This window comes from Dendrobates tinctorius, unplaced genomic scaffold, assembly GCF_039654945.1.
Source record: "Dendrobates tinctorius isolate UK_male_01 unplaced genomic scaffold, ASM3965494v1 ptg000211l, whole genome shotgun sequence".
Classification (NCBI taxonomy): Eukaryota; Metazoa; Chordata; class Amphibia; order Anura; family Dendrobatidae; genus Dendrobates; species Dendrobates tinctorius.
The window spans coordinates 16,395,605-16,539,783 of NW_027361878.1; the positions used below are offsets into that span (position 1 = coordinate 16,395,605).

General features: G+C 45.2%; 1 protein-coding gene across 1 annotated transcript; it reads left to right on the forward strand.

Moving 5' to 3' along the window:
* The first annotated feature begins 40,882 nt into the window (after nucleotides 1-40,882).
* Nucleotides 40,883-94,026, forward strand: LOC141058309 (solute carrier family 22 member 20-like). The gene is made up of 12 exons (XM_073554514.1): nucleotides 40,883-40,913; nucleotides 42,287-42,347; nucleotides 48,215-49,018; nucleotides 51,495-51,598; nucleotides 64,098-64,252; nucleotides 64,338-64,506; nucleotides 65,417-65,540; nucleotides 69,463-69,578; nucleotides 69,803-70,017; nucleotides 84,821-84,929; nucleotides 87,759-87,962; nucleotides 93,658-94,026. Exons 3-12 carry the CDS (start codon nucleotides 48,644-48,646, stop codon nucleotides 93,740-93,742), a joined length of 1,656 nt encoding a protein of 551 aa, XP_073410615.1. The 5' UTR covers nucleotides 40,883-40,913; nucleotides 42,287-42,347; nucleotides 48,215-48,643; the 3' UTR covers nucleotides 93,743-94,026.
* The last annotated feature ends 50,153 nt before the right edge of the window (nucleotides 94,027-144,179 follow it).

The following is a 144,179-nucleotide window of genomic DNA, read 5'->3' on the forward strand; positions in this document are numbered from 1 at the left end:
GTACGGGCTCCTGTCAGGTATATATTATTGTAGATATAGACTGTTCGGGCTCCTGTCAGGTATATATTATTGTAGATACAGACTGTATGGGCTCCTGTCAGGTATATATTATTGTAGATATAGACTGTACGGCCTCCTGTCAGGTATATATTATTGTAGATACAGACTGTATGGGCTGCTGTCAGGTATATATTATTGTAGATATAGACTGTATGGGCTCCTGTCAGGTATATATTATTGTAGATATAGACTGTATGGGCTCCTGTCAGGTATATATTATTGTAGATATAGACTGTACGGCCTCCTGTCAGGTATATATTATTGTAGATACAGACTGTATGGACTCCTGTCAGGTATATATTATTGTAGATACAGACTGTACGGCCTCCTGTCAGGTATATATTACAGTAGATATAGACTGTACGGCCTCCTGTCAGGTATATATTACAGTAGATATAGACTGAATGGGCTCCTGTCAGGTATATATTATTGTAGATACAGACTGTATTTGCTCCTGTCAGGTATATATTATTGTAGATATGGACTGTATGGGTTCCTGTCAGGTATATATTACTGTAGATATAGACTGTACGGGCTCCTGTCAGGTATATATTACTGTAGATACAGACTGTATGGCTCCTGTCAGGTATATATTATTGTAGATATAGATTGTACGGGCTCCTGTCAGGTATATATTATTGTAGATATGGACTGTATGGGCTCCTGTCAGGTATATATTATTGTAGATATAGACTGTATGGGCTCCTGTCAGGTATATATTATTGTAGATACAGACTGAATGGACACCTGTCAGGTATATATTTTTGTAGATACAGACTGTATCGGTTCCTGTCAGATATATATTACTGTAGATATAGATTGTACGGGCTCCTGTCAGGTATATATTACTGTAGATACAGACTGTATGGCTCCTGTCAGGTATATATTATTGTAGATACAGACAGTACGGGCTCCTGTCAGGTATATATTATTGTAGATATGGACTGTATTTGCTCCTGTCAGGTATATATTATTGTAGATATAGACTGTACGGGCTCCTGCCAGGTATATATTATTGTAGATATAGACTGTACGGGCTCCTGCCAGGTATATATTATTGTAGATATAGACTGTACGGGCTCCTGTCAGGTATATATTATTGTAGATATAGACTGTATTTGCTCCTGTCAGGTATATATTATTGTAGCTACAGACTGTATGGGCTCCTGTCAGGTATATATTATTGTAGATATAGACTGTACGGGCTCCTGTCAGGTATATATTATTGTAGATATAGACTGTATGGGCTCCTGTCAGGTATATATTATTGTAGATATAGACTGTATGGGCTCCTGTCAGGTATATATTATTGTAGATATAGACTGTACGGGCTCCTGTCAGGTATATATTATTGTAGATATAGACTGTACGGCCTCCTGTCAGGTATATATTACTGTAGATATAGACTGTATGGGCTCCTGTCAGGTATATATTATTGTAGATATAGACTGTACGGCCTCCTGTCAGGTATATATTATTGTAGATACAGACTGTATGGGCTCCTGTCAGGTATATATTATTGTAGATATAGACTGTATGGGCTCCTGTCAGGTATATATTATTGTAGATATAGACTGTATGGCCTCCTGTCAGGTATATATTAGTGTAGATATAGACTGTATGGGCTCCTGTCAGGTATATATTATTGTAGATACAGACTGTATGCGCTCCTGTCAGGTATATATTATTGTAGATATAGACTGTACGGTCTCCTGTCAGGTCTATATTACTGTAGATATAGACTGTATGGGCTCCTGTCAGGTATATATTATTGTAGATACAGACTGTATTTGCTCCTGTCAGGTATATATTATTGTAGATATGGACTGTATGGGTTCCTGTCAGGTATATATTACTGTAGATATAGACTGTACGGGCTCCTGTCAGGTATATATTACTGTAGATACAGACTGTATGGCTCCTGTCAGGTATATATTATTGTAGATACAGACAGTACGGGCTCCTGTCAGGTATATATTATTGTAGATATGGACTGTATGGGCTCCTGTCAGGTATATATTATTGTAGATATAGACTGTATGGGCTCCTGTCAGGTATATATTATTGTAGATACAGACTGTATTTGCTCCTGTCAGGTATATATTATTGTAGATATAGACTGTATGGACTCCTGTCAGGTATATATTTTTGTAGATACAGACTGTATGGGTTCCTGTCAGGTATATATTACTGTAGATATAGATTGTACGGGCTCCTGTCAGGTATATATTATTGTAGATACAGACTGTATGGGCTGCTGTCAGGTATATATTATTGTAGATATAGACTGTATGGGCTCCTGTCAGGTATATATTATTGTAGATATAGACTGTATGGGCTCCTGTCAGGTATATATTATTGTAGATATAGACTGTATGGCCTCCTGTCAGGTATATATTATTGTAGATATAGACTGTACGGGCTCCTGTCATGTATATATTATTGTAGATATAGACTGTATTTGCTCCTGTCAGGTATATATTATTGTAGATACAGACTGTATGGGCTCCTGTCAGGTATATATTATTGTAGATATAGACTGTATGGGCTCCTGTCAGGTATATATTATTGTAGATATAGACTGTATGGGCTCCTGTCAGGTATATATTATTGTAGATATAGACTGTATGGGCCCCTGTCAGGTATATATTATTGTAGATATAGACTGTACGGCCTCCTGTCAGGTATATAATACTGTAGCTATAGACTGTATGGGCTCCTGTCAGGTATATATTATTGTAGATATAGACTGTACGGCCTCCTGTCAGGTATATATTATTGTAGATACAGACTGTATGGGCTGCTGTCAGGTATATATTATTGTAGATATAGACTGTATGGGCTCCTGTCAGGTATATATTATTGTAGATACAGACTGTATGCGCTCCTGTCAGGTATATATTATTGTAGATATAGACTGTATGGACTCCTGTCAGGTATATATTACTGTAGATATAGACTGTACGGGCTCCTGTCAGGTATATATTACTGTAGATACAGACTGTATGGCTCCTGTCAGGTATATATTATTGTAGATACAGACAGTACGGGCTCCTGTCAGGTATATATTATTGTAGATATCGACTGTATGGGCTCCTGTCAGGTATATATTATTGTAGATATAGACTGTATGGGCTCCTGTCAGGTATATATTATTGTAGATACAGACTGCATTTGCTCCTGTCAGGTACATATTATTGTAAATATGGATTGTATGGGCTCCTGTCAGGTATATATTTTTGTAGATACAGACTGTATTTCCTCCTGTCAGGTATATATTATTGTAGATATGGACTGTACGGCCACCTGTCAGGTATGTATTATTGTAGATATAGACTGTACGGGCTCCTGTCAGGTATATATTATTGTAGATATAGACTGTACGGGCTCCTGTCAGGTATATATTATTGTAGATACAGACCGTATGGGCTCCTGTCAGGTATATATTATTGTAGATACAGACTGTATGGGCTCCTGTCAGGTATATATTATTGTAGATGCAGACTGTATTTGCTCCTGTCAGGTATATATTATTGTAGATATAGACTGTATGGGCTCCTGTCAGGTCAAAGTGCATCATATCCTAGGATACATGTCCATTAAAGCACGGCTCAGGGGGAGGGATATACAAAAAAGTTTTATATAAAACATTTTTTAAATGCAAGCTGACAAGGTACTATAAGGCTCATGTGATAACAAACAAAATGTGCCCGTTAAGGAACAACATGGCCAAAGTATATGAAAAAACCCTATTCATCATAAGACCTAAGTAATGCTTACCCATAATGGATGCGTTTACCAGAGCGCAGGTGCCCCGACGCGCGTTTCGCTGTGGCTTCCTCTGGGGGCAGTGCACATTGTGTTGAATCGGCCCTCTTTAAGTCACCCCACAGCAAGATTGATGACCAATGAAAAGACTGTTTAAGCTGTATCTCCCTCCCCCTGAGCCGTGCGTTAATGGACATGTCTCCTAGTATATGATGTACTTTGCACTTTTTGCTGTAAAATTTATATGTATCTCATGAGTGGAAATATTTGTCTGTCCATGATTGTGAGGTTTACCATTGCATATATGGTTATGAAGCTGCCCGCCTGTTCCTGTACTATTTACATTTTATAAACTTGTGAATTATTGTTGGTGACTTTGTATTGTGAAATAACGATATGGATCATTTATTTTGGTCCTTTATGGCACATGATTGAGTATTATGTATTTTTTAGGACTCAAAATGACTCTCTGGTAGTCCTCATTTGCATGATTTAATACTGTTTGAGAGTATCCTTTTTTAAGGAACATGTATCGAATAACCCAATTTTTCCTAAATGTATTTCTAATTTATGTACTGTGTATTTTCACAGCCTCTTGTTTGGGACAAATGGATTTTCAGGCACGTGACAAGACGTGGCTGACTAAATTGGAACAGGTGTTCAGTGAAGATGTGACCATGGTTTCTAATTCCGAATCTGGCAATACGGATGAACTCATTGCTAAGCTAAAGGGTCTTTTAAATAAACGCACACGATGGTGGTGGCATAAGTCTTTTTTGGAACGGTATATCGCCAAGGATTTGATCCCCAGGGGGTTAAGAGTGCAGGTGTTTCCATCATTTACTTCGGATAATGATGACTTTAAAAGTCAATGGGAGGAAACAGCCAATGCATGTTCTAGGGGATTTATGCAATTGCTCATTAAGTCTAATATGACGGCTATTAAAGATGTGGAAAGTGAAATAGGGGATATTCAGGAAACCCTGACTAAACAAATAACAACGGAGGCTATGACGAAATTGAATGAACAATTGGACAGTGACTTTCAAAAATGGGAGAAGGAAATCATTTAGACAAAAACTAAAAAATACCAAAGGGATCTGAATGATTATAAAACCAATCATGTATATAGGTGGCGTAAGATTCCAACTAAAAATCAAAAGGGACAAATATTCAAGGACAGATCAAATTCTTTTTCCTCTACTTCATCAATTGATGATGGCTCCATGTTGGGAGCTGGTGCTGGCACCAAATGGAGTGAGAGATTCATATTCACGAAAATGGGGAATCCACATAAGGGAAAATTTGGGAACAAGAGAAAAATGACTCCTCCTCAGTCCTTGGAAAAGAAAAGCAAACACAACTTGGAGGTAATTAATTTATCCGCACATAACTTGTCAAAAGATCAATGTGATGTCTTACGATTGGGACTAACATTTGTTCCTAATAATAATTTTGATTTTTTTTACCACAGTTAAGGATCTTTTTCTCTTTTCCAGAAAGCTGATTCTAAAAAAACTGCATCTTAAGAAAGATTTTGATACAGGTCTTAATAGTAGGGCTGAACAAGAAGCCTTACGGATTCTTGAGGAACTGGCAGGGGAAAGTCATGGAAGTCCAACAGGTAATTTTCCAGCCTCTATTCTTCCCAAGTCTACCACGTTCCCTCCCTTGTCTCTATGCCCCCAGGTGGAGATTTTCTGCAAGTTAGTTATGCAGGACCTTAAAACTATCTCTACTAATAGAGTTAATGATAATTTAACGGGAGCACAAAGGAAGGCCCTATCAGAGCTGGGGGCATTAAAGGATGTTGTTTTTAAACCAGCTGACAAGGGAGGGAACGTGGTGGTCTGGCCTATCAAGATGTATGAGCAGGAGGTTTTCTCCCAGCTTAAGACCAGGGAAGCATATGAGTTGCTGTCATTTAACCAAGTCTCTTACTTTCAGAGGGAACTATTTTTGATTCTGGACAGGGCAGTCTTGAAGGGTGTGATCACCAAGAAGGTCTTTAATGGCCTCTTTACCCAATTTCCAGTGGTGCCAATCCTATACCTCCTTCCAAAGGTACACAAGGATCCGTTGGTGCCACCTGGACGTCCGATTGTCTCTGGCGTGGGAGGGCTCTGCGACCCCATTTGTAAATTTATTGAACATTATTTGCATCCCTTGGTAGAGACGCTCCCCTCCTACGTCAGGGACACTACTGACGTCTTGTGGAGATTAGATGGCCTAGTGTTGGAGCAGGATATGTGGCTGGTCATGGCTGATGTCGAGTTGCTATATACATGCATCTCTCACCAGGATGGCATAAGAGCGACTGAATTCTATTTGGGTTCAAGTAATCTGGATGTCACACTTCAATCACTAATTCTTGAGTTGTTGAGGTTCATCTTGACCCACAATTTTTTTACTTTTAAGGACCGCTTCTACCTTCAGAGGCGGGGTACCGCGATGGGAGCAGCCTGTGCGCCATCGTACGCTAACCTCTTTCTGGGGTATTGGGAAAGAGGTTTTCCGCAGTGGCACACAGGCCGCGACCCAGGTACTGGCTTGGCACCGGTACATAGATGACCTGCTGATTATTTGCCAGGGGTCTAGTGATGAACTATGTAATTTTGTGGGTCATTTGAACATCAGCAGCTATAATATTAAATTGACATCTAATTATGACAAGAAAAGAATTGATTTTTTAGACATCCAGATCTTGGTGGGGGATGATGGAAGGGTGCAAACTGACATCTTCCGGAAGGAGACGTCGGTGAACGCTCTCCTTCATGCCTCATCTGCACACATGCCATCCACGGTGAGAGCCGTCCCAACGGGACAATTCCTGTGGATCAGATGCCTCTGTTTTTCAGAGGAGGGTTTTGAGAAACAGGCGTTGGACCTACGCAAAAGGTTTCTTGCACGAGGATACAGTAAACGCTGTGTTAATAAAGGTTATCGTAGGGCCAAGGCATCATCCCGTGACCAGCTCCTGTCCAACTTACGTAGGCCAAGGGAGGATGCCAATCAGATTCGATTTATTTCCACATACAGTAATAGGTGGAATAAGATCAGAGAGATCTTGAATAAACATTGGTCGATACTAAAAACGGAGCCGACCTTTGGCGATACACTCCCTGCAAGACCGCTAATGACTGCTCGAAGGAGCAGTAATTTAAGGGACATGCTGGTGAAGAGCCATTATTTGGCGAAACCTTCTTTCCCTTTTAATACAGGCAGGCCAATCCAGGGCTGCTTTCCTTGCGGTTCTTGCTTGGCCTGTCGTAATTTGGTGCGTGCCAAGGATTTCAGTACATCCGATGGCACTAGGACTTTCCAAATCAGAGAATGCATTTTGTGTAGCAGTGATTATGTAGTTTATTATGCTACATGTCCCTGTAAGCTGATTTATATAGGTTTAACATCTAGGGAATTGCGTGTCCGCATTAGGGAACACGTAAGAGACATTGGGGCGGACCGGACTGTGGCAGATGTGACGTCCATAAAGACTATTCCACATCACTTCAGGCTGCGCCATTCCTGTGACCCGGATCTCCTCAAAATTAGAGGCATTGACCGTGTACATGGCGGTTTTAGAGGAGGGGATTTGAAACGTAGATTGGCGCAGCGTGAGTGTAAATGGATCATTAGATTAAATACTATGACCCCTTCGGGTCTTAATGAAAAATTGAGTTTTTCATAATTTCTATGAGGAATAATGATTCTTTTCGTGTATGCGTTCCTATTGCCCTTTGGCTTGCAATGGTTTATCTGTTTGCTTATGGAATTTTTAATTTTATTTTTAATTTGTGTCTTTGTGTTTTTAAATTTCTTTTTTTCTAGCGGATTTCATCTCAGCATTCACCTGTGTCCCTTTGAATCCTTATATGCAGCAAGGCCCCTCAGATGTTTAAACGGACATTCTCTTTGAAGAAACACTGGTTCTTTCCATTGGATGAAATGTTTATGTGTCTTAGCTATGCATTGTTTAGCTTGAGTTTTCTCAGTGGTTTTATGGATAAAATTTGCACCATGTAATTTATGACCTTTTAGCGATGCTATTATGTGGTATTTGTGAACACATGTGTACCACTTTTTGTGTTTTCTTCTTTGCCTAAGAGGGGATATTATTGATTGATTGATTGGCAATGTTCTAATTGGGCGGTGCGGGAGATGTGTGCCGACGGCCATCAATCAATGAGTGTCGCTGATGACGTCTGTAAGGGGCGGGTACTATATGTGATGGATGGAACACTTGATTCCCCACCCACCGCCCCTTGACATCTTGTTGTGGATGTCCCGCCTCCACACATCCAGAGACGCAGCGTCGGATCCATTAGACAGCATGACATCATCACAGGATGTGATGTTGCCCCCTTGCGTCGCAGGACGTGACGTTGCGTCTGAGTAACGCCTCTGTAGTCGCGTCAATGTAACTCCGCCCCCTTGCACGCCGCGCCACATGTGGGATGTAGCGCTTATGGGAGTATTTATGATATAATAGTGTTCCGGCGGTGCAGGGTATGAAGCGCTAGTGTGCGCGGACGTGACGTGGGTTTGTGGGAGGTCTAGACATAATGTGATACAGCTGTAAACAGTCTTTTCATTGGTCATCAATCTTGCTGTGGGGTGATTTAAAGAGGGCCGATTCAACACAATGTGCACTGCCCCCAGAGGAAGCCACTGAGAAACGCACGTCGGGGCACCTGCGCTCTGGTAAACGCATCCATTATGGGTAAGCATTACTTAGATCTTATGATGGAATAGTGTTTTTTCATATACTTTGGCCATATTGTTTCTTAATGGGCACATTTTGTTTGTTATCACATGAGCCTTATAGCACCTTGTCAGCTTGCATTTAAAAAAATTTTTTATAAAAAACTTTTTTGTATCTCCCTCCCCCTGAGCCGTGCTTTAATGGACATGTATCCTAGGATATGATGCACTTTTTGCTGTAAAATTTATATGTATCTCATGAGTGGAAATATTTGTCTATCCATGATTGTGAGGTTTACCATTGCATATATGGTTATGAAGCGGCCCGCCTGTTCCTGTACTATTTACATTTTATAAACTTGTGAATTATTGTTGGTGACTTTGTATTGTGAAACAAAGATATGGATCATTTATTTTGGTCCTTTATGGCACATGATTGAGTATTATGTATTTTTTAGGACTCAAAATGACTCTCTGGTAGTCCTCATTTGCTTGATTTAATACTGTTTGAGAGTATCCTTTTTTAAGGAACATGTATCAAATAACCCAATTTTTCCTAAATGTATTTCTAATATATTATTGTAGATATAGACGGTACGGGATCCTGTCAGGTATATATTATTGTAGATACAGACTGTATGGGTTCCTGTCAGGTATATATTATTGTAGATATAGACGGTACGGGCTCCTGTCAGGTATATATTATTGTAGATCCAGACTGTATGGGTTCCTGTCAGGTATATATTATTGTAGATATAGACTGTACGGGCTCCTGTCAGGTATATATTATTGTAGATCCAGACTGTATGGGTTCCTGTCAGGTATATATTATTGTAGATACACACTGTATGGGCTCCTGTCAGGTATATATTATTGTAGATACACACTGTATGGGCTCCTGTCAGGTATATATTATTGTAGATATAGACTGTATGGGCTCCTGTCAGGTATATATTATTGTAGATATAGACTGTACGGGCTCCTGTCAGGTATATATTATTGTAGATATAGACTGTACGGGCTCCTGTCAGGTATATATTACTGTAGATATAGACTGTACGGGCTCCTGTCAGGTATATATTATTGTAGATACAGACTGTATGGGCTCCTGTCAGGTATATATTACTGTAGATATAGACTGTACAGGCTCCTGTCAGGTATATATTACTGTAGATAAAGACTGTACAGGCTCCTGTCAGGTATATATTATTGTAGATATAGACTGTATGGGTTCCTGTCAGGTATATATTATTGTAGATATAGACTGTACGGACTCCTGTCAGGTATATATTATTATAGATATAGACTGTACGGGCTCCTGTCAGGTATATATTATTGTAGATATAGACTGTATGGCTCCTGTCAGGTATATATTATTGTAGATATAGACTGTACGGGCTCCTGTCAGGTATATATTATTGTAGATACAGACTGTACGGCCTCCTGTCAGGTATACATTACAGTAGATATAGACTGTATGGGCTCCTGTCAGGTATATATTATTGTAGATACAGACTGTATTTGCTCCTGTCAGGTATATATTATTGTAGATATGGACTGTATGGGTTCCTGTCAGGTATATATTACTGTAGATATAGACTGTACGGGCTCCTGTCAGGTATATATTACTGTAGATACAGACTGTATGGCTCCTGTCAGGTATATATTATTGTAGATATAGATTGTACGGGCTCCGGTCAGGTATATATTATTGTAGATATGGACTGTATGGGCTCTTGTCAGGTATATATTATTGTAGATATAGACTGTATGGGCTCCTGTCAGGTATATATTATTGTAGATACAGACTGTACGGCCTCCTGTCAGGTATATATTACTGTAGATATAGACTGTATGGGCACCTGTCAGGTATATATTTTTGTAGATACAGACTGTATGGGTTCCTGTCAGGTATATATTACTGTAGATATAGATTGTACGGCTCCTGTCAGGTATATATTACTGTAGATACAGACTGTATGGCTCCTGTCAGGTATATATTATTGTAGATACAGACAGTACGGGCTCCTGTCAGGTATATATTATTGTAGATATGGACTGTATTTGCTCCTGTCAGGTATATATTATTGTAGATATAGACTGTACGGGCTCCTGTCAGGTATATATTATTGTAGATACAGACTGTATGGGCTGCTGTCAGGTATATATTATTGTAGATATAGACTGTATGGGCGCCTGTCAGGTATATATTATTGTAGATATCGACTGTATGGGCTCCTGTCAGGTATATATTATTGTAGATAAAGACTGTATGGGCTCCTGTCAGGTATATATTATTGTAGATACAGACTATATTTGCTCCTGTCAGGTATATATTATTGTAAATATGGATTGCATGGGCTCCTGTCAGGTATATATTATTGTAGATACAGACTGTACGGACTCCTGTCAGGTATATATTATTGTAGATACAGACTGTATTTCCTCCTGTCAGGTATATATTATTGTAGATATGGACTGTACGGCCTCCTGTCAGGTATGTATTATTGTAGATATAGACTGTACGGGCTCCTGTCAGGTATATATTATTGTAGATACAGACTGTATGGGCTCCTGTCAGGTATATATTATTGTAGATACAGACTGTATGGGCTCCTGTCAGGTATATATTATTGTAGATATAGACTGTACGGGCTCCTGTCAGGTATATATTATTGTAGATATATACTGTATGGACTCCTGTTAGGTGTATATTATTGTAGATACAGACTGTATGGGCTCCTGTCAGGTATATATTATTGTAGATATAGACTGTATGGGCGCCTGTCAGGTATATATTACTGTAGATATAGACTGTACGGCCTCCTGTCAGGTATATATTATTGTAGATACACACTGTATGGGCTCCTGTCAGGTATATATTATTGTAGATACACACTGTATGGGCTCCTGTCAGGTATATATTATTGTAGATATAGACTGTATGGGCTCCTGTCAGGTATATATTATTGTAGATATAGACTGTACGGGCTCCTGTCAGGTATATATTATTGTAGATATAGACTGTACGGGCTCCTGTCAGGTATATATTACTGTAGATATAGACTGTACGGGCTCCTGTCAGGTATATATTATTGTAGATACAGACTGTATGGGCTCCTGTCAGGTATATATTACTGTAGATATAGACTGTACAGGCTCCTGTCAGGTATATATTACTGTAGATAAAGACTGTACAGGCTCCTGTCAGGTATATATTATTGTAGATATAGACTGTATGGGTTCCTGTCAGGTATATATTATTGTAGATATAGACTGTACGGGCTCCTGTCAGGTATATATTATTATAGATATAGACTGTACGGGCTCCTGTCAGGTATATATTATTGTAGATATAGACTGTATGGCTCCTATCAGGTATATATTATTGTAGATATAGACTGTACGGGCTCCTGTCAGGTATATATTATTGTAGATACAGACTGTACGGCCTCCTGTCAGGTATACATTACAGTAGATATAGACTGTATGGGCTCCTGTCAGGTATATATTATTGTAGATACAGACTGTATTTGCTCCTGTCAGGTATATATTATTGTAGATATGGACTGTATGGGTTCCTGTCAGGTATATATTACTGTAGATATAGACTGTACGGGCTCCTGTCAGGTATATATTACTGTAGATACAGACTGTATGGCTCCTGTCAGGTATATATTATTGTAGATATAGATTGTACGGGCTCCGGTCAGGTATATATTATTGTAGATATGGACTGTATGGGCTCCTGTCAGGTATATATTATTGTAGATATAGACTGTATGGGCTCCTGTCAGGTATATATTATTGTAGATACAGACTGTATGGACTCCTGTCAGGTATATATTATTGTAGATACAGACTGTACGGCCTCCTGTCAGGTATATATTACTGTAGATATAGACTGTATGGGCACCTGTCAGGTATATATTTTTGTAGATACAGACTGTATGGGTTCCTGTCAGGTATATATTACTGTAGATATAGATTGTACGGCTCCTGTCAGGTATATATTACTGTAGATACAGACTGTATGGCTCCTGTCAGGTATATATTATTGTAGATACAGACAGTACGGGCTCCTGTCAGGTAAATATTATTGTAGATATGGACTGCATTTGCTCCTGTCAGGTATATATTATTGTAGATATAGACTGTACGGGCTCCTGCCAGGTATATATTATTGTAGATATAGACTGTACGGGCTCCTGTCAGGTATATATTATTGTAGATATAGACTGTACTTGCTCCTGTCAGGTATATATTATTGTAGATACAGACTGTCTGGGCTCCTGTCAGGTATATATTACTGTAGATATAGATTGTACGGGCTCCCGTCAGGTATATATTACTGTAGATACAGACTGTATGGCTCCTGTCAGGTATATATTATTGTAGATATAGACTGTACGGCCTCCTGTCAGGTATATATTATTGTATATACAGACTTTATGGGCTGCTGTCAGGTATATATTATTGTAGATATAGACTGTATGGGCTCCTGTCAGGTATATATTATTGTAGATATAGACTGTACGGCCTCCTGTCAGGTATATATTATTGTAGATACAGACTGTATGGGCTGCTGTCAGGTATATATTATTGTAGATATAGACTGTATGGGATCCTGTCAGGTATATATTATTGTAGATATCGACTGTATGGGCTCCTGTCAGGTATATATTATTGTAGATAAAGACTGTATGGGCTCCTGTCAGGTATATATTATTGTAGATACAGACTGTATTTGCTCCTGTCAGGTATATATTATTGTAAATATGGATTGCATGGGCTCCTGTCAGGTATATATTATTGTAGATACAGACTGTACGGACTCCTGTCAGGTATATATTATTGTAGATATAGACTGTACGGCCTCCTGTCAGGTATATATTATTGTAGATACAGACTGTATGGGCTGCTGTCAGGTATATATTATTGTAGATATAGACTGTTTGGGCTCCTGTCAGGTATATATTACTGTAGATATAGACTGTATGGGCTCCTGTCAGGTATATATTATTGTAGATATAGACTGTACGGGCTCCTGTCAGGTATATATTATTGTAGATATATAGTGTATGGACTCCTGTTAGGTGTATATTATTGTAGATACAGACTGTATGGGCTCCTGTCAGGTATATATTATTGTAGATATAGACTGTATGGGCTCCTGTCAGGTATATATTACTGTAGATATAGACTGTACGGCCTCCTGTCAGGTATATATTATTGTAGATACAGACTGTATGGGCTGCTGTCAGGTATATATTATTGTAGATATAGACTGTTTGGGCTCCTGTCAGGTATATATTACTGTAGATATAGACTGTATGGGCTCCTGTCAGGTATATATTATTGTAGATACAGACTGTATTTCCTCCTGTCAGGTATATATTATTGTAGATATGGACTGTACGGCCTCCTGTCAGGTATGTATTATTGTAGATATAGACTGTACGGGCTCCTGTCAAGTATATATTATTGTAGATATAGACTGTACAGGCTCCTGTCAGGTATATATTATTGTAGATACAGACTGTATGGGCTCCTGTCAGGCATATATTATTGTAGATACAGACTGTATGGGCTCCTGTCAGGTATATATTATTGTAGATACAGACTGTATTTGCTCCTGTCAGGTATATTATTGTAGATATAGACTGTACGGGCTCCTGTCAGGTATATATTATTGTAGATATATACTGTATGGACTCCTGTTAGGTGTATATTATTGTAGATACAGACTGTACGGGCTCCTGTCAGGTATATATTATTGTAGATACAGACTGTATGGGCTGCTGTCAGGTATATATTATTGTAGATATAGACTGTTTGGGCTCCTGTCAGGTATATATTACTGTAGATATAGACTGTATGGGCTCCTGTCAGATATATTATTGTAGATACAGACTGTATGCGATCCTGTCAGGTATATATTATTGTAGATATAGACTGTACGGCCTCCTGTCAGGTATATATTACTGTAGATATAGACTGTATGGGCTCCTGTCAGGTATATATTACTATAGATACAGACTGTATGGCTCCTGTCAGGTATATATTATTGTAGATACAGACAGTACGGGCTCCTGTCAGGTATATATTATTGTAGTTATGGACTGTATGGGCTCCTGTCAGGTACATATTATTGTAGATATAGACTGTATGGGTTCCTGTCAGGTATATATTACTGTAGATATAGATTGTACGGGCTCCTGTCAGGTATATATTACTGTAGATATAGACTGTATGGACTCCTGTCAGGGATATATTTTTGTAGATACAGACTGTATGGGTTCCTGTCAGGTATATATTACTGTAGATATAGATTGTACGGGCTCCTGTCAGGTATATATTACTGTAGATACAGACTGTATGGCTCCTGTCAGGTATATATTATTGTAGATATAGACTGTACGGCCTCCTGTCAGGTATATATTATTGTAGATACAGACTGTATGGGCTGCTGTCAGGTATATATTATTGTAGATATAGACTGTATGGGCTCCTGTCAGGTATATATTATTGTAGATATAGACTGTATGGGCCCCTGTCAGGTATATATTATTGTAGATATAGACTGTACGGCCTCCTGTCAGGTATATATTACTGTAGCTATAGACTGTATGCGATCCTGTCAGGTATATATTATTGTAGATATAGACTGTACGGCCTCCTGTCAGGTATATATTACTGTAGATATAGACTGTATGGGCTCCTGTCAGGTATATATTACTATAGATACAGACTGTATGGCTCCTGTCAGGTATATATTATTGTAGATACAGACAGTACGGGCTCCTGTCAGGTATATATTATTGTAGTTATGGACTGTATGGGCTCCTGTCAGGTACATATTATTGTAGATATAGACTGTATGGGTTCCTGTCAGGTATATATTACTGTAGATATAGATTGTACGGGCTCCTGTCAGGTATATATTACTGTAGATATAGACTGTATGGACTCCTGTCAGGGATATATTTTTGTAGATACAGACTGTATGGGTTCCTGTCAGGTATATATTACTGTAGATATAGATTGTACGGGCTCCTGTCAGGTATATATTACTGTAGATACAGACTGTATGGCTCCTGTCAGGTATATGTTATTGTAGATATAGACTGTACGGCCTCCTGTCAGGTATATATTATTGTAGATACAGACTGTATGGGCTGCTGTCAGGTATATATTATTGTAGATATAGACTGTATGGGCTCCTGTCAGGTATATATTATTGTAGATATAGACTGTATGGGCCCCTGTCAGGTATATATTATTGTAGATATAGACTGTACGGCCTCCTGTCAGGTATATATTACTGTAGCTATAGACTGTATGGGCTCCTGTCAGGTATATATTATTGTAGATATAGACTGTACGGCCTCCTGTCAGGTATATATTATTGTAGATACAGACTGTATGGGCTGCTGTCAGGTATATATTATTGTAGATATAGACTGTATGGGCTCCTGTCAGGTATATATTATTGTAGATATCGACTGTATGGGCTCCGGTCAGGTATATATTATTGTAGATATAGACTGTATGGGCTCCTGTCCGGTATATATTATTGTAGATACAGACTGTATTTGCTCCTGTCAGGTATATATTATTGTAAATATGGATTGTATGGGCTCCTGTCAGGTATATATTATTGTAGATACAGACTGTACGGACTCCTGTCAGGTATATATTATTGTAGATACAGACTGTATTTCCTCCTGTCAGGTATATATTATTGTAGATATGGACTGTACGGCCTCCTGTCAGGTATGTATTATTGTAGATATAGACTGTACGGGCTCCTGTCAAGTATATATTATTGTAGATATAGACTGTACGGGCTCCTGTCAGGTATATATTATTGTAGATACAGACTGTATGGGCTCCTGTCAGGTATATATTATTGTAGATACAGACTGTATGGGCTCCTGTCAGGTATATATTATTGTATATACAGACTGTATTTGCTCCTGTCAGGTATATTATTGTAGATATAGACTGTACGGGCTCCTGTCAGGTATATATTATTGTAGATATATACTGTATGGACTCCTGATAGGTGTATATTATTGTAGATACAGACTGTACGGGCTCCTGTCAGGTATATATTATTGTAGATATAGACTGTACGGCCTCCTGTCAGGTATATAATATTGTAGATATAGACTGTATGGGCTCCTGTCAGGTATATATTATTGTAGATACAGACTGTATGGGCTCCTGTCAGGTATATATTATTGTAGATATGGACTGTACGGGCTCCTGTCAGGTATATATTATTGTAGATACAGACTGTATGTGCTCCTGTCAGGTATATATTATTGTAGATATAGACTGTACGGGCTGCTGTCAGGTATATATTATTGTAGATATAGACTGTACGGGCTGCTGTCAGGTATATATTATTGTAGATATAGACTGTACGGGCTCCTGTCAGGTATATATTATTATAGATATAGACTGTACGGGCTCCTGTCAGGTATATATTATTGTAGATATATACTGTACGGCCTCCTGTCAGGTATATAATATTGTAGATATAGACTATACGGTCTCCTGTCAGGTATATATTATTGTAGATATATGAAAACCTCAAAAAGAGGAAAGAAAAATCCTCCAAAAAATTCAGTTACAAACCAGACAGGCCCAAATGCATCTGCACTAATACAGGGTACAGCGGACCCAAGTAAAATGACAGCTGCACAGGTGCATAAATACCAAATGAAACAGCCAGCCTACAATCAGGGATTGGCCGTGTGGTACACCAGTGCAGAAAAAATAATCCGCATGTGGCAGTGTTCACACAGGGAATGCAGGGCTTCTGGCTCACAACCTCTTAGTAACACCATATAGGGGCGGCTGCCCAGTGCCAATTAGAATGCATCCCGTGTGAACAGAGGCCACAATTATTGTAGATATAGACTGTACGGGCTGCTGTCAGGTATATATTATTGTAGACAGACTGTACGGGCTCCTGTCAGGTATATATTATTATAGATATAGACTGTATGGGCTCCTGTCAGGTATATATTATTGTAGATACAGATTGTATGGGCTCCTGTCAGGTATATATTATTGTAGATATAGACTGTACGGGCTCCTGTCAGGTATATATTATTGTAGATATAGACTGTACGGGCTCCTGTCAGGTATATATTACTGTAGATATAGACTGTACGGGCTCCTGTCAGGTATATATTATTGTAGATACAGACTGTATGGGCTCCTGTCAGGTATATATTACTGTAGATATAGACTGTACAGGCTCCTGTCAGGTATATATTACTGTAGATAAAGACTGTACAGGCTCCTGTCAGGTATATATTATTGTAGATATAGACTGTATGGGTTCCTGTCAGGTATATATTATTGTAGATATAGACTGTACGGGCTCCTGTCAGGTATATATTATTATAGATATAGACTGTACGGGCTCCTGTCAGGTATATATTATTGTAGATATAGACTGTATGGCTCCTGTCAGGTATATATTATTGTAGATATAGACTGTACGGGCTCCTGTCAGGTATATATTATTGTAGATACAGACTGTACGGCCTCCTGTCAGGTATATATTACAGTAGATATAGACTGTATGGGCTCCTGTCAGGTATATATTATTGTAGATACAGACTGTATTTGCTCCTGTCAGGTATATATTATTGTAGATATGGACTGTATGGGTTCCTGTCAGGTATATATTACTGTAGATATAGACTGTACGGGCTCCTGTCAGGTATATATTACTGTAGATACAGACTGTATGGCTCCTGTCAGGTATATATTATTGTAGATATAGATTGTACGGGTTCCTGTCAGGTATATATTATTGTAGATATGGACTGTATGGGCTCCTGTCAGGTATATATTATTGTAGATATAGACTGTATGGGCTCCTGTCAGGTATATATTATTGTAGATACAGACTGTATGTGCTCCTGTCAGGTATATATTATTGTAGATATAGACTGTACGGGCTGCTGTCAGGTATATATTATTGTAGATATAGACTGTACGGGCTGCTGTCAGGTATATATTATTGTAGATATAGACTGTACGGGCTCCTGTCAGGTATATATTATTATAGATATAGACTGTACGGGCTCCTGTCAGGTATATATTATTGTAGATATATACTGTACGGCCTCCTGTCAGGTATATAATATTGTAGATATAGACTATACGGTCTCCTGTCAGGTATATATTATTGTAGATATATGAAAACCTCAAAAAGAGGAAAGAAAAATCCTCCAAAAAATTCAGTTACAAACCAGACAGGCCCAAATGCATCTGCACTAATACAGGATACAGCGGACCCAAGTAAAATGACAGCTGCACAGGTGCATAAATACCAAATGAAACAGCCAGCCTACAATCAGGGATTGGCCGTGTGGTACACCAGTGCAGAAAAAATAATCCGCATGTGGCAGTGTTCACACAGGGAATGCAGGGCTTCTGGCTCACAACCTCTTAGTAACACCATATAGGGGCGGCTGCCCAGTGCCAATTAGAATGCATCCCGTGTGAACAGAGGCCACAATTATTGTAGATATAGACTGTACGGGCTGCTGTCAGGTATATATTATTGTAGACAGACTGTACGGGCTCCTGTCAGGTATATATTATTATAGATATAGACTGTATGGGCTCCTGTCAGGTATATATTATTGTAGATACAGACTGTATGGGCTCCTGTCAGGTATATATTATTGTAGATATAGACTGTACGGGCTCCTGTCAGGTATATATTATTGTAGATATAGACTGTACGGGCTCCTGTCAGGTATATATTACTGTAGATATAGACTGTACGGGCTCCTGTCAGGTATATATTATTGTAGATACAGACTGTATGGGCTCCTGTCAGGTATATATTACTGTAGATATAGACTGTACAGGCTCCTGTCAGGTATATATTACTGTAGATAAAGACTGTACAGGCTCCTGTCAGGTATATATTATTGTAGATATAGACTGTATGGGTTCCTGTCAGGTATATATTATTGTAGATATAGACTGTACGGGCTCCTGTCAGGTATATATTATTATAGATATAGACTGTACGGGCTCCTGTCAGGTATATATTATTGTAGATATAGACTGTATGGCTCCTGTCAGGTATATATTATTGTAGATATAGACTGTACGGGCTCCTGTCAGGTATATATTATTGTAGATACAGACTGTACGGCCTCCTGTCAGGTATATATTACAGTAGATATAGACTGTATGGGCTCCTGTCAGGTATATATTATTGTAGATACAGACTGTATTTGCTCCTGTCAGGTATATATTATTGTAGATATGGACTGTATGGGTTCCTGTCAGGTATATATTACTGTAGATATAGACTGTACGGGCTCCTGTCAGGTATATATTACTGTAGATACAGACTGTATGGCTCCTGTCAGGTATATATTATTGTAGATATAGATTGTACGGGTTCCTGTCAGGTATATATTATTGTAGATATGGACTGTATGGGCTCCTGTCAGGTATATATTATTGTAGATATAGACTGTATGGGCTCCTGTCAGGTATATATTATTGTAGATACAGACTGTATGGACTCCTGTCAGGTATATATTATTGTAGATACAGACTGTACGGCCTCCTGTCAGGTATATATTACTGTAGATATAGACTGTATGGGCACCTGTCAGGTATATATTTTTGTAGATACAGACTGTATGGGTTCCTGTCAGGTATATATTACTGTAGATATAGATTGTACAGGCTCCTGTCAGGTATATATTACTGTAGATACAGACTGTATGGCTCCTGTCAGGTATATATTATTGTAGATACAGACAGTACGGGCTCCTGTCAGGTATATATTATTGTAGATATGGACTGTATTTGCTCCTGTCAGGTATATATTATTGTAGATATAGACTGTACGGGCTCCTGCCAGGTATATATTATTGTAGATATAGACTGTACGGGCTCCTGTCAGGTATATATTATTGTAGATATAGACTGTACTTGCTCCTGTCAGGTATATATTATTGTAGATACAGACTGTCTGGGCTCCTGTCAGGTATATATTACTGTAGATATAGATTGTACGGGCTCCTGTCAGGTATATATTACTGTAGATACAGACTGTATGGCTCCTGTCAGGTATATATTATTGTAGATATAGACTGTACGGCCTCCTGTCAGGTATATATTATTGTATATACAGACTTTATGGGCTGCTGTCAGGTATATATTATTGTATATATAGACTGTATGGGCTCCTGTCAGGTATATATTATTGTAGATATAGACTGTACGGCCTCCTGTCAGGTATATATTATTGTAGATACAGACTGTATGGGCTGCTGTCAGGTATATATTATTGTAGATATAGACTGTATGGGCTCCTGTCAGGTATATATTATTGTAGATATCGACTGTATGGGCTCCTGTCAGGTATATATTATTGTAGATAAAGACTGTATGGGCTCCTGTCAGGTATATATTATTGTAGATACAGACTGTATTTGCTCCTGTCAGGTATATATTATTGTAAATATGGATTGCATGGGCTCCTGTCAGGTATATATTATTGTAGATACAGACTGTACGGACTCCTGTCAGGTATATATTATTGTAGATACAGACTGTATTTCCTCCTGTCAGGTATATATTATTGTAGATATGGACTGTACGGCCTCCTGTCAGGTATGTATTATTGTAGATATAGACTGTACGGGCTCCTGTCAGGTATATATTATTGTAGATATAGACTGTACAGGCTCCTGTCAGGTATATATTATTGTAGATACAGACTGTATGGGCTCCTGTCAGGTATATATTATTGTAGATACAGACTGTATGGGCTCCTGTCAGGTATATATTATTGTAGATATAGACTGTACGGGCTCCTGTCAGGTATATATTATTGTAGATATATACTGTATGGACTCCTGTTAGGTGTATATTATTGTAGATACAGACTGTACGGGCTCCTGTCAGGTATATATTATTGTAGATATAGACTGTACGGCCTCCTGTCAGGTATATAATATTGTAGATATAGACTGTATGGGCTCCTGTCAGGTATATATTATTGTAGATACAGACTGCATGGGCTCCTGTCAGGTATATATTATTGTAGATACAGACTGTATGGGCTCCTGTCAGGTAAATATTATTGTAGATATGGACTGTACGGGCTCCTGTCAGGTATATATTATTGTAGATACAGACTGTATGTACTCCTGTCAGGTATATATTATTGTAGATATAGACTGTATGGGCTCCTGTCAGGTATATATTATTGTAGATATAGACTGTTTGGGCTCCTGTCAGGTATATATTACTGTAGATATAGACTGTATGGGCTCCTGTCAGGTATATATTATTGTAGATACAGACTGTATTTCCTCCTGTCAGGTATATATTATTGTAGATATGGACTGTACGGCCTCCTGTCAGGTATGTATTATTGTAGATATAGACTGTACGGGCTCCTGTCAAGTATATATTATTGTAGATATAGACTGTACGGGCTCCTGTCAGGTATATATTATTGTAGATACAGACTGTATGGGCTCCTGTCAGGTATATATTATTGTAGATACAGACTGTTTGGGCTCCTGTCAGGTATATATTATTGTAGATACAGACTGTATTTGCTCCTGTCAGGTATATTATTGTAGATATAGACTGTACGGGCTCCTGTCAGGTATATATTATTGTAGATATATACTGTATGGACTCCTGTTAGGTGTATATTATTGTAGATACAGACTGTACGGGATCCTGTCAGGTATATATTATTGTAGATACAGACTGTTTGGGCTCCTGTCAGGTATATATTACTGTAGATATAGACTGTATGGGCTCCTGTCAGATATATTATTGTAGATACAGACTGTATGCGATCCTGTCAGGTATATATTATTGTAGATATAGAGTGTACGGCCTCCTGTCAGGTATATATTACTGTAGATATAGACTGTATGGGCTCCTGTCAGGTATATATTACTATAGATACAGACTGTATGGCTCCTGTCAGGTATATATTATTGTAGATACAGACAGTACGGGCTCCTGTCAGGTATATATTATTGTAGTTATGGACTGTATGGGCTCCTGTCAGGTATATATTATTGTAGATATAGACTGTATGGGTTCCTGTCAGGTATATATTACTGTAGATATAGATTGTACGGGCTCCTGTCAGGTATATATTACTGTAGATATAGACTGTATGGACTCCTGTCAGGGATATATTTTTGTAGATACAGACTGTATGGGTTCCTGTCAGGTATATATTACTGTAGATATAGATTGTACGGGCTCCTGTCAGGTATATATTACTGTAGATACAGACTGTATGGCTCCTGTCAGGTATATATTATTGTAGATATAGACTGTACGGCCTCCTGTCAGGTATATATTATTGTAGATACAGACTGTATGGGCTGCTGTCAGGTATATATTATTGTAGATATAGACTGTATGGGCTCCTGTCAGGTATATATTATTGTAGATATAGACTGTATGGGCCCCTGTCAGGTATATATTATTGTAGATATAGACTGTACGGCCTCCTGTCAGGTATATATTACTGTAGCTATAGACTGTATGGGCTCCTGTCAGGTATATATTATTGTAGATATAGACTGTACGGCCTCCTGTCAGGTATATATTATTGTAGATACAGACTGTATGGGCTGCTGTCAGGTTTATATTATTGTAGATATAGACTGTATGGGCTCCTGTCAGGTATATATTATTGTAGATATCGACTGTATGGGCTCCTGTCAGGTATATATTATTGTAGATATAGACTGTATGGGCTCCTGACAGGTATATATTATTGTAGATACAGACTGTATTTGCTCCTGTCAGGTATATATTATTGTAAATATGGATTGTATGGGCTCCTGTCAGGTATATATTATTGTAGATACAGACTGTACGGACTCCTGTCAGGTATATATTATTGTAGATACAGACTGTATTTCCTCCTGTCAGGTATATATTATTGTAGATATGGACTGTACGGCCTCCTGTCAGGTATGTATTATTGTAGATATAGACTGTACGGGCTCCTGTCAAGTATATATTATTGTAGATATAGACTGTACGGGCTCCTGTCAGGTATATATTATTGTAGATACAGACTGTATGGGCTCCTGTCAGGTATATATTATTGTAGATACAGACTGTATGGGCTCCTGTCAGGTATATATTATTGTAGATACAGACTGTATTTGCTCCTGTCAGGTATATTATTGTAGATATAGACTGTACGGGCTCCTGTCAGGTATATATTATTGTAGATATATACTGTATGGACTCCTGTTAGGTGTATATTATTGTAGATACAGACTGTACGGGCTCCTGTCAGGTATATATTATTGTAGATATAGACTGTACGGCCTCCTGTCAGGTATATAATATTGTAGATATAATAGACTGTATGGGCTCCTGTCAGGTATATATTATTGTAGATACAGACTGTATGGGCTCCTGTCAGGTATATATTATTATAGATATAGACTGTACGGGCTCCTGTCAGGTATATATTATTGTAGATATAGACTGTACGGCCTCCTGTCAGGTATATAATATTGTAGATATAGACTATACCGTCTCCTGTCAGGTATATATTATTGTAGATATATGAAAACCTCAAAAAGAGGAAAGAAAAATCCTCCAAAAAATTCAGTTACAAACCAGACAGGCCCAAATGCATCTGCACTAATACAGGGTACAGCGGACCCAAGTAAAATGACAGCTGCACAGGTGCATAAATACCAAATGAAACAGCCAGCCTACAATCAGGGATTGGCCGTGTGGTACACCAGTGCAGAAAAAATAATCCGCATGTGGCAGTGTTCACACAGGGAATGCAGGGCTTCTGGCTCACAACCTCTTAGTAACACCATATAGGGGCGGCTGCCCAGTGCCAATTAGAATGCATCCCGTGTGAACAGAGGCCACAATTATTGTAGATATAGACTGTACGGGCTGCTGTCAGGTATATATTATTGTAGACAGACTGTACGGGCTCCTGTCAGGTATATATTATTGTAGATATAGACTGTACAGGCTCCTGTCAGGTATATATTATTGTAGATATAGACTGTACAGGCTCCTGTCAGGTATATATTATTGTAGATACGACTGTATGGGCTCCTGTCAGGTATATATTACTGTAGATATAGATTGTACAGGCTCCTGTCAGGTATATATTACTGTAGATATAGACTGTACAGGCTCCTGTCAGGTATATATTACTGTAGATATAGACTGTACAGGCTCCTGTCAGGTATATATTATTTTAGATATAGACTGTATGGGCTCCTGTCAGGTATATATTATTGTAGATACAGACTGTATGGGATCCTGTCAGGTATATATTATTGTAGATATAGACTGTACGGGCTCCTGTCAGGTATATATTATTGTAGATACAGACTGTACGGGCTCCTGTCAGGTATATATTATTGTAGATATAGACTGTATGGGCTCCTGTCAGGTATATATTATTGTAGATATAGACTGTATGGGCTCCTGTCAGGTATATATTACTGTAGATATAGACTGTACGGGCTCCTGTCAGGTATATATTATTGTAGATATAGACTGTATGGGTTCCTGTCAGGTATATATTATTGTAGATATAGACTGTACGGGCTCCTGTCAGGTATATATTATTATAGATATAGACTGCACGGGCTCCTGTCAGGTATATATTATTGTAGATATAGACTGTATGTCTCCTGTCAGGTATATATTATTGTAGATATAGACTGTTCGGGCTCCTGTCAGGTATATATTATTGTAGATACAGACTGTACGGCCTCCTGTCAGGTATATATTACAGTAGATATAGACTGTATGGGCTCCTGTCAGGTATATATTATTGTAGATACAGACTGTATTTGCTCCTGTCAGGTATATATTATTGTAGATATGGACTGTATGGGTTCCTGTCAGGTATATATTACTGTAGATATAGACTGTACGGGCTCCTGTCAGGTATATATTACTGTAGATACAGACTGTATGGCTCCTGTCAGGTATATATTATTGTAGATATAGATTGTACGGGCTCCTGTCAGGTATATATTATTGTAGATATGGAATGTATGGGCTCCTGTCAGGTATATATTTTTGTAGATATAGACTGTATGGGCTCCTGTCAGGTATATATTATTGTAGATACAGACTGTATGGACTCCTGTCAGGTATATATTATTGTAGATACAGACTGTACGGCCTCCTGTCAGGTATATATTACTGTAGATATAGACTGTATGGGCACCTGTCAGGTATATATTATTGTAGATATAGACTGTATGGGCTCCTGTCAGGTATATATTATTGTAGATATAGACTGTATGAGCTCCTGTCAGGTATATATTATTGTAGATATAGACTGTACGGCCTCCTGTCAGGTATATATTACTGTAGATATAGACTGTATGGGCTCCTGTCAGGTATATATTATTGTAGATATAGACTGTATGGCTCCTGTCAGGTATATATTACTGTAGATATAGATTGTACGGGCTCCTGTCAGGTATATATTACTGTAGATACAGACTGTATGGCTCCTGTCAGGTATATATTATTGTAGATATAGACTGTATGGGCTCCTGTCAGGTATATATTATTGTAGATACAGACTGTATTTGCTCCTGTCAGGTATATATTATTGTAGATATGGACTGTATGGGTTCCTGTCAGGTATATATTACTGTAGATATAGACTGTACGGGCTCCTGTCAGGTATATATTACTGTAGATACAGACTGTATGGCTCCTGTCAGGTATATATTATTGTAGATATAGACTGTATGAGCTCCTGTCAGGTATATATTATTGTAGATATAGACTGTACGGCCTCCTGTCAGGTATATATTACTGTAGATATAGACTGTATGGGCTCCTGTCAGGTATATATTATTGTAGATATAGACTGTATGGCTCCTGTCAGGTATATATTACTGTAGATATAGATTGTACGGGCTCCTGTCAGGTATATATTACTGTAGATATAGACTGTATGGACTCCTGTCAGGTATATATTTTTGTAGATACAGACTGTATGGGTTCCTGTCAGGTATATATTACTGTAGATATAGATTGTACGGGCTCCTGTCAGGTATATATTACTGTAGATACAGACTGTATGGCTCCTGTCAGGTATATATTATTGTAGATATAGACTGTACGGCCTCCTGTCAGGTATATATTATTGTAGATACAGACTGTATGGGCTGCTGTCAGGTATATATTATTGTAGATATAGACTGTATGGGCTCCTGTCAGGTATATATTATTGTAGATATAGACTGTATGGGCCCCTGTCAGGTATATATTATTGTAGATATAGACTGTACGGCCTCCTTTCAGGTATATATTACTGTAGCTATAGACTGTATAGGCTCCTGTCAGGTATATATTATTGTAGATATAGACTGTACAGGCTCCTGTCAGGTATATATTACTGTAGATATAGACTGTACGGGCTCCTGTCAGGTATATATTATTGTAGATATAGACTGTATGGGTTCCTGTCAGGTATATATTATTGTAGATATAGACTGTACGGGCTCCTGTCAGGTATATATTATTATAGATATAGACTGTACGGGCTCCTGTCAGGTATATATTATTGTAGATATAGACTGTATGTCTCCTGTCAGGTATATATTATTGTAGATATAGACTGTACGGGCTCCTGTCAGGTATATATTATTGTAGATACAGACTGTACGGCCTCCTGTCAGGTATATATTACAGTAGATATAGACTGTATGGGCTCCTGTCAGGTATATATTATTGTAGATACAGACTGTATTTGCTCCTGTCAGGTATATATTATTGTAGATATGGACTGTATGGGTTCCTGTCAGGTATATATTACTGTAGATATAGACTGTACGGGCTCCTGTCAGGTATATATTACTGTAGATACAGACTGTATGGCTCCTGTCAGGTATATATTATTGTAGATATAGATTGTACGGGCTCCTGTCAGGTATATATTATTGTAGATATGGAATGTATGGGCTCCTGTCAGGTATATATTTTTGTAGATATAGACTGTATGGGCTCCTGTCAGGTATATATTATTGTAGATACAGACTGTATGGACTCCTGTCAGGTATATATTATTGTAGATACAGACTGTACGGCCTCCTGTCAGGTATATATTACTGTAGATATAGACTGTATGGGCACCTGTCAGGTATATATTATTGTAGATATAGACTGTATGGGCTCCTGTCAGGTATATATTATTGTAGATATAGACTGTATGAGCTCCTGTCAGGTATATATTATTGTAGATATAGACTGTACGGCCTCCTGTCAGGTATATATTACTGTAGATATAGACTGTACGGGCTCCTGTCAGGTATATATTATTGTAGATACAGACTGTATTTGCTCCTGTCAGGTATATATTATTGTAGATATGGACTGTATGGGTTCCTGTCAGGTATATATTACTGTAGATATAGACTGTACGGGCTCCTGTCAGGTATATATTACTGTAGATACAGACTGTATGGCTCCTGTCAGGTATATATTACTGTAGATATAGATTGTACGGGCTCCTGTTAGGTATATATTACTGTAGATATAGACTGTATGGACTCCTGTCAGGTATATATTTTTGTAGATACAGACTGTATGGGTTCCTGTCAGGTATATATTACTGTAGATATAGATTGTATGGCTCCTGTCAGGTATATATTATTGTAGATATAGACTGTACGGCCTCCTGTCAGGTATATATTATTGTAGATACAGACTGTATGGGCTGCTGTCAGGTATATATTATTGTAGATATAGACTGTATGGGCTCCTGTCAGGTATATATTATTGTAGATATAGACTGTATGGGCTCCTGTCAGGTATATATTATTGTAGATATAGACTGTATGGGCTCCTGTCAGGTATATATTATTGTAGATATAGACTGTTTGGGCTCCTGTCAGGTATATATTATTGTAGATACAGACTGTATTTCCTCCTGTCAGGTATATATTATTGTAGATATGGACTGTACGGCCTCCTGTCAGGTATATATTATTGTAGATATAGACTGTACGGGCTCCTGTCAGGTATATATTATTGTAGATACAGACTGTATGGGCTCCTGTCAGGTATATATTATTGTAGATACAGACTGTTTGGGCTCCTGTCAGGTATATATTATTGTAGATACAGACTGTATTTGCTCCTGTCAGGTATATTATTGTAGATATAGACTGTACGGGCTCCTGTCAGGTATATATTATTGTAGATATATACTGTATGGACTCCTGTTAGGTGTATATTATTGTAGATACAGACTGTACGGGATCCTGTCAGGTATATATTATTGTAGATACAGACTGTTTGGGCTCCTGTCAGGTATATATTACTGTAGATATAGACTGTATGGGCTCCTGTCAGATATATTATTGTAGATACAGACTGTATGCGATCCTGTCAGGTATATATTATTGTAGATATAGACTGTACGGCCTCCTGTCAGGTATATATTACTGTAGATATAGACTGTATGGGCTCCTGTCAGGTATATATTACTATAGATACAGACTGTATGGCTCCTGTCAGGTATATATTATTGTAGATACAGACAGTACGGGCTCCTGTCAGGTATATATTATTGTAATTATGGACTGTATGGGCTCCTGTCAGGTATATATTATTGTAGATATAGACTGTATGGGTTCCTGTCAGGTATATATTACTGTAGATATAGATTGTACGGGCTCCTGTCAGGTATATATTACTGTAGATATAGACTGTATGGACTCCTGTCAGGGATATATTTTTGTAGATACAGACTGTATGGGTTCCTGTCAGGTATATATTACTGTAGATATAGATTGTACGGGCTCCTGTCAGGTATATATTACTGTAGATACAGACTGTATGGCTCCTGTCAGGTATATATTATTGTAGATGTAGACTGTACGGCCTCCTGTCAGGTATATATTATTGTAGGTACAGACTGTATGGTCTGCTGTCAGGTATATATTATTGTAGATATAGACTGTATGGGCTCCTGTCAGGTATATATTATTGTAGATATAGACTGTATGGGCCCCTGTCAGGTATATATTATTGTAGATATAGACTGTACGGCCTCCTGTCAGGTATATATTACTGTAGCTATAGACTGTATGGGCTCCTGTCAGGTATATATTATTGTAGATATAGACTGTACGGCCTCCTGTCAGGTATATATTATTGTAGATACAGACTGTATGGGCTGCTGTCAGGTATATATTATTGTAGATATAGACTGTATGGGCTCCTGTCAGGTATATAATATTGTACATATCGACTGTATGGGCTCCTGTCAGGTATATATTATTGTAGATATAGACTGTATGGGCTCCTGTCAGGTATATATTATTGTAGATACAGACTGTATTTGCTCCTGTCAGGTATATATTATTGTAAATATGGATTGTATGGGCTCCTGTCAGGTATATATTATTGTAGATACAGACTGTACGGACTCCTGTCAGGTATATATTATTGTAGATACAGACTGTATTTCCTCCTGTCAGGTATATATTATTGTAGATATGGACTGTACGGCCTCCTGTCAGGTATGTATTATTGTAGATATAGACTGTACGGGCTCCTGTCAAGTATATATTATTGTAGATATAGACTGTACGGGCTCCTGTCAGGTATATATTATTGTAGATACAGACTGTATGGGCTCCTGTCAGGTATATATTATTGTAGATACAGACTGTATGGGCTCCTGTCAGGTATATATTATTGTAGATACAGACTGTATTTGCTCCTGTCAGGTATATTATTGTAGATATAGACTGTACGGGCTCCTGTCAGGTATATATTATTGTAGATATATACTGTATGGACTCCTGTTAGGTGTATATTATTGTAGATACAGACTGTACGGGCTCCTGTCAGGTATATATTATTGTAGATATAGACTGTACGGCCTCCTGTCAGGTATATAATATTGTAGATATAGACTGTATGGGCTCCTGTCAGGTATATATTATTGTAGATACGGACTGTATGGGCTCCTGTCAGGTATATATTATTTTAGATATGGACTGTACGGGCTCCTGTCAGGTATATATTATTGTAGATACAGACTGTATGTGCTCCTGTCAGGTATATATTATTGTAGATATAGACAGTACGGGCTGCTGTCAGGTATATATTATTGTAGATATAGACTGTACGGGCTCCTGTCAGGTATATATTATTATAGATATAGACTGTACGGGCTCCTGTCAGGTATATATTATTGTAGATATATACTGTACGGCCTCCTGTCAGGTATATAATATTGTAGATATAGACTATACCGTCTCCTGTCAGGTATATATTATTGTAGATATATGAAAACCTCAAAAAGAGGAAAGAAAAATCCCCCAAAAAATTCAGTTACAAACCAGACAGGCCCAAATGCATCTGCACTAATACAGGGTACAGCGGACCCAAGTAAAATGACAGCTGCACAGGTGCATAAATACCAAATGAAACAGCCAGCCTACAATCAGGGATTGGCCGTGTGGTACACCAGTGCAGAAAAAATAATCTGCATGTGGCAGTGTTCACACAGGGAATGCAGGGCTTCTGGCTCACAACCTCTTAGTAACACCATATAGGGGCGGCTGCCCAGTGCCAATTAGAATGCATCCCGTGTGAACAGAGGCCACAATTATTGTAGATATAGACTGTACGGGCTGCTGTCAGGTATATATTATTGTAGACAGACTGTACGGGCTCCTGTCAGGTATATATTATTATAGATATAGACTGTATGGGCTCCTGTCAGGTATATATTATTGTAGATACGGACTGTATGGGCTCCTGTCAGGTATATATTATTGTAGATATAGACTGTACGGGCTCCTGTCAGGTAATATATTATTGTAGATACATACTGTACGGGCTCCTGTCAGTTATATATTATTGTAGGTATAGACTGTATGGGCTCCTGTCAGGTATATATTACTGTAGATATATACTGTACGGGCTCCTGTCAGGTAATATATTATTGTAGATACAGACTGTACGGGCTCCTGTCAGGTATATATTATTGTAGATATAGACTGTATGGGCTGCTGTCAGGTGCATATTATTGTAGATATAGACCGTACGGGATCCTGTCAGGTATATATTATTGTAGATATAGACTGTATGGGCTCCTGTCAGGTAATATATTATTGTAGATACAGACTGTACGGGCTCCTGTCAGGTATATATTATTGTAGATATAGACTGTATGGGCTGCTGTCAGGTGCATATTATTGTAGATATAGACCATACGGGCTCCTGTCAGGTATATATTATTGTAGATACAGACTGTACGGGCTCCTGTCAGGTATATATTATTGTACATACAGACTGTATGGGCTCCTGTGAGGTATTTATTATTGTAGATATAGACTGTACTTGCTCCTGTCAGGTATATATTATTGTAGATATAGACTGTATGGGCTCCTGTCAGGTATATATTATTGTAGATATAGACTGTACGGGCTCCTGTCAGGTATATATTATTGTAGATATAGACTGTACGGGCTCCTGTCAGGTATATATTATTGTAGATATAGACTGTACAGGCTCATGTCAGGTATATATTATTGTAGATATAGACTGTACAGGCTCCTGTCAGGTATATATTATTGTAGATACGACTGTATGGGCTCCTGTCAGGTATATATTACTGTAGATATAGATTGTACAGGCTCCTGTCAGGTATATATTACTGTAGATATAGACTGTACAGGCTCCTCTCAGGTATATATTACTGTAGATATAGACTGTACAGGCTCCTGTCAGGTATATATTATTTTAGAAATAGACTGTATGGGCTCCTGTCAGGTATATATTATTGTAGATACAGACTGTATGGGATCCTGTCAGGTATATATTATTGTAGATATAGACTGTACGGGCTCCTGTCAGGTATATATTATTGTAGATACAGACTGTACGGGCTCCTGTCAGGTATATATTATTGTAGATATAGACTGTATGGGCTCCTGTCAGGTATATATTATTGTAGATATAGACTGTATGGGCTCCTGTCAGGTATATATTACTGTAGATATAGACTGTACGGGCTCCTGTCAGGTATATATTATTGTAGATATAGACTGTATGGGTTCCTGTCAGGTATATATTATTGTAGATATAGACTGTACGGGCTCCTGTCAGGTATATATTATTATAGATATAGACTGTACGGGCTCCTGTCAGGTATATATTATTGTAGATATAGACTGTATGTCTCCTGTCAGGTATATATTATTGTAGATATAGACTGTTCGGGCTCCTGTCAGGTATATATTATTGTAGATACAGACTGTACGGCCTCCTGTCAGGTATATATTACAGTAGATATAGACTGTATGGGCTCCTGTCAGGTATATATTATTGTAGATACAGACTGTATTTGCTCCTGTCAGGTATATATTATTGTAGATATGGACTGTATGGGTTCCTGTCAGGTATATATTATTGTAGATATAGACTGTATGGGCTCCTGTCAGGTATATATTATTGTAGATACAGACTGTATGGACTCCTGTCAGGTATATATTATTGTAGATACAGACTGTACGGCCTCCTGTCAGGTATATATTACTGTAGATATAGACTGTATGGGCACCTGTCAGGTATATATTATTGTAGATATAGACTGTATGGGCTCCTGTCAGGTATATATTATTGTAGATATAGACTGTATGAGCTCCTGTCAGGTATATATTATTGTAGATATAGACTGTACGGCCTCCTGTCAGGTATATATTACTGTAGATATAGACTGTATGGGCTCCTGTCAGGTATATATTATTGTAGATATAGACTGTATGGCTCCTGTCAGGTATATATTACTGTAGATATAGATTGTACGGGCTCCTGTCAGGTATATATTACTGTAGATATAGACTGTATGGACTCCTGTCAGGTATATATTTTTGTAGATACAGACTGTATGGGTTCCTGTCAGGTATATATTACTGTAGATATAGATTGTACGGGCTCCTGTCAGGTATATATTATTGTAGATACAGACTGTATGGGCTGCTGTCAGGTATATATTATTGTAGATATAGACTGTATGGGCTCCTGTCAGGTATATATTATTGTAGATATAGACTGTATGGGCCCCTGTCAGGTATATATTATTGTAGATATAGACTGTACGGCCTCCTTTCAGGTATATATTACTGTAGCTATAGACTGTATGGGCTCCTGTCAGGTATATATTATTGTAGATATAGACTGTACAGGCTCCTGTCAGGTATATATTACTGTAGATATAGACTGTACGGGCTCCTGTCAGGTATATATTATTGTAGATATAGACTGTATGGGTTCCTGTCAGGTATATATTATTGTAGATATAGACTGTACGGGCTCCTGTCAGGTATATATTATTATAGATATAGACTGTACGGGCTCCTGTCAGGTATATATTATTGTAGATATAGACTGTATGTCTCCTGTCAGGTATATATTATTGTAGATATAGACTGTACGGCCTCCTGTCAGGTATATATTATTGTAGATACAGACTGTATGGGCTGCTGTCAGGTATATATTACTGTAGATATAGACTGTATGGGCTCCTGTCAGGTATATATTATTGTAGATATAGACTGTACGGCCTCCTGTCAGGTATATATTACTGTAGATATAGACTGTATGGGCTCCTGTCAGGTATATATTATTGTAGATACAGACTGTATTTGCTCCTGTCAGGTATATATTATTGTAGATATGGACTGTATGGGTTCCTGTCAGGTATATATTACTGTAGATATAGACTGTACGGGCTCCTGTCAGGTATATATTACTGTAGATACAGACTGTATGGCTCCTGTCAGGTATATATTACTGTAGATATAGATTGTACGGGCTCCTGTCAGGTATATATTACTGTAGATATAGACTGTATGGACTCCTGTCAGGTATATATTTTTGTAGATACAGACTGTATGGGTTCCTGTCAGGTATATATTACTGTAGATATAGATTGTATGGCTCCTGTCAGGTATATATTATTGTAGATATAGACTGTACGGCCTCCTGTCAGGTATATATTATTGTAGATACAGACTGTATGGGCTGCTGTCAGGTATATATTATTGTAGATATAGACTGTATGGGCTCCTGTCAGGTATATATTATTGTAGATATAGACTGTACGGCCTCCTGTCAGGTATATATTACTGTAGATATAGACTGTATGGGCACCTGTCAGGTATATATTATTGTAGATATAGACTGTATGGGCTCCTGTCAGGTATATATTATTGTAGATACAGACTGTACGGCCTCCTGTCAGGTATATATTACTGTAGATATAGACTGTATGGGCACCTGTCAGGTATATATTATTGTAGATATAGACTGTATGGGCTCCTGTCAGGTATATATTATTGTAGATATAGACTGTATGAGCTCCTGTCAGGTATATATTATTGTAGATATAGACTGTACGGCCTCCTGTCAGGTATATATTACTGTAGATATAGACTGTATGGGCTCCTGTCAGGTATATATTATTGTAGATATAGACTGTACGGCCTCCTGTCAGGTATATATTATTGTAGATACAGACTGTATGGGCTGCTGTCAGGTATATATTACTGTAGATATAGACTGTATGCGCTCCTGTCAGGTATATATTATTGTAGATATAGACTGTACGGCCTCCTGTCAGGTATATATTACTGTAGCTATAGACTGTATGGGCTCCTGTCAGGTATATATTATTGTAGATACAGACTGTATTTGCTCCTGTCAGGTATATATTATTGTAGATATGGACTGTATGGGTTCCTGTCAGGTATATATTACTGTAGATATAGACTGTACGGGCTCCTGTCAGGTATATATTACTGTAGATACAGACTGTATGGCTCCTGTCAGGTATATATTACTGTAGATATAGATTGTACGGGCTCCTGTCAGGTATATATTACTGTAGATATAGACTGTATGGACTCCTGTCAGGTATATATTTTTGTAGATACAGACTGTATGGGTTCCTGTCAGGTATATATTACTGTAGATATAGATTGTATGGCTCCTGTCAGGTATATATTATTGTAGATATAGACTGTACGGCCTCCTGTCAGGTATATATTATTGTAGATACAGACTGTATGGGCTGCTGTCAGGTATATATTATTGTAGATACAGACTGTATGGGCTGCTGTCAGGTATATATTATTGTAGATATAGACTGTATGGGCTCCTGTCAGGTATATATTATTGTAGATATAGACTGTATGGGCCCCTGTCAGGTATATATTATTGTAGATATAGACTGTACGGCCTCCTGTCAGGTATATATTACTGTAGCTATAGACTGTATGGGCTCCTGTCAGGTATATATTATTGTAGATATAGACTGTACGGCCTCCTGTCAGGTATATATTATTGTAGATACAGACTGTATGGGCTGCTGTCAGGTATATATTATTGTAGATATAGACTGTATGGGCTCCTGTCAGGTATATATTATTGTAGATATAGACTGTACGGGCTCCTGTCAGGTATATATTATTGTAGATACAGACTGTATGGGCTCCTGTCAGGTATATATTATTGTAGATACAGACTGTATTTGCTCCTGTCAGGTATATATTATTGTAGATATAGACTGTACGGGCTCCTGTCAGGTATATATTATTGTAGATATATACTGTATGGACTCCTGTTAGGTGTATATTATTGTAGATACAGACTGCACGGGCTCCTGTCAGGTATATATTATTGTAGATATAGACTGTACGGCCTCCTGTCAGGTATATATTACTGTAGCTATAGACTATATGGGCTCCTGTCAGGTATATATTATTGTAGATATAGACTGTACGGCCTCCTGTCAGGTATATATTATTGTAGATACAGACTGTATGGGCTCCTGTCAGGTATATATTATTGTAGATACAGACTGTATTTGCTCCTGTCAGGTATATATTATTGTAGATATAGACTGTACGGGCTCCTGTCAGGTATATATTATTGTAGATATATACTGTATGGACTCCTGTTAGGTGTATATTATTGTAGATACAGACTGTACGGGCTCCTGTCAGGTATATATTATTGTAGATATAGACTGTACGGCCTCCTGTCAGGTATATAATATTGTAGATATAGACTGTATGGGCTCCTGTCAGGTATATACTATTGTAGATACAGACTGCATGGGCTCCTGTCAGGTATATATTATTGTAGATACAGACTGTATGTGCTCCTGTCAGGTATATATTATTGTAGATATAGACTGTACGGGCTCCTGTCAGGTATATATTATTGTAGATATAGACTATACGGTCTCCTGTCAGGTATATAATATTGTAGATATAGACTATACGGTCTCCTGTCAGGTATATATTATTGTAGATATATGAAAACCTCAAAAAGAGGAAAAAAAAATCCTCCAAAAAATTCAGTTACAAACCAGACAGGCCCAAATGCATCTGCACTAATACAGGGTACAGCGGACCCAAGTAAAATGACAGCTGCACAGGTGCATAAATACCAAATGAAACAGCCAGCCTACAATCAGGGATTGGCCGTGTGGTACACCAGTGCAGAAAAAATAATCCGCATGTGGCAGTGTTCACACAGGGAATGCAGGGCTTCTGGCTCACAACCTCTTATTAACACCATATAGGGGCGACTGCCCAGTGCCAATTAGAATGCATCCCGTGTGAACAGAGGCCACAATTATTGTAGATATAGACTGTACGGGCTGCTGTCAGGTATATATTATTGTAGACAGACTGTACGGGCTCCTGTCAGGTATATATTATTGTAGATATAGACTGTACGGGCTCTTGTCAGGTATATATTATTGTAGATATAGACTGTATGGGCTCCTGTCAGGTATATATTATTGTAGATACGGACTGTATGGGCTCCTGTCAGGTATATATTATTGTAGATATAGACTGTACGGGCTCCTGTCAGGTATAGATTATTGTAGATATAGACTGTATGGGCTCCTGTCAGGTATATATTATTGTAGATACAGACTGTACGGGCTCCTGTCAGGTATATATTATTGTAGATATAGACTGTATGGGCTCCTGTCAGGTATATATTATTGTAGCTACAGACTGTACGGGCTCCTGTCAGGTATATATTATTGTAGATATAGAGTGTACGGGCTCCTGTCAGGTATATATTATTGTAGATATAGACTGTACGGGCTCCTGTCAGGTATATATTATTGTAGATATAGACTGTACTGGCTCCTGTCAGGTATATATTATTGTAGATATAGACTGTACGGGCTCCTGTCAGGTATATATTATTGTAGATATAGACTGTACAGGCTCCTGTCAGGTATATATTATTGTAGATATAGACTGTACAGGCTCCTGTCAGGTATATATTATTGTAGATATAGACTGTATGGGCTCCTGTCAGGTATATATTATTGTAGATACAGACTGTATGGGCTCCTGTCAGGTATATATTATTGTAGATACAGACTGTATGGGCTCCTGTCAGGTATATATTATTGTAGATACAGACTGTACGGGGTCCTGTCAGGAATCACGGGAAGCTTAGGTAACTCTAGGCTGAACCCCGGGGCCCCTGCAGTGTCCCTCAGACTAGAGGAAACCCTGACTTTCCCTCAACCCAGGGTTTACACTGAAGGTGTGCCTGCCTGGGCCTCCACCCTGTCCTTGTCTCCTGTCCAGCCCTAAGCTAAACCCACCACCCTCCACCCAGTGAAGAGACCAAACACCAGACCCCACAAATAAGTATGGACAAGGGTAAGGGAAACGCACCACACCGCGTACACACAAAAGAAAACAATAAGGTGCAAGGGCAACCAAATATTACCACGCAGGGAGGAAATAATGGCAACAACAGAATATACTACACCAGATATTGTATGCTCCTAAGACGCCCCCTTCATACCGGTAACGCTAGCACAAGGCAAGAGCTATAGTCGGCGACGTCCATAGTCACGCAGGACAATTTAAAGGCAGGGGGCGTAGCTAAGCCCACACCCAGACTAACAACCTGGTTAACCCAATCCAAGCCGGATCAGAAGACCAACCGGCGCCGCTGAGAACAAAGTGGTAGGATGGGGTATTACCGCTGTCTGCCGGACAACCTGGTGCGAACCGTGTCCGACATGACATCAGGTGTATATTACTGTAGATACAGGAACACAGAGAAACACAATACAACAAACGTGAAAAAATACTCTGCTGTAAAAAAAATGTCAACAATAACCAGCAAGTGCTAGTAAAAAGATGATAGCAAAACAGGGTATTTAGTTGATACGTTTTTTGCAAAAAATGTATGCCAAGCCGCTCTACCAACACCAAGGTATACCCATCAGAGCAGTCCTATCCAATGTATTTAAAACCTGACCATGTGAACAGTACCTATATGAGCAGGGTTCAGAGAGGCAATGTCTGATGTGGACATGCTGTGTGAGATGGCTTTATATGTGCATGGCCCACATGAGAGGGGTGGAGTCCTCCCAAAAACTTGCAGACACAAGAAACCAATAGAATACAAACGCATGGGCCTTGCACATAGAGTGAACAAGTCAGTAAGACAATCTCGTCATGACTTTGTGGGAGGAATCATATATATGCTGTTGAAAATCCTTTCAGAGACCACATAATGTGGTACGGCAGATATATTGATGATCCTATAAAGAGAGCTTGGCACTCAGGAATAGTTTGGTTGTTGGTGCTCAAGTCAGGTATCCAACCCATCAGTCAAAAATGACAAAAATCTTGGCACTCAATATGTGAAATATTCAGACACTTTTATTTTGTGCATCCAGACAGAACGGTTAAGGCTATGTGCACACGATGTAGATTTGCTGCGGGTGCGCAGCGGATTTTTCCACGCAGAAACGCTGCGGATCTGCACTGTGATTTACAGTACAATGTAAATCAGTGGGGAAAAGGCGGTGCAGATGGTGCAGAAAATTCAGTGCGGAATTGCTGCGGATTTCAAAGAAGTGCATGTCACTTCTTTTGTGCAGATCTGCAGCGGTTCTGGACCCCTCCATGATAGAAATCCGCAGTGGCCAAAACTGCTAAAAATCCGCATCAAATCAGCAGACAATACGCATAAAAACAGCGGCAAATCCGCGGCTGCAGATTCTGCCAGGGGATGCGGATTTTGTGCAGAAAAATCCGCACCTCTTTTCCTACGTGTGCACATAGCCTTAAACGTTTTCGGTCCAGCATAGGACCTTCATCAGAAAAATCTCGTTTACTGAAATAAATAAATCCTTGCAATGGTAGCCAAAAGAAGGACAAAGTAGAGAGTCTGGATGGCCAGTGAAAATGTTAAATGACTGGCGTCTGGAAAGCGTATGTGGACTGTGCCGTCCAAAATTGGAACAGGCAGCTGTACAGCGTAGGGCTTCAGAAAAGGGACACAGCGTCTTCCACACAGGGCAGCCAGACCACGGACCAGGGCTTCACCAGCGCAATTCAATTCTAGTGGTTGTATACCCACTGCTATCAGCGCTGTCTTCACTCCTTATTTTAGTGACCCTGGAGGTCCCTTTTCTGAAGCCCTACGCTGTTCAAAATAAAAGTGTCTGAATATTTCACATATTGAGTGTCAAGATTTTTGTCATTTTAGATATATTGATGATGTCATCATGGTGTGGGGCTCGGATGTCTCAGACATGCAAAATTTGATGTCTTATCTAAATAAACTCCAATCCCTTCAATTTGAGATTTACCGTATGTCACAATGCTACTAATATAGAGTTCCTTGATCTAACTTTAAAAGGAATACCAGGTGAACCTGTCACTACTTCTACGCATAGAAAAAGCACTGTGGGCAATACTGTTTTACATGCTAATAGCCATCACCCAAGCACACCATCATGAGTATTCCTGTTGGTGAAATGATTACGGCGACGCGTAATTGTAGCATGGAAACACATTATAAAACGGAGGTCACCCAAATCAGGGAAAGATTGCGTGAGAGGGAGTACACCAAATGGAGTCTGGATCAAGCTGAAAGTGTTAGGTGTCGGATTTCTGTCGCTGCACAGCGAGAATCCCGAACCTTACTTCCAGCGGTCTCCCATTCCTCTCCAGGAGGAGGTTGCTCAGCAAACTCGTCGGTCCATGCGCTCTGCCCAGACCAGCTCCGTGGGTTTGCTTGCTACTGCCACCTCTGGCGAGCTATGACCATACATGCTGCTCAGCAGCGAGATTCTCCAGGGACTAAGTCCACATGTCGGGCCACTGAGCATGACCGTGGAGTGATCTCCCATTGGAGATCGAAGGTCACGTGCTCAGGTCCTGCTCCTGTTCGGATTGGCCCATCCAAGAAGCCAGGAAGGTCCCGGACGCTCTCTGCTATAAAAGGTTCGCTTGGCCGCTCAGCCATGCGCTAGGATAAGACTGTATTTACAGACTATGTGGAGTGAGTGATGTATGCACGTATGAATGTCTCTGGTGAATGACTCATTAAGAACCCCTACCCTTGGTACGCATGTGTTGTGCAGCCGAGCCTGCTAGCGCCCAGGCTTAGGTGTAGGTAGGACAAAGGTTGAGTCAGGCATCAGTCCTCACCAAGGACTCAGCACGCCTCAGTGCACGTGCTCCACTTCATAGCCAGCGTCTATAGCGGCGCTCGCGACAGCGACGCCGCGCGCTCAGTGGGCCTAGAGGGACTCTGACACCGTGTCCTTGGGGTAGAGTTCTGTGGCCATACACTGTGCGCTCTTTTGACCGGGCTCTGTGAGCTAAACAGGCTGCGGCATTTACGTTCAGCGGTTGTGCGACTCTGTGCATTAACAGAGTTCGCACCTGCTCATATTGGGTGACGTAACCCACGTGTGACTGTTTTTACGCCGCTCTATTCTTCCGCCATTACTTAGCAGCAGTGTACCACCTCTGCACAGCGAACGCACCTACTATTATTTTATAATTTGGTGCGTTCCGCCAGCCCTAACAGAAAGAATAGTGGAGAACAGACCACGTTTTAATTCAAAACAAAAAACAATAAATGAAATTAGTAATCCTGTAACTTTGGTTCTCCAATATAGCAATCAATTTTCTCTCATCAGAAAAATCATCCTTAATAATTTGTCTATTCTCAAGGAACATCCCGATATTGCTGAAATCATGAAAACTGGATGTAGAATTGAATCAAGAAGAGCGCCCTCATTAGGACAAACTCTATCACCAAGCTGTTTAAAATCCATCTAAAACTAATTCTACAGGCTGGCTAAATACAAAAGGTTTTTATGAATGTGGGAAGACGGTTTGTAAAACCTGCAAAGTCTCGCTAAAATGTCATAATTTCACTGATTCCAGCGGACTTAATATGTTCCCAATAAAAATCGTTTTAAACTGCAATACGTTTAATGCGGTATATATCATGGAATGCCGCTCTTGTCGTCTAAAATATGTCGTTAGTACAAAACGCCAACTAAAAACTAGAATCAGGGAGCACATATATGATGTAGAAATGGTAAATTTGGATAGAAATACATCACAGGTTTGCAAACATTTTATAGAGCGCCATTAGGGTACTTTGGAATCATTGAGACTATATGGTATAGAAAAAATATTTAAACCCAGTCAAGGAGGAGACACTGAGACAATTTTTAGAAATAGGGAGGCATGGTGGATTTTCAAATTAAACACCAGGATACCATTAGGACTAAATGAAAGAAAGGATATGATGCTTTTCTATTAAGAAATTTTATTTAATTTATCTCCCTCTGACTAAGTACTTCCCTGACGAAGCTGTCGTGGGGACAGAGACACGCGTCGGACCGGACAAACCTAACGGTATGACTGGGGTGATGGGTTATATTGCTGCATCAGTATGCATTAATTTGTAACTGCTATTGCATATGCTTGTCAATTAACACAGGGCCATTGCTGAGGGAATCTATGGACACAGTTAAACTATTGAGCTGGACTTAGTTCCAGATAATGTTATTTATAAACTGGTGCAGATGCATTTATAAAATACTGGCAGTATATACAAATTATTTTTCATAAGCTGCCTTAGCTATGAGCCATGTGTTTTTCATTTTTTAGCATCTATTCGCTACTGTTTATGGTGTGTTTGTTTGTAAATCTATGATACATGCATATGCCATTGAAGACAGAATCGTTGCTGAGGGCGCTGCTTTCTGGGCTTAGAATTTCAATTATATTGGAGAGATCCTCCAGGAGAAAAAGAAGAAATCCTTTATTTTTTTTATTTTTTTTTGAGATTTATAAGGGGAATATGAATGGTGTTATTAGCTTCACCATGCTATAGCTTGGATCTACATGATTATAAGTCCTGCATATAAAACTAAACATTCATGCTGCCTCAGCCATGATTTATGTGTCAGTTACTTACTGATTCTTTATCCTTTACTATACCCTGATTAAATATTCCTTTACCAGTCTACCTTGTCAGGTTTGAATTGTCCATGCTTTTTGTGATTTTTATGGTGTGTTTGACTTGTATTTTCTGTCTGTCAGGCATTGGTGTCTAATAACGCCTTTTTATATACATATTTCAGCTGTGTGTGCACTGGTTCTTGCGTTTCTATCCTCGTCTCCTTTCCCAATGGACAATGGACATCTCTGAATGTAATTGCAAAAATACCCCAAGTAATTTTCTTATTTAATTCCTTTGCTGCCAATAGGGGTTCTCCATTTATATTATGGGTGATTTCTTATCTAACTATATATTATGCTCCATTAAATTTTGTTTATTCACTCGTGATTATCAAGTCTGTGAAAATTGCTGTATATATACACATTTTCTTCCCCCTCCCCCCTTTTTTTTCCTCCCTTATTTCTATGTATATTGCTCATAAAAGAAAAAAATCTCATTGAACATGCGTTTTTTGTGCATCAATTCAGTACATAGAATGTGGAAGAATATGATGTTTTTCAAACAACTCCATTCAATTTATTTTTTCATCTGAATGGGTGAGATCTGTTTCTCGATGTAGTTGGATGAGTATTGCTTGCGACTCTTTGTACAAAAAAAATCTTTATTTTGCTGATGGTACGGCTTCAGCTTACATTTACAGCGTGCAATTTTTTGATAAAGTATATATTATGCCCTATAAAATTTATTTGTCTGCGCTATTTGAATATTGACCATTCATTGGTCATTTTTCAAGCGCTTTTTTTCTGTTCATACTAATAAAATACTTGTTTTTAACGTGTTGTTAAAAATTAAATTGTCAATGTTAGGGTATATAAAGGAATGCTTGCATGCATGTATATATTCTGCTGTTTAAAGGGAATCTGTCACCCTTTTTTTTGACTATTAGCTGCCGGCATCGCCATCAGGGGATTATCTGAATGCTGTAGATAAGCCCCTGATGTAACCTGAAAGATAAGAAAAACAAGTTAGATTATACTCACCGGAGGGCGGTCCGGGTCCGATGGGTGTCGCGTCCGGCCCCTCCCATCTTCATACGATGCCGTCCTCTTCTTCCCTTCCTGTCGTGGCTCCTGTGCAGGCGCACTGCTCTGCCCTGTTGAGGGCAGAGCAGAGTCCTGCAGTGCGCAGACGCCGGGAGAGGTCACAGAGGTCCAGCGCCTGCGCACTGCAGTATTCTGCTCTGCCCTCAATAGGGCAGAGTAGTGGCCCGCGCCGGAGCCACGACAGGAAGGGAAGAAGAGGACGGCATCGTATGAAGATGTGGGTCGCCGGACCAGACCGCGACACCCATCAGACCGGACCGCCCCCCCGGGTGAGTATAATCTAACTTGTTTTTCTTATCTTTCAGGTTACATCAGGGGCTTATCTACAGCATAACAGAATGCTGTAGATAAGCCCCTCATGTCGGTGCCGGTAGCAAATAGTAAAAAAAAAAAAAGGGTGACAGATTCCCTTTAATATTGCTTGCAAAAGAGAAAAAAATCTCCTTTTGTATTGGCATAGTCCATATGGGCTCTTATTTTCTTTTTTGTACCTTGTATGATGTTTTTCCCTCAGGTTTTTATTGTAACTATGCTGCTGCTTTTCATGTATTTCTAGTGTTTCTCACATTATGAAAAAAATCTTTTTTAATTATGTTAAATGTTTGTCCACTTGTTTCTACTTTGTGCCTACATTTTAAGACAATTATGCTAATTGTTTATTCTACCAGTGTGTTCACCGGATTACAACTTATATGTGAGGCACTTGTTTGTATTTGGTATCATGATTAAGGGAGCTAAAGGCCCCGTCTCACATAGCGAGATCGCAATTTTGTGACGCAACAGCAATCTCGCCAGCGATCTCGCTACATGTGACACATAGCGGCAACCGGACCCCCGCTGGATATCGCTGATCGTGATCGAATGTCCTGGGACATTTTTTCATCATCGGCGTCCCACTGGCCAGCATGCATCGCTGTGTTTGACGCCGACAAGCGACCTCGTTGGCAACGCAGAACTTAGGGACGCAGGCGTGAGTCATCAGAAAAGCTGCTGTGTGACAAGGGACAATGACCTCCAAGGTCATTATATGGATTGCCGGATCGTTGCTGCGTCGTTGAAGAGATCTACCTGTTTGGCAGCTTACTAGCGACCATGTAGAGACGCACCAGCGATCCTTACCAGGTCGTATCGTTGTCGGGATTGCTGTTGCGTTGCTATGTGAGACGGGACCCTTAGTCTCCCGAAACGCATTGATATCATCACTTGTCTGCCACTGTACCGAAGAGTTTTTTCCCCTATGTATGAAGTTTGGTAAATAAATCTTGCTATTTTACTAAATTGATTGAGCTGGATGCTTTTCCTTGGATGTTTTCATGCCCTGACACAGTGGGTCCGTGCTCCCAAGACCAAGATGCATTGACGGGTGAGCTGGAATCTGTCATTCTTCAGTATACTGCACTCCCCATAGGCAGACTCTATAGTATAATGCACCTCTCCCATAGGCAGATGCTATAGTATAATACAGCCCCAATAGGCAGATTCTATAGTATAAAGCAGCCCCCTAATAGGCAGACTTTATATAGTATAATGCAGCCCCCCATAGGCAGACTCTATAGTATAATACAGCCACAATAGGAAGGCTCTATACTGTAATGCTGCCCCCTAATTGGTAGACTCTATATAATATAATGCAGCCCCCCATACGCAGACTATAGTATAATGCAGCCCCCTAATGGGCAGACTTTATATAGTATAATGCAGCCCCCATAGGCAGACTCTATAGTATTATTCAGCCCAAATAGGCAGACTCTATAGTATAATGCAGCCCCTTAATGGGCAAATGCAGCTCCCCATAGACAGACTCTATAGTATAATACAGCGCCCCACGTAGGCCTACTCTATAGTAGACAGACTCAATAATGCACCCCCCACAGGCAGACTCTATAGTATAATACAGTGCCCCCCATAGGCAGACTCCATAATGCACCCCCCTCAGGCAGACTTTATAGTAGGCAGACTCCATAATGCAGCTCCCCATAAGCAGACTCTATAGTATAATGCGACCCCCCCATAGGCAGACCCTATAGTATAATGCTGCCCCCATAAGCATACTCTATAGGGCATAATGCAGCCCCCCATAGGCAGACTCTATAGTATAATAAAGCGTCCCCCCCGTAGGCAGACTCTATTGTAGGCAGACTCCATAATGCACCCCCCACAGGCAGACTCTATAGTATAATACAGTGCCTCCCATAGGCAGACTCCATAATGCACCCCCCTCAGGCAGACTCTATAGCATAATGCACCCCCCTTAGGCAGACCCTATATGGTATAATGCAGTCCCCTATAGGCAGATTTTATAGTATACAGTGCCCCCCTGTAGGCAGACACTATAGCAGGCAGACTCCATAATGCACCCCCCCATAGGCAGACTGTATAGTATAATACAGTGCCCCCATAGGCAGACTTCATAATGCACCCCCCTCAGGCAGCCTCTATAGCATAATGTACCCCCCTTAGGCAGACTCTATATGGTATAATGCAGTCCCCCATAAGCAGACTCTATAGAGTATAATGCAGCCCCCTATAGGCAGACTCTATAGTATAATACAGCGCCCCCCCTGTAAGCAGACACTATAGCAGGCAGACTCCATAATGCACCCCCCATAGGCAGCCCCATAAAAACAATAATTAAATACTCACCTCTCTTCCTCCTGGTTCCTCTGCTGCTCCGAGCGCCAGCGCATCTCCGGAGAGCCGGTGCCGGATAGTGACGTCATCGCGACCCCTGTCAGTGTTGGCGTCGGTGACGTCAGACACTGTGAGGGGGATGATGGGAGAGAAAGTGTAGCGCTCCCTCTCTCATCAATGCGGTCAACTGTATAGACATCCAGCCACCGATACAGTTACACTTGTGATGACGGGCGGGGGCCCACTGCTGGCACCAGGCCCAACCCCGCTGCTCAGGAGCAGGGAGATAGTGTCTGCCTACGGGGGAGGGCTGATACAGTTATTGTAGCATAGTTCCTAGTGGAACTCTCATAGCACGGGGCGACCAGCCCCTCTGTCCACTCGGTAGCTATGCTACTGAGCAAGACTGCTACTACAAAATGACCTCCAGCCGGCCACTAACATCCATCTGTCTACTAAAACTGCCAGAAACAAACTCCATGAGGGTGGTATGAGGGTCCGACGTCCACAAGTCGGTGTTGTCCTTGCAGCATAACACCGTGCAGAACGATTGGCATTTGCTAGAGAACACCAAGACTGGCAGATTTTACATTGGCACCCTATGCTGTTCACACTGAGCACATGTGACAGAGCCTGGAGACACCGTGGAGAATGTTCTGCTGCATGCAACATCCTACAGCATGACCGGTTTCGGAGTGGGTCAGTAACGGTGTAGCGAGGCATTTCTTTGGAGGGCTGCACAGTCATCCATGTGCTAGCCAGAGGTACCCTGACTGCCATTAGGTACCGGGATAAGATCCTCAGACCCATTGTGAGACCATATGCAGGTGCAATGGGCCCTGGGTTCCTTCAGATGCATGACAATTCTACGCCTCATGTGGCTGAAGGGTGTCAGCAGTTCCTGCATGATGAAGGCATTGATGCTATGGACTGGCCTGTCCGTTCCCCAGACCTGAACCCAAATCAAGCACATCTGGGACATTATGTCTTATTCCATCCACCAACGCTACGTTGCACCATAGACTGTCCAGGAGTTTACTGATGCTTTAATCCAGGTCTGGGAGGAGAACTTTAAGGAGAACATCCACCTCCTCATCAGGACCGTGCCCAGGCATTGTAGGAAGGTCATACAGACACATGGAGGCCACACACACTACTGAGCATCATAACCTTGTCTTGAGGTGTTTCCACTGAAGTTGGATCAGCCTCTAATTTGGTTTTCCACTTTGAATTTAAGTATTATTACAAATCCAGACCTCTATGGGATATTAATTTTGATTAACATTGATCATTTTTATGTTTTATTGTTCTCAAAGCATTCCACTATGTAATGAATAAAGATTTGATATCTAGGATGTGGTATTTTAGTGTTCCTTTTATTTTTTTGAGCAGTGTATATTCCCGAATTGTAGATGACACGAGGTGAGTACAAAGAATTTCTTAAATTCTCAGTATAATAATTTCTGCACATGATGAAACGTTAACCCTCACAAACCATAAAACTGGATACCTCCTACTCATGTACATTTGGCACTAATGTTTTTCTAATGACATACAGATGCTTCCTTCCTTTTTGTCCACAGGCCAATGAGGTCTCTGACTTATCTCTTTGTTCTTTGGGACTAAAATTTGCTATTTCATAATGTTCTGGGACATTTTGTTATAATAAGAGGAGGAATGATAATCTGTGAATGATACAATGAATGGAACAAAGGACATTATTGCAACTAGTTTAAACTGCATGAAGATAATTCATGGTGATGTAGAACATTGATGAGGAGAAAGGGAGGGGTTAATGGAAAGGAACAAAGGTATATATACATATAAATGTTAATAGAGACACAACATAAATCTGCAATGTGCAAGGAAAAGAAAGACAAGGAAGACTGAAAGATCTCCAAGGCTAGAAGTCAAAGTAGATCTTGTTGGAGTCCTCTTACCCGTAGAGCAGTCATAGAAGGAAGGACCAACCATTCACCAAATAAGTGTGACAAGATCTGCATGGCATCCACATGGCTTTCAATGATGTCCTTGAGTCCTTAGGTGGAGTTGGCTGTTTTCAGATACTACACACCATCCTGTTATTGATACCAGTGGCTATGTTATCATGCCACAATCTTCTTCAGAACTTCACTGGTGCAGTGCCTGAACATTACTGCAAGCTTCCATCTACAAATGTCCTAAATAATGAAAATCAAACACATCTAATGAAACAATTTACTTCTTTGGACCAAGATCAAAAACCCTGGAGATGTGTCCAGTTCCAAAAGGCCAAAGATCTGTTATTGACCTCAGCTAGCAAAGCAATGGAAGGAAAGAATATGGAATATTGCAAAGAAGGGTGGACGTATGACCAAAGTATCTTCTCCTCAACCATTGTGACTGAGGTATGTCTCCTAAATACTCATGGTTACAATTTAACATTGTTTATAGTCACAAGACGACTTTGCCTAATTTGATCCATTTTATTCAAGGCATGTGTTTTCACTAGTGGTTTTATGCAGGGCATCCACTACAATTCTTTTTATCCCATGCTCGGTCTTTTAATGACAAATAAGTGGTTAAGTCATAGATAACAAAATATATGTATTTCTATGTTTAATAAAAATTATATATATATAATTTATTTATTTGATTTTTACCTGTTCTTCACAGCGGTTGGTAGGACACAGTAAGTAAGTACCAACATAAAAATATATTTATAATATTTACGGAATTTTTTTTACATTAGACATATTTAGTACAGATTAAGTGTTATAGAAGCGAAGATTAATTACATTCATAAGATTGATGAGCAAAGAAGCAGAAGCCGCAACTGTCCAAGAACTTGACCCTAGACCTTTAAGTCATTGAAATTGGCATGACGCTGATAGAGCTGATTCATTTGCCCATGATGAGTTAGTCCATCGGTATAAAAAGCCATATCTTTGGGATATGCTATGGACCACTTATTAGAAATGTCCCGAATTTGACCTACAAACTCCCTGACAGAAGTTATGTCGCTTATCCATGTTATGTAAATAAAAGCTTATAACCTGACGTTAAATCCATCCATTGGTTGTATAAATTATTCTTTTGAAAGCTGAAACCCTCTGAAATGTGGTTTAGGTTAAGAAAATAAATTGCCATCAATGCAAAAATATTGATCATTTAATGGACACAGAATGGTCAGATTTTGGCAAGACAACAGTTTTGTCGCCTGGTCATATAATGCACCCAATCCTAGTTTACATCCTCACCTGTGCTCAGTAAATGATCGGTTTATTAGTGGGTGTGTATAAAAAGAAACCCAGCACCCCAGACCTTCACTTGAGCTGCAACTTGAGCTCTGACAACATGCCAAAATTCCACCCTGCGACCAGAGCCTGGATTATCAAGAGCTTGAAGACCAGATCCACTGCAGAGGTGGCTGGCACCTTTAATGTGTCTCAGCGTCAAGTACAAAGAATTAAAAAAAGATTTGAAGAGAATGGAGATGTGTTTGACAAGCCCAGGTCCGGCAGACCCCGCAAGACAACCGCTCAGGAGGAACGTTTGTTGGTTAGAAAATCCAAAGCAAGACCCTCTTCCACTGCAGCAGAGCTCCAACAGGCCTGGTCACCTCAAGTCCCTGTGTCAACTAGAACAGTTTGTAGGATTCTGTCTCGAAATGGCCTCCATGGTCGAATCAGTGCCCAGAAGCCAGCACTAAACAAAAGGAAAATAAAAAACCGTGTGGCATTTGCAAAGTCCCACAGCCTGCTAAACAGATGGACGCTGGAAAAGTGGCAGAAGGTGGATTTCTCTGATGAATCTTCAGTAGAATTACACCACGGCTGCCGCAAATACTGCAGGAGACCTACTGGAGCCCATATGGATCCAAAATACACCCAGAAAACAGTTAAATTTGGTGGTGGAAAGATCATGGGGGTGTGCAAAACATTTGCAAGGTGGAAGGCAATATCAATAGCCTAAAATATCAAGAAGTATTAGCTACCTCTTATATTCCAAATCATAAAAGGGGTCAAATTCTGCAGCAGGATGGTGCTCCATCTCATACATCCATCTCTACAACAAAGTTGCTCCAGGCAAAAAAGATCAAGGTGCTCAAGGACTGGCCAGCCCAGTCACCAGACATGAACATCATTGAGCATGTTTGGGGTAGGATGAAAGAGGAAGCTTGGAAGACAAAACCAAAGAATCTAGATGAACTCTGGGAGGCATGTAAGACTGCATTCTTTGCCATTCCTGATGACTTCATTAATAAATTGCATGAATCATTGTTAAAACCGCATGGATGCAGTCCTTCAAGCTCATGGAAGTCACACAAAATATTAAATATGACTCTAATTGCACCACAACTTCATTCACCAATGTTATGCAACATATATTTGTTTTTTAAGTTAATTATTTGTTTGAATATCACATTACTTTCTGTGGCTGACACAACTTTTGTCTTGCCAAAATCTGACCATTCTGTGTCCATTAAATGATCAATATTTCCGCATTGATGCCAATTTATTTTCTTAACCTAAACCACATTTCAGAGGGTTTCAGCTTTCAAAAGAATAATTTATACAACCAATGGATGAATTTAACGTCAGGTTATAATCTTTTATTTACATAACATGGATAAGCGACATAACTTCTGTCAGGGCGTGTATAATAAAAGAAAGTCAGTACAAGGTAAGAACTGGATGCTGCAGCTCATTGTGGTATTTGGACATGCTCCAGTAGCTGTGTAATTCAAAGCACTGCTCCCAAATCCTAAAAAATGGCCAGAACTTAATCTATCATTAGAGTTAAAGACTAAATTGACATTAATATTTTGACATTTTATCCTCTAGAACTTCATAATAATTATTAATTCCCTTTACTTTGCAGTGGAATTTAGTTTGTAACCAAATTCCCTGGAGGCAAGTAGCCCGTTCCATCTACATGACTGGTGTACTTTTGGGAGCACTCGTCTTCGGCACTCTTGCCGATAAGTAAGTTCATAATCTCTTCTTCAGACTATGGTCTGTTCATCTAGTTCCCGGTTACCCAATCACAGTGGGATGGTTTTTTAGGTATCTTTGTAGAGCACATTCGCCCTACGGTAATGCACAGTTACACGTGAAGACATCTGAGGCTGTGCAATGCAGAGGAATTAGATTGCTCTTCAAAGTAATATTACTGTCACAAAACTGTGAATCCGTAGAAATTTTATGGTCAATTACAGAAACATGTGAAGAAAGGGTAGCTGCGGCCAATAGGCGGTGATATTCTTTTTTTCCATACTTTATTAATATCATATCTCATTAACACATTAGTTATACATATGCATAGATTTTTTTTTTTCAGTAAATATATTTATTAGAATTTTAAACAGTAAGAACAATAAAAGGAGACATTACAATGTCCAAAGCTATACATTACACCTCTATAAAAGCAGCACGAGTGTAGTCGAACAAAAATTCTGGTACATAAAGGAATACATGCTTGCCATTTTGAGATTCATCTCCGGACATGAACCTTATACACAGAACCTATGTAAAAAGTAATCGTAGGGATAGAAGAAAGAAAGAGAAAAGAAGAGGGGGGAGAGGGGGAATGTGGAAAAGGAGGAGTAAGGGGGAGAGAGGAGGGAAGGTTAGGGGAGACCGAGCAATGTAAATGCCCACGTATTAAGGCTTATGAATATGTACGCAGCCAAGTCAGGAACCTTGTGCTCTCCTTGAAGGATTGCCAGAGGAACCAGGTGCGTCCCTGTTCACATGCAGCATCACCATCACTCGCCGCTAGTGACTCCAGGCGATGTAGTCTCTCCATTTCAGTGATTCATTCCTCCGTGGAGGGGACCTCAGTGGACCTCCAATGTCGGGGAATAACCACTCTGGCAGCCGTTAGGTAAAATCTCAAAATCCCCTTTTTAACAGAAGCAATCGAACTAGGTATCAGGGACAGCAGGGCCATTTGAGGTGAGGGCTCACGGCGGACCCCAGTCATCAGGTGAAAGGCATCAAAAACTGAGTTCCAGAAGGGTTGCAGGGGACCACAAGACCACCAAATGTGAAGCATAGAGCCCATGGCGGATCCACATCTCCAGCAGGCGTCCGGAGTTAATCCTGTGGAGTAGTGTGAGGCACCTATACTAGCGCGTCAGCAATTTATAATTCCTCTCCTGCGCCTGACTGGACATTGTCATCTTATGTGCAAGAGAAAAATTTTCAAGCTATCCGCCTCAGAAAAGGTGATCCCCAGGTCCCTCTCCCAAGCCTCCATAAATCCAAGCTTAGTAGGGGGGAGCGAATTCAAGACCAGGCCATAGAGCACCGAAACCACATGGGAGGGACACTCGGTAGGGAGCATCAGGGACTCAAATGGCGTCAGCGCCCCCATCAGCACACTGAGAAGAAAGCTCCGCAATTGCAGAAACTCCAGCCAGGACAGCGGTGTCGTATGACCAGGGTCTCGTAATCCCCGCACATCAGAGAGCCCCGCCAGCTTATCCTTCACCTGACCCAGTCCCACCCCGTCGAACCGTGACCAACACAAATACGTCAATCCATTCATTGCTGGGGGAAAGGCCGGATTGTCAAAAAGGGGACTCAATCCGCTCAATCGGGAGGTCAAGCGTAGTTTCACATACGATCTGTCCCAGAACCTCAGAACAACCTGTGTGAGTGGAGCATAACTTGACACGGGTGGGCCTCCGATCCCCCCAGCCAAGGCAGCCAATACAAAGAAGAGGGTGATAAAAGTCTCTCCAAGAGCACCCACTCTTTATGAGCATCACCGAACCTCTAATCGACAATCCTAGAGAGCAAGACTGCCTGATAACGGTTAAAATCAGGAAGGCCTACTCCTCCTTTAGTCTTGGGTCTCACTAGTTCCGAGAACCGGGTCCGCGGTTTCCTAGTCCCCCAAATAAAGCTATTGATAGCCGATTGCAGGCACCAGAAAAAGCAACCCAGTGTCATGATCCCAGTGCAGGTTTTTGAGCTGCACACCGGGGGTTAATGTCTGGAGCTCTGTGCAGGTTTTGACCTGCACACTTGGGGTTAATGATTGTGGCCTCTTTCTGGTTCTGGGAGAGCTTCATAAACCCCTGGGTAGCTTCAATCCCTGCCAGTTATACTTTTGCCTTTGGCCTAGTGTGCTGACCCCCGTGTGCCTGTTTGTTGTTATAGCTTGTTTATATGGTTCTGACCCGATTCTGTTTCCCGTTGTGAGTTTGCCTGTTGATTTTGTACTGCGTTATTATCTGTGTATGACTCATTGCCTGTGACCTGACTACTCTCTGCTCGCCCCTCTTGTACCTTGCAGCTATCTCTGTGTGTGACTCATTGGCTACGTCCTGACTATTCTCACTGTCTATGCCCCTTGGTAACTTTGTCTCGCAGTTACTCTGCTAGGAATTGTCTTGCAGCTCCTAGCTCTGTGGAGTTTAAGCCACGCCTCTAGCAGTCACGTGCTTCAGGTCCTGCGGGTCTGAAGTACACATCTATTCGGTTGCTGCCCGCTCCACAGGTAGCTTTGAGCACTGTTCGCTTTACTCAGGACACGCGCACTGGCTCAGTGAGCAAGTTCACTGCGGTGTCTCTGACATTTTAACTGGCCTACAATTTTTTTTTCTCTCCTCACTTCTGCAGCATGGACCCAATGTGTGCTTTATTTGAGCAGGTGAAAAGCTTGACTCAGTCACTGCAGAAGCTTAGTTTGGAACACCAAGCTCTGGCCCAGTCCCAACGGCGGGTTGAGGACTCAGTTCAGGGGGTACTTTCCGCAGGCTTCCAGCAGGTGGGGAATAGAGATGTCATTTTAGTCCCACCTGAATCCCCGGTTAAATTACCAGATATATTTTCTGGTAACAAGGATGATTTCAGGGCATTTAAGGAGGGCTGTAAGCTTTTTTTTTCTTTGAGACCCTGCTCCTCTGGGGATGAGAAACAGAGGGTGGGGGTGGTGATGTCCCTGCTTAGGGGGTCCCCACAAGCCTGGGCATTCTTGCTTTCCTCTTCTGCCCCTGAGAGAATGTCTGTGGATGCATTTTTTGAAGCCTTAGGGCTTATTTATGATGAGCCTGATAGAGTGCGGTTGGCTGAGGACAAAGTAATGAGTGTCTGTCAGGGGGAGCACTCGGCCGAATGGTTCTGTACTGAGTTCAGACGTTGGGCAGCGGAGATTTCCTGGAGTGATGCCGCCCTTCGGGGGCTGTTCCACAGAGGCCTGTGTGAACGTCTGAAGGATGCTTTGGCACTCCATCCTCCGCCTGACTCCCTGGAGGATGCCATGGTCCAAGCGGTTCGCATGGATCGCAGGCTGCGGGCTAGAGGCATTATGCAACGGGAATCGCCCTTATTCTTCAGTGGAGATGAGACCCAGACTCTTCCTATGGCTATGGAGGTGAGCGCTGTCACCTGTGAGGGAAAGGAAAGAAGACGCCGCCGGGAAAAGCAGTTGTGCTTCTATTGTGGGAAATCTGGACATTGGAAGAAGGACTGCCCCTCCTGTCCGTCATCCTCCAAGATGGCGGGAAATGACCAGGTCTGGGTAGTAATCGAGGAGGCTACCCAGACCTTCAGGTACAATTTTTCTCATGTGCAAAAATGGTGCTGCAGGTGGAACTGGAACTTAGTTATGGTCCTGTTCAGACTACTGCTTTTATTGACTGCGGTTCGGCTGTGAACATGATTGATACCAAGGTTATGACTCTTAATAAGATAGGGACAGTCAGGCTTCATGATCCTGTTAAACTTGTGGCATTTGACTCATCTCCTCTTACCCAAGATGGTATCTCTTGCAGGTCTGAACTTTTTTCTCTTAAAGTGGGTTCCACTCATGTGGAGAAACTAAGTTGTCTGGTGCTAGATAACTTGCCTGCAGCACTGGTACTGGGGATGCCTTGGCTTCAACGCCATAATCCTACCATTGATTGGGTTACAGGGGAAAGCACTCAATGGGGATGCAATAATAAATGTGGTAACCGGGGACATCTTGTTAACGCTGTTAAATCCGTGTCTGTGTCGTCTGTCGATCTGGAAGGTATTCCGGAGTACCTGAAAGATTTCGAAGATGTTTTTTCCGAAAGTGAGGCTGAGGTGCTGCCACCACATAGACCCTATGATTGTACCATTGATTTAGTACCCGGAGCCAAGTTACCTAAGGCTCGATTGTTCAATTTGTCTGGGCCTGAGCGCCAAGCCATGAAGGAGTACATAGCTGAGAGTCTCCGCAAAGGGCATATCAGGCCTTCTGTGTCACCTGTGGCAGCAGGGTTCTTCTTTGTGAAGAAAAAAGATGGTGGTTTGCGGCCGTGCCTCGACTTTCGGGAACTGAACAAGATAACGGTTAGGAACGCTTACCCGCTTCCCCTCATCCCAGACTTATGTAACCAGTTAGCTGGGGCCCAATGGTTCTCCAAGTTAGATCTGCAGGGGGCCTACAATCTGATAAGGGTTCGGGAAGGGGACGAGTGGAAAACGGCATTCCTCACATCAGAAGGACTCTTTGAGAACCTGGTAATGCCATTTGGGTTAACTAATGCACCCGCTATTTTCCAAAATTTCATCAATGTTGTGTTTTCTGATCTGATAGGCCATTTTGTTATTATTTATTTGGATGATATTTTGGTGTATTACCCGGACAGTCAATCTCACTTGCAACATCTAAAGACAGTTCTCCAGAGACTCAGGGAGAACCAATTGTTCGCCAAATTGGAAAAATGTTCGTTTTTTGTACAGGAGCTGTCTTTTTTGGGGTTGATTGTGTCCTGTGAGGGGTTTCGTATGGATCCTAAGAAGGTGCTGGCGATCGCTGACTGGGTTCAGCCTCGAGATCTCAAGGGGCTCCAGCGCTTCTTAGGATTTGCGAACTATTACCGGAGATTCATGAAAGGTTTCTCACAAGTGGTGAAACCACTCACGGATCTTACCCAGAAGGGAGCTGATGTAAAAAATTGGTCTGTACTCGCTAAGGAATCCTTCTCAGCGATTAAGAAATGTTTTATGTCTGCCCCGGTGTTGGTGCAACCTGACCCGTCCAAACCATTCATTGTGGAGGTGGATGCTTCTGAAGTGGGGGTGGGGGCTTGCTGTCCCAGGGTCCGGCCACCCTTACCAATCTCAAACCCTGTGCCTTCTTCTCCAAGAAGTTCTCTTCAGCTGAGAAAAACTATGATGTAGGCAATAGAGATCTTCTTGCGGTCAAGCTGGCGTTTGAGGAATGGAGGCACTTTTTGGAAGGGGCGGCTCACCCTATCACGGTTGTCACGGATCACAAAAATTTGGCATACCTTGAATCTGCTAAGAGGCTTACTCCTAGACAGGCCCGTTGGTCACTTTTTTTTTCACGATTTCAGTTCTCAATTACTTTTCGACCGGGGTCCAAAAATGTTAAAGCGGATGCCCTGTCCAGAAGTTTTGATCCAGTGTCTCCCCATGAACCGCCGTCCTCCATTCTTCCCCCAGGGGTGGTAGTGGCGGGGGTCTAAACTGAGTTGGAACAAGAAATCCTAAGGGCTCAGGCCCTCGCTCCGGCAACCAGGCCAAGCGATAAACTGTTTGTTCTAGATTCATTGCAGCCTAGACTTCTGCAGGAGTTTCATGATTCTAGGCTGAGTGCTCATCCAGGTATCACGGCCACTAGAGAGGCAGTAGCCAGGGGTTTTTGGTGGCCTTCATTAAGGTCCGATGTCAAGGAATTTGTTTCTGCTTGTGACATATGTGCCCGTTCCAAAAGCTCGCATAACCGACTGGCTGGGGAACTCATATCTTTACCGGTTCCTGATAGGCCATGGACTCATCTTTCCATGGATTTTATTACCGGCCTTCCACCTTCCAGGGGCAATACCGTGATCTGGGTGGTGGTGGATAGGTTTTCTAAACAGGCCCATTTCATTCCCTTGGCAGCATTACCTTCAGCAGAAACGTTGTCAAGATTGTTTGTGCAGCATGTGGTCCGATTGCATGGGGTACCCCTGAATGTTGTGTCTGACAGAGGTGTGCACTTTGTGGCCAAATTTTGGAGGGCGTTCTGTATGAAATTGAGCATCTCACTCTCCTTCTCGTCGGCATATCACCCGGAGAGTAATGGTCAGACAGAACGCACCAATCAATCCCTGGAACAAATTCTCAGGTGTCTGACCTCCGCCAGACAGGAGGATTGGTGTGATGCGTTACCGTTGGCTGAATTCGCTTTTAACAACCGGGTGAGTCAGTCCACCAACATGTCCCCATTACTGATTAACTATGGCTTTAATCCGCATTTTGGGGAGTTTTCTTGGGTGGATTCCGTTTGTCCAGGAGCAGAGGGGTCCGTTCTTAGGGTAAAAAACCTCTGGGCTGAAGTCCGGCGTAATATCTCTCGAGCCCAGGGGAGATACAAATATTTTGCGGACAAAAAGAGAGCCTCGGGAGACATGTTTCAGGTGGGAGAGAAGGTTTGGCTCTCCACGCGTAACATCAACTTAAAGGTACCATCACTTAAGTTGGGACCAAAGTTCATTGGTCCGTACGAGATTATGGAGATAGTCAACCCTGTGTCGTATAATAATAATAATAATAATCTTTATTTTTATATAGCGCTAACATATTCCGCAGCGCTTTACAGTTTGCACACATTTTCATCACTGTCCCCGATGGGGCTCACAATCTATATTCCCTATCAGTATGTCTTTGGAGTGTGGGAGGAAACCGGAGTGCCCGGAGGAAACCCAGTATAGGTTGCGTCTCCCCGCCTCCTTAAAAATATCTAATGTGTTCCATAAGTCTCTGTTGAAACCAGCAGGATCTGTCAAAGAGAACTCTGAGACTGTTGTTCCTCCAGTGCTGGTGGAGGGTCAATTGGAGTATGAGGTCGGACATATTGTGGACTCTCGGCGGGTGCGCCGCTCTTTGCAGTACCTGGTCCACTGGAAGGGATATGGACCAGAAGAGCGCTCATGGGTCCCTGCTCGCTCGGTACATGCAGATCGCCTGGTTCAGGCGTTCCATGTCAAGTACCCGGGGAAGCCTGGGGGTCCAGAGGCCCCCCGTTGAGAGGGGGGTACTGTCATGATCCCAGTGCAGGTTTTTGAGCTGCACACCGGGGGTTAATGTCTGGAGCTCTGTGCAGGTTTTGACCTGCACACTTGGGGTTAATGATTGTGGCCTCTTTCTGGTTCTGGGAGAGCTTCATAAACCCCTGGGTAGCTTCAATCCCTGCCAGTTATACTTTTGCCTTTGGCCTAGTGTGCTGACCCCCGTGTGCCTGTTTGTTGCTATAGCTTGTTTATGTGGTTCTGACCCTATTCTGTTTCCCGTTGTGAGTTTGCCTGTTGATTTTGTACTGCGTTATTATCTGTGTATGACTCATTGCCTGTGACCTGACTACTCTCTGCTCGCCCCTCTTGTACCTTGCAGCTATCTCTGTGTGTGACTCATTGGCTACGTCCTGACTATTCTCACTGTCTATGCCCCTTGGTAACTTTGTCTCGCAGTTACTCTGCTAGGAATTGTCTTGCAGCTCCTAGCTCTGTGGAGTTTAAGCCACGCCTCTAGCAGTCACGTGCTTCAGGTCCTGCGGGTCTGAAGTACACATCTATTCGGTTGCTGCCCGCTCCACAGGTAGCTTTGAGCACTGTTCACTTTACTCAGGACACGCGCACTGGCTCAGTGAGCAAGTTCAGTGCGGTGTCTCTGACACCCAGAACCTGCACTGGAGCCGTCTGGAAAAGATAGAGGAATTGGGGCAAGATTTCCATTTTGCCATATCGTTTAAGGTCCAAGATAGTTTTTTGCAGGAGCGGGACATAGTTCAGAGCATATGTTGCGGTCGTCTTCCACTTAAAAGAAAAGGACGCCTGTAGCTGAGAAACCAGATCATCAGGCAAGGAGATACTGAGATACTCATCTTGGAGTAGTTGACTTTAAAATTTGAGACCTCCCCGAACCTACGGAACTCTCGGAGGAGTACAGGAAAGGCCACCGTCGGGTTAGTAATATATAGTAGTAAGTCATCCGCGTATAGGGATATCTTAAACTCATGTTGGCCAATCCGTAGACCCTCAATATCAGGTGTCTTCCGTAATGCCACTGTTAGATGTTCCATCGCAAGGACATAAAATAAGGGGGAAAGGGGGCAACCCTGATGGGTCCCGTTCCTTATATCAATGGACGGGGAGAAGGTGCCATTCACTCTGAGACGGGCCGTAGGTCTATGATACAGAGCAAAAATCCTATCTAACATGTTAGGACCCACTCCCAATTGCCTCAGGGAAGCGCGTAGAAAGGGCCAGCCTAGGCGATCAAACGCCTTCTCAGCGTCAATAGATAATAAGCATGCTGGTACCTTTCCGGTGCGCATATACGAAGTCAGAAGCAACATCTTTACCGTGTTATCCCTGGCCTCCCTATGTGGTACAAAGCCCGCTTGATCATTATGGATGGCCCCAGGAAGAACAGGGTTCAATCTACCAGCTAACACTTTCGCGAACACCTTCACATCCACATTAATAAGGGATATGGGCCTATAGCTTGCACATAATAGGGGATCTTTCCCCGGTTTAGGAATCACGGTGACTGTAGCCATCAGCGTTTGGGGGGCAAAAGGACAGCTGGCCGAGATGGAGATGTGTACAAAGCGTACGAAGCAGAGCCGCGTGTGTACGGAGCGGAGCCACGTGTGTACGAGGTGTACGGAGTGGAGCCACATGAGTACAAGGTATATAAAGCAGAGCCATGTGTGTGTACAAGGTGTATGGAGCGTGGCCGCGTGTGAACGAGGTGTATGGAACAGAACCGCATTTGTACGAGGTTTACGAAGAGGAGCCATGTGTGTGTACAAGGTGTACGGAGCGTGGCTGCGTGTGAATGAGGTGTATGGAGCAGAGCGGCATTTGTACGAGGATTACGGCGTGGAGCCATGTGTGTGTACGAGGTGTACGGAGCAGAGCAGCGTATGAACGAGGTGTATGAAGCAGAGCCGCATGTGTACAAGGTTTACGGAGTGGAGGCATGTGTGTACGAGGTGTACTGAGTGTGGCCGTGTGTAAATGAGGTGTATGGAGCAGAGCCACATTTGTACAAGGTTTATGGAGTGGAGCCACATGAGTACAAGGTATATAAAGCAGAGCCATGTGTGTGTACAAGGTGTATAGAGCGTGGCCGCGTGTGAACGAGGTGTATGGAGCAGAGCCGCATTTGTACAAGGTTTATGGAGTGGAGCCATGTGTGTGCACGAGGTGTACGGAGTGTGGCTGCGTGTGAATGAGGTGTATGGAGCAGAGCGGCATTTGTACGAGGATTACGGAGTGGAGCCATGTGTGTGTACGAGGTGTACGGAGCGGAGCAGCGTATGAACGAGGTGCATGAAGTAGAGCTGCATGTGTACAAGGTTTACGGTGTGGAGCCATGTGTGTACGAGGTGTACCGAGCGTGGCCGCGTGTAAATGAGGTGTATGGAGCAGAGCCACATTTGTACAAGGTTTATGGAGTGGAGACATGTGTGTACTGAGTGGAGCCGTGTATGTGCGAGGTGTACTGGTGCGGAGCTGTGTGTACAAGACATACAAAGTGGAACCGTGTGTGTATGAGGTGTGCGGAGCCGTGCGCGTACAAGGTGTATGGTGGGGAGCATTCATACCTCCCAACTGTCCCGGATCCAGTGGAACAGTCCCGATTGAGATTCTGCCCCACTGTGTCGGCTGGGAGCTTACTTTTCCCGCGGACGCAGGAGTACACGGCGGATCCCCGAGGAGCACTTTAATTAAAACTCGCACGGGACATTCCACCGAAAGTGACGTGCTGGAAGCTGACCGGAATGGAGGTAATTTCAGGAGGAGATTGTGACGGAACCATGGAGGCAGCTCAGGGAATGCTTCAGATCTATCACCGTGTCCTCCGACAACAGGATTGCCTTGGAATCGGAGATGCCGGCCATGTGAGCAGATCATGATATGTTGTATAAAAAGGTGTGGGGTGCACCAAACAATCAATGGGTTCTATATATGAGGGTGCAAAAGCCTTGCATGGAGAGAACCATGAAATGTAAGAGAAAAAAGACCAAGCAAAGAATGGCCTGCACACCAATTAAATCTGATAACACATAATAACCGTAGAAAAATGCTTTATTGGAAAACACAACACACGTGTTAAAAACAATTAAAAAGGACAAAGGAAGTCCATGTAACACCCCTGCATGTAATAATCACATACAGCCATAATAGGTATAGAGCCCTTTTTGTATCATTAAGAACACAGACAATGAAAAGCCATCACAATACACCATGTGTGCAGAGTTTTTTCTGAGACATATGTAGTCTCCAAATTGATTCCTATATACCAGCCCAATGTACAAACTTTCCAGGACCACAATTCAGGAGCCTGCAAACAAATAAGGCTGATAAAATGTAAGAGAAGTTGTAGCTACATACTCACTGAACCACCTAATGAGCAAAAACCCTGAAAGCCAGCTCAATATTGCCAGATGATGTGCTGGTGGATGGCCAGGCACCCATGAAGTCTGTGGATAGCCAAGGGAATAATGCCCATAGGCATCCAAAATAAAGCTAACACAGGGCTGAAGACATGGAGCAGGGGTGTGAGGAGCAAACCCACGCGTATCGCTTGCTTAAAGCAGCTTCATCAGGGGAAGTGCCTTAGCAGATCATGATATGTCCTGCATTGGAGGCTCAGGTGGGCACTACAATGGGAGCCTGACTGCTATAGTATGTTTATAGAATCTTTCTTTCTCTCTCTGTTTCTTTCTCTCTCTGTTCTTTCTTTCCCTCTATAATCTTTCTTTCTCTCTCTCTCTGTTCTTTCTTTCTCTGTTCTTTCTTCCTTTCTTTCCCCTCTTTCTTTCTCTCTCTGTTCTTTCTTTCTCTGTTCTTTCTTCATTTCTTTCCCCTCTTTCTTTCTTTCTCTCTGTTCTTTTTTTCTCTCTCTTCTTTCATTCTTTCCCCTCTTTCTCTCTCTCTCTGTTCTTTATTCCTTCTCTCTGTTCTTTCTTTCTCTCTCTCTCCCTGTTCTTTTTTTCTTTCCCTTTCTTTTTCTCTCTCTCTGTTCTTTCTTTCCCCTCTTTCTTTATTTCTCTGATCTTTCTCTCTCTATTCTTTCTCTTTCTTTCTCTCTCTCTGTTCTTTCTTCCTTCCCCTCTTTCTTTCTCTCTCTGTTCTTTCTTTCTTTTTCTCTCTGTTCTTTTATTCTTTCCCCTCTTTCTCTCTGTTCTTTATTTGCTTCTCTTTTTCTCTCACTGTTCTTTCTTTCTCTCTCTGTTCTTCCTTTCTCTCTCTGTTCTTTCATTCTTTCCCCTCTTTCTCTCTCTCTGTTCTTTTTTCTTTCCCCTTTCTTTTTCTCTCTCTCTGTTCTTTCTTTTCCCTCTTTCTTTATTTCTCTGATCTTTCTCTCTCTATACTTTCTCTTTCTTTCTCTCTCTGTTCTTTCTTCCTTCCCCTCTTTCTTTCTCTCTCTGTTCTCTTTCTTTCTCTCTCTGTTCTTTCATTCTTTCCCCTCTTTCTCTCTCTGTTCTTTATTTCCTTCTTTCTTTCTCTCTCTGTTCTTTCTTTCTCTCTCTGTTCTTTCTTTCTCTCTCTCTGTTCTTTCTTTCTCTCTCTCTGTTCTTTCTCTCTCCCTATGATAATTCTTTCTTTTCCTCAGTACCAGTCACTGTGCCCATAATGCCAGCCACTGTGTCCTCAGTACCAGTCAGTGTGATCAGCAGTACTAAGTGGGTGCGGTTGGGGCATGGATATGGATGTGACTAGTTGTAAAATGGGTGTGGTTGGGGGCATGGCCTACAATTTGCCGCACGCCCGACCACTGCTTGCCCCCCCTAGTTTTGATTCTGGGTATGCCCATGTCTCTAACATCCACCAGCTCTGTGATGTTGTGGATGAGGATTCCAGGGACCACCTGTGAAGCTCTAGTGACCTCCATGCCCAAGAGAGTTAAGGCAGTTCTTGAAAATAATGGGAGGCCACACAAAATATCCACACTTTGGGCACAATTTGTCCATTTTCACTAAGGGGTGTACTCACGTTTGTTGCCAGCGGTTTAGACATTAATGGCTGTGTGTTGAGTTACTTAAAGGGCCCACCGAATTAACACTGTTACACAAGCTGTACACCGACTACTTTACATTGTATCACAGTGCCAGATCTACAGTGTTGTCCCATGAAATGATAAAATAAAATATTTACAAAAATGTGAGGGGTGTACTAACTTTTGTGATATACTGTACACACAAGATGTTATAGCTTTCATTTATGAATCAATCCAAAAATGATTTTCTAGTAGTAAGTGATTGGCTCCGAAGTCTGCTCCAATCAGGATTGTCTTTCTTTGGAGCATTGTATAGTTTTGGAACCTAGGCCCATTGGAGGAAATTCTGGTGGGCCAACAAGCCACGACATTTCTTATATGTTAAATGATGCCTTGGGGTGAACCACAGCAGGTGAATACAGAGTGATTGACGCCTTGGTTTTCATAGCACGTTTCATCATGATAATTTGTCTTGGTGTTATAGACTGGGCAGAATGGAGATCCTCATATGGTCTTACCTTCAGATGGGAGTAGCTGGAAGCTGTGCTGCCTTCTTACCCACATATGATGGCTATTGTGCTTTCCGCTTCCTTTGTGGTGTGGCGTCATCGGCTATCTCTGTGAACAGCATCTCCTTAAGCAAGTATCCTATGATGACAGATTAGGAGTCAATAATTATAGCATTTATGTACACTTCTTTTTATTCATTTCCCTTATTTTGCAGTCTTAGAGTGGATGCCCAAGCGTGGCCGGACGCTGGCTGGAAATTTTTTCGGCTTTTCCTACTCGGTAGGACAAATAGTTTTAGCCTCTATGGCGTACCTGATCCGAGACTGGCGATGGCTTCAGTTTGCAGTTTCTGCCCCTTTCTTAATCTTCTTCATTTACTCTTGGTAAGCTCTCAGTTTTCACTAGTCCCTATGAGAGGGTGGGAGATTAGGAAAAGTTGAAATAGTTAAATAATAGCGATGAGCGAACGAGATCGGAGAAAGTCTTATCCGACCATGCTTGGGTGTTATCCGAGCATCTGGGCGTGCTCGTATATTATGTTCCAGTCTCTGCTGCTGCATGATTTGCGGCTGTTAGACAGCCTCAACACATCTGGGGATTCCCTAACAAACAGACAATCCCCGCATGTGTTCAGGCTGTCTAACAGTCGCAAACCATGCAGCCTCAAGGACTCAAACATAATATATGAGCACAACCAAGATACTCGGGATAACACCCGAGCATGGTCGGATAAGACGTTATCCGAGCACATTCGCTCATCACTATTGGCTAACCCATTTTTAAGCCCCCTAAACGCACAGCGATCTCGCTAGCAAGATCGCTGTGTGTGACAATGACCAGCGACCGGCCCCCCTGCCGGGTATTGCTGATCGTCCTGGAATGGCCAGGACATTTTTTTGATCGCTGGTCTCCTGCTGGACAGCACGCATCGCTGTGTGTGACAGGCGGGAGACCAGCGATCAGCGAGCTGGCGCTGGTAACTAAGGTACACATTGGGTTTCTAAGTGCCGCGCGCACCTTAGAAACCTGATGTGTACCTTGGTTACCAGCTGCCTGCACCAGCGCACTGGTAACTAAGGTACACAGTGTATAACTAAGCGACCTGCATCGCTTGTTACCCGCGTGTCGCTGGTGCTGATCGCTGGTGAAGCTGTCAGTTTGGCAGCTCACCAGCAATCATGTGGTGACGCACCATCGATCCTGACAAGGTCATATCATTGTCGGGATCGCTGGTGCGTCGCTATGTGTGACGGGGCCCTAACACTTATTCATCTCTTCTATCTCTTGGTTCAGGTGGCTACCTGAATCTGCTCGTTGGCTAATTCTTCGGGGTGACCCTCATAAGGCTCTGAAGCATTTAAGACAGGCTGCCCAAATCAATGGAAAATGGATAGAAGGAGAGAAATTGACAGCAGAGGTAAAATATGCAATGCTTTGGCACGGTATAGAATATAACTAGGACAGTCACATCATATTTTTATACAAAATTGTATTGCAATATTTCATGGGAAATATGCAGGAATAAGTTCAAGAACGATACCTTTTATATATTGTGGATATGATGTGGATTTTTTCCTGATTACCCCCAGTTACCTGCAGGATTTCCAATGTTTTTTTTCAAAATCCCCGCGAGTTGCATGCAGATTTTGTTGCGAATTGTGTTGGGAATTTCACCTTGTTCAATGCAAGATTAAAAACTGTAATGCATTCTGCAGGAAGAATTGAAATGCCGAACATCTTAAAATCTGTACAGCAGGTCAATTTATGCACAGAATTTCTTTTAAATCTCATGAACTTAGCTGTTAGGCCAGTTTCACATTAGCGCTTTTTAAGCGCACGCACGGCCGGGGGTAGCTCCGACCCCGAGCCGGCTCTCTGCCCGGCGTGCCCGCCCCTTGCTTGTAGCGCCGCCTCCTATCGCACAGCGGCGCCTGCGATCAGCGCACCCTATCTTTAGCATAGGGTGCGCAGATCGTGCGCAGGCCGTGCGCTAGTTGCGCTTTGACCTGCGCTGCGCACTTTTGACGGTGCGCCGTGCGCGCCAAAATCCGAAAAGTTTGATTTTGGCTCGCACGGCGCACCGTCAAAAGTGCGCAGCGCAGGTCAAAGCGCAACTAGCGCACGGCCTGCGCACGATCTGCGCACCCTATGCTAAAGATAGGGTGCGCCGATCGCAGGCGCCGCTGTGCGATAGGAGGCGGCGCTACAAGCAAGGGGCGGGCACGCCGGGCAGAGAGCCGGCTCGGGGGCGGAGCTACCCCCGGCCGTGCGTGCGCTTAAAAAGCGCTAATGTGAAACCGGCCTTACTGTGTGATGCTGCGGCTTTTCCACACGCCAATCCGTCCAGAAACAATGCACCAAATCCAGAACGTGTGCATCCATCCTATGGTTTTTGGCTAAGATCAAGTATGGTATCTTTGGAATACACGGCTTAGCCTAGCCCTAGTAGATTGATACGTAATGTACACTGTGTACGGTGCGGTTGTTAGTATGCCAGTTGGCTTTTATAGTCATCCAGTAGAAACCATGGCCCCCCATGATCTACACCATTAGATGCGTATGTTTGAAAACCCCAGGAGTGGTGACCTTGCGGTGCCATAATTCACTGAGATTGGGAACCCTACTTGTATTTTGGCACATTTGCACAGTACTTCAAATTTTCACACTCAGTTAAGCACACATCCTTGTTTTCTGTCAAGGATGGGGGAATTGTTCAGTTTTACACTGAAAACTCTTTCCACTGTTAATTACATTTATTTTTTCCACATGTGTGCCACATTTAATTTTTCACGTGTCCTGCGTCAAGGACTTCTCAGGATGTGGTTCCCTCGCGAACATTCTAGAGTGTGTGGCCATCAGGTTCTGCTTCTCAATGCAAAAGCCACAGCTGCCTTCCCTTGGAACAGGAGTCAGGCTAGATTGGCTCCTGGTTTCTCTTCGGTGGCAACCAGGAGCATTTTAGCTTTCCCTGAACTTCGGCAAAAGAGAGCCATTTGTGCAGATCCCTCGTTGTGACCCTCTGGATCAGAGGGATATTAAATGTTATGTTGGGGGCACTCCTCCTTTCGAATTCAGCTGCGATAGACAGCATCCTCATTTTGTGGCACATTTTTCAAAGCACCTGGGTGAAGAAAGCACAATTTTGGGCTTTCAATTAAAAAACATTGGACAGTGTGGTATTTGCATAGGAAAATGTAGTCTGGTGCTCTTTTCTATATGGATGAATAAACAATATGAAGATGGATATTGGCCAGACCGAGCCTGAAAGGACATTCTTTTGGCATTTGTATTGTGATTGGGATCTATGAAAATGGTAACGAGCTTATTACTGGTGTTATCGCCATATAATGTGAGACGTTATGAGATGTTGTATTTGCTTTAAATTAAATTGTAAAATTCAAATATGTGCACGGAAGAGCCACGCTGATACACTGAGCATCAAGGCAGATCTCTCTTTATTACATCATCAGTCACTCATATACAGTACATAGACATTCCTTGGACATTCATTGTATCAATATCAATGGCTCAGCTTATGTTTAAAGCTATGTGCACACGTTGCGGAATTTCTGCGGAAATTTCCACAGTTCCCGCCGCGGGTAAAACACATGCGAAATCGTTTTTCCCGCAAAAAAACAAGCGTTTTGCAAGCGTTTTTCGCTTGCAGAATGCTTGCGCTCTTCCAAGCGATTTGAAGCATTGCTTGGAAATGTGATTGACAGGTTGGTCACACTCGTCAAACATAGTGTTTGACAAGTGTGACCAACTTTTTACTATTGAGGCCGCCTATGCAGCCTCAATAGTAAAAGATAGGATGTAAAAAATAGAATAAAAATAAAAAAAGACTGTTATTCTCACCTTCTGACGGCCGCCGATCTTCTTCGCGCCTGTCTCCACGCTCATGCCATCTTCCGGTCCCAGTAATACTTAGCGCGAATGACCGCGATGATGTCGCAGTCTCGCGAGACGGCGATGGTGTTGCGAGAACGCGGCGTCATCGCGGTCATTCGTCCTAAGGATTACTGGGACCGGAAGATGGCATGAGCGTGGAGACAGGCGCGAAGAAGATCGGCAACCGTCAGAAGGTGAGAATAACAGTCTTTTATTTTTGTTCTATTTTTTACAGGGATATGGTACCCAGGGCCTGGAGGACAGTCTCCTCTCCTCCAGACCCTGGGTACCATCCGCACATGAAGCGCTCACCTCACGCATGGTGGGCACAGCCACATGCGTAAACTGAGCGGTTCAATGTAATCCTACGGTGGCGGAATCGCCGCGATTCCGAAAAAGGAATGAGCATGCTGCGTATTTTTCCGCTATGCGATTCCGCAGCGGAATAATCCGCAGCATTAGCACAGCAATTGCGGAATCCCATAGGATTGCATGGGATGCTTTTTTTTTTCGTTATCGCAGCAAAATCGCGTGTTAAAAAACGCCGCGAAAACACAAAAAAAACGCTACGTGTGCACACAGCGTAAATATCTGCTGGCATTTGCATACATATGCCTCATTGGCTAAAGGTACCGTAATACTGTCTATACCCAGATGAAGAGGTAGGTGTGTTTCTCCTTGGGTTTTGTTTCTCCCACTCTCCTATGTTTTCTCGGACCTTCCTGAGGGACCTGTTATCACAAAATCACATACTGACTCAAACTCCAACTCGGAAAGCAGTAGAGAATATATCATCTTTATTTTTATATAGCGCCAACATATTCTGCAGCGCTTTACAGTTTGCACACATTATCATCACTGTCTCCGATGGGGCTCACAATCTACGGTAAAACAAACACAGGGAAAACATACAAACTCCTTGCAGATGTTGTCCTTGGTGGGATTTGAACCCAGGACTCCAGCGCTGCAATGCTAACCACTGAGCCACCGTAGAGTGCCAACCACTGAGGTACAGTGCCAACCACTGAGGTACAGTGCCAACCACTGAGCCACCGTACAGTGCCAACCACTGAGGTACAGTGCCAACCACTGAGCCACCGTACAGTGCCAACCACTGAGGTACAGTGCCAACCACTGAGCCACCGTACAGTGCCAACCACTGAGGTACAGTGCCAACCACTGAGCCACCGTACAGTGCCAACCACTGAGGTACAGTGCCAACCACTGAGCCACCGTGCTGCCTCAATATATGTAGAATATCCACAATAGAGTCCAGACAGATAAATATAAATCCTGCTCTCACCTCGGTGTAAACTTTGAATGTAGTGCAGAAACACAAGGTGCATTTACTACTGTAATTTCACATCAGTTTTCTGAATTTCTCCAATATACAGTATTTTTGATCAATTCTTTAGCCTTCTTCCATATTCTTCATGCTCCGTCCACAGGTGCTTTGCTCTGAGATGCAGAAAGATATTCCTATTATCAGAACCTCGCACTCGGTGTTTGACCTTGTCCGCACTCCGGCTATAAGACGAATGTCCTTCTGTCTAGTTCTAGTTTGGTAAGTTGATGCTGATCGGGGGCAATTCATTTCTTCAATCCAATGTGTTATGTGATCCTTTATTATGTTTTTGGAAAATATATAATTCTATGTAATATATGGCAAAAGATAACGGTAAGTGGAAAAAAAATGTACCCGATAGATAGAGCCACCACCATTACGTATGTGCTAAATATCCAAACTAAAGTAATTACTATAGATTAATCCTTTTTTTCTTACAATAGGTTTTCAAGTAATTTTGCCTATTATGGGCTTAGCATGGACCTGAAGAATTTTGGGCTGAACATTTTTCTGGCCCAGGCGCTCTTTGGCGGTGTAGAAATGATGGCAAAAGTGATTGTGATGTTGGTGATGACGTTTGTGGGAAGACGAGTCATGCAGTTTGCCTCCTTGTTTCTGGCTGGAGTAATGGTGCTATCTTACAGCTTCACTCCTCAAGGTAAGGCTCTGTACAGACCGCCGTGTATTCTCTCATCCGAGAGTGTCAGATCGATTGTGCTAATCACACACTTGGACAAATCCACCAAGTATGACTGGGACACATGGTATCAATTATTACCTGTAATTATACTCCCCATGTATCCACTCAGATTAATGATGCCTATCATCAACTACATAGCATATCCACAAAAAAAGATGATTAAAAGGCACTTTTACTAATATAGAAAAGACTTTATTTTGGAACCACATTTAAAATATTACACATCACCAATTAGAGGAATAAGGGGAAATAGACATACACATACAGTCATATGTAAAAGTTTGGGCACCCCTATTAATGTTAACCTTTTTTCTTTATAACAATTTTGGTTTTTGCAACAGCTATTTCAGTTTCATATATCTAATAACTGATGGACTCAGTTATATTTCTGGATTCAAATGAGGTTTATTGTACTAACAGAAAATGTGCAATCTGCATTTAAACAAAATTTGACCGGTGCAAAGGTATGGGCACCCTTATCATTTTCTTGATTTGAACACTCCTAACTACTTTTTACTGACTTTCTGAAGCACTAAATTGGTTTTGTAACCTCATTGAGCTTTGAACTTCATAGCCAGGTGTATCAAATCATGAGAAAAGGTATTTAAAGTGGCCACTTGCAAGTAGTTCTCCTATTTGATTCTCCTATGAAGAGCGGCATCATGGGCTCCTCAAAACAACTCTCAAATGATATGAAAACCAAGATTATTCAACATAGCTTTTCAGGGGAAGGATACAAAAAGTTGTCTCAGAGATTTAACCTGTCAGTTTCCACTGTGAGGAACATAGTAAGGAAATGGAAGAACACAGGTACAGTTCTTGTTAAGCCCAGAAGTGGCAGGCCAAGAAAAATATCAGAAAGGCAGAGAAGAAAAATGCTGAGAACAGTCAAGGACAATCCACAGACCACCTCCAAAGACCTGCAGCATCATCTTGCTGCAGATGGTGTCACTGTGCATCGGTCAACAATACAGCGCACTTTGCACAAGGAGAAGCTGTATGGGAGAGTGATGCGAAAGAAGCCATTTCTGCAAGCACGCCACAAACAGTCGCCTGAGGTATGCAAAAGCACATTTGGACAAGCCAGTTACATTTTGGAAGAAGGTCCTGTGAACTGATGAAACAAAGATTGAGTTGTTTGGTCATACAAAAAGGCGTTATGCATGCGCTGTATTGTTGACCGATGCACAGTGACACCATCTGCAGCAAGATGATGCTGCAGGTCTTTGGAGGTGGTCTGTGGATTGTCCTTGACTGTTCTCACCATTCTTCTTCTTTGCCTTTCTGATATTTTTCTTGGCCTGCCACTTCTGGGCTTAACAAGAACTGTACCTGTGTTCTTCCATTTCCTTACTATGTTCCTCACAGTGGAAACTGACTGGTTAAATCTCTGAGACAACTTTTTGTATCCTTCCCCTGAAAAGCTATGTTGAATAATCTTTGTTTTCAGATCATTTGAGAGTTGTTTTGAGGAGCCCATGATGCCACTCTTCATAGGAGAATCAAATAGGAGAACTACTTGCAAGTGGCCACTTTAAATACCTTTTCTCATGATTTGATACACCTGGCTATGAAGTTCAAAGCTCAATGAGGTTACAAAACCAATTTAGTGCTTCAGGAAGTCAGTAAAAAGTAGTTAGGAGTGTTCAAATCAAGAAAATGATAAGGGTGCCCATACTTTTACACCGGTCAAATTTTGTTTAAATGCAGATTGCACATTTTCTGTTAGTACAATAAACCTCATTTGAATCCAGAAATATAACTGAGTCCATCAGTTATTAGACATATGAAACTGAAATAGCTGTTGCAAAAACCAAAATTGTTATAAAGAAAAAAGGTTAACATTAATAGGGGTGCCCAAACTTTTACTTATGACTGTATGTATAGTGTGATTGCACACATAAAAATGACGCACTCATCCAGTACATGGAGGATAATAGCTGCTATATGTCTCCAGTTATATAGCTATCATAATATGGTAATTATCCAAAGGTAGATCAACCTCAGAAAACAAAAAAATTTTTTTGATAATAGTATTAAAATTACCATATGCCAAAGATAATTCTCAGATTTTACCACAGAGGTTGTATACTATAACCTCACATAATGCCACGTAATATAAGGAAACCATATTATAGATACCTATTTATATTATTAAGCATCCACCACTAAAAATGGCCACTATAATTAGCATACATTGCCACTATATGATACTGAGTATTTGTTGGACGATGCCTAGATACAGCTACACATCCTGACTAACCACCTATTTCACTGCCTATATTACCGCCAAAATGGCCACTATGTAAATAGGGAACAAAAGCCCATTATGTAATAATTACCGGCGGTGATGGTCAGGGGGTACTCCGATGTCTGGATAGCGTGTCCACCCCGACGCGTGTTTCGGACCCGCCTTCTTCAAGGGGCCTGGCCAGTGTGTAAACTGGCATCATTTTATAGTATGCCCGGGCGCCGCATATTGCAGCGTTACCGGAAGTCATGCCCGCGGCCCGGAAATGACGCGCTCCGTTGCTGTGGCAACCGCAACGCCGGTCTGCACTGGCGCACACAGTGGGAGTGGCCGGGGCGGGCCTCCCCCACCATGTAGAGACGCCACATACAGACAGGGGCAGCGGCAAAAGGGAGACAGGCGAGAAAAAAAGTCTCCATCTTCCCCATTGTGCCAGCGCATGGAAATCAGACTGCACTCAGATGTCATCCGATTGCAGTCTGATGTTTTCTACGCACTCATTGCATGGCCGAGTGCGATTGACATGTGCACGGCCCCATAGATCTGATGTTTTGTCGGATCGCACTTGGACCAAAAATATGTCCCTAAAACAGATTGATTACCTGTTAATCCCCTCCAACAATAGTTAACGGATCATTTTCTTCCATATGTTACACTCTTTTATTGCGGTGAGTCCTAAAAGTTTGATACATTTTGCATCCTGTTAGCTTAAAGTTACATTATATCTCTGCTACTAAGTGTCTTGTTTCTACAATTACATAGACTACATGGTATACATAAATAACAAGATCCCAAGTACAGAGTACATAATAATAATCCTTCTTGAGTCACCCTCAGTGACTTTATGGAGACAAATCCCCTATTGAGCTCCTGATATGTAATAACACCAAGAAAACGGAGCGATAACCACCATAATGCCAAAATATCCAAAAATAATAAATTTGTCCTTGTCTGGTGTGCAGGAATGTGCCCCTATGCACGTTTCGCAGTTGCTTCCCCGGGGGGCCTTGCTCAAGGGGGGCACATTCCGGCACACCAGACAAGGACATGGGTAAGATTAACCCCTAATTACTGTGTCTTTATGCCGTATATTTTATTTTTTATCCCATATACCTGGATCCATTTACTAGCCATGATTACATGTGTACGGGGATCTACTACAGGGAAAAGTATTATATGGTGACTGGGGTTTATTCTCTGATGGCATTATACTATAGACTAGCTGAAGAGCCCGGCGCTGCCCGGGCATAGTAACTAACTGTGGTTAGTTATAGCAAATTATAATTATCCTCCATCCCATAGTCCAGTGCCCATATACCCATCATACATATCCACCATCCCATAGGCCCGTGCCCATATACCCATCATACATATCCTCCATCCCATAGTCGAGTGCCCATATACCCATCACACATCCTCCATCCCATAGTCCCATGCCCATATACCCATCATACATATTCGCCATCCCATAGTCCCATGCCCATATACCCATCATACATATTCGCCATCCCATAGTCGAGTGCCCATATATCCATCACACATCCTTCATCTCATAGTCCCATGCCCATATACCCATCATACATATCCTCCATCCCATAGTCCCGTGCCCATATACCCATCATACATATTCGCCATCCCATAGTCAAGTGCCCATACATCCATCACACATCCTTCATCTCATAGTCCCATGCCCATATACCCATCATACATATCCTCCATCCCATAGTCGAGTGCCCATATACCCATCATACATATCCTCCATCCCATAGTCCAGTGCCCATATACCCATCATACATATCCTCCATCCCATAGTCCCATGCCCATATACCCATCATACATATTCGCCATCCTATAGTCGAGTGCCCATATACCCATCACACATACTCCATCCCATAGTCCCATGCCCATATACCCATCATACATATCCTCCATCCCATAGTCCCATGCCCATATACCCATCATTCATATTCTCCATCCCATAGTCCTATGCCCATATACCCATTATACAAATTCGCCATCCCATAGTCCCATGCCCATATACCCATCATTCATATTCTCCATCCCATAGTCCTATGCCCATATACCCATTATACAAATTCGCCATCCCATAGTCCCATGCCCATATACCCATCATTCATATCCTCCATCCCATAGTCCAGTGCCCATATACCCATCATACATATTCGCCATCCCATAGTCCCGTGCCCATATACCCATCATACATATCCTCCATCCCATAGTCCCATGCCCATATACCCATCATACATATCCTCCATCCCATAGTCCAGTGCCCATATACCCATCATAAATATTCGCCATCCCATAGTCCCGTGCCCATGTACCCATCACACATCCTTCATCTCATAGTCCCGTGCCCATATACCCATCACACATCCTTCATCTCATAGTCCCATGCCCATATACCCATCATACATATCCTCCATCCCATAGTCAACCATTATGACATCATAATGAGCGGCGGGGCTTGCAACCTATGATGACATCAGCGTCGGCATGGCAACCATTATGACATCATAATGAGGGGTGGGGCTTGATACACACACACTGCTTCCCCAGTATGTAGATAGGGGCAAAATTGTTTAGTGAATTGGAACTCGCGGGGTTAAAATTTCGCCTCACAACATAGCCTAGGACACTCTCGGGGTGCAGACGTGTGACTGTGCCAAATTTTGTGGCTGTAGCTGCGACGGTGCGGATGCCAATCCCGGACATACATACACACACTTGAGCTTTATATATTAGATATAAAGCTGAGTGTATAGCCCCGCCCACTCCACATAGCCACATTCACTATAATATCCCTCATCATCCCGTCAGCCAGAGCTACCGGACTACTACCCCTAATATCCCACATCATCCAGAGCCACCGGACTACTACCCCTAATATCCCACATCGTCCCTTCAGCCAGAACCACCAGACTACTACCCCTAATATCCCACATCGTCCCGTCAGCCAGAGCCACCGGACTACTACCCCTAATATCCCACATCATCCAGAGCCACCGGACTACTACCCCTAATATCCCACATCGTCCCGTCAGCCAGAACCACCAGACTACTACCCCTAATATCCCACATCATCCCGTCAGCCAGAACCACCGGACTACTACCCCTAATATCCCACATCATCCCGTCAGCCAGAACCACCAGACTACTACCCCTAATATCCCACATCATCCCGTCAGCCAGAGCCACTGGACTACTACCACTAATATCCCACATCATCCCCTCAGCCAGAGCCACCGGACTACTACCCCTAATATCCCACATCGTCCCGTCAGCCAGAGCCACCGGACTACTACCCCTAATATCCCACATCGTCCCGTCAGCCAGAGCCACCGGACTACTACCCCTAATATCCCACATCGTCCCGTCAGCCAGAGCCACCGGACTACTACCCCTAATATCCCACATCATCCCCTCAGCCAGAGCCACCGGACTACTACCCCTAATATCCCACATCATCCCCTCAGCCAGAGCCACCGGACTACTACCCCTAATATCCCACATCATCCTCTCAGCCAGAGCCACTGGACTACTACCCCTAATATCCCACATCATCCAGAGCCACCGGACTACTACCCCTAATATCCCACATCGTCCCGTCAGCCAGAGCCACCGGACTACTACCCCTAATATCCCACATCGTCCCGTCAGCCAGAGCCACCGGACTACTACCCCTAATATCCCACATCATCCCCTCAGCCAGAGCCACCGGACTACTACCCCTAATATCCCACATCATCCCCTCAGCCAGAGCCACCGGACTACTACCCCTAATATCCCACATCATCCTCTCAGCCAGAGCCACTGGACTACTACCCCTAATATCCCACATCATCCCGTCAGCCAGAGCCACCGGACCACTACCACTAATATCCCACATCATCCCCTCAGCCAGAGCCACCGGACTACTACCCCTAATATCCCACATCATCCCCTCAGCCAGAGCCACCGGACTACTACCCCTAATATCCCACATCATCCCCTCAGCCAGAGCCACCGGACTACTACCCCTAATATCCCACATCATCCTCTCAGCCAGAGCCACCGGACTACTACCCCTAATATCCCACATCATCCCGTCAGCCAGAGCCACCGGACCACTACCACTAATATCCCACATCATCCCCTCAGCCAGAGCCACCGGACTACTACCCCTAATATCCCACATCATCCCCTCAGCCAGAGCCACCGGACTACTACCCCTAATATCCCACATCATCCCGTCAGCCAGAGCCACCAGACTACTACCACTAATATCCCACATCATCCCCTCAGCCAGAGCCACCGGACTACTACCCCTAATATCCCACATTATCCCATCAGCCAGAGCCACCGGACTACTACCCCTAATATCCCACATCATCCGGTCAGCCAGAGCCACCGGACTACTACCCCTAATATCCCACATTATCCCATCAGCCAGAGCCACCGGACTACTACCCCTAATATCCCACATCATCCCCTCAGCCAGAGCCACCGGACCACTACCACTAATATCCCACATCATCCCCTCAGCCAGAGCCACCGGACTACTACCCCTAATATCCCAAATCATCCCGTCAGCCAGAGCCACCGGACTACTACCCCTAATATCCCACATCATCCCCTCAGCCAGAGCCACCGGACTACTACCCCTAATATCCCACATCATCCTCTCAGCCAGAGCCACTGGACTACTACCCCTAATATCCCACATCATCCCGTCAGCCAGAGCCACCGGACCACTACCACTAATATCCCACATCATCCCCTCAGCCAGAGCCACCGGACTACTACCCCTAATATCCCACATCATCCTCTCAGCCAGAGCCACTGGACTACTACCCCTAATATCCCACATCATCCCGTCAGCCAGAGCCACCGGACCACTACTACTAATATCCCACATCATCCCCTCAGCCAGAGCCACCGGACTACTACCCCTAATATCCCACATCATCCCCTCAGCCAGAGTCACCGGACTACTACCCCTAATATCCCACATCATCCCCTCAGCCAGAGCCACCGGACTACTACCCCTAATATCCCACATCATCCGGTCAGCCAGAGCCACCGGACTACTACCCCTAATAATCCACATCATCCTCTCAGCCAGAGCCACCGGACTACTACCCCTAATATCCCACATCATCCCGTCAGCCAGAGCCACCGGACTACTACCCCTAATATCCCACATCATCCCGTCAGCCAGAGCCACCAGACCACTACCACTAATATCCCACATCATCCCCTCAGCCAGAGCCACCGGACTACTACCCCTAATATCCCACATCATCCCCTCAGCCAGAGCCACCGGACTACTACCCCTAATATCCCACATCATCCCGTCAGCCAGAGCCACCGGACTACTACCCCTAATATCCCACATCATCCCGTCAGCCAGAGCCACCGGACTACTACCACTAATATCCCACATCATCCCGTCAGCCTGGAGTCAGGACCAGAGCGCTGGATGGATTTGTCCTGACTTCCATACCAATGATCCCTTTAAGAGGGAAGATGTGCCTGTCACGCGGCGGCTGCCGCGCGCTCCTCTCTCTGCCTCCTCCCGGCCGCAGCTTACCCTTCCTCCGGCATCCTGCTTCCCTCTGCGCCGCCGTCCTCGGTCCTCCCCGGCTCCTCTTCTCTGTCCGGCGGTCCCCTTCGTCCGGTCTTCCGGACCGCGCCGGGTGCACGCTCCCGCCCCTCCTGCTCGGCGGGCGCGCGCACATACTGTGCCTGGGCACGCGCGCTCCTCCTCCTCCTCCTGAGGACGCGCGCCTGCTCCTCCTCCACCTTAGGTCACGACCCGGAAGTCCTCCTACTAGCCCCTATATCTGGCCGCCTCTTCCTGCCAGCGGTGCCTGAGTATCACTGCTTTTCCCTAGTGATTTTGGCCGCCCTCTATGCTCGCTATCGCGTCCTGTCCATCCGTGGCTCGTTCACCTCTCCTTTTTCCTCTTTCCTAGGTCCTGTGTCTCCCAGCCGTGCCCGCCTGTCCTGTGTCTCCCAGCCGTGCCCGCCTGTCCTGTGTCTCCCAGCCGTGCCCGCCTGTCCTGTGTCTCCCAGCCGTGCCCGCCTGTCCTGTGTCTCCCAGCCGTGCCCGCCTGTCCTGTGTCTCCCAGCCGTGCCGCCTGTCCTGTGTCTCCTAGCCGGTACCGTCAGTCCTGTACCCCCAACCCGGCTCTAGTAGTCTGTCTGTCGTTACTCTCCAGGGTACCAGCTGCCGTGGTAATAGTTACCCGCGGGCTTGCCCCAAACGCTCCCTGTATAGGGGGTGGTCCACCTGGTCAGCTCGCCCCCGGGAGGTTCGTTGCCACGGTCTAGCGGGTCCACCCCAGGTGTACCTTACAGAATACTCAGGCCATGGATTCCGCTGGTACCCCGACCCCGACCCAAAAGGAACTTTTGTTCCTTCGTGAGAATCAGGCGAGGATCATGTCGTTCCTCAAGTCGATGGAGTCCAGACTTTCATCTCTGCAAACCTCCGATCCGGGGATTGCCTCCCAGATCTCCGGCTTACAGCAGGAGCTTGCTCAGCAGCGCGACACCCAGGCCCATATTTTAAACTACATAGCTTCTGTAGATAACCGCCTTCTAGCTCTACAGACGGCGGCCGCTGTCCCTGTGCCTGCGGCAGCTTCCCAGTCCTCGCCCCGCTTGGCTAAACCCCCACGCTATAGTGGGGATCCCAAGCTCTGTCGGGGGTTCATTAACCAGTGTCAGTTGCACTTCGAGCTGGCACCCCTGCAGTATCCCTCCGACCGGGCCAAGGTGGCCTTTATGATTTCCCACTTAGAGGGTGAGGCATTGGCTTGGGTGAATCCTTTGTGGGAGCGAGATGACCCGATAGTCTCCCAGCTCGCAACCTTCTTGGAGACATTCCGCAAGGTCTTTGATGAGCCCGGGCGTCTGGTCTCCGCTACCGAGTCCTTATTCTGCCTTCGCCAGGGTGCTCTCTCTGTGGGACAGTACGCCATCCAGTTCCGTACGTTGTCTTCTGAACTAGGATGGAACAATGAGGCTTTAGTAGGGGCTTTTTGGCGTGGCTTGTCGCCCCGAATCAAGGATGAGTTGGCAGGCAGGGATACACCTACTTCTTTGGAAGATCTCATCTCGCTGGCAACGCGAATTGACTTGCGTTTCCGCGAGCGTTCCCGCGAGGCCGTCAGGGAGAGAAGACCCACTCGGTTCTCTCCCCCGATGCGCAGTCCTCCCCGCGCCCGGCCTTCCACCTCGGCGTCAGCCCCTGAACCCATGCAGGTTGACCGACTCAGGCCCGCAGAGCTACGCCGCCAGGAGAGACTCACTCATGGTCTCTGTCTCTATTGTGGCAGTGCCTCCCACCTTCTACGTTCCTGCCCTGTGAGGCCGGGAAACTCCTCCGCCTAGGACAGGTAAGAGAGGCCTCCCTAGGTGCCTGCGACACCTCTCTACCTTTGACCCTTCCTGTTTTGTTTATCCAGGGATCCAAACGTTTCTCGGAGCTAGCCTATATTGACTCAGGGGCTGCTGGTAATTTCATCCAACTCGAGGCGGTGAAGAGATTGGGGATACCTGTTAGGTCCTTGGAGGTTCCCCGGCAGTTAGCCTCAGTCGACGGGATTCCCTTGCGCGAGACCGTAACGTTGGTCACTGAAGAGCTGGAATTACAGATCGGGGTCCTGCACCGTGAGAGAATAACCTTCTTCGTGCTGCCATCTCTATCCCACACCTTGCTCCTGGGCCTTCCGTGGTTGAGGATGCATGAACCTGTCCTAGATTGGCGGACCGGAGACATCCTTCGCTGGGGCTGCGTTTGCCAGACTAGATGTCTTCGTCCAGTACAACCCCTCAAATGCTCGTCTCCTGTCTCGGGTCCTGCGGATTTGCCCTCGGTCTATTGGGCTTTTTCAGATGTCTTTGATAAGAAAGAGGCAGAGGCTCTTCCACCGCATCGGCAATATGATTGCCCCATCGAGCTTGTTCCCGGCTCGACTCCGCCCCGGGGGCGAATCTATCCCTTGAGTCCACTCGAGTCCCAGGCCATGTCTGAATATGTACAAGAGAATTTGGCCAAAGGCTTCATCCGAAAGTCTTCTTCTCCCGCTGGGGCTGGCTTCTTTTTTGTTAAGAAAAAGGACGGGTCTCTCCGCCCCTGTATTGACTATCGAGGTCTTAACCAGATTACCATCAAGAACAGATATCCTCTGCCTCTCATCCCCGAGCTGTTCGACCGGCTGCGAGGTGCGCGAATCTTCTCTAAATTGGATCTCCGAGGAGCCTATAATCTCGTCCGTATTCGCTCCGGAGATGAATGGAAGACCGCCTTCAACACCAGGGATGGACACTACGAGTACCTCGTCATGCCCTTCGGGTTGTGCAACGCTCCCGCAGTTTTTCAAGAATTCGTGAACGACATCTTCCGAGACCTTCTGTACTCCAGTGTGGTTGTATACCTTGACGATATCCTGATCTTCTCTCCCGATCTGTCCACCCACAGAAGAGATGTCCGCCGAGTGTTGTTCCGATTGAGGGAGAATCGTCTGTACGCCAAATTGGAGAAGTGCGTCTTTGAACAGTCCTCCCTTCCATTTTTGGGATATATCATCTCCGACTTCGGCCTGCGTATGGATCCGGCGAAGGTGTCTGCCGTGCTCAACTGGCCACGTCCCCAAGGGGTGAAAGCCGTTCAGCGATTTCTCGGCTTCGCAAATTATTATCGGCAGTTCATCCCTCATTTTTCCTCATTGGCCGGCTCTATCTCATCTTTGATTCGTAAAGGAGCCAACCCGCACGTCTGGACCCCTGAAGCAGAGGAGGCCTTCCTATCTCTAAAACGAGCTTTTACCACGGCTTCCGTACTCCATCGTCCTGAGGCCAACAAACCGTTCGTCCTCGAAGTGGATGCATCAGCAACTGGAGCCGGAGCGGTTTTGTCTCAAAAATCTTCTTCCGGTAAACTCGTCACGTGCGGCTTCTTTTCCAAGTCCTTTTCCACCCCAGAGCGGAATTATTCCATAGGGGACCGAGAACTGCTGGCCATCAAGTTAGCTCTAGAAGAGTGGAGATACTTATTGGAGGGCGCCGCACATCCCTTCACAATCTTCACAGATCATAAGAATCTAGCTTATCTTCGGTCTGCGCAGAGACTCAACCCACGCCAGGCCAGGTGGTCTCTGTTCTTCGCTCGATTCGATTTTGATCTACATTTTCGCCCAGGCAACAAGAACCTCAAAGCTGACGCCTTGTCCAGATCCTTCCTTCCCTCAGATGTCGAAGAAGAACCCACGCATATCTTGGATCCATCCCGGCTCATCACGGTGGCACCACTTTCTCTTCTCTCACCTCCACCTGGCAAGACTTTTGTGCCGGAGAAGGACCGAGGACGAATCCTTCACTGGGGACATGCTTCCAAGCTGGCTGGCCATCTCGGGATTAAGAAGACACTTCACCTGGTAGCCCGCTACTACTGGTGGCCGACTCTTCCCCAGGATGTCCGGGATTTCGTCGCCTCCTGTCTCTCCTGTGCCAAGATCAAGGTGCCTAGGCAGTTACCTTCTGGGCTTCTACACCCGCTTCCTATACCCTCGTCCCCCTGGCAACACATTGCCATGGACTTTATTACGGACCTACCCCACTCTGCCAACTGTACAGTCGTCCTAGTGGTGGTTGATAGGTTTTCTAAGATGGCACACTTCGTTCCCCTTTCCGGCTTACCATCAGCTCCAGCCTTGGCGAAGATCTTTGTTCAGCACATCTTCCGTCTTCATGGACTGCCCCAACATATTGTTTCTGACAGAGGAGTCCAATTTACCTCTCGCTTCTGGAGAGCTCTATGCAGATCAATGGATGTCACTCTCGACTTCTCCTCATCTTACCACCCCCAGTCCAACGGTCAGGCTGAACGGACAAATCAGTGCTTGGTGAACTACCTCCGGCATTTTTCCAATGTCCACCAGAACGACTGGGCTGAACTTCTCCCGTGGGCTGAGTTCGCCTATAATAACCACGCCAGCGAGTCTTCAGGCAAGTCCCCTTTCTTTATCGTCTATGGGCAACATCCTGGTGTACCTCTACCTGTTCCTCCTGTCTCGGGTGTACCGGCGGCTGACCTTCTGACCGGGGAATTCTCCAGGATCTGGCAGGAGACCAAGGCCGCTCTCGAGTTGGTACGTAACAGAGTTAAGAGACACGCCGACAAAAGACGCCTGGATGCTCCGCCATATCACCCTGGTGATAAAGTTTGGCTGGCCTCCAAGTTTATTCGCCTCAAGGTCCCTTCCCATAAACTGGGTCCCCGTTATATTGGACCTTTTGAGATCTTGTCCCGTATTAACGATGTCTCCTATAAACTACGGCTTCCTGCCTCTCTCCGTATCCCTAATGCCTTTCATGTGTCCTTGCTAAAACCAGTCGTCTTCAATCGTTTCCTTTCTAAAGCCCCTCACTCACCTCCGCCTGTCTCCGCAGACGATGTATTTGAGGTTAAAGATATTTTGGCCATGAGAAAGCAAAAGGGGAGAACCTTTTTCTTGGTTGATTGGAAGGGCTTTGGTCCCGAGGAGAGGTCCTGGGAGCCCCAAGAGAACATCCAGGCCCCTCGAATCTTGGCCAAATTCTTTTCCGGACTGCGGAGGGGGGCGCGTAAGGAGGGGGGTACTGTCACGCGGCGGCTGCCGCGCGCTCCTCTCTCTGCCTCCTCCCGGCCGCAGCTTACCCTTCCTCCGGCATCCTGCTTCCCTCTGCGCCGCCGTCCTCGGTCCTCCCCGGCTCCTCTTCTCTGTCCGGCGGTCCCCTTCGTCCGGTCTTCCGGACCGCGCCGGGTGCACGCTCCCGCCCCTCCTGCTCGGCGGGCGCGCGCACATACTGTGCCTGGGCACGCGCGCTCCTCCTCCTCCTCCTGAGGACGCGCGCCTGCTCCTCCTCCACCTTAGGTCACGACCCGGAAGTCCTCCTACTAGCCCCTATATCTGGCCGCCTCTTCCTGCCAGCGGTGCCTGAGTATCACTGCTTTTCCCTAGTGATTTTGGCCACCCTCTATGCTCGCTATCGCGTCCTGTCCATCCGTGGCTCGTTCACCTCTCCTTTTTCCTCTTTCCTAGGTCCTGTGTCTCCCAGCCGTGCCCGCCTGTCCTGTGTCTCCCAGCCGTGCCCGCCTGTCCTGTGTCTCCCAGCCGTGCCCGCCTGTCCTGTGTCTCCCAGCCGTGCCCGCCTGTCCTGTGTCTCCCAGCCGTGCCCGCCTGTCCTGTGTCTCCCAGCCGTGCCGCCTGTCCTGTGTCTCCTAGCCGGTACCGTCAGTCCTGTACCCCCAACCCGGCTCTAGTAGTCTGTCTGTCGTTACTCTCCAGGGTACCAGCTGCCGTGGTAATAGTTACCCGCGGGCTTGCCCCAAACGCTCCCTGTATAGGGGGTGGTCCACCTGGTCAGCTCGCCCCCGGGAGGTTCGTTGCCACGGTCTAGCGGGTCCACCCCAGGTGTACCTTACAGTGCCTACGGGATGGAGGATGTGTGATGAGTATATAGGCACGGGAGGGGGGATTCATTTCTGTCATGTGCTCTGTGCTCCTGTCTGGGGGGCAGACAATGGCTGGGAGCTTATGTTCCCAGGGATGCTAGATTTCTCCCACCATGTCAGTGTCTGCTGAGGTGTTGTCAAGTGGGAAAACTGTTGGTCATAGCAACCAATCACAGCTCAGCTTCTTTTAATCAGCTCTAGTGAAATGAGAGATGCTTAGTGATTGGTTGCAAGGAAAACTGTTGGTTATAGCAATCAATCACAGCTCAGCTTCTTTTGAACAGCTCTGGTGAAATGAAAGATGCTTCGTGATTGGTTGGTGATACACACACACATTCATTTGTATATATAGAGACTAAGGGATATGATCCTAATTAAGGAACTAATGCTTCTTGTTTTTTAGCCCATTTATGTCTATGTCTGGGCGCAGGACTGCTGTTTCATCCGGTTTTTCCCGGCTCATGTGTTAACAACTATCTGTCTCATGTTACATTCATCGATGTGAATTTTATATTTTGATACAATTTCATTAAAGACTTCTATAGGCTATGTGCCCATGTAGCGATTCTCATGCAGAATAAACCTGAGCAGAATCGCACACCCTGCTCCCGGGAAAGCGTATGTGCTTTTTTAAGCGTTTGTCAAGCATTTTTGCATGTGTTTTCGCCTATATAATTGATGATATGCGGAATCGCGGGCAATTCCGCAAAATTAATGAACATACTGCGTTTTTTCACTGCTAAGCGATTCCGCCGCGGTAAAAAACGCACCATTGGCACAACATGTGCGTTTTCTATTAAAAATGCATGGAATGCTTTTTTTAAGCATTTCCGCAGCAGAATCGCACGTTTAAAAATGCCGCGGAAATGCTTAAACGCTATGTGGGCACACAGCCTTAATATTTTTGGATATTTTGGCATTATGGTGGTTATTGCTCCGTTTTCTTGGTGTTATTACATGGTATACATAGTACTATATAATACATAATATATACTGTTCTCTTTCAGATATGCTGATGGTGTGCACAGTCCTGGCGGTGACTGGGAAGGCTTTTCTGGCATGCTCTATTACATGCATGTATCTGTACACCGGGGAACTCTACCCTACAGAGATCAGGTGGGTTTGCATTGAAGTTGGCATTATTAATTATTATTTTTTTGATTTATAGCTCGATTGCAGCACTGGTTCAGCAAATCAGATATTATCTACTAAAGCTGTTACATATCGTCCCACTACTGTTATCCACTCCTTTGATATTGATGACTTATCCTTAGGAAAGGTTATCAATATTAGATCCATGTGGATCTGACACCCGGCGGCCCCATATATCAGCTGTTACCAGCTCTGTACAGTGCCCTGGAGCACCACAGCTCCATACACCTCTAGTGGCTGCTCTTGGGTACTGCAGGTGAATAGCAGCTGATCTGCAGCCACTATACTGTACAGGGTACGGAGCCATGGAGTTTTGGCTCTGTAAACTGTTTGTATCCCAAGCAAAATTGGGTAAAGAAAAATGATGTGGAACACACTTTGCATTCAGATAAACAAGAGCTCTGACAATATCACAAATATATAATTGTGTATATGAAATAACTGAGAAATTAAAGTTACATTTTTTGAGAATTAAAAAAAATAGTAGGTAGACTCTCAAAGTGTTAGCTAAATTATATATATTTTATTTATATATTATTTATATATTATAATATATATATAATAATAATTATTATTATTATTATTATTATTTATTTTGTTATTTATTTTCAGTTTATCGCTTTTTACATCCAGCCTCCACTGCAGCTGGTAACTGCTGACACTATTCTACACATTTTCCAAAGTTGCCAGGTTCAGTTATGACATCAGCCATTTCTTAATGATTTTTCACCTCCCAAATTCAAATCTGACAATGAAAATGTTTAGTTGTCTCCTGTTTCTATGCTATCAAGAAGTTTTCCTTTTACTGCTACATATAACTAATGCAGAGAAGATTCAGTACTTTGAATCCTTATTATTTTTGCAAATATAAAAATGCAGAAAATGTTGTGTAATTATAAATTGGTAGACTCTCCTTGTGGCAGCCCACATATACAGGTGACCTAAGGATAGGTCATCAATATCATAGTAGTGGACAAACCCTTAAAACTGAGATTTTCAGATGTAGTAACCTGTAGGGAACCTATAGACCAGTTTTAATTAGAGCTAAGACAGATTTTATCCGTTTGGTCACATAGAGAGTTGAGTCACTAGAGTTCAGGTTCACCCGATGAGGTTGCCTTGTCGCTGGTGGATGGCTTATATGATTTTTGATCAAAATTGTTAACTAAGTAACTCAAGTTTTTATGTGTATACCAAAAGTGGAATTCATGTGTGGCGCCCCTGAGGGTCCAGTCGCCACAGAGGTACTGCACCTCAGCCAGATGTGTGGTACTCTGCTCTTGGGGAAGGAGGGAGCACAACCCAGGACCCACACACTAGTACCCAACACTAGACCTCTTTAGGCCAGGGTTCAACTAGGTAGAGGGTGTTGGTGGAGGAAGTAGATAAGGGTAGGACAGCTGGAGAGAAAGCTGAGAGTTGGTAGTGGAGAGTTGTCATGGTATAACAGGAGTCAGTTGGAGGAGGAGTCAGGAAGAGAAGACAGTTGGTGAAGGGGACTGAAGGAGTGAGGAGCTCGTCCCAGGACTGGAGAGTAAAGTGGAGTGAAGAAGGGATCCTAGGGGCATGGGAAGTGGGGAATCCACCAGTGGCACCCAAATCCTGTAGTCAGGTGGAAGGACCAGGTCGCAGTTGGGGACTGGCCCCAGACAAGTGGAGAGACTGTAGGACTCAGCTAGAAAACCGGAGGCTGAAGTATCTGTATGTGCGACAGGCGAATCCACACTGAAAAGGCAGCCATATAGGGTCCAGGGGACCAGGAGATCGTCGCCAGACAGGATACAAGGCTGCTGGCTTGGGACACTGTGTGTGAAGCGCAGGGCAGGAGAGGCAGGAGCCAGCGCAGTGAGACAACTAGTGAAGGAACATAAGAAGGGGGTTCTGGTAAAGTGTACTCCAAATTACCTGAGAGCTGGCTGGACCCTCGACCCGGAGGACACAGCACCCCGGCTGGGGATTGTAACTTGAAAGACCTGAGTAAAAGTGTGAAGACTGCACCCCGCTGTGTCCTCAGATTTATTTACTGCGTCATCTGCCCTGCACTACAACCATTTCCATCATCTACTATCTTATATCTGCCCTGGGGCCTAGCTCTACCCGTGGAGAGCTGTAACATCTCTGCTGCGTCACCAACCGCCCCGGTGGATCTGAATCGCAGCGTCGGCCATCTTCCTATTGCTGAACACCACGGGTGGCGTCATGAACTTTCCCCTATAAAGTTTCTCCCCCAGACATATTATTGCACACCCAGGGCCACGGACCGGGTCACTGCTGCTGCTGCCGTGACATCCCCTGAAGAACTGAACGGCCTGGAGCGAGTACCCCACGGCCCTAGCGGGTGCTGCACATGTATTCATCAGTCGCAGTATAGTATTTTAGTATTTGTATATATATATATATATATATATATATATATATATATAATGTCTTTATAGGGAGCCTGTCTTGTTGTACATGGTGTCCTACCTGTGGACATTAGTTTTTAGAGCAGGAGGAGCTCTGCAGAAGCAATAGAACTTTGGTTGTAGTTTTTTAATTTAAATTTCAGCTCTTTTTATTCTTAGGAGTCCAGTGGGCGGTACTACTTAGTGATTGACAGTGAATGTTAGTATGCACAGCCATATAAGGAAGACTGACAGTCATTGACTAGGACGTCTAAGCTTGAAAAAAATACAGATAAAATACGAAAGTTCTATATTTACTCAGCTCCTCCTGCAGATCAGACACTATCCTCAATGTGACGGGGTCCCTTTAAGTACTAATGAATGTATTATTTCTCCTTTTCTCATGCAGGCAAACTGGGATGGGCTTCAGCGCTATGAATGCCCGCCTGGGCTCCGCTGTGGCATCTGTTTTGCACTTGACAGGCGATTTTTCAGAGACGATCCTTCCCATGCTTTTTGGTATCAGTCCCATAATTGCAGGCTTCTTCTCCTGCTTTCTGCTGGAGACCAAAGACTCTTCATTACCAGATACCATTAATGAGGTTGAATACAGGTAACATCTTCTGCTTTTATTTTCTTAATCTGCAGATTTCATGATCTATTCGTTTTCTGATTTAGTCTAAAGGTTGAGTACAAAATTAGGAAATTGGGTCTGTTGTGTACTGGCTGTATCTGGTACTGCTGCCCCAATTCACCGAGACTATCATTTTGCACGACTGCCATGAGGAAAAGTGCGTTAGGGTAAGATGTACCAAATTCGTGGTGGGACTAGGAGGCATGAGAGAGCTAGTCCGGCGGTGATAATCTGCTGATAAAACACTAATTGTAATGAAACAACAGCACATGGCCTAAAAAAATGACACATCGCTGGAATCAGTGTCCCTATCCCTATCTGAGATAACATAGCAAAAACCTGCTGGCAGATTCCGTTTAAGAAGAATACGGCTCCTAATGACTTTGTCGCTGCTTTGTCCTAGCATCAGAAATGTCACTCCAATACATTTCTGCTATAATTCACATCACTTTTGTGGAGTAAATTATGGTGAATCTGCTGGCAGAGCTTGTCTGTACCCTCGCTTCACTTTTTCAAAAAGTTTGTGCATCAGGAAGTCACAAAATTTTTGCTTAAAAAATGTAGCAAAATTTGAAATAGTTTTGGTGAAAACTGTTTGATGGATCTGATCTTTTTCTATGGCTCATGATGATGCAATATGGCTTCAAAGTTGATTACAGGCACAGGGGCCCTCTTAGAGGCGTCCACAGCCCACTCATGTTATAACGTAGATAGTATTAACCATTTTCATACAGAAATCCACAGGACAATACTGAGAATTTGAGAACATTCCTCCTTTCTACCAGGAGATGGCAATGAGATCCTACAAATAAAATATTAGCGCACCAACAAGCAGCCACGCACTTACAATTCAGCTACATGTAAAAAAAAAACAAAAACAAAACTAATCAGTGGGCAAAAATCTGCAGCAAAAACAAGTAAAAAACATGCATTTTTGATGCTGTGTTTTTCCTACTAAGATTTGCAGAAATTGTACTGAAATTTCTGCACCAAATACTCAACGTCTACACATACCCTAAAAGTCAGGAGCAACAACAGAATTGTGAGGGATCGCTCCTATTTCCTGAAAACTGTTCTGCTCAGCGTCGGACTGGAGCACCTTGGGCCCACCAGAGAAAATCATTCTTGGGGCCCACTATGTAGCACATAGAAATAAATACAAGGCCACCAACTGTGCAATATAACACGCTAATATCAGGGTATAACATAAGGTAGTACACGTCTTAATGATGTAGCAGGGGTTGGCGCCCACATTTTGGTTCAAATTCAATGATAAATGTTCCCTGGTGTTTATTAACCACTAGGCCAATGTGTTATAGCACCAGTGTAGTGGAGGGGATTTTATGACATCTCATCTATACGCTGAGAAAATCCACAGTGGGAATTGACCGATGCAGTTTTAAAGGGGATCTGTCACCCCATTTTAGCCCTATCAGCTGCCGGCACCGCCATCAGGGGCTTATCTACAGCATTCTGTATTGCTGTAGATAAGCCCCCGATGTAACACGAAAGATAAGAAAAAAAGAGTTAGATTATACTCACCCCGGCGTTCGGTCCGGTCCCGTGGGTGTCGCCGTCCGGTCCGGCGCCTCCCATCTTCATACGATGATGCCGTCCTCCTTGCTTCTCCCTCGGCTCCTGTGCAGGCGTACTTTCTCTGCCCTGTTGAGGGCAGAGCAGAATACTGCAGTGCGCAGGCGCCGGACCTCTCTGACCTTTCCCGGCACCTGCGCACTGCAGTACTTTACTCTGCCCTCAATAGGGCAGATATAGTACGCCTGCGCAGGAGCCGAGGGAGGAGCAATAGGGAGGACATCATCGTATGAAGATGGGAGGTGCTGGACCGGACCGCGACACCCACCGCTCCCGCCCCCACCCCCCGGTGAGTATAATCTAACGTGTTTTTCTTCTCTTTCAGGTTACATTGGGGGCTTAGCTACAGCATTACAGAATGCTGTAGCTAAGCCCCTGATGGCGGTGGCCACAGCTTATAGCGCTAAAATGGGGTGACAGATTCCCTTTAACAAATTCACCACCGATTTCATCCTTTGCAATACAAAGAATCAGGTCAGTGGTAAAGGTGCGACATTACATACAGTAGTAGTAAATGCAGCAATATCTGCACAATGTCTGTGTGGATGTTTTTGCTGTTAATGTATTTGCTGCAGAAATCAAACAGCAAATTATGTGAATGCCCCCTCTTCTAGTGGTGGGGGATCCTAAATCACTTATATCTGACATTGGAGTAATATCAAAAGAGTTTTCCCTCACATCCTCCCATATACTTTTTACAGAAATCTCTCTGCCATCTATAAGACCATAACGTTTTATGAAGAGCCTCATTTTGTTAGTAGTAGGGAAAGAAAAGTTTTAGTCAGGGGTGATAAAGGGGGAGAGGCGCTCAATCAGGGTAATACAGGAGGAGGTGGCGCAGTCAGGGGTGATAAAGGGGGAGAGGGGCTCAATCAGGGTGATACAGGGGGAGGTGGTGCAGTCAGTCAGGCGTAATACAGTGAGAGAGGGGCTCAGGGTGATACAGAGGGAGGTGGCGCAGTCAGGGTGATACAGAAGGAGGTGGCGCAGTCAGGGTGATACAAGGGGAGGTGGCGCAGTCAGGGTGATACAGAGGGAGGTGGCACAGTCAGGGTGATACAGGGGGAGGTGGCACAGTCAGGGTGATACAGAGGGAGATGGCGCAGTCAGGGTGATAAAGGGGGAGAGGGGCTCAATCAGGGTGATAAAGGGGGAGAGGGGCTCAATCAGGGTGATACAGAGGGAGGTGGCGCAGTCAGGGTGATACAGAGGGAGGTGGCGCAGCCAGGGTGATACAAGGGGGGGTGGCGCAGTCAGGGTGATACAGAGTGAGGTGGCCCAGTCAGGGTGATACAAGGGGAGGTGGCACAGTCAGGGTGATACAACGGGAGGTGGCGCAGTCAGGGTGATACAGAGGGAGGTGGCGCAGTCAGGGTGATAAAGGGGGAGAGGGGCTCAATCAGGGTGATACAGAGGGAGGTGGCGCAGTCAGGGTGATACAGAGGGAGGTGGCGCAGCCAGGGTGATACAGAGGGAGGTGGCGCAGTCAGGGTGATACAAGGGGAGGTGGCGCAGTCAGGGTGATACAGAGGGAGATGGCACAGTCAGGGTGATACAAGGGGAGGTGGCACAGTCAGGGTGATACAACGGGAGGTGGCGCAGTCAGTGTGATACAGAGGGAGGTGGCGCAGTCAGGGTGATACAGAAGGAGGTGGTGCAGTCAGGGTGATACAGAGGGAGGAGGCGCAGCCAGGGTGATACAGAGGGAGGTGGCGCAGCCAGGGTGACACAAGAGGAGGTGGCGCAGTCAGGGGGAGAGGGGCTCAATCAGGGTGATACAGAGGAAGGTGGTGCAGTCAGGGTGATACAGAGGGAGGAGGCGCAGCCAGGGTGATACAGAGGGAGGTGGCGCAGCCAGGGTGACACAAGAGGAGGTGGCGCAGTCAGGGTGATACAAAGGGAGGTGGCACAGTCAGGGTGATACAGAGGGAGGTGGCGCAGTCAGGGTGATACAGAGGGAGGTGGCGCAGCCAGGGTGATACAGAGGGAGGTGGCGCAGTCAGGGTGATACAAGGGGAGGTGGCGCAGTCAGGGTGATACAAAGGGAGGTGGCGCAGTCAGGGTGATACAAGGGGAGGTGGCGCAGTCAGGGTGATACAACGGGAGGTGGCGCAGTCAGGGTGATAAAGGGGGAGAGGGGCTCAATCAGGGTGATACAGAGGGAGGTGGCGCAGTCAGGGTGATACAGAGGGAGGTGGCGCAGTCAGGGTGTTACAGGGGCGAGACGGTGATTCCGGGGTGAGGGGCTGCAGTCAAGGGTGATTCCGGCGGAGGGGGTACAGTCAGGGTGATTCAGGGGTGATTCCGATTCCGGGGCGAGGGGGTGCAGTCAGGGGTGATTCCGGGGGAGGGAGTACAGTCAGGGTTATTCAGGGGCGAGGGGGTGCAGTCAGGGGTGATTCCGGGGCGAGGGGTGCAGTCAGGGGTGATTCCGGGGTGAGGGGGTGCAGTCAGGGGTGATTCCGGGGTGAGGGGGTGCAGTCAGGGGTGATTCCGGGGTGAGGGGGTGCAGTCAGGGGTGATTGCGGGGTGAGGGGGTGCAGTCAGGGGTGATTCCGGGGCGAGGGGGTGCAGTCAGGGGTGATATAGAGTGAGGGGTGCAGTCAGTCAGGAGTGATAGGAGAGATGAGGTAGGAGAGATGAGGTAATAGGGCCCTGATTTATCCCTAAGTATCTTAGCCCCTCCCCCTCTCTCACCCCTGACTAAAGGCCCCCCATTGACACTTACTTTTAGGCTGGCAGGGGGCCCTCCTTCAACCATTGCAGCTGTAGTAGGGAGTCATCTATCTCCCTCTGCTGCTTACGCTGTGGGGGAGGGGCGTTATTACTGACAGCATCTCATTACCTGAGCTGTGCTGTATGGCGGGGAGAAGAGGACACAAACTTAAGCTAACACTGATTAGCTGTGTGCAGCCAATCAGTGTTAGCCTTGCCAAGAGCTGCTCCACTCTCTCTGCTTGCTCATCACAGGGAAGAGCAGTAACACAAAAAGTCATCAGGACACAAGAGCGCTTACTACTTACAAATAGTGCTCCCCAGTCTGCAGCAGCCGAATACGTGACGCCCACCCGCACTGCTCTCTGAGCATCTCTGAGCAGTGAGCATGGAGCTGGGAGTAGTGGTGGTGATGTCACGCTGGGAGGAGTCCTGCTCTGGGCTCCTCCCACAGAGCAGTGAATATTAATTTTTCTTTAGTAGCGGGGACGGCAGAAGCCGGCTCTGCTTCCTGACACCCCTTGCTGCTCTGCTGGCAGGGGGGCCCCCATAGCAGCTGCCCACTGGCTGGGGGCCCCTGGAGCAGTAGGGGGCCCTAGACAACTGCTGGCCAGTATGCCAGCAGCTGCCTATGCTTGGGCCCTCCGGAGAATCTTCCGGTTGTCCGGTGGGCCAGTCTGACCCCGGTTCTGCTTGTCTGTAACTAGAGATGGATCAGTCTTGACAACAGCCAGTAAGCTAAGAAAAAAGAGACCTAGTCTCCATAACTTTAGAGCAGATTTTCACAAAAAAAAGTCCAAACATTTTTGGTAATGAAAGAATATCACCATTGGCAATCAAATAAAAGTTTTTTTTAAATGTTGGTGACCATTTACCTGCGCTGGGTACAGGATTATAGAATATCTTATATTGATGGAAAAGCCTTTAAGAGGGACCTTTGTTTTAATTTTTATTTCAGAAACTCCCATCTCTTATCTCAGTAATGGGAAAATCTGTCTACACTGGAGACAGATTTTATCCATTGTGGAATTTTCGGAATGAATGATCAGTCCAGGAGGAGAAAGAAGCAGATTTCTCTGATAAGATATATTACAAAGTTGCTTATTTTAATGTCTACTATTGATTTATGAAATAAAAAAATAAATTAAATTAAAGAAATAAAACAATAAATAAATGAAATAAAAGAAATAAGAAATAAAACAACACTTATTCTTTACGGTTAGCATCCATACACATAGCAATTAAACTAGGATAAAAGTCTGGTTCAAATCATTGATGATAACGAAACATCGGGCATTCAATTATAGGAAATGTTACTTAATTAGCTCTGAAGAACATGTAATAACTTAATCTGTTCCATTCTCAGGCACAAAGATATTTCATTTGAGGCAGAAGGAATAGAGAATGAAAAATGGATTAATAAAATCCATTTACAGGAAATCTCCTTATAATTGACAAGTGGGGGAGAACCCAAGGAGAGAGAATTTGGGCTTCATGGAATGATTGGACTATCCATGGTAGAAATGGCAGACTCTCAGTCAAGCATGGAGGAAGTATCAACGGTTATCCAGTGTTATATATATATATTATATACTGTAGCTGCTTCTAAGGAGTTATATGAATTGCGTTGTATGTTGTATGTATTTATTCAAAGAATATTTGTTGAATTGAATATAAGCACTTTTTTATTTTGCTTTCAATGTTTTTTATTAAATATTTTAATAAGCACAAATCAAAAAATAAACTGTGTCTTTATTAATGAGGAGAAAACAGAAGGGCAGGAGGGATAGTCTCCCACTCTTCAACCATGACTTGCTTTATTACCCTTCTTTCCTTTACCCCTACAAATGTCTCCTAACTTAAATTCATATTTTTATGGCTAAAAATAATTTTTGCAATGGGGTTTCATTAACAATGTCAAGTTTGAAACATTTTACATAAATTCATTATACCAAAACATTTTACGGTGATCTATATTTTCCTCTTTTACACCATTAATCTACCCTCCCCATAGGCCGTCAATGTTAAAGTCCTGGACCGTCTCTCTCATCAGAAAATGACCTATTAAATCAGGTTTTTGTGCTAAATGTATTTTTTTAGCAATATATTTTTCCCATTTCACAAACTGTATGAAAAATAAAAAATAGATAACTTGCAATTTTCACATTGGCCATTTTTTTTTTTTTAGACGTTAACTTCCTGTTGTTTCAGGAAAAAACACATGTACATTAACCGCAATTAACAGGCTATGAACCCATCTTTTGTATTGCATCATCTAATGAGCATGTGCAAAGGTCACTATGCAGGGAGAGGGGCAGGGGCAGCTTTGACATTGTCTATTGTGATTGGTGGATCCTGTATTATCAGCTGCGTAGCGTGACCTATCATAGTAATGCTGCCTCTGATGATAAGGAGACTGCTGAAAACTCTTCCTGACATGACAAGAAGTATAAGTCTATAAAAGACGCAGTGGGAGGTGTGAAAATTTCAATAGTTTTATTTTTAATAAAGATTGTGATGTGAAACAAAAAATTGCCAAATTAATATATAAATCAAGAAAAAAGGGCAGCACTACCAAAATAATATAGTAGGTGCAAAACCTATTCAGCAGTGTCCAAACAGCCAAATTAACAAAAGGAAAAAAAATATAGGCAGCACTCAAATTAAATGTGAAAACAGTGGATACTTTACTGATCCTCAGGTGGCAACGTTTCAACGGTCACCCGTCTTTGTCAAGCTTGACAAAGACGGGTTACCGTTGAAACGTTGCCACCTGAGGATCAGTAAAGTATCCACTGTTTTCACATTTAATTTGAGTGCTGCCTATATTTTTTTTCCTCAAATTAATATATATATTATAACCCAACCTATTTTAAAGGGAACCTGACAGGCCCACCATGCCCTTCAAACCACCAGGACTTCTCTATTCCTTCATACACACCCTGCATATCAAGCCCTTTATAGTGTTGGACATATTAACAGATCTTTAAAAAAATGTATTTCTAAAGTCTGTTTTTATTATGCAAATTAGTCTTTTGACTAGGGGGTCTGATAACATGCAAAGATGGATGACTAGTCTGGGAAAACTAACGCCCCATCGACTAGTCAAAAGGTCAATTTGCATATGAAAAATAGACTGTAAAAATCTTGTTTTAAAGATCTGTTAATGCTGGTGGTTTGGGGGACCTGCCAGGTTCCCTTTAATCAATAGGTCATTTTCTGACAATAGCTTCCCTTTAAGGCCAGGACCAACTATGTGAGAGGTAATCGCGCATGAGGCTAGTTACAAATTAAATGATACTTGGGAGCTAAAATAATAAGTTATCCGGGGTGGCCATATTCTGCCAAACTTTGATATGTTAATCATTGAGCAGTGTGGAAAAGTGTTAATTTACCATGAAACACATTATTATTGCTTTTGAATAATAGGGGTTTGGAAACCTTCAAGAACCCACAAAAAAAAGAAATGAGGGACTGAGTAGGAAAATAAGGTATCGGTTATTTAAAGGGAACCTGTCAGCTAATTCATGCTGTTCAAAGCACGGGCAGCACGAATTACAGCTAGCTGCACAATTGCCTGGTATATTGTTCTATTATTCTTCAGCGTGACCCCCCCATGTGCCATTGTAGGTGATTTACAGATCTCTCCCTATGTATGTGCATATGAGGGAATGACCCATCAATCACCTGCAGCAGTGCTGGGAAGAGCCAGCCAGATCTTCTAAGTTTACTGCCTCTGAAATGCCAGTGCATTTCCTAGAATAGAATACCTGACTGCAATTGTGCATCCAGGCTGCGATTCATGCTGCCCGCAGCTTAGACAGCATGAATCATCTGACAGGTTCACTTTAAGTAGAATCTGAGCAAGATCTATCCTAAAGTTGGTAAGTAGTAACAGAAAAAATAGAATTATAAAAGCAGATCCACTCTGTGTTGACCTTGGATCAGGTCCACCAGATGTGACACATGGTACCATCTAAGGAGCATTCTCCAAAACAGATACTTGAGGGAAAGAAATGTGTAACCCTAATGGGGCTGTCCAGTCCAAATCGATAAGTCTGCAGTCACTGCACTGTGAGGATTCGTCAGTTTATGAGCTGGAACCGGAGGGTATGGGGGTCATAAGACATCAATTTGGACCGAATAACCCCTTTAAGGAAACTATATACTGTATCATTGATATTGAGCTTTTGTTTTACTACAATTGTAGGTAGCCATCTAGAAAGTGATAAAGACTAAATAACCTCTACCATCTCTCTTGTCAGTGCGGATGTTGTTCCTTTGTACTGTATGTTTCTATATGATATTGTATTTCATTGTCAGGCCACAGTGCTGCCAGAGGAAGGAAATGACATGTGAGATTTGTGTGTCCAGCCCTTCCATGTACTTATGTTCAGTGCACTTATCTATGTTTTAATTGTCTGTTCATTTCCAGCAATTCATCAGTGGGTGCGTTGTACGCCTATGGGGAATACTGAGTTTTGCTAGTGATGCAGCTGTTAAGGAGTTTTACATCTGTAGTCCCGGAGGGAAAGGTGTGTAGACAGTGTATGGTTTTTTTATGGGCTCGCTTCCCTTCTTTTTGTGTCAGATGCAGAGGGCCTGTGATGGGTGCAAGACCCATGATTCTGGGAAGTGGTTAACAGATGAGTAGTGGAAACTTTTTATTGTGTGCTGCACCAAGTTACTGGGCAGAGGAAAGTGGCCATCTTTAAGGAAAGGAGGAAGAGACCACCTAGATAGTGTCCTGTTGTGAGTTCATTTTCCCCTTCATTACTGAGGCCCGAGGAACTCCCTCTTCTGGTAAAGAAAGGTAATGAGCCCGATTATCAAACATCTGAGGCTGATGATGATGACTGGCTGAGTGGAGTTACTGACTGGATATAAGGCTGCCGACGCCCTTCTGCCCTGCGGGTGATTTCTCTGTGGGATCTTTGGAGACCAGTCTGAATTCCTGCTCCTCTAAAGCTAAGTTTGCTGCTCGGCCTTTTGCTTTGTGCTTTGACTTTGTTTTGCTTTGTTTTTCTGGATTTCTGCCATTCCCTGCTGGGGTGTGCTGAATTCCTTTAGCTCTGTCTTCTGAAAATACCTGAGTGCTGATTTAGTTTTTGAAGCCTAGCTGCTTCAGGGCCTTTTTCATATCAGCTTGTTGGCTTATGTCTTTGATAGGGTTTTGGCAGATTGCAGACAGCAGCCTTCCTGTCCTTTCCTATCTAGGTAGTTTTGGGGCCCCGTCTTTGCTCAGTCTATCTTTCTGTCTGTGTTAGTGTTTTCATCTTGCTTCACCGTCATTATATGTTGGGGGCTGCCTATTGCTTTGGGGTCTGCTCTGGGGCAGTTTAGATTTCCCCTTTCTTTCTTTAGGCCTATTTAATTCTCTGGCTGTGATCGAGGGGTCTAGGGCATCGTAGGAACCCCCCACGGCTACTGCTAGTTGTGTTGATAGGTTCAGGGGTCTGCAATCTGATAGTTGCCAACTTCTCTGGTTTTCTGGACTTAGCTTGTATTTCTGTTTTTGCCTCCTACGGTGACTCATTCATAACAGAATCACCCGCCATACCGCAGATCCTAGGGTACTCAGTAGCAGGAAAGAATTGTAAAAAAAAAAAAAAGTGTGTATATTTTTTCCTCTATATCTCTGAGGCCGTAGGGGGAATTTTTTTTTTCTCTCAATGGAGATAAAGCAATTGTCTGATCGTGTGGAGCAGCTCGCTGCGGAAGTGCGGGGAATTTCCGCCTACCTTGCTCATTCACATGCTGCTGAACCAAAGATTCCTACACCTGATGTATTTTTTGGGGATCGGTCTAAATTTTTGAATTTCAAAAATAATTGTAAATTATTTTTTGCCTTGAAGCCTAACTCGTCAGAGAGCTCCGCGCAGCAGGTTAAAATTGTCATCTCTTTGCTGCGTGGCGATCCCCAGGATTGGGCGTTTTCTTTGAAACCAGATGATCCTATTCTGACTAATGTGAACGCATTTTTTCAGGCCTTGGGGTTGTTGTATGACGAACCTAATGCCATTGATCAGGCTGAAAAGACCCTGCTGGCATTGAACCAGGGTCGTGATTCTGCAGAATGGTACTGTCAAAAATTCCGAAAGTGGGCAGTACTTACTACCTGGAATGATAATGCCTTGGCTGCTCTCTTTCGGAAGGGGTTGTCAGAAGCCGTAAAAGATACTATGGTGGGATTTCCTGTTCCCTCTGGTCTTGACGATTCTATGTCATTAGCCATTCAGGTTGATCGGCGTTTGCGCGAACGCAAAGCTGCACGAGAGGTGTTGCCACCTGTTGAACAAATGTCTGAACCTATGCAATGTGATAGAATTTTTTCCAGAGAGCAGCGTCAGGAGTTCAGAAGGCGTAATAAGTAGAGTTGAGCGACTTTTGGTTTTTTAGGGTCGCGTTTCGTTTCGTGAAACCCGACTTTTCCAAAAGTCGGGTCGAGCAAGATCGTCCGATTATAGGGAAAAGTCGGGGTCGTCCCGAAACACGAAACCCAATGTAAGTCAATGGGGAATAAAAGTCGGCAGTGAGAGGAGGACAGGAAACACACCTACAGTGCCCATTTGAATGCCAAAAGCATCAATTCTTCTTACTTAAGCTTGTCAACCTTAATTAACTTCATAATACAAGTTACGCACTGAAAAATGGGGGTTATTTGGCTAAAGTTGTGGGGGGGGGAGGGCTGGCTGCAGGTTTTCATGTGCCCTGGGCGAAAGAGCGCCCCTTTAACACATACCACAACTCATCATGCTCCGATACGGCAGATAAATAGCGGTATAGTACAATGAAAAATACCTCACTTTTTACATCTCATGACGAGGCCCATCTATTTCTCCATACAGAATCATTGGTCCCATATAATGTTTGAAACAGTATATGATGAGCTCCACATAATGCTACAGTATATGTTGGTCCCCATGGATGAAGCTCCACTGTCTTATGGGCCCAAATAATGCTCCAAACATAATGGGCCCCATTTCTAATGCTCTAGTGTATAATGGGCCCTGTAAATGCTGCTCCAGTGTCTGATGTCCACCTTTGGAATGTTCCAGTGTATGGTGGGCCCCATCTATCATTCTCCAGAGTATAGTGCTCCCCAAAAATTGCTGTCCCAACATTGAAAACAATCAAATAAGTCTCCTCGCTAGGGAAACCCTGTACTTGTCTGGACAGGTGCTGTAGTTTGCTTAACAGCTCGCCAGCCGTTCTCACGCCCAGTATGGATTGCACGTGATTGCACAAAGGTTAGAAAGGGTACCGTATCCCTGGATGACATGTATGGATAGCGTACACATTCAAAATATATGTCTCAGGAGGCAGGCTCAGACGGTGTCAGGCCCAGTATGGATTGCACGTGATTGCACAAAGGTTAGAAAGGGTACCGTATCCCTGGATAACATGTATGGATAGCGTACACATTCAAAATATATGTCTCAGGAGGCAGGCTCAGACGGTGTCAGGCACAGTATGGATTGCACGTGATTGCACAAAGGTTAGAAAGGGTACCGTATCCCCGGATAACATGTATGGATAGCGTACACATTCAAAATATATGTCTCAGGAGGCAGGCTCAGACGGTGTTAGGCCCAGTATGGATTGCACGTGATTGCACAAAGGTTAGAAAGGGTACCGTATCCCCGGATAACATGTATGGATAGCGTACACATTCAAAATATATGTCTCAGGAGGCAGGCTCAGACGGTGTCAGGCCCAGTATGGATTGCACGTGATTGCACAAAGGTTAGAAAGGGTACCGTATCCCTGGATAACATGTATGGATAGCGTACACATTCAAAATATATGTTTCAGGAGGCAGGCTCAGACGGTGTCAGGCACAGTATGGATTGCACGTGATTGCACAAAGGTTAGAAAGGGTACCGTATCCCCGGATAACATGTATGGATAGCGTACACATTCAAAATATATGTCTCAGGAGGCAGGCTCAGACGGTGTTAGGCCCAGTATGGATTGCACGTGATTGCACAAAGGTTAGAAAGGGTACCGTATCCCCGGATAACATGTATGGATAGCGTACACATTCAAAATATATGTCTCAGGAAGCAGGCTCAGACGGTGTTAGGCCCAGTATGGATTGCACGTGATTGCACAAAGGTTAGAAAGGGTACCGTATCCCCGGATAACATGTATGGATAGCGTACACATTCAAAATATATGTCTCAGGAGGCAGGCTCAGACGGTGTTAGGCCCAGTATGGATTGCACGTGATTGCACAAAGGTTAGAAAGGGTACCGTATCCCCAGATAACATGTATGGATAGCGTACACATTCAAAATATATGTCTCAGGAGGCAGGCTCAGACGGTGTCAGGCCCAGTATGGATTGCACGTGATTGCACAAAGGTTTGAAAGGGTACCGTATCCCCAGATAACATGTATGGATAGCGTACACATTCAAAATATATGTCTCAGGAGGCAGGCTCAGACGGTGTCAGGCCCAGTATGGATTGCATGTGATTGCACAAAGGTTAGAAAGGGTACCGTATCCCTGGATAACATGTATGGATAGCGTGCACATTCAAAATATATGTCTCAGGAGGCAGGCTCAGACGGTGTTAGGCCCAGTATGGATTGCACGTGATTGCACAAAGGTTAGAAAGGGTACCGTATCCCCGGAAAACATGTATGGATAGCGTACACATTCAAAATATATGTCTCAGGAGGCAGGCTCAGACGGTGTTAGGCCCAGTATGGATTGCACGTGATTGCACAAAGGTTAGAAAGGGTACCGTATCCCCGGATAACATGTATGGATAGCGTACACATTCAAAATATATGTCTCAGGAGGCAGGCTCAGACGGTGTCAGGCCCAGTATGGATTGCACGTGATTGCACAAAGGTTAGAAAGGGTACCGTATCCCTGGATAACATGTATGGATAGCGTACACATTCAAAATATATGTCTCAGGAGGCAGGCTCAGACGGTGTTAGGCTCAGTATGGATTGCACGTGATTGCACAAAGGTTAGAAAGGGTACCGTATCCCCGGATAACATGTAGGGATAGCGTACCCATTCAAAATATATGTCTCAGGAGGCAGGCTCAGACGGTGTCAGGCCCAGTATGGATTGCACGTGATTGCACAAAGGTTAGAAAGGGTACCGTATCCCTGGATAACATGTATGGATAGCGTACACATTCAAAATATATGTCTCAGGAGGCAGGCTCAGACGGTGTTAGGCCCAGTATGGATTGCACGTGATTGCACAAAGGTTAGAAAGGGTACCGTATCCCCGGATAACATGTATGGATAGTGTACACATTCAAAATATATGTCTCAGGAGGCAGGCTCAGACGGTGTTAGGCCCAGTATGGATTGCACGTGATCGCACAAAGGTTAGAAAGGGTACCGTATCCCCGGATAACATGTATGGATAGCGTACACATTCAAAATATATGTCTCAGGAGGCAGGCTCAGACGGTGTCAGGCCCAGTATGGATTGCACGTGATTGCACAAAGGTTAGAAAGGGTACCGTATCCCCGGATAACATGTATGGATAGCGTACACATTCAAAATATATGTCTCAGGAGGCAGGCTCAGACGGTGTTAGGCCCAGTATGGATTGCACGTGATTGCACAAAGGTTAGAAAGGGTACCGTATCCCCGGATAACATGTATGGATAGCGTACACATTCAAAATATATGTCTCAGGAGGCAGGCTCAGACGGTGTCAGGCCCAGTATGGATTGCACGTGATTGCACAAAGGTTAGAAAGGGTACCGTATCCCTGGATAACATGTATGGATAGCGTACACATTCAAAATATATGTCTCAGGAGGCAGTCTCAGACGGTGTCAGGCACAGTATGGATTTGACGGCCCAGATTACACAGCGGAGGAGCAGGGAGAGGTAAAGATTGCAAATGCTGGGGCCCTGCCCAAGCAAGGGGGGCCCACTCGTGGGCGTCGGTACTGGCACTGGGCCCCTCATAGTACAGCGGTGTGTCTGACGGCGGGTGTGCACCACCACCGTCAGAGACACTTGATTGCACTATGAGGGACCCTGTGCCAGTGCCCGCGCCCAAGAGTCGGCCTACCCACCTGTCCAGGGCAACGGCACTCGCACGGTGTCGTGCGGTAGGTGGTGACCCCGGCCATGGGGGGGGAGGCAGCACAGTTAGGGAGTTTTAGAAAGTGGCATATGTTGATGTTGGAGATTCAGCTGATGCAAAAGGCGAAATAGGTGAAGTACCAGGAAGAGGTGGACCAAAGCAAGCCATTTTTCTGTCACCCTATGTGTCATCAGGGGAAGGTGGGACAAAATCCTTGGAAACCCATGCGTGGTTCATTTTAATGAAGGTTAGATCATCCTCATTTTGGGTTGACAGACGGGTCCTTTTTTCTGTCAGGATTGATCCAGCTGCACTGAAGACTCTTTCCGATAGCACACTTGCAGCTGGGCAAGCGAGCTCCTGTAAGGCATATTGGGCCAATTCAGGCCAGGTGTCCAGTTTAGCGGCCCAATAGTCAAAGGGGAATGACCTGTGTGGGAGAACATCGATATGGGAGGAAAAGTAGTTTGTAACCATAGTTGACAACTGCTGTCTCCTGTCACTTTCCATCGATGCAGTATTACCAGTTGTGTGAGCGGTATTTGAAAAATCAGTCCACAACATTGTCATGAAACCCCTGTCTCCAACGCCACTTCTGCTGTGTGCACCACGAACACCTCTGCCAAGCTGCCCCCGGCCCGTACGGCTCATGTGAGAACCATCACCGCTGCTGTGTGCTGGGAATGCCTCAAGCAATTGATTTACCAGAGTTGCTTGTTTATTAGCCAATATTAGGTCAAGGTTCTCCTGTGGCATGATGTTTTGTAATTTGCCTTTATAGCGTGGATCCAGGATGCTGGCCAACCAGTAGTCGTCATGGTTCATCATTTTGGCAATGCGGGGGTCCCTTTTTAGGATCCGCAAGGCATAATCTGACATGTGGGCCAATGTTCCCGGTGTCAATGATGCACTGCGAGTGCTGGGTGGAGGAGCACTTTCTGGCAAATCCACATCCCTCCAGTCACGCACAAACCCTGTACCAGACCTTGCCATGCCAACATTTTCACTTGCCCCACGAGATGCATCCTCCTCCCCTAAGTAATCATCCCCATCATCCTCCTCCTCCTCCTCTTCTTCCTCCACCTCGTCCAGGAGAGGTCCCTGAGCAGACAATGGCTGAATGTCATCAAGGATTCCCTCCTCCTCTTCCTCCTCATCAACATTGGCTGCAGACGCCTGCTCCTTAAGGTGCGTCAAAGTTTGCATGAGCAGACGCATAAGTGGGATGCTCATGCTTAGGATGGCGTCGTCTGCGCTTACCAGCCGTGTGCATTCCTCAAAACAATGAAGGACTTTACAAAGGTCTTTCAGCTTCGACCACTGCACGCCTGTCAACTCCATGTCTGCTCTCAAAGTGCCTGGCCGTGTATCCTCCCACAAATGCATTATGGCCTGCCTCTGCTCGCACAGCCGCTCCACCATGTGCAGGGTGGAGTTCCACCTTGTTGCAATGTCGATAATGAGGCGGTGGTTGGGAAGGTGGAGCAATCGCTGCAGCTTCTGCATACGAACGGAGTGTACAGGCGACCGGCGGATGTGCGCGCACAGTCTTCGCACCTTCTGGAGCAGGGCTGTTAATTCCGGATAATTTTTGAGGAAGCACTGCACCACCAGGTTCAAGGTGTGAGCCAAGCAAGGTATGTGGCTGAGTTTTGAAAGGGCTATGGCTGCCACAAAATTACGGCCGTTATCACTAACTACCTTGCCTGCCTCAAGATGTACACTGCCCAGCCATGACTCAGTTTGTCGCTTCAAGTACTCGGCCAGCACCTCGGCGGTGTGTCTGTCGCCCAAACACATCATCTGCAACACAGCCTGCTGACGCTTTCCACTAGCTGCTCGATAGGGGGACACATCGTGTGCAACAGTGGCAGCTGCAGATGGAGTGCTCGTACGACTGCGCTCTGTGGACGAGCTTTCGCTTCTGGAGGAGGAGGAGGAGGAGGAGGAGGGTCGAACGCCTACAGCCAACTGTTTCCTATACCGTGGGCTAGGCAGCACTGTCCCACCACCGCTGTCCCCTGTGGACCCTGCATCCACCACATTAACCCAGTGCGCAGTGATGGACACGTAACGGCCCTGGCCATGCCGACTGGACCATGCATCAGTTGTGAGGTGCACCTTTCCGCTCACTGACTGCTTGAGTGCATGGACAATGCGGTCTTTCACATGATGGTGGAGGGCTGGGATGGCTTTGCGAGAGAAGAAGTGGCGACTGGGTAGGTCATAGCGTGGTACTGCATAGGCCATGAGTTCGCGGAAAGCTGTGCTTTCCACTAACCGAAAGGGCATCATCTCAAACGAGATTAGTTTGGCAATGTGGGCGTTCAAACCCAGTGTACGCGGATGAGAGACTGAGTACTTTCTTGACCTACTCATAGTGTCTGGGAGGGTGAGCTGGACTTGAGAGCTGCATATGGTGGAAGTAGCGGTGGACAGGGTGGACTGAGAGAGGGTTGATGATGGTGATGGAGTTGGTGTTCTTTCTGATGGCCTAGAATCAGTCTTTCGTTGATATAACAGTGGGATTCCCTGACTGCTGTGGTCTTGCAACGACACCTCAACATTTGCTGCTGTGCTAACCGGTGGGCTTACAGTGGGGGAAACAATGTAGCGTTGCTGACTACCTTCGTTGTGATCAGTTGCACATGTGGCACTTGAGGTTTGGTGTTGTGTCCACGCTTGCAAGTGCATGCTGGTTAAATGTCTAAGCATGCAACTGGTATTCAAATTTTTCAGATTTTTCCCTCGGCTAAAGGTCTTTGCGCACTTCTTACAGATAACCTTGGCCTGATCATGAGGATTTTGTTCAAAAAAGTGCCACACTGCACTCTTCCTACTTTGGCAGACATTTTGCGGCCTAGCACGCTGTGATCTTTTGACCCTCTGGACAAGCTGTCCAGCAACTCTTTTGATGTTTGGAACCTGTCTTTGGAGTGCTCCGGGCCTGCCAGATAACAGCTGTTGCGATGTCGATGTCTGCTGTGGATGCTCCTCATCTGAGCTATTGGAAGCAGCACCCTCTTCCCCCAATGGATGCCAATCTGGGTCAACAACTGGGTCATCCATCACCTCCTCTTCTATGTCATGTGCACCTTTCTCTGTGTCACCGTGTATGGTGGTATAGTGTGCGGGAAGGGGCACCTGAGTCTCATCAGGGTCAAAATCTGGCTCTGTACACTGCGAGGACAATGTAGTGCTCTGAGTGAATGTACCAGCAGAATCATCCATCAGCGGCTGTGCATCAGTGCACTCCATGTCAGATTCATCTTGGCCTGGGTAATTCACCATTTCACTTGATAATCCAGGCATGGTATGTGAAAACAGCTCCATGGAGTAATCAGTAGTATGGCCTGCGTCATCCTTCAATCTTGGTTGGGGTGAAGGACACAAGGAAAGGTGTGGTTCATGAACATGAGCCTCCAATGACGGCTCAGTGCTTTTACTTTTTACAACTGAAGAAGAGGAGGCGATAGAGCTGTAGGCTGAGTCAGCAATGTAAGACAAAATTTTTTCCTGATGCTCTGGCTTTAAAAGCGGTTTGCCAACTCCTAGAAACTAAGCATTCGAGGCCTTATGCAGCCAGACGATGACGCAGGGTCAGCACCTCCTGCATTCGGTCCTATTTTGCTCTTGCCACTACCATCAGATCCACCACCAACACCATCATTACCAGCTGCCAACCCCCGCCCAATTCCACGGCCTCTTCCACCAGCCTTCCTCATTTTTGGTAGAAATGTAGACAAAATCCAACAAACTATATAGTAATGTAAAACAAGGTACAAGGTGTCTATAGGACAGGGGAGATTTAGAATTTCTGCACACACTTGTGGACACTGGACACTTGTGGATTGTGTGAGGCCCACTGATATCTGAGCGCTATGTGACAGGCTCGATGGCACAGCTGCCTGTGACCAAAGTGACGAGAGGATAATGGAGATTTTGAATCTCTGCGCACACTTTTGGACACTGGAGACTTGTGGATTGTGTGAGGCCCACTGATATCTGAGCGCTATGTGACACGCTCGATGGCACAGCTGCCTGTGACCAAAGTGACGAGAGGATAATGGAGATTTTGAATCTCTGCGCGCACTTTTGGACACTGGACACTTGTGGATTGTGTGAGGCCCACTGATATCTGAGCGCTATGTGACACGCTCGATGGCACAGCTGCCTGTGACCAAAGTGACGAGAGGATAATGGAGATTTTGAATCTCTGCGCACACTTTTGGACACTGGACACTTGTGGATTGTGTGAGGCCCACTGATATCTGAGCGCTATGTGACATGCTCGATGGCACAGCTGCCTGTGACCAAAGTGACGAGAGGATAATGGAGATTTTGAATCTCTGCGCACACTTTTGGACACTGGACACTTGTGGATTGTGTGAGGCCCACTGATATCTGAGCGCTATGTGACACGCTCGATGGCACAGCTGCCTGTGACCAAAGTGACGAGAGGATAATGGAGATTTTGAATCTCTGCGCACACTTTTGGACACTGGACACTTGTGGATTGTGTGAGGCCCACTGATATCTGAGCGCTATGTGACACGCTCGATGGCACAGCTGCCTGTGACCAAAGTGACGAGAGGATAATGGAGATTTTGAATCTCTGCGCACACTTTTGGACACTGGACACTTGTGGATTGTGTGAGGCCCACTGATATCTGAGCGCTATGTGACACGCTCGATGGCACAGCTGCCTGTGACCAAAGTGACGAGAGGATAATGGAGATTTTGAATCTCTGCGCACACTTTTGGACACTGGACACTTGTGGATTGTGTGAGGCCCACTGATATCTGAGCGCTATGTGACACGCTCGATGGCACAGCTGCCTGTGACCAAAGTGACGAGAGGATAATGGAGATTTTGAATCTCTGCGCACACTTTTGGACACTGGACACTTGTGGATTGTGTGAGGCCCACTGATATCTGAGCGCTATGTGACACGCTCGATGGCACAGCTGCCTGTGACCAAAGTGACGAGAGGATAATGGACATTTTGAATCTCTGCGCACACTTTTGGACACTGGACACTTGTGGATTGTGTGAGGCCCACTGATATCTGAGCGCTATGTGACACGCTCGATGGCACAGCTGCCTGTGACCAAAGTGACGAGAGGATAATGGAGATTTTGAATCTCTGCGCACACTTTTGGACACTGGACACTTGTGGATTGTGTGAGGCCCACTGATATCTGAGCGCTATGTGACACGCTCGATGGCACAGCTGCCTGTGACCAAAGTGACGAGAGGATAATGGAGATTTTGAATCTCTGCGCACACTTTTGGACACTGGACACTTGTGGATTGTGTGAGGCCCACTGATATCTGAGCGCTATGTGACACGCTCGATGGCACAGCTGCCTGTGACCAAAGTGACGAGAGGATAATGGAGATTTTGAATCTCTGCGCACACTTTTGGACACTGGACACTTGTGGATTGTGTGAGGCCCACTGATATCTGAGCGCTATGTGACACGCTCGATGGCACAGCTGCCTGTGACCAAAGTGACGAGAGGATAATGGAGATTTTGAATCTCTGCGCACACTTTTGGACACTGGACACTTGTGGATTGTGTGAGGCCCACTGATATCTGAGCGCTATGTGACACGCTCGATGGCACAGCTGCCTGTGACCAAAGTGACGAGAGGATAATGGAGATTTTGAATCTCTGCGCACACTTTTGGACACTGGACACTTGTGGATTGTGTGAGGCCCACTGATATCTGAGCGCTATGTGACACGCTCATTGGCACAGCTGCCTGTGACCAAAGTGACGAGAGGATAATGGAGATTTTGAATCTCTGCGCACACTTTTGGACACTGGACACTTGTGGATTGTGTGAGGCCCACTGATATCTGAGCGCTATGTGACACGCTCGATGGCACAGCTGCCTGTGACCAAAGTGACGAGAGGATAATGGAGATTTTGAATCTCTGCGCACACTTTTGGACACTGGACACTTGTGGATTGTGTGAGGCCCACTGATATCTGAGCGCTATGTGACACGCTCATTGGCACAGCTGCCTGTGACCAAAGTGACGAGAGGATAATGGAGATTTTGAATCTCTGCGCACACTTTTGGACACTGGACACTTGTGGATTGTGTGAGGCCCACTGATATCTGAGCGCTATGTGACACGCTCGATGGCACAGCTGCCTGTGACCAAAGGGACGAGAGGATAATGGAGATTTTGAATCTCTGCGCACACTTTTGGACACTGGACACTTGTGGATTGTGTGAGGCCCACTGATATCTGAGCGCTATGTGACACGCTCATTGGCACAGCTGCCTGTGACCAAAGTGACGAGAGGATAATGGAGATTTTGAATCTCTGCGCACACTTTTGGACACTGGACACTTGTGGATTGTGTGAGGCCCACTGATATCTGAGCGCTATGTGACATGCTCGATGGCACAGCTGCCTGTGACCAAAGTGACGAGAGGATAATGGAGATTTTGAATCTCTGCGCACACTTTTGGACACTGGACACTTGTGGATTGTGTGAGGCCCACTGATATCTGAGCGCTATGTGACACGCTCGATGGCACAGCTGCCTGTGACCAAAGTGACGAGAGGATAATGGAGATTTTGAATCTCTGCGCACACTTTTGGACACTGGACACTTGTGGATTGTGTGAGGCCCACTGATATCTGAGCGCTATGTGACACGCTCGATGGCACAGCTGCCTGTGACCAAAATGACGAGAGGATAATGGAGATTTTGAATCTCTGCGCACACTTTTGGACACTGGACACTTGTGGATTGTGTGAGGCCCACTGATATCTGAGCGCTATGTGACACGCTCATTGGCACAGCTGCCTGTGACCAAAGTGACGAGAGGATAATGGAGATTTTGAATCTCTGCGCACACTTTTGGACACTGGACACTTGTGGATTGTGTGAGGCCCACTGATATCTGAGCACTATGTGACATGCTCGATGGCACAGCTGCCTGTGACCAAAGTGACGAGAGGATAATGGAGATTTTGAATCTCTGCGCACACTTTTGGACACTGGACACTTGTGGATTGTGTGAGGCCCACTGATATCTGAGCGCTATGTGACACGCTCGATGGCACAGCTGCCTGTGACCAAAGTGACGAGAGGATAATGGAGATTTTGAATCTCTGCGCACACTTTTGGACACTGGACACTTGTGGATTGTGTGAGGCCCACTGATATCTGAGCGCTATGTGACACGCTCGATGGCACAGCTGCCTGTGACCAAAGTGACGAGAGGATAATGGAGATTTTGAATCTCTGCGCACACTTTTGGACACTGGACACTTGTGAATTGTGTGAGGCCCACTGATATCTGAGCGCTATGTGACAGGCTCGATGGCACAGCTGTGACAAAAGTGACTAGAGGATAAGGGAGATTGGATTGCTTTTAAAAAAGCAGTTTGCGGAGCAGTGGGTAAACAGCAATGCCAGCGTGTCAGGAAGCCTTAAAAGGCAGCCCAACAACCAACACCACTGATACACCACAATATAGCCTCCCCTTGCACTGCACACACAGTGACTTGTGTGTTGTGCAGGCCAAATCGCTAGCAGCAGAAGCAGTTTTTTTGTCTTCTTCCCTGCCTAACGCTCTCCCTACAGAATCAGCAGCAACCTCTCCCTATACTAAGATCGGCAGAAGTAAGATGGCGGTCGGCGTGCACGCCCTTTTATACCCCCTGTGACGCCCACCAAAGCAAGCCAATCACTTGCATGCCCTTCTGAAAGATGGTGGTGACCCGTGCCTAGGTCATCACGTTGCCCACAGTGTCTGTGGATCCTGATTGGCTGAAAAAGAGCGCAAAACAAACTTTTGAAACGCGACTTTGGCGCGTAAGTCGCCGACCTCGTGGCCGACCTCATCCTAGGGTCGGGTTTCGTTTCATGAAACCCGACTTTGCCAAAAGTCGGCGACTTTTGAATTTTTTCGACCCGTTTCGCTCAACTCTAGTAATAAGTTGTGTTTTTTCTGTGGAGATGCCTCGCATATTATTTCTGTCTGTCCTGAATGAGAGAAATGCTTTGCACACACGTTTTCTGTTGGGGGTGTTCAACCCAAGTTTCTTCTGGCTATTACTCTGATCTGCTCCCTGTCCACATTTTCCACCAAGGCTTTTGTGGATTCGGGAGCAGCCCTAAACCTAATGGACTTGGATTTTGCTAAACGTTGTGGATTTCCGATGACACCTCTGCAGATGCCTATCCCTTTGAGGGGGATTGATGCTACTCCTTTGGCTAAAAATAAACCTCAGTTTTGGACCCAGGTGGTAATGCGGGTCGCCCCAGACCATCAAGAAAATTGCAGATTTTTGGTGTTGCATAATCTGCATGATACTATTGTTCTGGGGTTTCCCTGGTTACAAATTCATAATCCAGTTTTGGATTGGAAATCTGTGTCTGTGGTGAGTTGGGGTTGTCGGTGTGCCTTTAGTGAGGCTCCGGTGTTTTCCACCTCTCCTCAGTCGCATGATGTTCCTGATTATTTGGCGGACTTTTATGATGTATTTAGTGAGAATGAGTCTGCGTCTCTGCCTCCTCATAGGAGTTATGACTGTGCAATTGAACTGAGCCCGGGGTGTAAATTTCCCATGGGTCGGCTCTTCAATTTATCTGTACCCGAGCACGAGGCTATGCGATCCTATATTAAGGAGGCGTTGGAGAAGGGTCATATTAGACCATCCTCGTCACCCTTAGGTGCCGTTTTTTTTTTTTTGTAGCCAAAAAGGATGGATCATTAAGACCTTGTATTGATTATCGTGCCCTCAACAAAATTACTGTTAAATATCAGTATCCGTTACCCCTGATTTCTGATCTATTCTCCAGAGTTAAAGGTGCTTGCTGGTTTACCAAGCTTGACCTCAGGGGGGCGTATAATCTTATTCGCATTAAGCATGGGGATGAATGGAAGACGGCGTTTAATACTCCGGAGGGACATTTTGAGTACCTGGTGATGCCTTTTGGGCTCACTAATGCCCCTTCTGTCTTCCAGTGCTTCATGAACGATATTTTCCGAGATTTTGTCGATAAATTTTGGATTATCTATCTGGATGATATTTTGGTCTTCTCCAAGGATTGGGATTCTCATGTGGAACATATTCGGACTGTGTTCCGGATCTTGAGGGAGAATTCCCTGTATGTCAAAGGATCTAAATGCCTTTTTGGAGTACAGAGGATTTCTTTTTTGGGATTTATTTTGTCCCCGTCAACTATTGAAATGGACCCGACCAAGGTACAGGCCATTTACGATTGGGTTCAGCCCACTTCTTTGAAGGCCCTCCAGAAGTTTTTGGGTTTTGCTAATTTTTATCGGAAATTCATAGCAAAATTTTCTAGTATTGCCAAGCCATTGACTGATTTGACTAAGAAGGGTGCTGATGTGTTAAATTGGTCTCCGGAGGCTGTTTCTTCCTTTCAGGAGCTGAAGCGAAGATTCACCTCCGCCCCGGTTTTGCGGCAACCTGATGTCTCACTTCCATTCCAGGTAGAGGTGGATGCTTCTGAGATTGGTGCAGGAGCTGTTTTATCCCAAAAGGATCCTGTGACATCTAAAATGAATCCCTGTGCTTTCTTTTCCCGAAAGTTCTCTCCATCTGAACGTAACTATGATGTGGGGAATAGGGAACTGTTGGCCATGAAATGGGCATTTGAGGAGTGGAGACATTGGTTGGAGGGAGCTAAGCATCAAGTCGTGGTCCTCACTGACCACAAGAATTTGATTTACCTAGAGTCGGCTAAGCGCTTGAACCCTAGATAGGCTAGGTGGGCCTTGTTTTTTACACGTTTTGATTTTGTGGTTTCTTTTCTTCCGGGCACTAAGAATGTCAAGGCAGACGCCCTCTCTAGGAGCTTCTTTGCTGATTCCCCTGTGGTGACCAAGCCTGCTACCATCTTAGGCGAAGGGGTAGTTCTTTCTGCCATCTCTCCCGATTTGAGACTTGCTCTGGAAGAGTTCCAGGAGGACAAACCTGAGCGTTGTCCCAGTGGAAAGTTGTATGTTCCTGACCAGTGGAAGAAGAGAGTGATGTCTGAAGTTCATTGCTCTGCTTTGGCTGGTCATCCAGGTATTTTTGGTACTAGAGATCTGGTGAGTCGGTTTTTTTGGTGGCCCTCCTTGTCTCGTGATGTCAGGATTTTTGTGCAGTCCTGTGGGACGTGCTCCCGGTCTAAATCGTGTTCTCGCTCTAGTGGGTTGTTGATGCCTTTGCCTGTCCCCAAGAGGCCATGGACCCATATTTCAATGGATTTCATCTCTGATATGCCTGTCTCTCAAAGGATGACTGTTATTTGGGTGATTTGTGATAGGTTCTCTAAGATGGTTCATCTTGTACCACTCCCTAAGTTGCCGTCTTCCTCTGAGTTGGTGCCCCTGTTTTTACAACAGGTGGTTCGTTTGCACGGGATTCCTGAGAACATTGTATCTGACAGAGGAGTCCAGTTTGTGTCTAGATTTTGGAGAACTTTCTGTTCCAGGCTGGGAATTCAGTTGTCCTTCTCCTCTGCTTTCACCCTCAGACCAATGGGCAGACAGAGAGAACAAACCAGACCTTGGAGTCATATTTGAGATGTTTTATTTCTGCTGATCAGGATGATTGGGTTTCATTTTTGCCAAGATTGTGGAGATTATTAATCCGGTCTCTTTTCGTTTGGCTCTTCCTGTCACATTTAAAATCCATAATGTGTTCCATAAATCTTTGTTGAAGAGGTTTGTTGAACCTGTTGTTCCGGGGGTGGCACCCCCAGACCCTGTATTGGCTGAAGGTAACATGGAATATGAGGTAGAGAAAGTACTGGATTCCCGTCTGGCTAGACGGAGACTCCAGTATTTGGTTAAGTGGAAGGGTTATAGTCAGGAGGATAATTCCTGGGTCTCTGCCTCTGATATTCATGCCAAAAGATTGGTGCGTGCCTTTCATCGGGCTCACCCTGATCGCCCTGGTGGCATGGTTGAGGGTTCGGTGACCCCTCCTCAAGGGGGAGGTACTGTTGTGAGTTCATTTTCCCCTTCATTACTGAGGCCCGAGGAACTCCCTCTTCTGGTAAAGAAAGGTAGTGAGCCTGATTAACAAACACCTGAGGCTGATGAAGATGACTGGCTGAGTGGAGTTACTGACTGGATATAAGGCTGCCGACGCCCTTCTGCCCTGCGGGTGATTTCTCTGTGGGATCTTTGGAGACCAGTCTGAATTCCTGCTCCTCTAAAGCTAAGTTTGCTGCTCGGCCTTTTGCTTTGTGCTTTGACTTTGTTTTGCTTTGTTTTTCTGGATTTCTGCCATTCCCTGCTGGGGTGTGCTGAATTCCTTTAGCTCTGTCTTCTGAAAATACCTGAGTGCTGATTTAGTTTTTGAAGCCTAGCTGCTTCAGGGCCTTTTTCATATCAGCTTGTTGGCTTATGTCTTTGATAGGGTTTTGGCACATTGCAGACAGCAGCCTTCCTGTCCTTTCCTATCTAGGTAGTTTTGGGGCCCCGTCTTTGCTCAGTCTATCTTTCTGTCTGTGTTAGTGTTTTCATCTTGCTTCACCGTCATTATATGTTGGGGGCTGCCTATTGCTTTGGGGTCTGCTCTGGGGCAGTTTAGATTTCCCCTTTCTTTCTTTAGGCCTATTTAATTCTCCGGCTGTGATCGAGGGGTCTAGGGCATCGTAGGAACCCCCCACGGCTACTGCTAGTTGTGTTGATAGGTTCAGGGGTCTGCAATCTGATAGTTGCCAACTTCTCTGGTTTTCTGGACTTAGCTTGTATTTCTGTTTTTGCCTCCTACGGTGACTCATTCATAACAGTGTCCCCTCTGAGAGGAGATAGGAACTTGGGATGGAAAGTAAGAAGAGCTCAGAATGAGTGTGCAAGTGTCAGCTGAAGTAGCTGTGACAGTCAATGCTGAGTGGGAAAGACAGGAGCCCAGGAGGTACTGCAGGTGAGGAGAAAGCCACTGCAGGGACAAAGGCGCAAGTTGCCAGTTTAATTTCAGTAAGGGAATGTCTAGTTATGAAAGTAGGCACTGTGAGGGAGAGGACCTTGAGCTAATATCAGTAGGGGTCCACCTCATTATGCAAGTGGGCACTGTGAGGATGAGGATCTGGAGCCTGTCTGGAGAAGACCGCCTTATTATAAAAGTAGAAAAGTGGTGATCATTGGTATATAAATTATTCAGGAAAATAAGTAAAGATGCATATCATACCAAAATCATGACCAATATCCCAAAAGGGTAAATACCATGGACTGTAGATGACCGGTTGTCAAATTAAATACGTGAGGGGGAGGAAAAAATCCAAAAGACTACCTTAGGTCAAATAGTGTAAAGTTGCTTTATTGGAGGGGCAAGGAGCAGTAAACATGCTAAACCACCAATTAACAACCACAAAAAATGTATAAAGGCACATAGGTAAATAAAGTTTGAAACAAACACATCGCCTGAAAGAAAGCAAGTGCGGGCAGAGGGTCCACGTGTCCACCCCAACGCACGTTTCGGAACACCTTCGTCAGGGGACAAAGGCCATAGACCGGAACGCCATCTTGGGGACAACCCCGGAAGTCATCATCCACTGCCATAGCAATGCATGAACACATCCGCCGGGCACGGCAAGGACAGAGCCGTGACGTCAGAAGCACATGGGACCCCATGTGATCGGACGCCCATGGCTCATGAATGCCAGCATCAGCACAGAAGTGAGGGCATTGCACATGCGCAGAATGAAAAATTGGTAACAGCGACATATTAATAGAGGGCAGTAAAGGTGCCTGATAAACATAAAAATACATATTAAAGTGACAAAATTATCACAAGATAGCAGCAGTTAATAACAATTAACAATGGTATAGTGTGCATCAAAAGAAAGTATAATGAAAAATATACCTTCTTAGTAGAAAGACCCATACCGCCACCAAAGATATATAGAAAAGCCAAATGTCTATAAAATAGAAACAAAAGAGAAAGGAAAATCAGCTAAATGGATTCTATAACAGATGTACATAGCCAAAATACACATATAGATATAGCACATATATTAATTGCATATACAAAGAGCCCTAATTATGCATATATTATACAGTATTAAAGGGGCGCATTATAGAGACGCATACAATATCAGAAATGACACATGCGACAGTAGGATATGTATGCAGAAATTAATATAATTTGGCCGGTCTAAACAACAATGACCTTAATATTCGTTTGAGTTTTTGTTGCGATACTAAGAGAGTTGAATTTCTTGATGTTGTTGTGAGGAAGGATCCATCTGGTATGGTACAGACGGATATTTTTCGTAAGCCCACGGCAACTAATACGTTGCTACATGCCTCCTCATGTCATCCAACACATTATCAAAGCAGTGCCTGAGGGACAGTTTCTCCGCCTTCGGCGGATCTGTTCTTCAGATTTGGATTTTGAACAGCAGGCTTATTAACTAAAAACACGATTCCTGAATCGTGGTTATAGTCGGCGCTCTATTAAGAAAGCCTATAATAGAGCTAGGTTTTCGTCCCGTTCATCCCTTCTTTATAACAACACTAAGACGGAAGCCTCTAGGGATGATGGCCAGGTTAGATTTGTGACAAATTTCAATTCTCAGGCTACTAAGGTGCGTGAGGCTTTACAGAAGTCATGGCCTATTCTCCATGTAGATCCAGTGATCTCCAAAACATTACCTGATCATCCTGCTATGTCTTTTAGACGTGCTAGGAACTTGAGGGATCACCTTACACGTAGTTTGTATGTAGAGGAACCTAAAACCACGTTTCTGGATGCTGGTGGTGTTCGATGTGGGTGTTTTCCATGTGGTCACTGCGTCGCTTGCCCTAACGTGGATCGGGCCACTACATTTTCTGATTTAGTGGTATAGAATAAAATATACAAAATTAAAAAATCTATTAATTGTAATACATGCTATGTCATCTATTATGCCGCATGCCCGTGTGGTCTGATATATGTAGGTCTTACTTACATCATGCCAATTCAAGGTTAGTATACGCGAACATGTATTGGGCATAGAGGCGTTAGCTAGCCACATGGATACATCCACATTGAAGACACTTCCATGGCACTTCAAACTTTGTCATGGTAGCGATAGTAAATAGGTAAATAGTAAACTTTATTTACCTATTCTTGGTTTAATAATGTGATGTATTTGATACCATCCATATTATTGTCTGGTTAGCATTCGTCCTCATTGCCTGGATAGACTTTATAATATAATACACTGCCCTATATGTGGATGTATCCCTGGACTTATCAGGCATTAACTATGTGTTGTTCATATTTGACATTCATGGTCTGCTGTGTCCCTTTATACATTTTTTGTGGTTGTTAATTGGCGGTTTAGCATGTTTACTGCTTCTTGTCCCTCCGATAAAGTAATTTTATACTGGTTGTATTTACATGTGCTGAGTTCAGGCCACTAAACGAGTGTGATCGACAATATTGAAGTCGTTCAACACTTGTTTCCGGCCTCTTTCCACCGTCTGAGAAAGAATTATGGGGAAAGAACATTCACTAATGGATCACTAACAGACAATACAGTATCATGTTATCAGCAGCACATCTACACTTTACACCCCATAGTCCTTCATATAAGATAATGTGCCCCAAAGTCCTCCATATAATATAATGTGCCCCATAGTCATCCATATAGTATAGTACACTCCCCATAGTCCTCCATATAGTATAATACACTTCTCATAGCCCTCCATATATTAAAATACACTCATTCCTCCATATAGATTAATACACTACTCAGTCCTTCATATAGTATAATACACTCCTCATAGTCCTCCATTTAGTATAATACACTCCCCATAGTCCTCCATATAGTATAATACACTCCTCATAGTCCTCCATATAGTATAATACACTTCTCTTAGTCCTCCATATAGTATAATACACTCCTCATAGCTCTCCATATATTAAAATACACAGTCCTCCATATAGTTTAATACACTACTCAGTCCTCCATATATTATAATACACTCCTCATACTCCTCCATATATTAAAATACCCTTCAGTCCTCCATATAGTATAATACATTCCTTATAGTGCTCCATATAGTATAATACACCGTCAGTCATCCATGTACTACAATTCACTTCCGATTGTATAATCCACCCCATAGTTCTTCATATAGTATAATGTATTCCCCATAGTCCTCAATACAGTATAATGCAACTCACATATAGTATAATGCAGCCACCCCTTACAGCATAATGCCGCCAACCCACAGAGTATAATGCAACCTCCCCACAGAGTATAATGCAGACACTTCACAGAATATAATGTAACCCCCCATAGAATATAATGCAGCCCCCCTCATATAGTATAATGCAGCCCTCCTTAGAATATATGGCTGCTTCCTCATAGAGTATAATGCAGCCCCCCATAGAATATAATGCAGCCCTTCCATAGAATATAATGCAGCCCTGCTATAGAGTACAATGTAGCTGTGACATCCGTCTGGTGCGAGTCTGGGCTGCAAGTAAGACAGCACCCCGAGTAACCCCGAGACCCTTTACCCCTACACAGGGATCTGGAATTACAGCAGAGCCCAAGGGGTAGCTGCCTATGAGAGCAGCAGACTGGAGCAGAACGGTCGCCAGGAAGGGATTTAATAAACGGGACCGAAAGCGTGGTCAGGAGTCCAGGTCAAAACCGGGCAGGCAGCAGAGGTACAAAATCGGCAGGCTGAAGCAGGGTCAAAATCCAGGCTAAGGTCAGAGTCAAACACCGGGAGAGCAGCAGAGGTACAAAATCGGCAGGCTGTAGAAGGGTCAGAAATCCAGGCTGAGGTCAGAGTCAAAATAGCAATTAAAACACTAGCACACTGGGGAAACCAGGACTATATCTGGCGGCCTGCAGGACAGGCTCCAAAGTATTTTAAGGATACAGCTATCCTATCCCTCACAGGCTCACAGCCTGATGACATAATTTGGAACGCCCCCAGAACCAGGCCAGACGGCGATGCACCAACCCCTTCACCTCTGACAGAAGAGCGAAGCCTGCGCCCACCGGACACCTGCGCAGGGGTCCCTTCCTTGTCACCACCATCACCCACAGGAGAAACACGGCGATGCCCAACAACAGAGGCGTGCGTCAAAGGAGCGGGACCACATGAGGACATAGCCATCCTATCGCCCGCACCACCAGTCGAAGGAGTCCAGTGCCTCCCAGGTGGCCGAGACAGGAACACCAGCCCCCGAGTCCGACGGCGACATGACAGTCCAGCGCCTCCCAGTGGCCGAGGCAGGAACACCAGCCCCCCGAATCCGGCGGCAAAGTGACAGTACCCCCCCTTATAAGAGGGGCCTTCAAAACCCGGTTTGTTGGGATGAAGGAGATGAAACTTCCTGATCAAGCCCTTGGCATGAATCTTACTGGCAGGCACCCAGGACCTTTCCTCTGAACCGTAGCCCTTCCAGTGCACCAGATACTGCACGGATCCTCTCACTAAGCGAGAGTCAAGGATTCTTGGGACCTCGTATTCCAAGGCACCCCTGACCAAAACTGGAGGAGGAGGGGACTGGACAGGATGAATAGGAGAGCAGTACAATTTGAGAAGGGACTTATGGAATACATTAGATTGTTTAGATGAGTTAGGGAGTTTCAGACGAAAGGCTACTGGGTTAATCACCTCAATAATCTCATATGGACCAATAAACCTGGGACCCAGTTTGGCAGACGGTACTTTAAGCTTAATATTCCTGGTAGAAAGCCAGACTTTGTCTCCAACTCCCAGGTGCGGGCCCTTGGAGCGCCGTCTATTAGCAGAAGAGGCTTGTCTAGCCTGAGCCCTCTTTAAGTTTCCGTTGACTTCTGACCACTTAGTTTTTAACTGATGTATGGATCTTTCTACCCTAAGGAGCTCTGACATCTTAGAAGAGAATGAACCAAAGCACGGGTGCAACCCATGATTACAGTAAAAAGGGGTAGTCTTGATAGACTCCTGGTACTGGTTATTCATGGCAGACTCTGCTAACGGCAGGTGTTCCACCCAATCGGACTGATGCTCAGAGACATAACAACGGAGATACTGTTCAAGAGCTTGGTTGGTGCGCTCGGTTTGACCATTGGTTTCAGGGTGATAGGCAGAGGAGAAGGACAATTCAATTCCAATCTGTTTACAGAATGCCCTACAAAATTTCGAAACGAACTGGGTACCTATGTCGGACACAATATTCACAGGAGCACCATGCAGTCGTACAACATGAGTAATGAACAGTTTGCTCAGGATATCGGAATTAGGTAATCCAGACAGAGGAACAACATGCCACTGCTTACTGAATCTATCCACCACCACCCAGATACATGTGTTCCCTTCCGAGAGTGGTAAGTCAGTAATAAAGTCCATGGAGATGTGAGTCCAAGGACCCTAAGGGGCAGGCAAGGACTGGAGCCACCCGGCAGGGTGATTATGGGGAGACTTAGCGCGAGAGCAGGCTTCACAAGCCAGTACATAGTGTTAGGGATGGCGGAACGCACCAAATATAAATAATAGGAGGTGCGTTCGCCGCCCGGGGTCCACCGTGCGGTAGATGTACAAACCGCTGCTGGATAATGGCAGACTCGCTGAATGGCGGAGTACTGCACTCGGGTTAAAGTCACCCAAGTGCTAAGGCAGACTCTGTTAAGTGGCACAGAGAAGCCCTAAAGAAATTAAGTATAAACGCTGGGGCCTGTTGACTACACAGAGCCAAGCAGCGTGTGGCGTCGCAGCTGCGAACGCCAAATGGAGCTGCTAAGCGCAGTGCGGCAGGAACTGCAGCCGCTTAACGACAGTGCCGGAAAGCCGGACACTGTCCGACGCTAGTGCTAGGCGCGGTGAGCGCAGTGGCGCATAGCTAGCCACTACCTGGCGCTGACTAAAACCAACACTCTGTCACCATTCGCATTATCAGAGGGTAGGGGGTTCCAATGAGTCAGTCACCAGCACATGCATCCGTCAGCATATGCACAAGGCAGATAAGTCTACACTAGCGCATGGCCAAGCCGCCATGCAGGCTTTTTATAGCCATGCGCTTCCGGGACCTTCCAGTACTTTAGGAAGAACCAATCAGATCTGATACAGGACCTGAGCATGTGACCCCTGCTCTCCACTGAGAGGTCAGCTTGCGGGCATGCCCAGTAGCACGGCGAGATGACTTAGCCTCTGGGGCTGTTCCCTGCACAGCAGGTTGCGCTACCGTTGCTGCACCAGAGGTGGCAGCAACATCCAGACTCACAGAACGGGTCTGAGCAGGACGCCTGGATCGCCGAGATTGCTGAGCAGGACCCTGAGCGGTCGGAGGGGAATGGGAGACTGCTGGATTCCTGTTGTGCAGAGTCAGAAATTCAACGCCTAACATTACCCCCCTTCTGAGCCTCGCTACGCTCAAAGGCCGCGATCAAGAGTGGAGCATGGATATTCTCCACCGGCTCCCAGGTCCGAGCCTCTGGTCCATGACCCTTCCAGTCCACTAAATAGAATTTTTTGCCACGGACAAACCTGCGTCCCACGATGGCGTTAACCTCGAACTCGTCAGACGACAAGTCTGATGACCTGGCAGATGACTCGGAGAACCGGACATATGAACTGGTTTGAGGAGGGACACATGGAACACGTCCGAAATGGCTAAGTGTGGAGGAAGAGCCAGACGGTAGACCACCGAGCTGAGACGCTTGAGAACCTTAAAAGGTCCAATGTATCGCGGCGCGAACTTGGGGGACTCGACTCGCAGCTTGATATTACGAGTAGAGAGCCACACCATGTCGCCGGGGGAGAAGCTTGGAGCGGGTCGCCGATGTGTGTCGGCAGACGCCCTCATCCTTTCCCGGATAGCATCCTGAGTGCGATCCCAAATGTCGCGAGCCTCCACTGCCCAGTCTGCCACCCTGGAGTCAGTGGAGGACACTGGCATCGGGACAGGGATGCGCGGATTTTGGCCGTAGTTTAAAAGAAAGGGCGTCTGACCAGTGGAATCAGCCACTGCATTGTTTAGGTCAAACTCAGCCCATGGTAGCAAGGATGCCCAGTCATCCTGCCTGGCAGAGACAAAATGTCGCAGGTACGTGACCAAGGTTTGGTTGGCTCTCTCAACCAAGCCATTCGTCTCAGGATGATAAGCGGAGGACAGATTTAGCTCGATGCTGAGTAGACTGCAGAGCTCCCTCCAAAACCGAGACGCGAACTGGGGACCTCGATCACTAACAATTTTGTCCGCCATGTCATGTAGGCGGAATACGTGTTTTATGAACAGTGTGGCACCAAATGCACCATTTTTGAAAAATGGTCGGTGCACACCCAGAAGACTGTACTGCCACCGGACTTGGGTAAGCCAACCACAAAGTCCATGCCAACCATCTCCCAAGGTCTAACTGCCACTGGCAGAGGATACAATAGCCCCGCCGGCCTCTGTCTAGAGGGTCTGTTCCGTGCACACGAGACGCATGCTTGTACGTATTCCTTAACATCTCGAGTCATATGTGGCCACCAATATGACCTAGCCAGGAGTTCTGTGGTCCATTTACTGCCAAAGTGACCACCCACCCTCGAGGCGGGTGCCCAGGCGAGAACCTCCGGCCATAGCTGAGGAGGCACCAAGGTCTTGCCCGGTGGCACTGACTCAAGAGCAACTGGAGTCACGGTCGTAAAACTCTCCGGCGGGAGAATTAGCCTAGGCTCAGCCTCCCCTTCTTCCGCAGAAACCACCGAGCGGGAGAGAGCATCCGCACGGATATTCTTCTCCCCTGAGAGATAATGCAGGGTGAAGCGGAAGCGGGAAAAGAAGAGCGACCACCTAGCCTGACGAGAGTTCAAGCGTTGGGCCATCTGTAGATAGACCAGATTTTTATGGTCTGTATATACCTGGAAGGGAAACCGAGCTCCCTCCAGGAGATGTCTCCACTCGGAAAAGGCCAACTTCATGGCTAGCAACTCCCTGTCACCGATGGAGTAATTCTTCTCCGCCGGTGAGATGGTCTTTGAGAAGAAGAAGCAGGGATGCTTCCGACCTTGAGCATCCTTCTGGAAAAGGACTGCTCCTGCACCGACGGAAGAGGCGTCAACCTCCAGAATAAATGGTTTATTCACATCGGGACAATGTAAGATGGGAGCGGCACCAAAATGAGATTTTATAGACGTGAAGGCCTTGGAGACCTGTTCAGACCAAGCGTTAGGGTTAGCTCCTTTCTTAGTGAGAGCAACCAAGGGAGCCACCAGTGTGGAAAAGTGAGGTATAAATTGACGGTAATAATTCACGAACCCCAAATAGCGCTGCACCGCTTTAAGTGAATGGGGTTCCTGCCAATCCATCACCGCTTGCAGTTTGGCAGGATCCATAGCCAACCCCTGGGCCAAGATGATATAGCCCAGGAATGGCAAGGACTCCTGCTCAAACTGGCACTTTTCCATCTTGGCAAAGAGGGAGTTTGCCCACAGACAGTCGAAAACCCTGCAGACATCTCTCCGGTGGGTGGTCAAATCTGGCGAGAAGATGAGTATGTCATCCAGATAGACCACCACCGAGGTAGAGAGCATGTCGCGGAAGACGTCGTTAACGAAATCCTGGAAGACAGCAGGCGCATTACAAAGGCCAAAGGGCATGACCAGATATTCGTAATGGCCATCCCTGGTTTTAAATGCTGTCTTCCACTCGTCTCCTTCGCGAATGTGGATCAGTTTGTATGCCCCCCGCAGATCTAATTTTGTAAAGATCCGGGCCCCTCGCAACCTGTCAAATAGTTCAGAGATCAATGGGAGAGGGTATTTGTTTTTGACCGTAATAGCATTGAGACCTCTGTAATCAATGCAGGGTCGTAACTCCCCGCTCTTCTTCTGTACGAAGAAGAACCCTGCACCAGCTGGCGACACCGATTTTCTAATAAAACCTCTAGCCAGGTTCTCCCGGATATATTGAGACATCACCTCTGTCTCAGGGAGTGATAGCGGATACACACAGCCTCTAGGAGGTTCTGTGCCTGGCAGGAGATCTATCGGGCAATCATAAGGACGGTGCGGCGAGAGTGTCTCCGCAGACTTTTTAGAAACACGTCTGCGTACTGGTGGTAGGGCTCAGGTAGCACAGAGAGATCCGCAGGCACCTCAGTGGAAGCCACCTGAACACTGCCCCGCAGGCACCTTCCCTCACAGTCCTTGCTCCAACCCAGTATGTTCCCCGAAGCCCAATCAATGTGAGGGGAGTGGCAACGCAGCCAGGGTACCCCGAGAAGCACCTGGTCAATGCCATCTGGTAAAATGAGCAGGGACAGAAACTCATGATGGAAGGGTGAGATAGAGAGCCCGAGTGGAGCTTTCTGGTGGGTCACCTGTGATGGTAAAGGTGCACCGTTAACCACCCTGATGGTCAGAGGTTGGGCAGTAACACCAGTGGAATAGCGTGTTTCTGGGCGAAGGTCGAGGACATAAAGTTCCCTTCGGCCCCGGAATCCACGGTAACCTCTGCCACCCAGGTGGAAGCCCCACTATCTAAAGTGCCCCGGAATACCAGTTTAGGGGAAAAAGGTTTCATATTGGACTGACCACCACCTACGGCCACTGGACGTGGTCGTCTTTTCGAACGCTGAGGACACGTGTTAGCTGAGTGACCAAACTGTCGGTATTGATAGCAACGTACGGAGCTTCGCATCGGACGTGGCTTAGTGCCGATGCGAGACACCTCCATCAGTTCGGAGGATGAGAGCTCCTGTGCGGGATATCTTAGCGGCTCGGTAAAGGTGGGAGCCAAATTAACCCTACGTCTGGATTGTGCCCGTTCCAACCCGCGCTCCGTAAACCGGAGGTCAATGCGGGTGGAGACCGCAATCAGTTCCTCCAGACTTGTGGGAACCTCTCTGGCAGCTAGCGCATCCTTCACGTGCTCAGCTAACCCACTCCAAAACACCGGGACTAGTGCTTTGTCCGGCCACTCTAATTCGGAAGCCAATGTCCGGAACCGGACAGCATAATAGCTGACCGAGAGCGACCCCTGTGTTAGGGATAGTAACTGGAGTGAGGTATCGTGCGTGATCCGTGGTCCCAAAAAGACCTGCTTCAGGGCCGCGAGGAACTGCGCAGCACCCTGAACCACGGGATCATCACGTTCCCACAATGGTGTAGCCCACTGTAATGCCCTGCCGGACAGCAATGAGATAATAAACCCCACCTTAGCCCGCTCTGTAGGGAACCGTGCAGCCAGCAACTCAAGCTGAATAGAGCACTGGCTCACGAATCCCCTACAGGTGGTGCTGTCACCCGAAAACTTGTCGGGGAGCGGGAGGCGAGAGATTGTCGGCGTGGGCAGAAGTGCGGGCACACGTGAGACAGCCTCTGCGACTGTCTGGCCAGCAGCTAGCGCAGCATTCGCAGCTGAGTTGGCGCTCTCAATAGCCGCCAACCTGCTCTCCAGCTGCCAAATGTAGCGCTGCAACTGCTGCAGGTCTGCCATTACCAGCCAGACCCTGGCGTTAGTGTAATGTTAGGGACGGCGGAACGCCCCAAATATAAATAATAGGAGGTGCGTTCGTCGCCCGGGGTCCACCGTGCGGTAGATGTACAAACCGCTGCTGGATAATGGCAGACTCGCTGAATGGCAGAGTACTGCACTCGGGTTAAAGTCACCAAGTGCTAAGGCAGACTCTGTTAAATGGCACAGAGAAGCCCTAAAGAAATTAAGTATAAACGCTGGGGCCTGTTGACTACACAGAGCCAACCAGCGTGTGGCGTCGCAGCCGCGAACGCCAAATGGAGCTGCTAAGCGCAGTGCGGCAGGAACTGCAGCCGCTTAACGACAGTGCCGGAAAGCCGGACACTGTTGGACGCTAGTGCTAGGCGCGGTGAGCACAGTGGCGCATAGCTAGCCACTACCTGGCGCTGACTAAAACCAACACTCTGTCACCATTCGTATTATCAGAGGGTAGGGGTTTCCAATGAGTCAGTCACCAGCACATGCATCTGTCACCATACACACAAGGCAGATAAGTCTACACTAGCGCATGGCCGTGCCGCCATGCAGGCTTTTTATAGCCATGCGCTTCCGGGATCTTCGAGTACTTTAGGAAGAACTAATCAGATCCGACACAGGACCTGAGCAGGTGACCCCTGCTCTCCACTGAGAGGTCAGCTTGCGGGCATGCCCAGTAGCACGGCGAGAGGACTTAGCCTCTGGGGCGGTTCCCTGCACAGCAGGTTGCGCTACCATTGCTGCACCAGAGGTGGCAGCAACATCCAGACTCACAGAACGGGTCTGAGCAGGATGCCTGGATCACTGAGATTGCTGAGCAGGACCCTGAGCAGTCAGAGGGGAATGGGAGACTGCTGGATGTACGGCTCTGGATTCCTGTTGTGCAGAGTCAGAAATTTGACGCCTAACACATAGTCCTTACAGTCCTTTACTATAGTTTGCCACCAAAAATTCCTGGTTACAAGTCTGATGGTGTTATTGATACCTGGATGCCCTGCAAGGACAGAGTCATGCGATTCCTTCAGAACTTGAAGGCGGCCGGGACAAATAATTTTTGGGGAGGAGTAGTGTCAGGGGCTTGTTCTGGGGATCTACGGATTTCTTCCAGAAAATCCAAAGACACAGCTGAAATGACAATCCCGTTAGATAGTATTGGAGTAGGATTAGAGTCCTCCACCTGTGAGGGGCAAAAACTTCAAGAAAGGGCATCAGACTTTACATTCTTAGTACCTGGTCGGAAAGTGATCAGAAAATCAAATCTAGAGAAGAACAAGGCCCACCTTGCCTGTCTAGGATTCAGTCTTTTTGCTGACTCCAAGAAGGTCAGGTTCTTGTGGTCAGTTATTACGGTGATCTTATGTTTGGCACCTTCGAGGAAGTGGCGCCATTCCTCGAAGGCCAATTTGATTGCCAATAATTCCCGATTACCTATATCATAATTCCTTTTGGTGGAAGACCATTTTCGGGAAAAGAAGGCACATGGATGAAGTTGAGTGAGGGATGCAGTGCCTTGCGATAGCACTGCTCCTACTCCAACTTCAGAGGCATCTACCTCTACAATAAAGGGGAGGTCCAGATCAGGCTGAACCAATATCGGGTTAGAGGAGAAACATTCCTTTAGTACAGAAAATGCCTAAAGTGCTTCAAGCTTCCAGTTAACCACATCCGCCCCTTTCCGAGTCAAATCAGTGAGTGGTTTGGCTATCTCCGAAAAACCTTTAATGAATTTGCGATAATAGTTGGTGAAACCTAGAAATCGCTGCAGCACTTTTAGAGATTTGGGTTGTACCCATTCCTTAATGGGTTGGATCTTAGCAGGATCCATGCGAAACCCTTTAGCTGACACAATGTATCCCAGAAACTGTACCTCCTCAGCCATGAAAACACATTTCTCAACTTTGGCGAATAAAGAATGCTCTCTAAGTCTCTGGAGAACAGACATGTTGGACATGCGTCAGAAGGTCAGCAGAATAAATCAGGATGTCATCCAAATAAAGACTACATATACCCCACGGATGTCTATGAAAATATCGTTAACAAAATTTCTGAAACCCTGCTGGTGCATTGCTGAGCCCGAACGGCATTACGAGGTACTCAAAGTGGCCAAGGGGCGTGTTAAACGCGGTCTTCCACTCATCTCCCTTTCTTATACGAACAAGATTATATGCACCTCGGAGGTCAAGCTTAGCAAACCAACGGGCTCCCAACAGTTGATTAAAAAGATCAGGTATGAGTGGAAGCGGATACTGGTTTTTCACACTGATTGCGTTTAACTCACGGTAATCAATACAAGCTCTGAGACCACCATCTTTCTTTTCCACAAAAAAGAACCCAGCCCCAACTGGTGAGGTGGGTGGTCTAATAAACCCTTTTGGCAAACTGTCTGCTATGTAGTCTTTCATGGCTTGACGTTCTGGACGAGAGAGATTAAATATTCTCCCCTTTGGGAGACGAGAATCCGGTATCAAGTCTATCTGGCAATTGTACTCTCTGTGAGGGGGGTAATTTCTCTGATTCCACTATAGAAAAGACATCCTCATAATCTTTGAATGCAAAAGGTACAAAGGGAGGTTTGACTTTAACCTGGTTCACTGATAGCGAAATACAGTTGCCTGACACTCTGGGCTCCAGCGCACGATATCACCCAAGTGCCAGTCAATGACTGGATTATGTTTGCGTAACCATGGTATACCCAGAACAACTGCGGATGATAAATTATCAGTAACAAAAAATGACTCATGTTCAGCATGTAATGATCCCACTGACATTAATACTTCCTTAGTGACAAACTCCACCCCACCCTGGACAATAGATGTGCCATTAATTGCAGTGGTTTTAATGGGGGCATTAAGCCTTAGCAGATGTACACCAAGATTCCTTGCTACCAGTAAATCTATGAAGTTCCCTTCAGAACCACTATCTACATAACCCTCCAAACACACAGATTTCTTAAGGTATGACAAAGAAATAGGTAAAAAAAACTTTGGTCGCATCTGCGGGCAATACCTGGGCACCTGGGCAGGCATGACCAGAACTACCCAGGTGCTGACGCCCCGGGACTGAGGACTTCTGACGTCCAGTGTTTTCCCTGAGGTCTCCAGACTGTGGCTTGTGCAGCATGTTAATGCAGGAAGATGGGAATGTTCCTCCACAGGGCTGAGCAATGAAGCAGGTAGCAGGTGCTTTAGCCACAGAATCAACTCAGAGAAAGCGAGGCAGGAGAAAAAAAAAGTTCAGGGAAAAGATAAGGTAATGCTTTTATATATATGCTGGAAATATAAAAACGTTTTTGGGCCAGATAAAATGTGACGTCCGTCTGGTGCGAGTCTGGGCTGCAAGTAAGACAGCACCCCGAGTAACCCCAAGATCCTTTACCCCTATACAGGGATCTGGAATTACAGCAGAGCCCAAGGAGTAGCTGCCTATGAGAGCAGCGGACCGGAGCAGGACGGTCGCCAGGAAGGGATTTAATAAACGGGACCGAAAGCGTAGTCTGGAGTCCAGGTCAAAACCGGGCGGGCAGCAGAGGTACAAAATCGGCAGGCTGAAGCAGGGTCAAAATCCAGGCCAAGGTCAGAGTCCAAAAACTGGGAGAGCAGCAGAGGTACAAAATCAGCAGGCAGTAGAAGGGTCAGAAATCCAGGCTAAGGTCAGAGTCAAAATAGCAATTAAAACACTAGCACACTGGGGAAATCAAGACTATATCTGGCGGCCTGCAGGACAGGCTCCAAAATATTTGAAGGATACAGCTATCCTATCCCTCACAGGCTCACAGCCTGATGACATCATTTGGACCGCCCCCAGAACCAGGCCAGACGGCGATGCACCAACCCCTTCACCTCTGACAGAAGAGCGAAGCCTGCGCCCACCAGTAACCTGCACAGGGGCCCCTTCTCTGTCACCACCATCACCCACAGGAGAAACACAGCGATGCTCAACGACAGAGGCGTGCGTCAAAGGAGCGGGACCACATGAGGACATAGCCCTCCTATCGCCGGCACCACCAGTCGAAGGAGTCCGGCGCCTCCCAGTGGCCGAGGCAGGAACACTAGCCCCCAAGTCCGACGGCGATGTGACAGTCCAGCGTCTCCCAGTGGCCGAGGCAGGAACACCAGCCCCCGAGTCCGACGGCGACGTGACAGTCCGGTGCCTCCCAGTGGCCGAGGCAGGAACAACAGCCCCTGAATCCGACGGCGATGTGACAGTAGCCCTCCTCATAGTATAATGCAGCCCCCTTAGAATATAATGTAGCCCCCTCATAAAGTATTTTGAAGCCCCCATACAATATAATCTAGCCCCTCCATAGCATATAATGCAGCACCCCATAGAATACAATGTAGCCTCCGCATATATTATAAAGTAGCTCCCTCATAGAGTATGATGCAATCGTCCCTCATAGAATATAATAAATATAATACAGCCCCCATAGAATATAATGTAGCCCCAAATAGAATATAACACAGCCAACCTCTCCATAGAATATAATGTAGCCCCCATAGAATATAATGTAGCCCCCCCATATTATATAACACTGCCTCCCTCATAGAATATAATGTATAATGTACTTCTCATGGTATATAACACAGCCACATAGCATATAACAGAGCCACATAGTATATAGCACAGCCACATAGTTTATAACACAGCCACATAGTATATAACACCCGGTAACCAGAAGCGGTAGCCTTGTCATCCACTTGGGCAGACAAGGAGACCAACGCTTTACTGGAGACTTTTTCCAGAGTGGGATTTCCAAAGGAAATGCTCACCGACTGAGGGACCCAATTCATGTCGCAGCTGATGGAGTTCCTTTGTAAGCAAATACAGGGGCAACATCTAGTGGCCAGCCGGTACCATCCTCAGACTAATGGTCTGTGTGGGCGGCTCTATGGCACCCTCAAGCAGATGCTTAGCATGTTGGTTGATGCCCAAGGGTGCGACTGGGAGTGGTACCTCCCACATCTACTATTTGCAAACCGGGAGGCACCACAGGCCTCAACGGGGTTCGCCCCCTTCGAGCTCCTGTATGGGCGGCATTTACGAGGGCCCCTTGCTCTGGTGAAAGAGGCATGGGAAGGAGACTTGGCCATCCCTGGAGTGTCAGTCGTTGAGTACGTCGTGCGCTTCCAGGACAAAATGACGGCCTTGTCGCGGCTGGTGCTGGACAATATGGTCCAGGCTCAGGATGACCAGAAGTGCTGGTACGACCAGAATGCTTGTCAAAGGACCTACCAGATGGGTCAGAAAGTGTGGGTACTGGTCCTCGTACCAAGCTTCAGGCAGCCTGGGAGGGCCCATACCTCGTGCACCAGCGGCTCAATGACGACACGTACCTGGTCACCCTAGAACATGCCTGCGGAGGGAGGAAGGCCTTACATGTGAACATGATGAAGGCCCATCATGAGCGGGAGGCCTGCGCCCTCCCTGTGTGCAACCTTTCCAAGGAAGGAGAGGCCGAAACCCTCCTGTATCTACTCACCCAAGCCAAGCCATGGATGAGTTTGTCCACACAGGTAAGCATCAAAACTAGAGACTTCATTCAACTTGCGGTAGTCGTTGCAAAACTGCATATCAGTAGAATATCCTAGTAGCAGGGGCAGACATACAATTGGGGCAACTTGTGCAGCCGCACAGGAGCTCAAGAGGTTTGGGGGCCACTACTGCCTCCAAAATAGGAGTAATTGTGCATTATAGTATGATGACTTATTGGACTGGACAGGACCCATATATTGTTCTTGCACAGGGGCCTCTTCTGTCCGTGTCCGTCATTGCCTAGTAGTATATAACAAGGCAACAGTCTACACAAGTGACATGGAGTATGCAATCTATATGAGGTATACGTAGCCTTCCCATCTTTGAGGTTATTTCGTTGCTCAGGCTCATCATTGGAGTTGAGCACTTTGAGTCCATCTTAATGTAAGAATTGGTGCTTGAGGTTTTCCCGACTCCTCGTGTTATAAGACGTACTGGCGACGGCGTCTACGGATTTTCAAAAGTTGTCATATTGCCTCTTTGAAGGTGTCCATCTTTGGGGGTAGTAATGCAATCTCCAATTTCTGTGTATCCTGTTTCGTCCAATTCTTCTTTAGCCTCCAGAAGACAGAAGGAACATCATACAAAAGTGATGAACTGTTCTAATGCACAGCAATGTGTCAATGTTATTTTCCATTACTTGGTGGTATACAGCGACTTGAGCCTCAAAACGGATCACGTGGCCAAAGATGGCTGCATGACGCGTCTATATCACAGCATAATGCTAGAGAACAGGGTCATATTGCAACCTGCAAAGGTACCACGACCACGACAAGGAAGTTGCTAAATATTGGAACCAGTTGGTACATTGCAGGTTGCAGCATGACTTTATTCACTTGCGTTGTGTTGCGATGCATGCACCGATGTTTGCCACTGTAACCTGTGTCTTAGCCAAAATCACCAGGTAGTCCCAACGTTACTGGCTTCAGTCCTTCTCCTTAAGAAGTATTTGTAGCAAGGAGTTGGAATGTTTTGGACATTCTTTCAAGACTAGACAAAACGTGGTCTTGTTCTTGGGAACCCTCCACTCATATACTGGGATGTAAATGGCTTCTTATAGGCATTGCATGTAATTCCATAGAGCCAGATAGTCTACGAATAGCCACCATGTGATATTATTTAATATACGGTAAGTGCCCAGCAGGTTCATCAACTGGACCAATGATGATCAGGTTATTGCTCAGAAGACTTTCTAAAGACAAGATATTATCCCACATTACAAGCACCGGCCATCCCATAAAGAGGCCATCCCATAAAGAGGCCTCCCCTTAAAGAGGCCTCCCCATAAAGTGGCCACCCCTAAAGAGGCCTCCTTATAAAGAGGCCGCCCGATATGAGGCCTTCCAATAACGAGGCCTCCGCATAAGGAGACCTTCCCCATAAAGAGGTCATTGAATAAAGAGACCATCCCATAATGAGGAATCCCCATAGAGGCCTCCCCATAAAGAGGACTTCCCATAAAGAGGCCATTCCATAACAAAGCCTCCCCATAAAAAGGCCTCCCCATAAAGATGCCTGCCCATGAAGAGACCTTCCCATAAAGAGGTCTGCCCATAAAAAGTCCGCCCAATAAAGAGGCCATTCCATAACAACCCCTCCCCATAGCCCACTCACCTGTCTTCAACTTCTTGGATGGTGTCATTCAGGGGCTGATTGCGGGTCTCAGCAGACAAACAGCAGCAATTCCAGATAAAATAGGAGCGGTGCCAAAGATGACAGCTGGCAGAATTGGGATGTGATCACCAATCAAATGTATCTGACCCGGTAGCATCGCCGGACCAATGGGGGCTTGTCCGCAGGTATATCAGGCCGCCCTCCCATAATGGAGGCGCCTGATCGTTCTTGTTGTATCAGCACTCTAGGCCCCGTGGCTTGACCTGTGTTCGGCTCCTGTTCTCACACTGCCTGTGCTTCCTTGCAGCCCTGCTCCAGTCCTGCCTACCGTGTTTGTTCCTGCAGTCCTGCTCCAGTCCTGCCTACCCGTGTCTATTCCTGCAGTCCTACTCCGGTCCTGCCTTCCGTGTCTGTTCCTGCAGTCCTACTCCAGTCCAGCCTACCCGTGTCTGTTCCTGCAGTCCTGCTCCAGTCCTGTCTACCTGAGTCTATTCCTGCAGTCCTACTCCGGTCCTGCCTACCGTGTCTGTTCCTGCAGTCCTGCTCCAGTCCTGTCTACCCGAGTCTATTCCTGCAGTCCTACTCCGGTCCTGCCTACCGTGTCTATTCCTGCAGTCCTACTCTAGTCCAGCCTACCTGTGTCTGTTCCTGCAGTCCTGCTCCAGTCCCGTCTACTCGTGTCCTACTCCGGTTCTGCCTACCGTGTCTGTTCCTGCAGTCCTACTCCAGTCCAGTCTACCCGTGTCTGTTCCTGCAGTCCTTTCCGAGCCGCCCCTCTTGGTTCCGGCTACCGTGGCGTTCGAACCCCTGGACCTGCTCCTAACAGTCCCTGTATAGGGGTCGGTTCCACCAGGTTGCTCGTCCGGGGTACCCTCGGTGTCACGGTCCAGAGGGTCCACTCCGGGATACCCGCCTTGCCCAGCGCTACGCTTCAGTACGATCAGGCCATGGATCCCACCGGTACTTCTGCTCCCGCTCAAAAGGAGTTGCTCTTTTTGCGGGAGAACCAGGGGCGCATTATGTCCGTAATGAAGTCTATGGAGTCGCGCCTGTCATCAGCTCTTCAGGCCGCCAATCCGGGGAATGCTGCTCAATTGGCCAGTCTCCAACATATGGCCTCTGTGGATAATTGTTTAGTAGCTCTCCAGTCTGCCGCTGTGGCACCTGCTGCTCCCCCCGGTCCCGCTTCGTTTCCCTCTCCTCGCCTTGTCAAACCTCCCCGGTACAGTGGTGACCCCAAACATTGTAGAGGGTTTTTAAACCAATGTAGTCTTCACTTCGAGCTTTTGCCTCACCAGTATCCCTCCGATAGGGCCAAGGTGGCCTTTATTATGTCCTATCTGGAGGGGGAGGCTCTGTCTTGGCTAAATCCTCTCTGGGAGAGGGATGATCCCATGGTCTTTTTGGATACCTTTCGTAAGGTGTTTGATGAACCGGGACGAGTAGCCTCTCTTACTGAGTCTCTTTTCAACCTCCACCAGGGCGCTCTGTCTGTCGGTCAGTATGCCATCCGGTTCCGCACGTTGTCTTCAGAGTTGGGTTGGAACAATGCGGCATTGGTAGGAGCCTTCTGGCGTGGGTTGTCGGGCAGGATAAAAGATGAATTGGCGGGTCGGGATACTCCCACCACTCTCGAGGATCTCATCTCCCTGGCCAGTCGAATAGACTACAGGTTCCAGGAGCGCGCGCAGGAGTCTGCTAGGGACAGGAGACCTACCAGGCCAGTCCCATCCGCTAATCGCTCCTTTAGTCCACGACCAGCTGGGTCAGCCCATACTCCTCCTCCCGAACCCATGCAGGTAGACTGGGTCCGGTTGGCTGAGTCACGTCAGAGAGAGACGGGAGCAGGGTCTATGTCTTTATTGTGGAGGAGCGTCGCCTTTCATCCGTTCTTGCCCTGAGAGACCAGGAAACTCTTCCACCTAGGCCAGGTAAGAGAGGCCTCCCTAGGTGTTAATGATTCCTCTCAAGCCCTCACGTTTTCTGTTTTTTTGTTTTCAGGAGAGAGGCGTGGGTCTGAGGTGGCCTACGTGGATTCGGGCTCAGCAGGAAACTTCATCCGGCGTGAAGTAGTGGACAAATACCGGATTCCCGTGATCACCCTAAAGAACCCTCGATTGATTGCTTCTGTTGATGGCAGACCACTTCTGGAACCCATCACTATGGTCACGGAGGAGGTTGTTTTGCAAGTCGGCGCTCTTCATCGGGAGAGAGTGGCCTTCTACGTGTTGCCCAAGTAGTCTCATGCCATTCTGCTTGGTCTTCCGTGGCTACGGACTCATCAGCCGGTCCTCAATTGGTCGTCTGGGGAGGTACTGCGCTGGGAAGACCCGTGTCAAGGCCGTTGTCTGAACGCTATTCGTCCTGCTGTCTCTGCACGCCCACCTCTGGAGCTCTCAGAGCTTCCCTCGGCCTATTGGTCCTATGCAGACGTCTTTGACAAGAAGGAGGAGGAGATCCTTCCTCCGCACCGTACTTTCGACTGTCCAATCGAGTTGATCACTGGCTCCACTCCTCCTAGGGGTAGGATTTACCCACTGTCTCCCACAGAAACTGCAGCCATGTCCGAGTACATCCAGGAGAACCTCGTCAAAGGATTTATTCGGAAATCTTCGTCCCTCGCAGGAGCCTGTTTCTTCTTCGTCAAAAAGAAGGACGCTTCGCTGCGCCCATGCATCGACTATAGAGGTTTGAACAACATCACCATCAAAAACCGGTACCCCCTCCCACTCATCCCGGAGCTGTTTGATCGCCCCAGAGGGGCACGGATCTTCTCCAAATTGGATCTCAGGGGGGCTTACAATCTTATCCACATCCGTGCCGGCGATGAATGGAAGACCGCCTTTAACACTCGTGACAGTCACTATGAGTACCTGGTTATGCCCTTTGGTCTGTGCAACGCCCCGGCTGTGTTTCAGGAGTTCGTCAATGAAATCTTCCGAGATCTTTTGTACTCCTGTGTGGTAGTGTACTTGGATGATATCCTTGTCTTCTCCCCAGATCTTGTCCGCCTGGTTCTTCAGCGTCTTCGGAAGAATCAATTGTATGCCAAGATGGAGAAATGCCTGTTCGAGCAAACCTCACTACCATTTCTGGGTTACATCGTCTCCGACACCGGGCTACAGATGGATCCCGAGAAACTGTCTGCCATTCTCAAATGGCCTCGCCCCGTCGGCCTAAGAGCTATCCAATGTTTGCTCGGATTCGCCAACTCTTACAGGCAATTTATTCCACACTTCTCGTCACTCTCCAAGCCAATCTCCGCCCTGACCCGTAAGGGGATCAGTTCAAACTCCTGGACACCAGAGGCTGAGGAGGCCTTCCAGTCACTAAAACGGGCTTTTTCCACGGCTCCTGTGTTGTCCCGTCCTGAGAGCAGCAAACCCTTCGTGCTGGAAGTGGATGCATCCTCGACAGGTGCCGGGGCTGTCTTATCCCAGAAAACCTTTTCTGGTCATCTATGTCCCTGTGGATTCTTCTCCAAAGCCTTTTCCTCATCCGAGTGCAATTACTCGATTGGCGATCGTGAGCTCTTGGCCATCAAATTGGCATTGGAGGAGTGGCGTCATCTTCTGGAAGGAGCTGTCCATCTGTTTATTATTTACTCGGACCACAAGAATCTGACCTACCTTCAGACTGCCCAGAGACTTAATCCTCGACAGGCCAGGTGGTCCTTGTTTTTCGCTCGCTTTGACTTTGAGCTCCATTTTCGCCCTGGGGACAGAAACACCAAAGCCGATGCCCTATCCAGAGTCTTTCAACCGTCCGAGGCTGGGGAGGAACTGTCTCACATCATCGAGCCCACGAAGATTATCACCGTGGCACCTTTGAATTTGCTTTCTCCACCTCCAGGCAAGACTCTCGTGCCAGAGAGTGCTAAAAGAAGAGTTCTGCTTTGGGGGCATTCCTCCAAACTGGCTGGCCATGCCGGAATTCTGAAGACACTTGCTTTCATATCTAGGCACTATTGGTGGCCAACTCTCCGCCAGGATGTGGCAGACTTTGTTGCCTCCTGTTCCTCCTGCGCTAGGAATAAAGTACCTCGTCAGCCTCCGTGTGGTCTCCTGCTTCCTTTGCCGGTGCCTATGTCACCTTGGGAGAGTATTGCCATGGATTTTATCACCGATTTGCCCCGCTCTTCCGATTGTATGGTGATTCTTGTGGTGGTGGACCGCTTTTCCAAAATGGCGCATTTTATTCCTCTGAGCAGCCTTCCCTCTGCACCCAGATTTGCCAAGATCTCCGTCCATCAAATTCTTAGACTTCACGGCCTACCTCGACGTATTGTATCTGACCTAGGAGTCCAGTTTACTTCCAAGTTTTGGAGAGCGCTTTGCAGACTCTTGGATATATCCTTGGACTTCTCATCCGCCTACCATCCACAGACCAATGGGCAAGTGAAGCTAACTAACCAGACGTTGATTGCTTATCTTCGTCATTTCACTTCGCGCATCAGGACGACAGGGTTGACTTGCTTCCCTGGGCGGAGTTCGCCTACAACAATCATGCCGGCGAATCCTCAACCAAGTCGCCGTTTTTCGTGGTGTTTGGCAAACATCCTAGCCTACCTCTTCCTGTTTCACCGGTCTCCGAGGTACCTGCAGCCAACTCCTTGTCCCAAGAATTCTCTGAAATCTGGTCCAAGACCAACACGGCCCTCAATAGGGCCAGTGAACGGATGAAGACTCACGCAGACAAGAGGAGGTTGGATCCTCCACCGTTTCACGTCGGGGATAAGGTCTGGCTCCCGTCCAAGTATATTCGGTTAAAATTACCCTCTTACAAGCTGGGTCCCCGGTACATCGGTCCTTTTGAGATCCTGGAACGTGTCAACGAAGTTGCCTACAAGTTGAGGTTGCCTGCTTCGCTCCGTATCCCGAACACCTTCCACTCTCCTGAAACCCGTGGTACTAAATCAGTTCCATCCCTCACCTTGTCCTACTCCTTGGCCGGTGGGCTCTGACAACACCTTCGAGGTAAGGGATATTCTCGCCATGAAAAAAGTTAGAGGGAGGACCTTTTTTCTTATTGACTGGAGAGGTTTTGGTCCTGAGGAGAGACCCTGGGAACCCCGGGAGAACATCAACAATCCCCGCATTCTGAGGAGATTTTTTTGCCAATCGCAGCAGGGGGCGGCTTAAGGGGGAGGGTACTGTCACGGTCCCCGTCGCCATGCCTCCCGTCGTGCGCCCCGTCGCCATGCCCGGTCGCGCGCCCCGTCGCTATGCCCTCCGTCGCGCGCTCTGTGACTTACCCGGCGCCGCAGCCTCACTCCCCCTTGCCTCGGCGGCGGCGTTCTCCTCTGTCCAGTCCGTGGCCTGTGACGTCATTGCAAGTCCTGCGCATGCGCCATAGGTCGCGGCCGGCCCTCCCTCTCTGATCTTATCCTCCGGCGGTGCCCTGACCCAGTAGCACCGCCGGACCAATGGGGGCTTGTCCGCAGGTATATCAGGCCGCCCTCCCATAATGGAGGCGCCTGATCATTCTTGTTGTATCAGCACTCTAGGCCCCGTGGCTTGACCTGTGTTCGGCTCCTGTTCTCACACTGCCTGTGCTTCCTTGCAGCCCTGCTCCGGTCCTGCCTACCTTGTTTGTTTCTGCAGTCCTGCTCCAGTCCTGCCTACCCGTGTCTATTCCTGCAGTCCTACTCCGGTCCTGCCTTCCGTGTCTGTTCCTGCAGTCCTACTCCAGTCCAGCCTACCCGTGTCTGTTCCTGCAGTCCTGCTCCAGTCCTGTCTACCCGAGTCTATTCCTGCAGTCCTACTCCGGTCCTGCCTACCGTGTCTGTTCCTGCAGTCCTGCTCCACTCCTGTCTACCCGAGTCTATTCCTGCAGTCCTACTCCAGTCCAGCCTACCTGTGTCTGTTCCTGCAGTCCTGCTCCAGTCCCGTCTACCCATGTCCTACTCCGGTCCTGCCTACCGTGTCTGTTCCTGCAGTCCTACTCCAGTCCAGTCTACCCGTGTCTGTTCCTGCAGTCCTTTCCAAGCCGCCCCTCTTGGTTCCGGCTACTATTGCATTCGAACCCCTGGACCTGCTCCTAACGGTCCCTGTATAGGGGTCAGTTCCACCAGGTTGCTCGTCCGGGGTACCCTCGGTGTCACAGTCCAGAGGGTCCACTCCGGGATACCCGCCTTGCCCAGCGCTACACTTACAGTTGGAAATAAACGAAAATGTTCAATTTTATGTCAAAAGGCCAGATTTGGTCTAGGGTTATGTCCACACTTGGCAACAATGATTGTACAACAGCAAATCTCAGACAAGACGCTAATTTTAGAGTATGCATATCTGTGGGGTCGCAATGTAAGTCATTGACAGTGATGTTGCAAGAGTAGCTTGTATTTCTTCATGCATATCCGTAGCCAGTATGGACATATTGCGTGCCTTGAACACTATGTATTTATTATGCTTACTTATATAACGCCATCCTATTCCAAAGCATTTTACAGACATTATCATCACTGTCACCATTGGGACTCATGATCTAGATTTGCTATCATTATGTCTTTGGGGTGTGGGAGGAAGCTGGAGAACTTGGAGGAAACCCACACAAACACGGGGAGAACATACAAATTCAGGAATAAGTATAACGCATACATCACCTCCATTTCCAGCGCAGAGCACATTGTCTGCACTGGGGGGAGTCTGCAGTCAGAGTCGGAAATCCCCTTAAATACTATACTATATATACTATATAATCCATGTACATATGGGCACGAATGGGAAAACCCAACATTGTGCTATATAAAGATGAAGCAAAATTAAGATTGGAAACTGATTCTTATATTTAACTTACCTATTGGTACAAAGATATTTACAATAATCATTGCACCAGCAAGAATGAGGAAAGTGCCCTGCGTCACTCGTCTCCCTACAAAACTCATTGTCAAAGCTGCCACAAACTTGGCCGGGACATCAATGGCACCAAAACAAAACTGCACGAGGTAGACACTAATTCCACATTTTTGCAAGTCCATAGCTAGCCCATAGTAAGCAAAACTTGTTGAAAACCTAAATGTTACAATGATAACAAAAGGAAACAAATAAAAACAAATTATTAGAGAATAAAAGGGATGACTATATGTATTGTGAGAATCATGTGGGAATAGTGGATGAGGGCAGGTATATCCCAGATTCCTTTCCTATGTGGCCTAGTCTAGTCAGTATCTCACCTGGTTACTAATGAATAATGGGAGGTGGATATAAAAGGATGCCAGGTGGTTGTGTGAGTGTCTCAGCCTGGGAACACAGAGAGCCTGTCTGTGTGAGAGACACACGTGAGTGAAAGCAGTGCCCACTGCAACTGTGGTTTGGCTGGACAGGAGAAGCCTGCCAGTTGGTAGTTAGGTTGTCCATTGTTTAGTTAGTGCCGGACAGGCAAGGATTTGTTTTATGTTTTATTTCTTTTATGCATTGCTTTCACCTTTAATAAACCTGACCCAGTGTCAGTTATACCCGAATCCCAGCTCTGCGCCTGAGTTTCATGCTGAACGCACGTGACCTTTGACCCCAGCAAAGGCGATCCCGGAGTGTTTTATCACATTGTGGTGGAGAACGCGGGCATCACGTTGCAAGCATGAGCATGGAGGACGTGGTGAAAGCACTGGTACAGTCCACCGCCGTCCAGCAAGAAGCTAATCGGGTGATACGGAGGAGACCGGGGAAGAGGAGGAGGCCGACAGCCGTCCACCTCCCCGTTTGCCGGATTTAGAAGTTCAGAAAGATGACTTCCAAAGCGAGCAAATAAAGGATCCTACCCTTTCTCAGGCTAGGACAAATGTAAAAGTGATAAATGGGGTACCCGTAGAACCTGGCTCTAGGCTGGCATATCCTTACATGGTTCTGGAGAATGATTTACTCTATCAGATAGAGAAAAAGGGGGAAGATACGGTGCAACTATTAGTCGTGCCAAAACCCTACCGGCGGCAGGTGCTGGACCTGGCCCACGGACATGTGATGGGAGGTCACCTGGGAGTCCAGAAAACCACCGAAAGGATATTACACTGTTTTGTTTGGCCAGGCATGCATCACGATATTCGTGTATATTGTGAGTCTTGTCCTGACTGCCAAGCCTCTGCACCTAAGCCCCGGTTCTGTAGCCCTTTGGTACCCCTACCTATTATTGAAGTCCCGTTTGAGAGGATTGGGATGGATTTAGTTGGGCCCCTTCCACAGTCTGCACGTGGACACCAACATATCCTGGTCATCTTGGATTATGCCACTCGTTACCCGGAGGCCATCCCTTTGCGTAACACGGCCACCAAGACGATTGCCAAGGAACTGGTGCATGTGTTTAGTCGGGTCAGTATACCAAAACAGATACTCACCGACCAGGGGACCCCCTTTATGTCCAGGGTAATGAAGGAGCTCTGCCGATTGTTACAAATCGAACCGTTACGCACATCCGTGTATCACCCTCAAACAGACGGGTTGGTCGAACGGTTCAATAAAACTCTGAAGCAGATGCTGAGAAAGGTGATAGACAAGGATGGGAAGAACTGGGACTATTTACTTCCGTATTTGCTTTTTGCCATCTGGGAAGTACCCCAGTCTTCCACGGGATTCTCGCCTTTCGAGTTATTGTACGCCCGACGTCCTCGCGGACTGTTAGACGTTGCAAAAGAAACCTGGGAGGGTCAGGTCACACCGTTTAAAACAGTGATAGATCACGTCACACAAATGCAGGACCGTATTGCGGCTGTTATGCCTATTGTCAAAGAACACATGATACAGGCTCAAGGAGCCCAAAAAAGAATCTATGATAGGGGCGCCAAGATCCGTACGTTTGCACCCGGAGATAGGGTGTTGATCCTGGTCCCCACGGTGGACAGTAAGTTCCTGGCAAAGTGGCAGGGCCCCTTTGAGATTAAGGAAAGAGTTGGTGAAGTAAACTACAAAGTATACCAGGCAGGTAAACGGAAACCTGAACAGATTTATCATGTAAATCTGATAAAACCCTGGAAAGATCGGGCTGCCTTGTCAGCGGAGCTGGCCCGTCCCGTCTGCTCGCATACCGTACCGGAGGTACGGGTTGCAGAGACTCTCTCGGAGCGGCAAAAGACTGAGGCCAGGCAGTTTCTACTTCACAACCAAAAGTTTTTCTCAGAAAAACCCGGGCAGACTACGCTAATGAAACATGACATTGTAACGGAACCTGGTGTCACAGTTCACATAAAGCCCTACCGAATCCCGGAAGCGTGCCGTGAAGCCGTTTCCCAAGAAGTGAAGGCAATGTTAGAGTTAGGTGTCATTGAGGAATCGCACAGTGCTTGGTCCAGCCCGATTGTGCTAATTCCTAAACCGGACGGCACCATCCGGTTCTGCAATGACTTCAGGAAACTGAACGCGGTCTCAAAATTTGATGCCTACCCTATGCCCCGGGTCGACGAGTTAATAGATCGGTTAGGAAAAGCCCGGTATATTACGACCCTAGACCTAACAAAGGGGTATTGGCAGATCCCTCTGGCGGAGGCTGCCAGAGAAAAGACGGCATTTGCTACCCCAGAAGGTCTATTTCAGTATGTGTATATGCCGTTTGGACTGCACGGAGCACCGGCGACCTTCCAGAGACTGATGGATCGAGTCCTGAGGCCACATAGGCAGTACACTTCGGCCTATTTGGACGACATTGTCATTTACAGCTTGGACTGGGAGACTCATCTCCAGAAAGTACAAGCTGTGATTGACGACCTGTGGGAGGCAGGTCTAACCGCGAACCCCAAGAAATGTCACATCGGGCTAGAAGAAGCCCGGTATTTGGGGGTATGTAATTGGGAGGGTTATTGTTAAACCCCAGGTTGATAAGATTCAGGCGGTTCAGGACTGGCCGCAACCTGTCAACAAGAAGCAGGTGCAAGCCTTCCTGGGGATCGCCGGCTATTATCGCCGGTTCATACCCAATTTTGCAGCCATCGCTACCCCCCTGACGGATCTTACAAAAGGGAAAGACTCTGTCATGATTAAATGGAGTTTAGCGGCTGAAGAAGCCTTCCATAGCCTAAAACGGGCACTTTGCTCTCAGCCCGTACTGGTGACTCCGGACTTCCGCAGCGAGTTTGTGGTACAAACGGATGCCTCTGATACCGGTATCGGGGCCGTACTCTCACAGGTGAGGGACGGAGTGGAACACCCAGTCCTCTATCTCAGCAGGAAGCTGAATAAACACGAGCAAAGGTATGCAGTCGTAGAAAAAGAGTGCCTCGCCATTAAGTGGGCTCTAGAGGCCCTCAAATATTACCTGGTGGGCCGAAAGTTCAGGCTGATCACTGACCATGCCCCTCTCAAGTGGATGCACTTGAACAAGGAACGGAATAGCCGGGTGACCCGGTGGTTCCTTGCCCTGCAGGCCTACACTTTTACGGTGGAGCACAGCCCAGGGGTACAGATGGGAAATGCAGATGCCCTGTCCCGAGTGCACTGTTTGGCGGGTGTCATTGCTCGACCGGAGTGGTCTGAGCAGAGGGGGGGGGATATGTGAGAATCATGTGGGAATAGTGGATGAGGGCAGGTATATCTCGCCCAGATTCCTTTCCTATGTGGCCTAGTCTGGTCAGTATCTCACCTGGTTACTAATGAATAATGGGAGGTGGATATAAAAGGATGCCAGGTGGTTGTGTGAGTGTCTCAGCCTGGGAACACAGAGAGCCAGCCTGTCTGTGTGAGAGACACACGTGAGTGAAAGCAGTGCCCACTGCAACTGTGGTTTGGCTGGACGGGAGAAGCCCGCCAGTTGGTAGTTAGGTTGTCCATTGTTTAGTTAGTGCCGGACAGGCAAGGATTTGTTTTATGTTTTATTTCTTTTATGCATTGCTTTCACCTTTAATAAACCTGTCCCAGTGTCAGTTATACCCGAATCCCAGCTCTGCGCCTGAGTTTCATGCTGAACGCACGTGACCTTTGACCCCAGCAAAGGCGATCCCGGAGTGTTTTATCACAGTATATATAGGTTAACTGGGAAAGTACATTGTGATTCCCATTGGGGATTGGAGCTGATATAAATGTTGGCAACGTCAGTGCTACAGAATATATTTCTGAAGATCACACTGAAAGGTGCATCAAATGGACAGACACCAAGAACGTAAGGAAGTAGCCTGATATAGACATTATTGACCAGGTGGTGAAACCTTATGGTTCTTGACTCACCAGACCATCATCAAGCATCCTGTGATGCGTCTCATCCCTGGTGTTCGGATAAGGTCCAGTATGGTGTGAGAGGACTTTCTGTTGGAAATTTCTGTTTGCATCTCTGCGATGATCCCCTGAAGGTAGAAAAGCAAAACTGCTTAAAATGAGCAAATGTTGCTGGCTGGCCAGTACCAGATGTTTCATAGTTTAATGAGGGAGACCACCAGTTCAAAATGAACTTTTTACTGAACATTAACTTCAGGTGGGTTATATACAGGAGATAGCAGGCAGATGTCTGTCATCATTCTCATAACTAAGGTGAGGCAATATAGGATCAGCTTATTTACTGCATGTATCTAATGCACAATTGTATTTATTGGAATTTTAATGTTTCTTTTTTTCTTTACCTCTTTAGACATTTTCAGACCTTCCTCGACTTTGCCATTCATTCTTGCCACACGACGCAGATTAGTTAGGGCTTGGTCTGTCTTTTTATTTAAGATAAGCCAGCGACCAGACTCCTGTAAGAACCTGTGAACACAGACAAAGTCTTTTAGACTGATCTCTGCTTCCATCATTATTCCCAAATCTGCACCGCAATATTACTTATTCCACTACATTGCGCAGTGGACATATCTATGCTCCTATGTTACAAGAGAATACTTTCATTCTCATTAATAATTGTTATGTTTTATATTAACCATTTAGTAAAAAAAGCAAAGGGATGCAGGCTTTGACTGGCTCATTGGAGAGCTGGTGAATCTCCTGGCGGGCCCCCCATTCATGCTATGTGAGTAATATTTGGCACTATACACTTAATTCTCTATGTCTGATATTTTTTGTTTTGCTATAAAAGTATAAAAAAGCCTAAAGGGAAGTAAAAGCAGCCTATGTTTAAAAACATTAATAATAATAATAATAAACACAAGAAGCTTGCCATCATATGCTAATGTGTAGACAACTCTGTTAATTTCTATCATGCCAACTCCACACACCACCTGGCTTCAGGTATTGCACAGAAAAGAGGATGACATAAATTCCTCAATCACTTTGCCTTTTCTAATGTCAATGGACAAAAACTGAAGGCTTGGACTGGCCCACAGAAGAACAG

Bases quoted from the DNA above. Each gene is read 5' to 3' on its own strand.
- LOC141058309 (XM_073554514.1), top strand. From the start codon at position 48,644: ATGGCTTTCAATGATGTCCTTGAGTCCTTAGGTGGAGTTGGCTGTTTT. The intron at 51,599-64,097 runs GTAAGTTCATAA...TTGGTGTTATAG, and splicing joins TTCGGCACTCTTGCCGATAA to ACTGGGCAGAATGGAGATCC. The intron at 69,579-69,802 runs GTAAGTTGATGC...TTCTTACAATAG, and splicing joins TTCTGTCTAGTTCTAGTTTG to GTTTTCAAGTAATTTTGCCT.